Here is a 132346-nt window from a genome sequence, read left to right on the forward strand (position 1 = left end):
AACTACTGGCGCTTGCCAGTCTCACATGAAGTCCATGTGAGCCAGCTGGGGGACACGCCTAAGTCTGGTAACTAGAAACCCTTGTGTCTTCTGTGGGGGCTGTGGCAGGAGGTGGAGAAGATTTCCCCATTGTGTTAGTGACTGGGAAACCTGATGCTTCAAGACCTTAAGCATCCTCCCTGACAGCTGGGATCTGCCCCATAACTGGTATCTCCTGCTTCTTGACCCTTAAGCTATATCTCTGGGGCACTCCAAAGCATGGCTGTAGTGCGCACACACAGACCCAAGTGAGCTAGCTTTCATCAAGCTAGTTGAAATAACGGTAGTGGAAGCATGGCCTATACAAGACTAGCTGGGACTCTGAGTCGTACTCCAGTGGGTAGCCTGTGCTGCTGTTGCTCTACTGCTTGATCTGGCTAGGCCAAAGCTACCTCGGCTACATCTACGCACTCACCTCTGTCTACACGGCAATCTACCCTTCTCCATTTGCATTAGTTTCCTTCCATCTCACCTGGGGAAACTACAGCCCTCCAGCTCCTCTCCAAATCCCCTTCCAACAGCTAAAATCCTCTCCCACTGCTCCTACCACATCAACACCCTCCACCTACTGTAGAACCCACAGGGACTGTCACGCTAACGTGGTGTAACTGTTCTAACCCCTCTACTACCATCTTCTAGGGTAGCCTACTGTGGGACCGGATCCTGCAAACACTTAATGTGCAGGTGGTAATGACTTCACGCATGCATGGAGTTAAGCACGTGCTGAGGGCTGGCCAAGCAACACAAACGGTTCATTAAATGTCAATGTTCATCCTGCAGTAGGCAAAACCAATGCCTCAAAACTCTTCATGGAAAAAGCAGAAAGGCATGTGTATCCAAGAAATGCATGGGCACTCGCCTGAGATCTAGGAGACATGGGTTTGAGTCCCTGCTCTGCCTGACTGGGTGCACGTGTGTACTCCTGCATCCCAAAATGGAGTGTTGCAAGGTCAGAGTCTTGGACTGTAAGAAGATGGCAGCAGGGATCATGCTTTTTGTTACTCTCCGCAAAAAGCATTGTGTGATGGCTTGGCACAATAATGAATGGAAGCCTGGTGGTTTATAGGCACAAGGCAATGAATTTGCCATTTGCTAAAATTTCAAAGTAGCATAAAGATCGTGCTGTAGTTGTAAAGGCCGTTGCTTCTGTGCTTAAATCATGTACTTGGAGACTAACCATGAGAATTATTGCTGAAAGCTGGGCACTTATCTCCTAGAAGCAACAGAGAAGGAGAGAGACTTGGGTGTATTACTTGATCACAGGATCGCTCTGAGATTTCACTCTGATGCAGCTGGCAACAAGGCTAACCCAGTCATGGGATACTCGGGTGAGGTATTTCCAGTAGAGAGCGGGAAGTGCTAGTACCATTATACAAGGCACTGGTGAGACCTCATCTGGAATACTGTGTGCAATTCTGGTCTCCCATGTGTAAGATGAATTCAAACTGGACCAGATATGGAGAAGGGCTACTAGTATATCCAGAGAAATGGATAACCTCACTTAGGAGAGGAGACTGAAATACTTTCATTTAGCCTAACCAAAAGAAGGCTGAGGAGAGATAGATGACTGCTCTCTCTAAATGCATCAGAGGGATTACTATCAGAGAGGAATTAACATAAGCACCAACGTGGACACAAGAACAAATGGATATAAACTGGCCATAAGCAAGTCTAGGCTTTAGATTAGACAAAAGTTTCTCTATCAGAGGAGTGAGATTCTGGAGCAACCTTTGAAAGGGAGTGGGGGGGCGGTAAAAAGCGTAACTGGCGTCAAGACTGAGCTTGATAAGTTTATGGAGGGGAGGGTAGGATGAGACTGCCTACAATGGCACACGAGCGCTCTGTGACTGCGAGCTGCAAAGATCTCCAAGGGCTGGTTTAAAGGACACCAGATGGGGAGGGCTCTGAGTTACTATAGAGAATTCTTTCCCCAAGGTATCTAGCTGGTGGGTCTTGCTCACATGTTCAGGGTCTCACTGATCACCATTTTGGGGATTGGGAAGTAATTTCCCCCATGTCAGAGACCCTGTCGGTGGGGGTTTGCCGTCCTCTCCAGCACCGGTCACGGGTCACTTGCAGGTTTAAACTAATGTAAATGTGGGGATTCTGTTTAGTTTTGTCTTTATATCATTATTTGAGGACATCGCTAACTCAGACAGAGGTCATGGGTCTATTGCAGGAGTGGGTGGGTGAGGTTCTGTAGCCTGTAATGTGCAGGGGCTCAGACTGCTCAGGTCCCTTCTGGCCTTAAAGTCTGTGACAGAAGAGAGGGGGTTCCCTGAAAGCTCAATAGTGGCAGCGGACAGCCAACTATAAGCAGTAACGCAACACTGGAGATACAAGTTGCATGCAGCTGGATGGGTGCCTGTGACTTTCCTTCTACCAGCTAAATGATGTGACAATGCAGTCAGCATAGACAATCCTGCACATGAAAGACTTGGTATCATCTTGGCACAGAAGTAAGACATATAATTGCCTTAGGGTACCAGAAACAATCCAAAGGGAGTGGTGCAAGCTACAATGTTTGAATGAGGATTGCCAGCACTGATCTGTGCCAGGATAGAACAATAGCAATAAGCTGTTTCCTCCAACAACTCAATGGTGTATTTAAATGATGCAAAACTGGGGGTCAATACTGGCTGATGGGCAGTTATGGGGGTGGGGGGGCAGCAGTGTGCTTTCCAGGACTACAGTGATGGAAGGGGAAGGCTTAGCTAACCAAACTACCCTGGAGCCAATACAATAGGATGGCAGCAGAAGAACAAGTTTCAGACACAAGGGTGTAAGTTCTGTATTTCTGCTACTGCTCCCTATAAAAATCTTTAAACGGAAAAACCTGGCCATCCCTAATTCTAAAGGCAGGGTGAAGAAGAAGGGAGGCCTCAGTAGTCTACTGAAAGGCCAGTTCTGAAGATGTGTAAAATGTCATTGCGTGGGGTTTCTTCCAGACACTGAAGGTGAGGGATGATTTTCCTGTGACAGAAAAGGTCTGCTTCAAAGTCCATGGGAATCCTTCCATTGACTTCTGGGGCAGAGACACCAGACAGGAGAGAGTTGGAGGAGAGGATGAAACTTCTCCACTTAGGGGAAAAGTGCTGAGTATGATAGAAAAATGGCCAAATGTTTCTCCTGCTGAAGTAGGGAGACTTGGGCCTGGTCTACAGTACGCAGTTATTTCAGAATTAGGCGAGTTACCTCGAAATAAAACTGGTTCCATCCACACGACCAAACCAGTTTTTTCAATTTAAAGGGCTCTTTACTCCGATTTCTGTACTCCACCTTGGCAAGTGGAGTAACACTAAAACTGAGATCGCAGTTCCGGGTTAGAGGTACTGTGGACGCAATTTGACAATATTAGCCTCCAGGAGCTATCCCAGAATGCTCCCTTGTGACCGCTCCGGACAACTCTCTGAACTCCAATGCACGAGCCAGGTAGACAGTAAAAGCCCCTGGAACTTTTGAATTTCCTGTTTGGTCACCATCAGCACAGTCCACCAGCACAGGAGACCGTGCAGAGTCCACCATCTCAAGAGACCACGCAGTCCAGGATTCGCAGACAAGCTCCAGCTTGGTCTGAACGGGAGGAACTGGATCTCATTGCATGTTGGGGAGACGAATCTCTTCTGGCACAACTATGTTCCAAAAAAAGGAACGCAAATACGTACATTAAACTCTCCACTGCCATGACGGAAAGAGGCTACTCCAGGGAAACAGAACAGTGTCGTACAAAAAAAATCAAGGAGCTGCAAGCTGAATTCTGTTGCCCGGCCGTATGTGATGGCTTACTCACACCAAAGTGGCAAGCATTTCAGTCTGAGAGGCAAAATGAGACCTTGTACAGAAAGAACACGTGCTGTGTATTATGAATTGCCTGTTTCACTGAGAAACAGCGTCCCCTTTGTTCTCTAAACTGTATCTTTTAAAATACTACCCTCCCTTTTTCTTCTCCTGCAGCAGGCGCAAATGTTTCAATGCAGCCCCTATCTACTCCGTCCCAGATTAGAAGGTGGAAAAATGAACTCGGGACAACGATTGCTGAGCTCTTGCAGTCCTCCCGCATTGATAGGGCCCAGTTGAGTGTATGGAGGCAAACAATTGCAGAGTCGTGTAAAGCGTTACATGAATATGAAGAGAGGAAGGACGTGGGCGATGAGAGCAGGCAGGATGCTATGGTCAAGCTCATGGGGGAGCAAACTGATATGCTCCGCTGTATGGTGGATCTAATGCGGGAAAGGCAGCAAGACCATAGACTGCCACTGCAGCCCCTGGATAACCGCCCTCCCTCCTCCCCAAGTTCGATAGCCTCCTCACCCAGATGCCCAAGAACATGGCGGGGGGGAGGGGGGGAGGCTGCGGGGACCAACACAGTCAACCCCAGAGGATTGCACAAGCAGCAGAAAGCTGGCATATCCTAAATTTTGATTTGGTTTCTGGACTAGTCCTTCCCTCCTCCTCGTCCACCCCCCTAACCCAATACCCCCCTCTAGCTTCTGATTTCTCTCAATGTTTTGTGCAACAACTAATACAGAACGGTTTTTAAACAATTGTGACTTTATTTCCTTAAATATATATATATGGGGGGGGCAGGTAACTTTAAGAGAAACAACAACTCCTCTCACAGCGTACCCTGGCCAGTCATGAAACTGGCTTTCAAAGCTTCTCTGATCTGCAGCGCGCCCTGCTGCGCTCTTCTAATCGCCCTGAAATGTTGTCTGGCTGTGTGAAACTTGTCGCCAGGCAAGTTGCCTCAACCTCCCACCCCGCCATAAATGTCTCCCCCTTACTCTCACAGATATTGTGGAGCACACAACAAGCAGCAATTACAATTGGAATATTGGTTGTGCTGAGATCTAACCGAGTCAGTAAACTACACCAGCGTGCTTTCAAACGTCCAAATGCACATTCTGCCACCTTTCTGCACTTGCTCAGCCTAGAGTTGAACTGCTCCTTACTACTGTCCAGGGTGCCTATGTACGGCTTCATGAGCCATGGCATTTAGGGGTAGTCTGGGTCCCCCAAGATAACTATAGGCATTTCAACACCCCCAACAGTAATTTTCGGTCTGGGAAGTAAGTTCCTTCCTGCAGCTGTTCAAACAGACCAGAGTTCCTGAAGATGCGAGTGTCATGCACCTTTCCAGGTCATCCCACATTGATGTCAGTGAAACGTTCCTTGTGATCCACCAGTGCTTGCAGCACCATGGAAAAGTACCCCTTGCAGTTTATGTACTGGCTGCCCTGATGTTCCAGGGCGAAGATGGGGATATGTGTTCCGTCTATTGCCCGCCGCACTTAGGGAATCCCAGCGCATTAAAGCCATCCACAATGGTCTGCACGTTTCCCCAAGTCACTCGCCTTGATAGCAGCTGGTCATTGATTGCATTGGCTACTTGCAGCACAGCAGCCCCCACAGTAGATTTCCCCACTCCAAACTGATTCCCGACTGACCGGTACCTGTCGGGCATTGCAAGCTTCCACAGGGCTATGGCCACTTGCTTCTCAACTGTGAGGGCTGCTCTCATTTTGGTGTCTTTCCGCTTCAGGGCAGGGGACAGCAAGTCACAAAGTTCCATGAAAGTGGCCTTACGCATATGAAAGTTTCGCAGCTACTGGGAATCATCCCATACCTGCAACACTATGCGGTCCCACCAGTCTGTGCTTGTTTCCTGGGCCCAGAATCGGCGTTCCACCGCATGAACCTGCCCCATTAGCACCATGATCTCCCAATCGCCACATGCCGTGCCATCTGTGTCCGTGTCCTCATCAGTATAGTAATCGTGCTGTCATCACTTCCTTGCCCAGTCTTGCAGGTACTGCACATACTGCTGGATAATGCATGAGGTATTTACAATGGTCAAAATGCAGCAGAGATCTGATCGGGCTCCATGGCTATGGTGCTCGCATGGGTAATCCTGGAAAAGGGGTGCGAAACGCAGGAGAGCAGAGTGGCAGCGGAAGCTGTGCTGTTTGGGTCACGGTAGCCGAACAAAGACTGACAATGGTTGTCTTCTGTGGCTTTCACAGAGGTGGGAGCCCAGGACAGACAACATGGAGAAGCTTGCAAGCGTGGCAATAGCGGGAGAGCAGAGTTGGCGGCAGAAGCTGTGTTGCTCGATTCACAATGGCCGAGCAGAGTTGAGTTGGAGAGGTGGATTCATCGTAGCAGGAGAGCAGCGGTGCACCGTCTGCTGAAAGCAGTATGGCGTCTGCATGCCAAAAAGGGGCGAAACGATTGTCTGCTGTAGCTTTCTGGTGACACACACCCAGAAACACCCGCCAGAATGTTTTTACCCCATCATGCTTAACTGGGAGCTTAACAGAGAATTCCAATGGGCGGCAGGGACTGTGGGAACTGTGGGATAGCTACCCAGAGTGCACCGCTCTGACATTTGATGCCAGCCTTGGTACTGTGGACGCAATCTGCCAAATTCACCCGCTTTAGTAGGGACACAGAAGACCGAATGTATAAAATAGCTTCCGAAAATTCAAATAGAATAATTTTGAAATAATTTTGTACTGTAAACGTACTGAGGGGTAGCAGTGCCATGAGAAAAAGACAGATGGAGCCTAGGAAAACCACCAGGCAAGAGAAGCTCAAGAGGCCTAAGCCTATTGAGGTGTCCTTGCAGCGCATCCTCAGGTTTCACACAGCTCAGGCTGAGGCCTGCCTCGGTCTGTGGAGCTCCATACTTGGCCAGGTTAGGTTTCTTCAAGGCCTGGTATGAGGCCTCCCTAATTTATGACTAGTTTCACCCCTAACTTGCACTCTGCACCGGCCACTAGGGCTAACCCCCTTAATCTTATTTTAAAAGAGCTGTAAAATCATTAACAATCATGGGCCTCAGTTCCACACCTCATCAGAACAATGGCACCTCCATCAGCCCCTGGCACCACGCCAGAGCCCTGTTCCAACACTGACTCAGACAGAACGCAGTGACTCCTAGTGAATTAACACCACTGTTTTCTGGACCTCCAGGGTTTTGCCCACAGATCCCCCTACTCAGCACTGAGGAGGCCTGATCCTTCCAAAGGTATGACATGTAATGTTAGGTCTCAGCAGCTGTCCCTTATGGGGTTGGTGATGGGATAAAGTACCAGGGTGACTAGGGGCCAGGACTACACCTGTACGGAGATGACGATGTCACCCGCATGAGGGGAGCTTGGGGATCTGTTGCTCTCTAGGGGCTGGTTCACATGGATGTTAATGAGTGTGCTACAGCCACTCCCTAGAGATGGTTAGTCCTTTTCGTTCAGAATCGCCTGGTTTTTGCTCTGAAGATCATGGAGTTTAAATCTCAGTGTGGGCCCAAGCAGGAGCAGTTAAAATTGCAAGCCAGAGATTGACATACAGGGCAAGGGGGTGCAGAGCAGTGGGACAGAAGACCAGACTAGCAGCATGTGTGTAGGTCAGAGTTAAGAGTACAAGCAGAGCTGTGGGGGAGGCGTGTTTGGCAGCTGTTAGCATCAGGCTCAGGGGCCCGTTCTCCATTCCCCAGTCACGGGAGCAGTTTCTCTACACACCTTGCTTGCCCTGCCGCAAAGATAAAGCATCTTTGAGTGAGTTTTACATTCCTCCCCCGATGCCCCCCCGCCCCAGTGTTCACAACACAACAGGGAAGTAGGGAAGAAGCAGAGACGGAGTTACCAACTCTCATCATGTTATTGTGAGTGATGCAATACTTTGTGCTTTTCTTAAAGCTCCAGCTCCTGGAGTCAGGTGAACATACCAGAACATCAGCTTTCCTTTTAAAAAAAGGGTTTCAAGCCTCATCTTTTTGTTTTATGTTTGTATGGCGCCTGGCCCAATGGGGTCCTGCTCCATGACAGGAGCTCTTAAGCACTGCAGGAATACAAATACATAATAACTGTAGAGACAGAGAAGCTTCAAAGCATGACCTCCGCAGATTCAAAAGCCAGAAAAGCATTTTAAAATAGCCACAAATTTGTTATTTTTAAAATCTCATGATTTTTAAGGGAAGCTCAGGAGTTTGGGGGGACTCATGATTTTTGAGCGCTCAGGGTTGGCGATATTCTCAGCAGTGAGAAGGGCAGAAAGAGCGAGGGAGATGAGACGGGGAGCCCCAACCCCAAAGAGCCAAAAATCAAGAGATTGCTGCAAAAATCATGAGATTTTTCACACAAAAAATACACTTGAGCGATTTTTTTCATAGGTTCATGGATTTTCAGGCCAGAAGGGACCCTTAGATCAACCAATCTGACCTCCAGCAGAGCACAGACCAGAGAATGTCACCCTGTTACCTCTGCATGGAGCCCGATAACTTGTGTCTAAGTAAAGCGTCTTCCAGACAGGCCGCCTGTGGGCTGGTCTACACTAGAAAGTTAGGTTGACCCAGGTGTGTCCCTCAGGGCTGTGAAAAATTCACCCTCCTGAGAGACGTAGTTAATCCAACCTCTCTCCCAGGGTAGATGCCATGAGCTCACTGGAAGAACTCTGCCATCGTCCTACCTCTCGGAGCGGTGGATTTACGACAGCGTTGCTGCAGTATGTCTCAGCACTACAGGGCAGCACTGCAGCTGTGTAGACATAGCCTGATTGAGACTCCATCACTTCCAGTGGTCGTCTGTTCCAAGGGTTAGTCACCCTTCAAAATGTGTGCCTTACGTCTACCTTAGATTTGGCCATGGACGATGGGTGAACCACAGGCTTGGGGAGGCTAGCCCCTGGCCCGGCCCACCCTTCAGCCTGAGGCCCCACCCCAAAGCCCAGTATCCCTCCCTTCCACGGCTACCAGACCCCCCTTCCAATCCCGGGTTGCCCAAGCACCACCAGCCCCAAAGCGCCAGGGCACACACACCCACCCAGAGCACCAGACAGGCTGCCCCATCAGCCCCGCAGCACTGGGTGGGTGGGCTGCTCCCCAGCACCAGACCATTGGGTGGGCGTCGGGCAGCCCTCCTTTTCCCCCCAGCCCTGGAGAACTGGGTGGTGCGGCCCCAGCCACCCCAAGTCCTAGCCGCCCTAGCCCCAGCCCCAGCCCAGCAGGCTTCCCGGAAGAGGAGCAGGCTGCTTGCCTGGGCTGGGGCCAACTACCAGCAGCAGAAGGAGGGGGCCTTGGGCGGAGCATGGGCAGGGCCACGCGGGGCTCTTTGCGGAGGTACAGCCTCCCCAGGCTATTGTACGCATCGTCCATGGATTTGGCTGGCTCCAACTTCCAACCGCTGGATCTTGTTCTACCCTTCTCCACTCGATTAAAGAGCCCTTTAATAGCCAGTCTTTTCGCCCTATGAATGTACTTGGGCACTGTACTTGAGCTACTTCTTGATCTCCTTTTCGATAACCTAAACTGACTGAGCACTGAGAATCTCTTGCTAGCCGGCACTTCTTTCAGCCGGCAAATTGCATTTGTGACTCTTCTCTGTATCCACTCCAGTTTTTCAATAACCTAATCCCACAGAACAAGAAAGAAAAAGGCCTCATTCAATACCATGGCCACCTACACACTGACTCGACCTTGTGCCTGCCCGCCCGCTTCGAATCATAGAATATCAGGCTTGGAAGGGACCTCAAGAGGTCATCTAGTCCAACCCCCTGCTCAGAGCAGGACCAATCCCCAACTAAATCATCCGATCCCAGAAGGATACACTGACTAGACCCCTCGATTCCAGGCAACTTGGCCTTCTGATTTTTGGGGCACTTGGGGTGTGCTTGAGCCCTGTTTTTATGCTTTTCTCTGCAACTGTGCGGGCAAGAAACTTATTTTTCTTTTGAATGCACACTGAGGTTCTCAGCTAGTTCCTTGTTTCCAGGAGATGGGGCTTGAAATAAAACATCAGTTACCATGGGACTTGCAATAAAATCCTGAGAGCTGGCAACACTGAAAAGGTAGCGTAACAGGAGGCTTCAATGGGAGGGGGGTCTTAGGGCTGAAGGGTTCGATGGTTATGTTTCCCTTTCACCCTGAGCTTTGCACTTTTCATCCGGCCCTTCCCCACCACCAGGCAGCTCCCCAGGTGCTGCCTCTCTGCTCATCTGATTCACACCCCGCCCCCTCCCCACCACTCACTCACCCTACAAAGCCCCGCTCCCACAGCCTCTCCCCTTATGAGAAGTGGCTGCTAGACAGGGCTTCTTTCTTAGCATCTTCAGCCATGGGGCTGGCCTGTAGGTATTTTGTGGGCTTAGTGCTGCTCTGGTCCCTAAGGATAGCCCTTGGGCAGGGGGACTTCCACAGGATCAGTTTCTCTGTCTTGCAACATGAGTATGACTGTGGAGACTATGGGATGCAGCTGCTGGTCTTTCCCAGCCAGGGCCGCACCGTCCGCTTCAAAGTTGTGGGTAAGTAGCTGCCTGGCTGCTTCATAAGAAAGCTAAGAAGCCTCCTGCTCGTCTGCCCTCTTAGACATGCAGGCGGGTTTTATGGGTCTCTTGTGGAAACCTCTTACTTCTACAGTATGTAATGAGAGCTTTAGGAAGGGAACAAGAAGGTCCTACTCTAGTGCTTTTTGGTGGCCTGGCTGTTGCCCTCAAATCTTGAGTGCCCTGGTCTCCTGAAGTGAGAGTCTGTGGCTTCTGTCCCCTGGAGAAAAGACTGGAGATAGCCCTAACCGTTGAATCCAGGTAGCAAAGTTTTTCCTCACAACAGCCTGCTGACCGTGACCCACAAAATAGCAGAGGGTAAAGAGGGAACCCTGCTGGGGGGAGACTGTAAAAGGACATACCAAAATGTGGCTGGGTATCCCAAGCTCTGGTGTAATTCGGCCCTTTGAGCTCCAGACACCTGGATCCTGCGCCCTCTGTGGGCGATCACCTCCCTGTTGTCATGCCCAAGCATGGGATGGGATGGCCTGGCCTGGCCTGGCCTGGCTCGGCCACTCTCAGCCCTCCTTGTTAGGGGGTTTATTCCTTCACCCACTTACTTCCCTGGTCCTTCTCGCATGAACAGAGAGCAACAATACCCGAAGTCCAAAGATGCAAACAATTCAAAGTTTATTGGGGGGAACTTCCAGCAAGCATGATTGCAGTTTCCTTCCTTAGTGTCCTCCTTCCCAGCTCTGACACCACAGAGCCTTACACCTGTGTCCCTGTTCCCATTCCTGCCCATAGCCAGACATTATTCCAATTTCCTTACCCCCATTCCCTGTTCCCATTTCCCCCTTTAACAAAACATGATTCCAATTTCCGCACCCCTGTTCCCATCCCCTCCCACCCACGCCCACTCACTTCCTTATTGACTACAGATTATATAGTCAAACTTGAGTTCTGCTTAGCTATACCTTAACCAATCATTTTCCTGAAATGTAACTAACCAATCCTAACATATTGGTACATGATTATGTGCCCAATTATATCCCACCACCTTAATGAGTTTACACCCAGCAAAATTAATTATACAGCAGACAGAAACCATCACAGAACCAGACAGAGATTATACAGACAGACAAACAATAGGAAAGTGGGAACTATAAATGACAAAAACAATACAGAAGTGAGGATTTCACATCCCAGCTATTGATGAGTGAGTGCTTGCCAGACAGGATGCTATCAAACTAAGTTTCCTTTTACATTTTCTAGGCACTTCCCTTTCTCTGGAGGTGATAGGAATACAATCCTGTCCTGATAGTGCCTAACAGCCCAATAGCACCTTATTTCAATGTGACTAGTTTGGAACGTGAGGATGTGACCCTTCGCTTCCCAACTTATGGCTGCCTCTGTTGCTTAGCCAAAGGCCTTAGCCTAAGAACAGGGCCTCAGACTGTCACAGTAAGAGAAGGCCCTTACACCAGCAGACAGTGATTTTGATTCTTTCTCTTATACCTCTAGAACTAGCCAAGTGATAAGAATACACCTAAATTCTGAGAGTATAGGCCTTGACAGACAGGCCTGAATATCTATATCCTAACACTCCTGGCTCTAGGTCAGACTTGGTAAATGACGGCCGTCCTGTATCTTTGGAGCTGCTTCCCACCATGCTAAACTCCACTAAACTGAAGGATGTGACAAACCACTGTCGCTGTTCCAAACATGGCTACTTGGCTAAGCTTCATCAAGGGCTTTAACTCTTCCTTACCCACGACCTGTATGACTCTCTCCACAGATGAGTTTGGGACACCCTTCGAAGTTACCAACTGCTCCATTTGTCTCCATTGGGTCACATCTGGCGAGCAAGGAGCGATGATCTTCTCAGCTGGCTACAATGGCTGTCATGTGCAGAAGAAGGTGAGGGGGGTTGGCACGCCTCACCCCAGTGTACCTGAGCAACAACAGAAGCTGGAGATGGGTCCATACCTGCAGTCACAGCAGCCTGTGCAGCTGGGGGGCGCTGCGCTTAGCGCCTACAGAGTCTGTTAGGCCACAATACTGACTGATTGGTGTCTCTTCATTGCAGGATGGGCGTAACCACCTGCAAGTCCGAGTGGAGGAACAGCTGAGCGCCAGGGCCGTCGCTGCCACCTATGATGTGAACATGACCTGCCCCAAGCCCACTGAACGTGACTTAACCCCAGAGGAGACCATGCGCTACGTGCCCCAGCCGCAGCCGGGCCTGGTGCGCCCGGTGCCCCAGCCGCAGCCGGGCCTGGTGCGCCCGGTGCCCCAGCCGCAGCCGGGCCTGGTGCGCCCGGTGCCCCAGCCGCAGCCGGGCCTGGTGCGCCCGGTGCCCCAGCCGCAGCCGGGCCTGGTGCGCCCGGTGCCCCAGCCGCAGCCGGGCCTGGTGCGCCCGGTGCCCCAGCCGCAGCCGGGCCTGGTGCGCCCGGTGCCCCAGCCGCAGCCGGGCCTGGTGCGCCCGGTGCCCCAGCCGCAGCCGGGCCTGGTGCGCCCGGTGCCCCAGCCGCAGCCGGGCCTGGTGCGCCCGGTGCCCCAGCCGCAGCCGGGCCTGGTGCGCCCGGTGCCCCAGCCGCAGCCGGGCCTGGTGCGCCCGGTGCCCCAGCCGCAGCCGGGCCTGGTGCGCCCGGTGCCCCAGCCGCAGCCGGGCCTGGTGCGCCCGGTGCCCCAGCCGCAGCCGGGCCTGGTGCGCCCGGTGCCCCAGCCGCAGCCGGGCCTGGTGCGCCCGGTGCCCCAGCCGCAGCCGGGCCTGGTGCGCCCGGTGCCCCAGCCGCAGCCGGGCCTGGTGCGCCCGGTGCCCCAGCCGCAGCCGGGCCTGGTGCGCCCGGTGCCCCAGCCGCAGCCGGGCCTGGTGCGCCCGGTGCCCCAAATATATCCTCCACCAAGCAACATAGGTGTGTGGGGGTGTCTGTGACCTCTAACTGGTTTGAGTGCATGTGGGTCCCCTCTAATGGAAGGTTTCATGCTCCACTCCTGACTCCTGTGGTGGCCTTCAGAGGAGCTGAAACTAGTCTCTTGCTTGTGGCTGCCATGTTAGAGCTGGTGTTGACAGTGTTGTAAGCCATAATCAAAAATGAGATTCGTTTAGAAATCATGCTCTTCCCCCACCCGCCCCCAGTTTATTTGAAGGGGAAGGGGTGGCTATTTGCCTTCTGGTTTTTCAAAGTTTAGGGGGAAGGCACTTGCTTCCAAAGTCTGTGAGCTTCTTTGGCTCAAAATCCAGTCACACATGCACCAATGTGTCCTTGCCATTGGCTGCTCAGAGGGGCTTCCCCTGTTCCTCCAGTATCCCAGGGTTTGGGATCTGATGTTGTATCCCTTCGTATCTCACCCCCACATCTGTTTGCAATCTGTCTCCTTCACCCCCCATGTGTCTCTCACAGGCTCTTCACAGCTCTTAGTCCCTCCCTCTCCTAGAGTCCTGTCTAGGCCTCCCCCTAAACCAGAGTGGCATCCACTTTGCCTGTAGGTACAGCTTCAGTCTCATGAAAGAAATTCGCAGCCATGTTTATGAGGGACACTTTCCTCTGATCGGCTATGGGGAAATGGTGGCCAACCTGCTAGCTTCTGCCCCATCGTCCGTAAAGGGAGATGGTGACTTCAATAAAGGAAAAATTCATAGAGCAGGCGTCTGCTCACTATTTCATGAGATGGCTAGAGAAACCCACCTCAGAACTGCTAAGTGATAAATTACAGTTGACCACACTGCTGGCTGTGTTGAGGGGGCTGTAGGGTTTAGGTGGGGGCTCTCCTCTGACACAGCAGCAGATCAGGAGCCTGAATTTCCAAGTGACATGTTAAGCCTGCTATCAGAGAAGGGCAACATGCTACATCTGGAGGACAGGGGTGGGGATCTGAGCACAATGCTGTCTGAGGTGGTATGTGGTTTGGGGTTATGGTTGTGGGGGGCAGGGTGAGCTGGGATGGAGGACCACTGTGGGAGCTCTTGCAGCCCTTTGGGGAAGGGGAGGAGGGTTGGACTGGTGTTGAGGTCAGCCACTTGTCCAGAGGTCACTACAGATCTTAAAAAGTCTCTGGGGAAGGGTCTCTCGTGATCTCTTTAGAGGCTCTCTAGCTCTCCTTAATCCACACCCTGCTGTTCTAGGGGCGCATCTCACAGAGGAGCAGTGCCGTGTGGTGGCTGGGAAGATGCCCTGTGCGGATGCCCCAGGCCAAGCTGCTTGCTTCCAGGCTGGCTGTTGTTATGATGAGACTGACCTCACCACTCCCTGCTACTTTGGCAACACAGGTGGGAGACCTGCCCTCATGTCAGGTTATGGAGCCTTTTGTCATCTCTGTCCTGGGAAGCTTGGTGACACACCGTACGTCTCAGATGAGTTTGGTCACCACCTACTAGCATGGTGAACTAGACTTGGATGCAATGTCTTTAACTCTCACCCTAGGCTGCAGCTGGCATCAGTTGTGTGCAAAGGGATTCTTCCTACATCACGGTCTCTCCTCAGTTGCCCAATGCCTGGCAGATCTTGAGAGCCAACACCAAATGTGTGGTGGCAGAGGAAGACCCATCAGACGGTACAGGCTGGTGCTCCATCATCAGATCGATGGATAACTTTGCCGGCTTGTGTCTCGTTCCTGCACAACATGAGCTGCAATCATGCTGTCTCAGACAAACCCACTTACCCCCATGGGGCTTCATTTGATAGATTCCAAAGCCAGAAGGGACCATTGTGATCATTAGTCTGTCTGATTTCCTGTATAACACAAGCTATAGGATTTCCCTGAAATAATTCCTCCAGCAGATCTCTTGGCAGACATCCAGTCTTGCCTTGTCAGTGATGGAGAATCCACCATGACCCTGGACAAACCATTCCAAGAGTTAACTACCCTCGCTCTCAGATCTACACCTTATTTAAATACTTAGACTGTAATCAAGTCACCCCTTAACCTTCTCTCTGTCTAAAGAGACAGAATTTGGTCACTACAAGGCCTGTTTTCTAATATTTCTCATGGCTCTTCTCCAATCTATCATCCTGAGTGTGGCATGGAACTCTTGCCCAATTCCTCTACCAGGAACATCTATACTTAATCCTGCTCCTTTGTGTTGCAGTCACTGTTCAGTGCCTCCTGGATGGTCACTTTGTTCTGGTGGTCTCCAGGGACATGTCTGATCACCCCATCATCCTGGAGAGTGTCCGGCTAGCCTATGCCCAGGCAGGGTGTGACCCCATCAGGATGACTGAGGCTTTTGTGATCTTCCGCTTCCCCCTCATGCAGTGCGGCACCACAGTCCAGGTGAGGGGACACCCACGGGAAGCCAGGGTGAGTGCTCTGCTCAGGGGTTTGGGGGACTAACCTGCCCCATGTCTCCACTCTTCCAGGTGATCCATGACAAACTGATCTATGAGAACCAGCTGATCTCTGGCATCGACATCCGGACTGGGCCGGACGGCTCCATCACCCGGGACAGCACCTTCATGTAAGTTGGCCTGCTCTGTTGACTAGCAAGGAAGTGATGGTGAGCAGTCTTCTGGCCTCACGCTTCCACTGTGGAAGGGCTGGGACAGCACCTTCATGTAAGTTGGCCTGCTCTGTTGACTAGCAAGGAAGTGATGGTGAGCAGTCTTCAGCCCTTCCGCAGTGGAAGCGTGAGGCCAGATCCTTTCCCCTGGCAAAGATCTGATCCATCAATTTTCCAGCAGCCTCTCCTGACCACCAAAGGACTTAGGGGATGTTCTACAGGTATGGATTCCCTGCAGTCACAGACATCCCCTTTTCTGAGTGGGGGAATGCACCTGATCCCTAATGGGGCATGGGGCAAAATCTTGCTTTGTGAAGGGAAGGACACTCTGTGCAGCTGACTGTCCAAGAGTCAGGGTTTTACGTTGTCTGATCAAATGCCAACATTGGTCAGCCTCACCTCAGTCCCTGGAAAAATCCTGCAGCAGGTTGTCAAGGAATCCATTCTGAACCTCTCGGAGGAGAGGAAGGTGATCAGGACCAGCCAAAATGGATTCACCAAGGGCAAGTCGTGCCTGACCAACCTGATTGCTTTTTATGATGAGAACTGGCTCTGCGCATGTGGGGAAAGCGGTGGACATGATATACCTTGACTCTAACAAACTTTGTTACAGTCTCCCACAGTGTTCTTGACAGCAAGTTAAAGAAGTAGGGGCTGGATGAATGAATTAAAGGTGGCTCGAAAGCTGGCTAGATCATCAAGGTCAACGGGTAGCAATCAACAGCTCTGTCTAGTTGGCAGCTGGTATCAAGCGGCATGCCCCAGGCGTCTGTCCTGGGGTTGGTTTTGTTCATTATCATTAATGATCTGGATGATGGGATGGCTTGCTGAGGGTGTAAGTTAATGGATAACACTAAGTTGGGGGGAGAGATCTAGAAAAATTGAAAATTGGGCTAAAAGAAATCTGAGCTTCAATAAGGACGAGTGCAGAGTCCTGCACTTAGGAGGGAAGAATCCCATTCACTGGTACAGGCTGGGGACCGACTGGCTAAGCAGCAGTTCTACAGACAAGGACCTGGGGATTACAGTGTACGAGCAGCTGGCTACGAATGAATAGTGGGCCCTTCTTGCCAAGAAAGCTACTGGTATATTGGGGTGCATTAGTAGGAGCATTGCCAGCAGATGGAGGGAAGTGATTCCCCTCTCACCAGCAGTGGTGAAGCCCATCCGGAGTACTGTGTCCAGTTTTGGGCCCTCACCAACAGAAAGGATGTGGAAAAATTTGGAGATTGCCCAGCAGAGGGCAACAAAAATGATTAGGGGGCTGGGGCACATAATTTATGAGGAGAGGCTGAGGGACCTGGGCTTATTTAGTCTGCAGAAGAGACAAGTGAGGGGGGATTTGATAGCAGCCTTCAACTACCTGAAGGGGTTCCAAGGAGGATGGAGCTTGGCTGTTCTCGGTGATGGCAGATGACCGAACAAGGAGCAATGGTCTCAAGCTGCAGTGGTGGAGGTCTAGGATGGCTATTGGGGACGGGACTATCCCTCTAGGAGGGTGGTGAAGCACTGGAATGGGTTACCTAGGGAAGTGGCAGAATCTCCATCCTTAGAGGTTCTGAATACCTGGCTTGACCAAGCCCTGGCTGGGATGATTTAGTTGGGGTTGGTCCCGCTTTGAGCAGCAGGTTGGACTAGCTGACCACCTGAGGGCTCTTCCAATCCTAATCTTATGATTGTAAATGCCACTTGCTGTGCGATCTCCAATGACAAGTAGGCACAGCCAGCCTGACCCGAGAAGGGCTCCATGGGGCCACCCTGAGGGACTAATAACTCCCTACAGGGTTGGTAGAAAGAAAGCTTGATGTAGGGACTGTTGCCCCCTTACTAACATTCAGTGAGGTGTACTGGTTGGCTAGCTCCCAGTACTAAAAGGGGAAGGATCTATGGGAAATCAGGACCCTGAGAGTGACAGTCCCCAGGAACAATGGGGAGAGGCCAATGCTCCAGGTCAGCCTGACTGACAGGGTGGGCAGGCTAATCAGAGTCAGGAGGCCAGGGAGGTCCTGTCCTCCGTGTGAGCTGGATTTGCCTGGGTCACAGAGTCAGGTCATGTGTTTCCTTTAACCTTTCCCATGTTTCCTTCTTTCTAAAATAGTTGATTAGATAACTTCCATACAAGGTAAAGCAAATGCAATGCTCATGGGTCAGAAGTGCCCAGTGCAGAGAGTACCCCGGAGTGGGGACACCCTAGCCCCAGTCCTAGGTGACCACAGCAGGGTTGGGGGTCGAGCCCCCTCTCCCCCCCCCTCCCCCCAAGAATCCTGGGCCTAGCCTTGTTGGGGTTATGAGGACTCTGCCAGACAGGAGAGTGGAGGGGAGCCCTGAAGGGCAGGGAGGCCACTGGATAAAGGAAGTGGGAGCGAGGACTCGGATCCTTTCGCTAGCCCACTTCACCGGGGTAGTGCAGAAGCCAGGAAAGTTCCCCACAAGAGCAGGACTATTCCCCTGCTTACATTGAGAATGCTGCCAAAAGAGATGTGAGGACAAGTAAGCAGGTGCTTCTAGCCTGTCTGAGAAGGCCCCCATGTGGCCGTGCTCAGACACTCCTGCTGAGTCCCTGAGTTGGAGGGAAGAACATCTGAGTTGCTAAAAGGGTTGATCCACTAGCATCCTTGGATGTCTCCCATCCAAGTACTGATAGGGCCTGATCCTGCTTGTCTCGAGCACTAATAAGGTCACTGCCAGACACCACGTGGCCTCAAGCTGAAGTCACAGAGCATCAGCCCCTGTCTCCTCCCTCTGCTCTCTCCTGTGCAGCCTCCATGCTCGCTGCATCTACAATGCCAGTGACTTTCTGCCAGTCCAGGTCGAGGTCTTCTTGCCCCCCACACCTGCTCCAGTCACCCAGGCAGGACCCCTCCGGCTTGAGCTGCGCATCGCCACAGGTAGGTGACCCCTCACTCCAGCACGGAGATCCCATCCCCCTGAAGGACCACAGGTGTCTCAGCTCTGCTCTCCTCCTACCCTCTCCCCCACAGACCCGAGCTACAGATCCTATCTCTCAGAGAGAGACTACCCTGTGGTGAAGGTGCTCAGGGACCCTGTCTACATGGAGGTTCGCATCCTGCACAGAACAGACCCATCCCTGGTTCTGGTTCTGCACCAGTGCTGGGCCACCCCAAGCGCTAACCCCCTGCAGCAGCCGCAGTGGCCCATCCTGGTGGACGGGTGAGTGGCTGGGATGGAGGGGGAGCATGGCTTGGGGAGGAGGAAGGCGGTTTCCTTGGTCCACCCTTCTCTCATGTCTTGCTCCCAGGTGCCCGTTCCTGGGAGACAACTACAGAACCCAGCTTGTGCCCGTGGGCCCTGCCTCATCTGAGCTGCCCTTCCCGACTCACCACCAGCGCTTCGTCCTCTCCACTTTTGCCTTTGTGGACTCCGCCTCCCAGGTGGCACTTGAGGGAGAGGTGAGAAGGGGCCCACATATAAAGCGGGTGAGGAGGGGGAAGTCGGAGTGCAGGGGCAGGAGCTCCTATTTTAGTCAGGTCCTGACCTCCTCAGTCTCTGCTGAGGCGCTGCACATGCAGAACCAAACCGATAGCTGTGGATCTACTTCCTGCCTCCTACCAGCACTGGCCAGTCACTCACTAACTCCATTCTCACTTGTGTGGATTTTAGGTGTACATTTACTGTAGCGCCTCAGCTTGCTACCCCTCCCGGCTGGAGCCCTGCAGGACCCTGTGCCCATCAGGAGCTGCTACAAGTAAGTCGGAGTGGTCTGAAATCCATGTGGGTTTCTACAAGCTCCCATCCCAAATACCAGAGGACTCATAGTGAACAGAGATCTGCCTGTCCTGCTATATCAGAGGTGGGCAAACTACCACCCACAGGACCATCCTGCCCAGCCCCTGAGTTCCCGGCCGGGGAGGCAAGCCCCCAGCCCCTCCTGTGCTGTCCCTCTCCCTCGCAGCCTCAGCACGCCTCCAGCACTCTGCTCCGGTAGGAGCTGTGAGCTCCCACTGCTCTGAGCAGCATCATAAGGGGGTTGGGATTGGAGAAGGGGCAGAGGGTGTCAGGGGGCAGTCGGGACAGGGGCTGGTTGGATTGGGCAGAGGTTCGGGGGGGCAGTCAGGGGGCATTGGATAGTCATTGGAGTCCAGCAGGGGCTGTCAGGGAGCGGGGGGTTGGATAGGGGTGTGGTCCCATTGGGCAGTTAGGGGCAGGGGTCCTGGGAGGGGGCAGTCAGGAGACAAGGAGTTGGGGGGCAGAGGGGGTTTCTGAGGTGGGCAGTCGGGGGGCAGGAATTGGGAGGGAGCCAGGCTCTTTGGGGAGGCACAGCCTTCCCTACCTGGCCCTCCATATAGTTTTACAGTGCTAATGTGGCCCTCAGGCCAAAAAGTTTGCCCAGCCCTGTGCTATACACTGACTGCAAGGCGTTCAGCCCAGCTCGTTATGTACCTCTACCATGTCCTGTAGCGCTAGCTAGGGTATGATGGGCTAAGACGAAGAGGTAAATGGCCTAATCTCCTACAACTGCCCTATGTAGGAGACAATACTAGAAATTGCCTCTGGAGAGTGGAGTGTCTGCTGCTCCTGATGAAATGGCCTTTCTTCCCAACTTCTCCCACACTTCAAATAAGCAATTCAGGAAGATCTAATACCTGGTACCACAACCTGTCAGGAGGCCTGTAAGGACTCATGGTTGAGTCCATGGTGACGCTGCATTTCATCACGATGGGCCCTCTGGTTGTGAGTGCGCTGGACAGACAGCTCCCTAACTCTCCATTCCATCTGCCAGGAGGCCGCCGGTTCCTGGATATCGACAATGGGACAGGAGAGCCCCAGGACCTGGTGAGTTCTCCTGGCCCTGTGATCTTCCAGGAGAGCCCTGAGCCGTGGAGAGAGCACGTCTATGAGAACAAGGGTGAGGTTTCTGTTAAACCCTAGTAGGACAACTGGCATCTTGCACAGTAACCTGGAATACAGCAAGTCAATGCTGTCTAGGGGGTTCAAATATAAATGTTCATGGGGGGAGGGGGGCTACATGCAGAAGTCACTCCTTGATGATCCATATGTAAGCTAATGCTGGCTGACACCATACCTGTGAGTGCTTCCTATGAGTGGGCCAATGTTGGGTTATATCCTTATCCTATGGACATTCATAGGATGTCTCAAAAACCAGCAAACTTGGGGGAAGCGGGGGGGACACTATGGCACCTCAATGGTGACTTGTATGCCCTGAGCCTCTGTGGCACTCAATGCACTGGGGCTAGCATTGCCTCTGCCCTCTATTGGATGGCTATCAATGGGATGGTGGTGCTGGCTCACAGTCTAAAAAGTGAGTTGACAATTCAAGTATCTTTCTGATGAAGGCTGGCCTAAGCGGTAGGGGGAGCACCACTGGGGCAGGGAAGTCTAGGTGTCATCTCCACACTTTAGACCCTACAGAAATCTGGATTGTCTTAACCTCTCCTCCTCCTCCTCCTCCTTCAGACCCTGTCTCCAGACTAGACCTGACCCTGGTGCTTCTGGCCATGCTTTCATTGGTGGCTGTGGCTTCTCTCGTTACTGTGACACTACTCCATAGGAGAAGCAGCTGGATGACAAGGTCCCAAATCTTCCATGGCAGATGACTGTAAAATAAGGGAGAGGAGCAGAAATAAAATCTCTGGAGTGCACTAATGTCTTGTGGTAGCGTGTGTCCCTCTGGGGGAGGGAACAGCAGTTGTTGAGGCCAGGGGTCTGCTACTAGCCTTGTAGCTCTTCCCCATTCAGCAGCAGAACAGACCTCTCTGCAGGGATAGACACCAGAATAGGATGTGGCATAGAGGACAGGAAGAAGACTGCAAGCTAGCACTAGACAAGGTAAATCAAATGGCTTTCTCTCACTCCTGGGGTCCTATCTGGGGGGAGAGGAAGCCACTCAGCCGAACTAGGGACTTTTTGATTAACTTTACTGTGAATAGCTGGATTCTAACTCCCCTGGGCACGCAATAAGAACTACTGGCGCTTGCCAGTCTCACATGAAGTCCATGTGAGCCAGCTGGGGGACACGCCTAAGTCTGGTAACTAGAAACCCTTGTGTCTTCTGTGGGGGCTGTGGCAGGAGGTGGAGAAGATTTCCCCATTGTGTTAGTGACTGGGAAACCTGATGCTTCAAGACCTTAAGCATCCTGCCTGAGAGCTGGGATCTGCCCCATAACTGGTATCTCCTGCTTCTTGACCCTTAAGCTATATCTCTGGGGCACTCCAAAGCATGGCTGTAGTGCGCACACACAGACCCAAGTGAGCTAGCTTTCATCAAGCTAGTTGAAATAACGGTAGTGGAAGCATAGCCTATACAAGACTAGCTGGGACTCTGGGTCGTACTCCAGTGGGTAGCCTGTGCTGCTGTTGCTCTACTGCTTGATCTGGCTAGGCCAAAGCTACCTCGGCTACATCTACGCACTCACCTCTGTCTACACGGCAATCTACCCTTCTCCATTTGCATTAGTTTCCTTCCATCTCGCCTGGGGAAACTACAGCCCTCCAGCTCCTCTCCAAATCCCCTTCCAACAGCTAAAATCCTCTCCCACTGCTCCTACCACATCAACACCCTCCACCTACTGTAGAACCCACAGGGACTGTCACGCTAACGTGGTGTAACTGTTCTAACCCCTCTACCACCATCTTCTAGGGTAGCCTACTGTGGGACCGGATCCTGCAAACACTTAATGTGCAGGTGGTAATGACTTCACGCATGCATGGAGTTAAGCACGTGCTGAGGGCTGGCCAAGCAACACAAACTGTTCATTAAATGTCAATGTTCATCCTGCAGTAGGCAAAACCAATGCCTCAAAACTCTTCATGGAAAAAGCAGAAAGGCATGTGTATCCAAGAAATGCATGGGCACTCGCCTGAGATCTAGGAGACATTGGTTTGAGTCCCTGCTCTGCCTGACTGGGTGCACATGTGTACTCCTGCATCCCAAAATGGAGTGTTGCAAGGTCAGAGTCTTGGACTGTAAGAAGATGGCAGCAGGGATCATGCTTTTTGTTACTCTCTGCAAAAAGCATTGTGTGATGGCTTGGCACAATAATGAATGGAAGCCTGGTGGTTTATAGGCACGAGACAATGAATTTGCCATTTGCTAAGATTTCAATGTAGCATAAAGATCGTGCTGTAGTTGTAAAGGCCGTTGCTTCTGTGCTTAAATCATGTACTTGGAGACTAACCATGAGAATTATTGCTGAAAGCTGGGCACTTATCTCCTAGAAGCAACAGAGAAGGAGAGAGACTTGGGTGTATTACTTGATCACAGGATCGCTCTGAGATTTCACTCTGATGCAGCTGGCAACAAGGCTAACCCAGTCATGGGATACTCGGGTGAGGTATTTCCAGTAGAGAGCGGGAAGTGCTAGTACCATTATACAAGGCACTGGTGAGACCTCATCTGGAATACTGTGTGCAATTCTGGTCTCCCATGTGTAAGATGAATTCAAACTGGACCAGATATGGAGAAGGGCTACTAGTATATCCAGAGAAATGGATAACCTCACTTAGGAGAGGAGACTGAAATACTTTCATTTAGCCTAACCAAAAGAAGGCTGAGGAGAGATAGATGACTGCTCTCTCTAAATGCATCAGAGGGATTACTATCAGAGAGGAATTAACATAAGCACCAACGTGGACACAAGAACAAATGGATATAAACTGGCCATAAGCAAGTCTAGGCTTTAGATTAGACAAAAGTTTCTCTATCAGAGGAGTGAGATTCTGGAGCAACCTTTGAAAGGGAGTGGGGGGGCGGTAAAAAGCGTAACTGGCGTCAAGACTGAGCTTGATAAGTTTATGGAGGGGAGGGTAGGATGAGACTGCCTACAATGGCACACGAGCGCTCTGTGACTGCGAGCTGCAAAGATCTCCAAGGGCTGGTTTAAAGGACACCAGATGGGGAGGGCTCTGAGTTACTATAGAGAATTCTTTCCCCAAGGTATCTAGCTGGTGGGTCTTGCTCACATGTTCAGGGTCTCACTGATCACCATTTTGGGGATTGGGAAGTAATTTCCCCCATGTCAGAGACCCTGTCGGTGGGGGTTTGCCGTCCTCTCCAGCACCGGTCACGGGTCACTTGCAGGTTTAAACTAATGTAAATGTGGGGATTCTGTTTAGTTTTGTCTTTATATCATTATTTGAGGACATCGCTAACTCAGACAGAGGTCATGGGTCTATTGCAGGAGTGGGTGGGTGAGGTTCTGTAGCCTGTAATGTGCAGGGGCTCAGACTACTCAGGAGCTCAGGTCCCTTCTGGCCTTAAAGTCTGTGACAGAAGAGAGGGGGTTCCCTGAAAGCTCAATAGTGGCAGCGGACAGCCAACTATAAGCAGTAACGCAACACTGGAGATACAAGTTGCATGCAGCTGGATGGGTGCCTGTGACTTTCCTTCTACCAGCTAAATGATGTGACAATGCAGTCAGCATAGACAATCCTGCACATGAAAGACTTGGTATCATCTTGGCACAGAAGTAAGACATATAATTGCCTTAGGGTACCAGAAACAATCCAAAGGGAGTGGTGCAAGCTACAATGTTTGAATGAGGATTGCCAGCACTGATCTGTGCCAGGATAGAACAATAGCAATAAGCTGTTTCCTCCAACAACTCAATGGTGTATTTAAATGATGCAAAACTGGGGGTCAATACTGGCTGATGGGCAGTTATGGGGAGGGGGCAGCAGTGTGCTTTCCAGGACTACAGTGATGGAAGGGGAAGGCTTAGCTAACCAAACTACCCTGGAGCCAATACAATAGGGTGGCAGCAGAAGAACAAGTTTCAGACACAAGGGTGTAAGTTCTGTATTTCTGCTACTGCTCCCTATAAAAATCTTTAAACGGAAAAACCTGGCCATCCCTAATTCTAAAGGCAGGGTGAAGAAGAAGGGAGGCCTCAGTAGTCTACTGAAAGGCCAGTTCTGAAGATGTGTAAAACGTCATTGCGTGGGGTTTCTTCCAGACACTGAAGGTGAGGGATGATTTTCCCGTGACAGAAAAGGTCTGCTTCAAAGTCCATGGGAATCCTTCCATTGACTTCTGGGGCAGAGACACCAGACAGGAGAGAGTTGGAGGAGAGGATGAAACTTCTCCACTTAGGGGAAAAGTGCTGAGTATGATAGAAAAATGGCCAAATGTTTCTCCTGCTGAAGTAGGGAGACTTGGGCCTGGTCTACAGTACGCAGTTATTTCAGAATTAGGCGAGTTACCTCGAAATAAAACTGGTTCCATCCACACGACCAAACCAGTTTTTTCAATTTAAAGGGCTCTTTACTCCGATTTCTGTACTCCACCTTGGCAAGTGGAGTAACACTAAAACTGAGATCGCAGTTCCGGGTTAGAGGTACTGTGGACGCAATTTGACAATATTAGCCTCCAGGAGCTATCCCAGAATGCTCCCTTGTGACCGCTCCGGACAACTCTCTGAACTCCAATGCACGAGCCAGGTAGACAGTAAAAGCCCCTGGAACTTTTGAATTTCCTGTTTGGTCACCATCAGCACAGTCCACCAGCACAGGAGACCGTGCAGAGTCCACCATCTCAAGAGACCACGCAGTCCAGGATTCGCAGACAAGCTCCAGCTTGGTCTGAACGGGAGGTACTGGATCTCATTGCATGTTGGGGAGACGAATCTCTTCTGGCACAACTATGTTCCAAAAAAAGGAACGCAAATACGTACATTAAACTCTCCACTGCCATGACGGAAAGAGGCTACTCCAGGGAAACAGAACAGTGTCGTACAAAAAAAATCAAGGAGCTGCAAGCTGAATTCTGTTGCCCGGCCGCATGTGATGGCTTACTCACACCAAAGTGGCAAGCACTTCAGTCTGAGAGGCAAAATGAGACCTTGTACAGAAAGAACACGTGCTGTGTATTATGAATTGCCTGTTTCACTGAGAAACAGCGTCCCCTTTGTTCTCTAAACTGTATCTTTTAAAATACTACCCTCCCTTTTTCTTCTCCTGCAGCAGGCGCAAATGTTTCAATGCAGCCCCTATCTACTCCGTCCCAGATTAGAAGGTGGAAAAATGAACTCGGGACAACGATTGCTGAGCTCTTGCAGTCCTCCCGCATTGATAGGGCCCAGTTGAGTGTATGGAGGCAAACAATTGCAGAGTCGTGTAAAGCGTTACATGAATATGAAGAGAGGAAGGACGTGGGCGATGAGAGCAGGCAGGATGCTATGGTCAAGCTCATGGGGGAGCAAACTGATATGCTCCGCTGTATGGTGGATCTAATGCGGGAAAGGCAGCAAGACCATAGACTGCCACTGCAGCCCCTGGATAACCGCCCTCCCTCCTCCCCAAGTTCGATAGCCTCCTCACCCAGATGCCCAAGAACATGGCGGGGGGGAGGGGGGGAGGCTGCGGGGACCAACACAGTCAACCCCAGAGGATTGCACAAGCAGCAGAAAGCTGGCATATCCTAAATTTTGATTTGGTTTCTGGACTAGTCCTTCCCTCCTCCTCGTCCACCCCCCTAACCCAATACCCCCCTCTAGCTTCTGATTTCTCTCAATGTTTTGTGCAACAACTAATACAGAACGGTTTTTAAACAATTGTGACTTTATTTCCTTTCATATATATATATGGGGGGGGGCAGGTAACTTTAAGAGAAACAACAACTCCTCTCACAGCGTACCCTGGCCAGTCATGAAACTGGCTTTCAAAGCTTCTCTGATCTGCAGCGCGCCCTGCTGCGCTCTTCTAATCGCCCTGTTGTCTGGCTGTGTGAAACTTGTCGCCAGGCAAGTTGCCTCAACCTCCCACCCCGCCATAAATGTCTCCCCCTTACTCTCACAGATATTGTGGAGCACACAACAAGCAGCAATTACAATTGGAATATTGGTTGTGCTGAGATCTAACCGAGTCAGTAAACTACACCAGCGTGCTTTCAAACGTCCAAATGCACATTCTGCCACCTTTCTGCACTTGCTCAGCCTAGAGTTGAACTGCTCCTTACTACTGTCCAGGGTGCCTATGTACGGCTTCATGAGCCATGGCATTTAGGGGTAGTCTGGGTCCCCCAAGATAACTATAGGCATTTCAACATCCCCAACAGTAATTTTCGGTCTGGGAAGTAAGTTCCTTCCTGCAGCTGTTCAAACAGACCAGAGTTCCTGAAGATGCGAGTGTCATGCACCTTTCCAGGTCATCCCACATTGATGTCAGTGAAACGTTCCTTGTGATCCACCAGTGCTTGCAGCACCATGGAAAAGTACCCCTTGCGGTTTATGTACTGGCTGCCCTGATGTTCCAGGGCGAAGATGGGGATATGTGTTCCGTCTATTGCCCGCCGCACTTAGGGAATCCCAGCGCATTAAAGCCATCCACAATGGTCTGCACGTTTCCCCAAGTCACTCGCCTTGATAGCAGCTGGTCATTGATTGCATTGGCTACTTGCAGCACAGCAGCCCCCACAGTAGATTTCCCCACTCCAAATTGATTCCCGACTGACCGGTACCTGTCGGGCATTGCAAGCTTCCACAGGGCTATGGCCACTTGCTTCTCAACTGTGAGGGCTGCTCTCATTTTGGTGTCTTTCCGCTTCAGGGCAGGGGACAGCAAGTCACAAAGTTCCATGAAAGTGGCCTTACGCATATGAAAGTTTCGCAGCCACTGGGAATCATCCCATACCTGCAACACTATGCAGTCCCACCAGTCTGCAGGTGCAAATGTTTCAATGCAGCCCCTATCTACTCCGTCCCAGAGGCTGGTCCAGATTAGAAGGTGGAAAATGAATGAACTCGGGACCACGATTGCTGAGCTCTTGCAGTCCTCCCGCATTGATAGGGCCCAGTTGAATGTATGGAGGCAAACAAATGCAGAGTCGTGTAAAGCGTTACATGAATATGAAGAGAGGAAGGACGTGGGCGATGACCATAGCATCCTGCCTGCTCTCAAGCTCATGGGGGAGCAAACTGACATGCTCCGCTGTATAGTGGATCCAATGCGGGAAAGGCAGCAAGACCACAGCCTGCCGCTGCAGCCCCTGAATAACCGCCCTCCCTCCTCCCCAAGTTCGATAGCCTCCTCACCTAAACACCCAAGTACATGGCCAGGGGGAGGCTGCGAGGACCAACACAGTCAACCCCAGAGGATTGCACAAGCAGCAGAAAGCTGGCATATCCTAAATTTTGATTTGGTTTCTGGACTAGTCCTTCCCTCCTCCTCGTCCACCCCCCTAACCCAATACCCCCCTCTAGCTTCTGATTTCTCTCAATGTTTTGTGCAACACCTAATAAAGAACGGTTTTTAAACAATTGTGACTTTATTTCCTTTTATATATATATATATATATATGGGGGGGGAGGGTAGGTAACTTTAAGAGAAACAACAACTCCTCTCACAGCGTACCCGGGCCACTCATGAAACTGGCTTTCAAAGCTTCTCTGATCTGCAGCGGGCCCTGCTGCACTCTTCTAATCGCCCTGGTGTCTGGCTGTGTGAAACTGGCTGCCAGGCAAGTTGCCGCAACCTCCCACACCGCCATAAATGTCTCCCCCTTACTCTCACAGATATTGTGGAGCACACATCAAGCAGCAATTACAATTGGAATATTGGTTGTGCTGAGATCTAACCGAGTCACTAAACTGCACCAGCGTGCTTTCAAACATCCAAATGCACATTCTACCACCTTTCTGCATTTGCTCAGCCTAGAGTTGAACTGCTCCTTACTATTGTTCAGGGTGCCTATGTACGGCTTCATGAGCCATGGCATTTAGGGGTAGTCTGGGTCCCCCAGGATAACTATAGGCATTTCAACATCCCCAATTAGTAATTTTCTGGTCTGGGAAGTAAGTTCCTTCCTGCAGCTGTTCAAACAGACCAGAGTTCCTCAAGATGTGAGCGTCATGCACCTTTCCAGGTCGTCCCACATTGATGTCGATGAAATGCAGCACCATGGAAAAGTACCCTTTGCAGTTTATGTACTGGCTGCCCCGGTGTTCCAGGGCCAAGATGGGGATATGTGTTCCATCTATTGCCCGCCGCAATTAGGGAATCCCAGTGCATTAAAGCCATCCACAATGGTCTGCACGTTTCCCAAAGTCACTCCCCTTGATGAGTGGGAGTGGCAGCTGGTCAATGATTGCGTTGGCTACTTGCAGTACAGCAGCCCCAACAGTAGATTTCCCCACTCCAAACTGATTCCCGACTGACCGGTAGCGGTTGGGCATTGCAAGCTTCCACAGGGCTATGTCCACTCGCTTGTCAACTGTGAGGGCTGCTCTCATTTTGGTGTCTTTCCGCTTCAGGGCAGGGGACAGCAAGTCACAAAGTACCATGAAAGTGGCCTTACGGATACGAAAGTTTCGCACCCACTGGGAATCTTTCCCATACCTGAAAGACTATGCGGTCCTACCAGTCTGTGCTTGTTTCCTGGGCCCAGAATCGGCATTCCACCGCATGAACCTGGCCCAACAGCACCATGATCTCCCAATCACCACATGCCGTACCATCTGTGTCCGTGTCCTCATCAGTATAGTAATCGTGCTGTCATCACTTCCTTGCCCAGTCTTGCAGGTACTGCACATACTGCTGCATAATGCATGAGGTATTTACAATGGTCAAAATGCAGCAGAGATCTGATCGGGCTCCATGGCTATGGCGCTTGCACGGGTAATCCTGGAAAAGGGGTGCGAAACGCAGGAGAGCAGAGTGGCAGCGGAAGCTGTGCTGTTTGGGTCACGGTAGCCGAACAAAGACTGACAATGGTTGTCTTCTGTGGCTTTCACAGAGGTGGGAGCCCAGGACAGACAACATGGAGAAGCTCGCAAGCGTGGCAATAGCGGGAGAGCAGAGTTGGCGGCAGAAGCTGTGTTGCTCGATTCACAATGGCCGAGCAGAGTTGAGTTGGAGAGGTGGATTCATCGTAGCAGGAGAGCAGCGGTGCACCGTCTGCTGAAAGCAGTATGGCGTCTGCATGCCAAAAAGGGGCGAAACGATTGTCTGCCGTAGCTTTCTGGTGACACACACCCAGAAACACCCGCCAGAATGTTTTTGCCCCATCATGCTTAACTGGGAGCTTAACAGAGAATTCCAATGGGCGGCAGGGATTGTGGGAACTGTGGGATAGCTACCCACAGTGCACCGCTCTGACATTTGATGCCAGCCTTGGTACTGTGGACGCAATCTGCCAAATTCACCCGCTTTAGTAGGGACACAGAAGACCAAACGTATAAAATAGCTTCCGAAAATTCGAATAGAATAATTTTGAAATAATTTTGTACTGTAAACGTACTGAGGGGTAGCAGTGCCATGAGAAAAAGACAGACGGAGCCTAGGAAAACCACCAGCCAAGAGAAGCTCAAGAGGCCTAAGCCTATTGAGGTGTCCTTACATCTCATCCTCAGGTTTCACATAGCTCAGGCTGAGGCCTGCCTCGGTCTGTGGAGCTCCATACTTGGCCAGGTTAGGTTTCTTCAAGGCCTGGTATGAGGCCTCCCTGCTTTTTCACTAGTTTCACCCCTAACTTGGACTCTGCACAGGCCACTAGGGCTAACCCCCTTAATCTTATTTTAAAAGAGCTATAAAATCATTAACAATCATGGGCCTCAGTTCCACACCTCATCAGAACAATGGCACCTCCATCAGCCCCTGGCACCACGCCAGAGCCCTGTTCCAACACTGACTCAGACAGAACGCAGTGACTCCTAGTGAATTAACACCACTGTTTTCGGACCTCTGGGGTTTTGCCCACAGATCCCCCTACTCAGGCCTGATCCTTCCAAATGTATGACATGTAATGTTAGGTCTCAGCAGCTGTCCCTTATGGGATTGGTGAAGGGATAAAGCACCAGGGTGACTAGGGGCCAGGACTACACCTGTACGGAGATGATGATGTCACCCGCATGAGGGGAGCTTGGGGATCTGTTGCTCTCTAGGGGCTGGTTCACATGGATGTTAATGAGTGTGCTACAGCCACTCCCTAGAGATGGTTAGTCCTTTTCGTTCAGAATCGCCTGGTTTTTGCTCTGAAGATCATGGAGTTTAAATCTCAGTGTGGGCCCAAGCAGGAGCAGTTAAAATTGCAAGCCAGAGATTGACATACAGGGCAAGGGGGTGCAGAGCAGTGGGACAGAAGACCAGACTAGCAGCATGTGTGTAGGTCAGAGTTAAGAGTACTAGCAGAGCTGTGGGGGAGGCGTGTTTGGCATCTGTTAGCATCAGGCTCAGGGGCCCGTTCTCCATTCCCCAGTCACAGGAGCAGTTTCTCTACACACCTTGCCTGCCACAAAGATAAAGCATCTTTGAATGAGTTTTACATTCCTCCCCCCATGGCCCCCCACCCCAGTGTTCACAACACAACAGGGAAGTGGGGAAGAAGCAGAGACAGAGTTACCAACTCTCATCATGCTATTGTGAGTGACGCAATACTTTGTGCTTTTCTTGAAGCTCCAGAGCACCAGGCAGGCTGCCCCCGCAGCCCCGCAGCACTGGGTGGGTGGGCTGCCCCCCAGCACCAGACCACGGGTGGGCATCGGGCAGCCCTCCCTTTCCCCCCAGCCCTGGAGAACTGGGTGGTGCGGCCCCAGCCACCCCAAGTCCTAGCCGCCCTAGCCCCAGCCCCAGCCCAGCAGGCTTCCCGGAAGAGGAGCAGGCTGCTTGCCTGGGCTGGGGCCAACTACCAGCAGCAGAAGGAGGGGGCCTTGGGCAGAGCGGGGCTCTTTGCGGAGGTACAGCCTCCCCAGGCTATTGTACGCACCGTCCATGGATTTGTCTGGCTCCTACTTCCAACCGCTGGATCTTGTTCTACCTTCTCTACTCGATTAAAGAGCCCTTTAATAGCAGTCTTTTTTCCCTATGAATGTACTTGGGCACTGTACTTGAGCCACTTCTTGATCTCCTTTTCGATAAGCTAAACTGACTGAGTTCTGTAAGTCTCTTGCTAGCCGGCACTTCTTCCAGACGGCAAATTGCATTTGTGACTCTTCTCTGTATCTACTTCCGTTTTTCAATAACCTAATCACACAGAACAAGAAAGAAAAAGGCCTCATTCATACCATGGCCACCTGCACACTGACTCGACCTTGTGCCTGCCCGCCCACTTCGAATCATAGAATATCAGGCTTGGAAGGGACCTCAGGAGGTCATCAAGTCCAACCCCCTGCTCAGAGCAGGACCAATCCCCAACTAAATCATCCGATCCCAGAAGGATACACTGAGTAGACCCCTCGATTCCAGGACTGATACTCTCCCAGGTGATCTATTCACGTGCCTGGGACATCCATCCCCTCAATGGGGGAGTCTCAGACCTATCCCCTGAGAACAAGTGTCTCTGTTTCACCAGCTGTTATCCAGGCAACTTGGCCTTCTGATTTTTGGGGCACTTGGGGTGTGCTTGAGCCCTGTTTTCAAGCTTTTCTCTGCAACTGTGAGGGCAAGAAACTTACTTTTCTTTTGAATGCACACTGAGGTTCTCAGCTAGTTCCTTGTTTCCAGGAGATGGGGCTTGAAATAAAACATCAGTTACCATGGGACTTTTCACCCTAAGCTTTGCACTTTTCACCCGGCCCCTCCCAAGCAGCAGGCAGCTCCCCAACTGCAATCCCTTCAGAGGATCTCCAGCTCTCCTTAATCCACACCCTGCTGTTCTAGGGGCTCATCTCACACAGGAGTAGTGCCATGTGGTGGCTGGGAAGATTCCTTGTGCAGATGCCCCAGGCCAAGCTGCTTGCTTCCAGGCTGGCTGCTGTTATGATGAGACTGACCTCACTACCCCTGCTACTATGGCAACACAGGTAGGAGGCCTGGCCTTGTGTTGACTCATGGAAACCTTCTCTGTCCTGAGAAGCCTAGCAATACACTCTCAGATTTGATTGGTCACCACCTATTAATGTGGTGAACTAGGCTCGGATTTAGCTGCTGCTCTAGGACTGCTGTCCCAAGTGGAAACTACTGTCATGTACCTCTTACTGAGGGTTGCAGTGAGTGCCAGTCACATGCAGAATGAGTTACTTCCCAGATCATGGTCTCGCTTATCTGCTCTTCAGATCTGTCTTGAGTAAAGCAAGACTAACACCACCAAATGTGTGTGGCAGAAGAGAGCAGCCAGGGAGCACAGCCTGGCATCCACAGAGTTGAGGCTGAGAAATAGCCAGTGTGTATATAGATCCTACGCAACACACATTCTGCTGCTACCTTACTAGCAGAGGAACCCCATTTTCTAGCTCCATGCATTGTGAGTTAGTATGGCCTGGAACCTGTTTCGAGAGCTCTGCTGATTCTTGACAGATACAAGCTGCTGCCCTACAAGGAATATGAAATACTGATGCTTAACAACAATCACTATATAAACCAGGGTGGGATCCAGGACTCCTGCCCCATCGTGTTCCAAATCTATTTCTCTAAGGCCTCTGTACTTAACCTGCTCCCTTGTGTTAGTCACTGTTCAGTGCCTTGTGGATGGTCACTTCGTTCTGGTGGTCTCCAGGGACATGTCTGATCACCCCATCATCCTAGACAGGGCTAGCCTATGCCCAGACGAGGTGTGATCCCATCAGGATGACAGAGGCTTTTGTGATCTTCCACTTCCCTCTCATGCTGTGTGGCACCACAGTCCCGGTGAGGACACTCTCTGTGGAAGCCAGGGTGAGTGCTCTGCTCAGGGTCTTCGGGGACTAACCCACCTTATGTTTCAACTCTGCCAGGTGACTGGGGACAAACTGATCTATGAGAACGAGCTGATCTCAGGCATTGACATTCAGACTGGGCCAGATGGCTCCATCATCTGGGACAGCCTCTTCGTGTAAGTTGTCCTGCTCCCTGCTTGAAGGGATGGTGTTGGAGAAATAACTCCAACCTTCCCATTTCCCAAGGGGAAGGGAATAGGCTGCCTCACTGACTAGTGAGATACTGTGATCCCACCATTCCCCACTTCAACAGCTTCTCCTATCCAGAAGGTTTCCCAAGCATCTTGCAGTCGAAGCCATCTTCTGAAGTGAGCTAACCCTTTTCTGAGATGCAGTGCACCACCTACCTAACAGCATATAGAAACAACTGCTGTAATGGGCTCATCTAGGGAGGCAGACCAGAAGTACCCTCTGTTCATGGCACTCGGTATGCCAGGAATGAGATTTGACTACAGGTGAGCAGGTGCTTCTAGCCTGTCTGAGAAGGCCCCCATGTGGTCGTGCTCAGACACTCCTGCTGAGCCCCTGAGTTGTAAGGAAGAACATACGAGTTGCTGGAAGGGTTGATGTGCTGGCATCCTTGGATGTCTCCCATCCAAGTACTGATAGGGCCTGACCCTGCTTGTCTCAAGCACTAATAAGGTCACTGCCAGAAGCAGTATTAGCTCAATCTGACTTCATTGAGCATGCCCCCCACCACCTCCCCCCGGTCTCTTCCCTCTGCTCTCTCCTGTGCAGCCTCCATGCTCGCTGCATCTACAATGCCAGTGACTTCCTGCCAGTCCAGGTCGAGGTCTTCTTGCCCCCCACACCTGCTCCAGTCACCCAGGCAGGACCCCTCCAGCTTGAGCTGCGCATCGCCACAGGTAGGCAGCCCCTTTGACTCCAGCACAGAGATCCCATCCCCCTGAAGGGCCACAGGCATCTCAGCTCTGCTCTCCTCCTGCTCTCTCCCCCACAGACCTGAGCTACAGATCCTATCTCACAGAGAGAGACTACCCTGGGTGAAGGTGCTCAGGGACCCTGTCTACATGGAGGTTCGCATCCTGCAGAGAACAGACCCGTCCCTGGTTCTGGTTCTGCACCAGTGCTGGGCCACCCAAGCGCTAACCCCCTGCAGCAGCCGCAGTGGCCCATCCTGGTGGACGCGTGAGTGAGGTACAGGCATCCTAGTGGCTATTAGTGGAGGAAAGAATAGTACTTAGTCAAAACTGAACAGTGTCCCTTTTGCTCTCAGGTGTCCATTCTTGGGAGACAACTACAGAGCCCAGCTTGTGTCCGTGGGCTCTGAGCTGCCCTTCCCAACTCACCACCAGCGCTTTGTCCTCTCCACCTTTGCCTTTGTGGACTCAGCCTCCCAGATAGCACTTGATGGAGAGGTAAGGACGGCCTGAATCCACTCAGGGGTGGAAAGGGTCCTTTCTTGGTCAGGCAGGGACCTGTGCCCTCTGCGCTCCTCTCACAAAGAGCAAAGAGCAATGTCCCCACCTTTTGTGAAGCTTGCCTCTAGATGAGGCCATAGCCAAGTGGGAAGGTGTGCCTTTAAAAAAACCTCTTCTCTCCCTCCTCCTCGCCCCCCCCCCAAGCTGGAGGAATTGGTTCCCTTGATCTCACTGGCCTATAGGGTGACCAGACAGCAAGTGTCAAAAATCAGGACGGGGGGGGGGGGAAGTAATGGAAGCCCATATAAGAAAAAGACCCCAAAATCAGGACTGTCCCTATAAAATTGGGACATCTGGTCACCCTACTGGCCTATGATGCTCCTAAATTAACACCTTGCTTGAGTCTGGCACTTACAGCCATTACTCCCAAAATGATAGCTGCTTTAGAGACACAGTCCCTTGAATTACATGTGATCCAGGTTGTATAAGAACAGTGACCAGCTGGGAGTCTCTGCATCTCTGCTGTTTAATATCCTAACTCCAGCTGGCTAGTGGATAATGCTCCCCAGGATTTCTCTTGCGTTGGAGAGAATATTCACTTACCAACATCAGGTGTCAACAGCCTCCATGGCATTGCTACACCTCAAGACACACCTCATGTACACAGTGAAGGTACCAAACCAGAGTTCTCATGGGGCTTAGTCCAACAGAACTTCCTTGTTGTGTAATGCACTGGGGCTGGTACTGCCCCCTGCTGGATAGACTCTGTTCAGGTAAGCATCTTTCCAATGACCAGAGTCCAGCAAAGAAGAAAGCCCTACTGCAGCTAAATGGGTCCTCCATTTAATCCAGAGTGTCTCTTTAATCCAGAGTGTCTCTGGATTAAGTTTAGAAGTGTGTGCAACAAGAGTGATGTAGTGGTGGGAGTCTGCTATAGACCACCGGACCAGGGGGATGAGGTGGATGAGGCTTTCTTCCGGCAGCTCACGGAAGCTACTAGATCGCATGCCCTGATTCTCATGGGTGACTTTAATTTTCCTGATATCTGCTGGGAGAGCAATACAGCGGTGCATAGACAATCCAGGAAGTTTTTGGAAAGCGTAGGGGACAATTTCCTGGCGCAAGTGCTAGAGGAGCCAACTAGGGGGGGTGCTTTTCTTGACCTGCTGCTCACAAACCGGGTAGAATTAGTGGGGGAAGCAAAAGTGGATGGGAATCTGGGAGGCAGTGACCATGAGTTGGTTGAGTTCAGGATCCTGACGCAGGGAACAAAGGTAAGCAGCAGGATACGGACCCTGGACTTCAGGAAAGCAGACTTCGACTCCCTCAGGGAACGGATGGCCAGGATCCCCTGGGGGACTAACTTGAAGGGGAAAGGAGTCCAGGAGAGCTGGCTGTATTTCAAGGAATCCCTGTTGAGGTTACAGGGACAAACCATCCCGATGAGTCGAAAGAATAGTAAATATGGCAGGCGACCAACTTGGCTTAATGGTGAAATCCTAGCGGATCTTAAACATAAAAAAGAAGCTTACAAGAAGTGGAAGGTTGGACATATGACCAGGGAAGAGTATAAAAATATTGCTCGGGCATGTAGGAATGTTATCAGGAGGGCCAAATCGCACCTGGAGCTGCAGCTAGCCAGAGATGTCAAGAGTAACAAGAAGGGTTTCTTCAGGTATGTTGGCAACAAGAAGAAAGCCAAGGAATGTGTGGGCCCCTTACTGAATGAGGGAGGCAACCTAGTGACAGAGGATGTGGAAAAAGCTAATGTACTCAATGCTTTTTTTGCCTCTGTTTTCACTAACAAGGTCAGCTCCCAGACTGCTGCGCTGGGCATCACAAAATGCGGAAGAGATGGCCAGCCCTCTGTGGAGATAGAGGCGGTTAGGGACTATTTAGAAAAGCTGGACGTGCACAAGTCCATGGGGCCGGACGAGTTGCATCCGAGAGTGCTGAAGGAATTGGCGGCTGTGATTGCAGAGCCTCTGGCCATTATCTTTGAAAACTCGTGGCGAACCGGGGAAGTCCCGGATGACTGGAAAAAGGCTAATGTAGTGCCAATCTTTAAAAAAGGGAAGAAGGAAGATCCTGGGAACTACAGGCCAGTCAGCCTCACCTCAGTCCCTGGAAAAATCATGGAGCAGGTCCTCAAAGAATCAATCCTGAAGCACTTGCATGAGAGGAAAGTGATCAGGAACAGCCAGCATGGATTCACCAAGGGAAGGTCATGCCTGACTAATCTAATCGCCTTTTATGATGAGATTACTGGTTCTGTGGATGAAGGGAAAGCAGTGGATGTATTGTTTCTTGACTTTAGCAAAGCTTTTGACACGGTCTCCCATAGTATTCTTGTCAGCAAGTTAAGGAAGTATGGGCTGGATGAATGCACTATAAGGTGGGTAGAAAGCTGGCTAAATTGTCGGGCTCAACGGGTAGTGATCAATGGCTCCATGTCTAGTTGGCAGCCGGTATCAAGTGGAGTGCCCCAAGGGTCGGTCCTGGGGCCGGTTTTATTCAATATCTTCATAAATGATCTGGAGGATGGTGTGGATTGCACTCTCCGCAAATTTGCGGATGATACTAAACTGGGAGGAGTGGTAGATACGCTGGAGGGGAGGGATAGGATACAGAAGGACCTAGACCAATTGGAAGATTGGGCCAAAAGGAATCTGATGAGGTTCAATAAGGATAAGTGCAGGGTCCTGCACTTAGGACGGAAGAACCCAATGCACAGCTACAGACTAGGGACCGAATGGCTAGGCAGCAGTTCTGCAGAAAAGGACCTAGGGGTGACAGTGGACGAGAAGCTGGATATGAGTCAGCAGTGTGCCCTTGTTGCCAAGAAGGCCAATGGCATTTTGGGATGTATAAGTAGGGGCATAGCGAGCAGATCGAGGGACGTGATCGTTCCCCTCTATTCGACATTGGTGAGGCCTCATCTGGAGTACTGTGTCCAGTTTTGGGCCCCACACTTCAAGAAGGATGTGGATAAATTGGAGAGAGTCCAGCGAAGGGCAACAAAAATGATTAGGGGACTGGAACACATGAGTTATGAGGAGAGGCTGAGGGAGCTGGGATTGTTTAGCCTGCAGAAGAGAAGAATGAGGGGGGATTTGATAGCTGCTTTCAACTACCTGAAAGGGGGTTCCAAAGAGGATGGCTCTAGACTGTTCTCAATGGTAGCAGATGACAGAACGAGGAGTAATGGTCTCAAGTTGCAGTGGGGGAGGTTTAGATTGGATATTAGGAAAAACTTTTTCACTAAGAGGGTGGTGAAACACTGGAATGCGTTACCTAGGGAGGTGGTAGAATCTCCTTCCTTAGAGGTTTTTAAGGTCAGGCTTGACAAAGCCCTGGCTGGGATGATTTAACTGGGAATTGGTCCTGCTTTGAGCAGGTGGTTGGACTAGATGACCTTCTGGGGTCCCTTCCAACCCTGATATTCTATGATTCTATGATTCTATGATTTAGGCCATGTGATAGCAGCTAGTTGTTCTGGAGCTGAAGGGACCAAATTCCCTCCCTTGGTGCTGTCTAAGTGCAGGGAAACTGGTCACAATAGAATTGCTACCTGCTGGGTCAGAGCTACTCATTAACTCCATTTCCATTTGTGTGGATTTCAGGTGTACCTCTTCTGTAGTACCTTTGCCTGCTGTCCCTCCCAGCTGGAGCTCTGCAGGACCATGTGCCCATCAGGGGCTGCTATAGGTAAGTCTCCATAGCTTCCACTGTGTACCAGTGGCAAGGTCTGCCATCCATGTGGGTTTGAGAGCACCCAGCCCCACTGCTTCAAACAAATATATGAGGATATCCTGGGGCATAACAGCTAGAGCTCTAATTGTCCCATTATGTAGTCACTGCAATATGAACTCAGCCAGATCTCCTACATGTGACCTGCCAAACTAGCTAGGTGTATTGTGGATTTGGAGGCAAGTACCCGGGCTAGATGGTACTATGGTCTACTCTGTAACTACACCCTTAGTATGTAGGAACTGTAATGGGCCACTGGGATCCCCAGAGCAGATTTCTAATGTGGGCTGCTACTGCTAAAATTGCCTCTTCCCACCTGATCCAAACCCCCAATGACCAACTCAGGAGGAGCTCTTTGGGCATACTGAGCAGAAGCCACTTATCTGGGCAGATGGGTCTACAGTGGCCTCTGCCTCATCAAATACTGCACTCTCCACCTAACCTTGGACAGCATTAGGGAGTTGTCTCCAGAGAGCTCTCCAACTCTCCCCTTTCCATCTTCCAGGAGGCCGCCGGTTTCTGTATATTGGAAATGGGACAGGAGAGCCCCAGGACCTAGTGAGTTCTCGCGGACCTGTGATCTTCCAGGAGAGTCCTGGGCCACACAGAGAGCAAGTCTATGAGAACACAGGTGAGTTGTCCTGCCATTATGGTTAACTGGTGTCTCGCATAATAGCCTGAGACCTGCAAGTCAATGCTGCCTCTAATGTGGGTACTACTCCATGTGTCCTAAACGTTCCTGGGGCCACACATGGATGAGCAAGAAGTGATCATCTTAATATCTAAGCTTATGTTGATTGCTATAGTATGACTCCCAGGAGTAGAAGAACACTACCTCCCTGCTGTGGTGAGGGACAACCAACCCATCATTCAAAGCAAGGCAGACCTCAGTGGGGCGTGAATAACCCCTTGATGGTGACTTGCAAGCCAGGGAGACTGTGCCTACAATGCACTGGGCTGGTATCAGCACTGACCTCTGCTGGATGGAATTTATCCCCATGAACTTTCTTTATTGACTGACTGGAGCCTGCAAAGAATCAGTCTCCCCTGCTAGGAAGAGATGGGTGATGACTTAATGCAGATGCTTGCCTGGTACACTGAGTTGATCAGGTGTAACCTCAAATGGATGTGGTGAAGGCCAACCCACTGTTAATGGGTAGCAACAGCATCAGACGGGCAGGGGTGTTAGTCTTAGTGTGCAAATGCAGGTCACACACCCAATATTGCCTTAACACCCTCTTCCTCCTCCTCTGGACCCTGTCTCCAGACTGGACCTCACTCCTGTGCTTCTGGCTGTACTGTCTCTGGTGGCTGTGGCCTCCCTCATTGTTGTGACCCTGCTCTGCAGGAGAAAGAGCTGGATGACAAGATCCCAAAGGCTCTCTAGTGGCTCACTGTCAAACAAGGGTGGAAAATAAAAACTGCTGAACTGCACCAGCGGCTTGTGGTGCACGTTGTGTCTGGAGGGAGGCTGGAGCCAGCAGCTGCTTTGTGGACTCTGCCTCCCAGGTGGCACTTGATGGACTGGTAAGGGAGGGGCTGGAAATCTAACTAAAGGAGTCATTCCTACCATGCTCCAGGCTGGGATTGACTTCCTGAGCAGCCCTGGCTCTAGGCACTATCTACTCTGCTGGAACTTGTTTGTGGGGTGGTGATGGGATAGAACCCCTTCCTCCTCTATCAGGGGGAAGACCCCTGGTTTCCCTGCAGGAGGGGAAGGTAAACTAGCTACCTGAGACAATGAGACATTTCTTCCCCCACACTCCTGCTGCATGCTCTAGTGCGGCACCTAGCTGTTGGATGCCCAGCAAATAGCTAACCTGAGACATAGCTGGTAACCTGAGTAAGGGTCTCCTTGTGCCCTCTCACTGCAGCATGGCTCTTCTGTCACCACTGAGGCTGGTTCCTCTGAACAGAAACATTGTGGGTAACTCTCAAACCTCTCTGGCCTCTAGTGAAGTAGATCTGATGTCCACTAGCATATTTGTTCCATCCTACAGTGGCTGGAGGTCCATGGGAAGGATCTCCTAAACACTGATCACCACAGTAATGGAAACTCCTCAAACTCAGTGCTAGGGGCCTGTCTAACCTAGGACCATTATCTGCAGGGTAAACTCTCCTTATCTCCTTCCCCAACCATGCTACACATGAGGCTTCCCCTAGGAAGTAGGACCTCACAGCACCTGGCTCAGTGCATTAGGCAGCCCTGGCCAGATCTAACTAGCTCCTACCTTGTGGCTTTCAGGTGTACATTTCCTGTAGTGCATCTGCCTGTTACCCCTCTCAGCTGGAGGCCTGCAGGACCAGCTGGAGGCCTGCTACAAGCAAATCTGATCTATTTTATCTGTAGAGAAGGCAGGATGTGAGGCACTGTTTTACCAGCACCAGATCACTCTCTCTAAGGACCTAAATACCAGAAGCGAGCACATTCTAGATACCAACTGAAGATCTAACACAAGCACAGCCTGACTTCTCCTCAGCAGAAGGCTTGCAGTTCAGCCATTTCAGTATAACCTTCAAAATACAGTGCACCTGGTTACATGCATTGTGAGCAACCAATCAGGAAATGCTCACAACAGACCCTCCTTGGAGAGGGGGAAGGAAGTGTCAAGAAGCCAATGGAGGGGCTGGGCCTGCTGCCTTTCCTGCGCTGGAGAAGGCTGAAGGCAGCAACAGGATAAGCTGGCTCACTCAGAGCCAGACAGGGCTCAAGGCTGGGCATGAGGTGTGATGAGACACAAGAGCTGTCCTGGAGAGTCTAGCACTATACTTGGTGTGTTGCAGATACAATTTGGACTGTGCTGGGGGAATTTTGGCTTCCTGGGGTGGTTTCTTGTAATAAATTAACCCTGCAAGGGTTATGCACATTTGGAAAGTCTTTAAGGACTATTTCTGGGGAAATCTGAAGGGGAAACTGAGGCAGGCATACTAGTCCTGGCCTCCAAGCAGGGCCACCCTTTGACAAATCCCTTTCAAACCCCACTAAAATGACCCATTTCATCTTTAGTGGTTCAAACTGCAACAAAACTAAATTCTGTGGATCTGTGAATTGCTGTGGGAGGCCTGATCTGGTGGTTAGACCAAGGACTAGGGCTTCAGGCCTGCAGTCTGGTATTCCCAGCCCTGCTATGTGACCTCTGCCACGTTCAATGCCCTTGCTGTAACATGGGATTGTGATACGTTCCATACCTACTTTGCAGAGGACTGGGGAGGATTCATATCCTTAAAGGGTTTGGAGATCACTAGCTGAGGGGCACAGGAGAAACAGCAAGTGCCTGTTTGTTCAACAAACGACAGCAAGTCCAGTGCTGTCCCACAAACTCAAAGGAGGTGGATAATTTTACAACTCACCCAGGTACCAGGACTTTACTCATCAGCTGAGAACTGCAAGGAGATGGGGCCAGGGCATACTGACCTTATGCAGGCCCCAACCTCTCTTCCTGTCATCACTACACAAACAGCACTGGGAGCACTTAGAAGGGACTCAGATGACGTGGATAGTATCTCTTACCCTTAGATCCCCTTGCCCAAGGCCTAGGGGCTCTTTTCCCTCCATGCTCTACCCCACAGCTCATCTGGGAAAAGGTACATGCAACTCAAACAGCCTGAGAGGGTTCAACATTCTTTATTTTTTTTAATGAAAGTAGATAGCTGCTTACCAAAAAAAAAATAAAAAAATGCACATTTCCCCATCCCCCCTTCTCTCCCATTCCTATACCACCCGCTTCTTTCCCCCATCCAGCCTCTCATTCACAGCTGTCTGTCAGTGGATGGGTTTGGTTCTATTTTGTTTGTTACAATCACAGAACAGAATTAAGCCGGAAAGACAAACACAAAACTGGAAAAACAAAGCCTTTGAGCACAGGGGAGGGAGCGCGCTAGGTTGGCCTGCCCCTGATACCTCAAAGTAAAGCAATGATAACCCCACCCACGTTACCTCCCTCCAATAACCCCAACACTACAGTGAAGGACACAGCCCATCCCCCCAGATCCTAGGAAAAGAGGCTACAGACTGTAGAACTTCAGGCTCCTGTCCATGCCTGTGGAAGCGATGAATTTAGCATGGTGGCCAAAGGCCACACCCGTAGTCAGGCCACTGTGCTCTGTGGGGAGAGACACCACATGGTTAATTTGGAACTCATACTACTAGACCTTGCCCTCCACCCCAAGGCCACCTCACATAGCGCACTCCACGGGAATGGGATCTCAGGAACACAGGGAGAGGAGCAGCTTGCTCATCCACTCGATGAGTCCAGCACAGGCACATGACTCTCCCAGCTGAGCACCTCACCTGTGAAGTGGAGGATTTCCGTCCACTGCTTGCAGATGTAGATCTGGACGTCCGTGCCACCCAGGGCCAAGTAGGTACCACTCTGGTCAAATATGAGGGACTTCACCTACAGAGAAGAGAGATATCTGAGCCCCAGGCACAACTCTGAGCCAGACCTGGAGCGGGGGGAGGGGGGGAAGCTGTTCCAGGCTGCCAGGTACTCCCACACACACATATACTGGGCAACCCCCTCCCCCACACACTCACCTACTGCTACCATACACCTGGCTCCCAGAGGGACACCTCTCCCCATATACCCACCCTGGGTACCTGGGGAGAGAGAGGACCCCCACCACACACGCACGCACAGACCCCATACTAGGCACTGGCTCCCTGATGCAGGGAGAAGCCCAGTCAAACTAGGATGCACAAGGACGTAGAGGAAAAGCCCCCAGGTCACACCGCTCAGCTGGCTCATCATATCAGGGAGAGGGTGGGAGAGCAGGGACGGGGCTCGACAGAGCAGGAGGGTCGCACGCACCTCAAAGTTATTGTCCAGCTGCAGCGTCTTGAAGTTCTTGAGCTTGCGCAGATCCCAGAGTTTCACGGAGGAGTCATCAGCGGCCGTGGCCAGGTAGTAGCCATTCTCTGAGAACGCGATGCTGGTGATGGGACCGGAGTGCCCTGGGAAGTTCGCCACATTGGTGCGTTCCTGAGACAGACAGACAGTTAGTCGCCCGTCGCTGAAAGGCAGGCCTGGGCCAGCTGGGAAAAGATGGGGGCAGCAGGTAGGCTGGATCTTCTCTTCCCACAAAGAGAGCTTGGTCCAGGGGACAGGAGCCTTCTCCGCACCCCTTACATTGCAGAGCTAACATCACTGAGCTCATCAGAACAATGGCACCTCCATCAGCCTCTCTTTTCCTGCATGCTTCAAACAGCGCTGAACACAGTCATTGTTAATGTACAGCATTGTTACATTGCAGAGCTAACATCACTGAGCTGAATGGAGCACTTCGCCCCCACTGTTTCAGGCTGTCTGCAAACTCAGGAAGCCACTGCTGCCTCACTCACACACCAGTCACGTGGAGAATGGTTGTGACAACAAGGTAAGAGCTAGAAACATCTTTCTTTAAATGAAAGCAGAGATCCTAGTATGCCAGGGAGGAGGCCATAGCTGGCCTGATGGCCCCATGCTCTAGAAAGTATATAGAGACCAGGCCTTAGTCTGAATGCACTCCTAGCCATGAGGCTGGAGGTGCCAAAATGCCAGCATCCTCCAGCACCAGGCTCCGCAGCCATCGGGCACACCCAGTCAGCCAGCCCTACCTTCAAGTCCCAGATCTTGATTTGCGAGTCCATAGTCCCCGTCCCAAAAATGAGCCCATCAGGGTGGAACTGAGCACAGGTGAGAGCTGCAGAGACAGAGAAAGACAGAAAGATTCAGGGACGCTGCCAGAGGGGACGTCTCACTTGGATAACGAAAGGACACAGCAGAAAGCAAGGCCCTCTCCCAGCCTTCCCCATGACAGGGTTCTGAAGGACTCGTGTGACACATAATACAGCCCTTTCTGCAGCCTCTTCCCCAGCAAGAGTATGGAAAAATTATCTAGGAGAAAATATTTTTTTAACATATAAAATAGCTTCTTTAAAAGGTCCTGCTAAAAATGTTACAGAAAGCAACTTTATCTGATTTTGATGTTGGACTCCACTTAAACTGTACACTAGATTAACATGCAAGAAGTGAGAACATGTAATCCAAGGTTAATAGTGACCATGTTCTACAGTCTATTTCTGAAACAGATGTTCTTAACAAGCTCCTCATCTTATGCTCTAGAAAATCATCCAGCTAAAATAAAATGGAGCACAATGACCCTGCGAGCCAGGGGTCCTCAATACCCAATCCTTACCGCAGCCAGAGGTCTCATCTGTGACCTTGGTGAGCACACGGCCTGTCTGGATATCAGAGAAAGCCCAGTACTGAAAGAGAGGAACAAGGCGTGAGTGCATCCCACGGTTGCCAGCCCTCCGCTGCCTCCTGCCCACACCTGCTGATCGACACCTTCCCCACACATGCTGATCGACATGGGGGGAAGGAGGGGCCGGGGCGACCTGAGTCTCACCTGGTCATCAGAGGAGCTCAGGAGATAGTCACCCGTGGCATGCAAACTCAGCCCCGTCACGGCGCTCTCATGGGCCCGGACAACCTGCACACAAGTGGCGCTTGGGACCGACCAGATCCGGATAGTGGCATCGGGAGAAGCAGAGAACACCAGCTCCTAGATGTGTGGGGAGAGAACATTCCTGGGGGTTAGAGCACCAGTGTTGGGAGGGGCGAGAAGGGGTTAATACCAAGGCACATTGTAGGAGGGGACCAGACTGCGATATGGGCCTGGAGACCCCCAAGAGGTGGCCCCACAATCCCTCCCCTGGCATGGCATGGCCATAACGGAGATGGGGAGTTGGCCCTGGCCCTTACCTGGGATGGATGGAACACTACGCTGGTGACCTTCTTGGCGTGCCCTTTGAGAGTCGCCAGGATCTGCTCCGAGCTCTTGTCAAAGACAATGACGTTTTTATCCGCCCCGCCTGGAACACAAACAGAGGGGATGGGGCCCAGAGCTGTGCAGATCTGACTCCCCTCAACATCCACCACCTTGGAACTGAACAAGACCCACAATCCCCGGCAGCTGTGAGTAGAGAGGTCCTTACTGCCCTCTACCTCATCCCCACCAGCCCGCAGCCGGAAGAGGGGTGTCCCCAGGAAGCAGGGAGACTTTTAACCCATATCCCCGCCCTCTGGCGAACATCAGCAGTAGGTCCCAGAGGCCACAATCCCCGGCAGCCGGTGGGAGAAGCTGGGGCCAAGGCTGTTGCCTTACCTGTGAGGATCTTGTTGGTGTCGGAAGGACAAAGGTCCAGAGCGAGGATCCCTGGGATGCTGGCGCTGTGCAAGCCCTGTACAAAGAGAAGGGGGATCAGACAGAACCACTGCCAAGCAGGAAGAGCCCCTCAAGACAGGGAGGGACCCTAACAAAGAGCTCTGGAAACAGATTCCATAATCAGGGCTCTTTGTTCCCACCCAGATCTGTTCCGCACCCTGCTATATCCCCCCTGCAGTGCTTGCGAGCCAGCACCTGCTCGGCTCCGATCATTAGCAGCAGTGTTAATGGCCAACAATGATGGGAGAAGCAAGCAGGAGACAGCTCAGGGTCCAGGTGCCAAGAGATGCACCAGGGCTAACGGCCCACCTACTGAGAGGAGACTCCAGAGCCTCAGTGGACCAAGAGGGAGAAGCAGCGACCATCCCCTAGCAGCACAGCGCCCCCTGCTGCCATGTCAGGGTGGTGATAAAGCGTGCCCAGGTTCTGAAGGGGGACAGCCCAGCCCAGTGTAGTTGCATAAGGGACTGTGCCATCCAGGGAAGGCATTCGCTGCCAGCAGTAAGGTTTGAGACCCCAAGTTAACCTTCAACCCTCTGCATCAGCGAACTCACCACATGTGAGGCCACCTGTCGATATTTGCTGAGCTCCTCCGGCTTCACCAACTCCTCTGGAACCGTCTTGCCTCTCTGCAGAAGGAAGAGCACCCAAAGAGAAATGACTATGCTTCTGGGAGAGCACCCAGCACCCTGCCTTTCCCCCACCCAGGGAGCGGAGAGATCCTCCTCCTTACAGGACAGATTCCCTCCATAGAGACCTCCAAAACCGCTGAGCTCACCTCCCTGCTTCTTTACCCCTGCTCCAATGGAGAGTCCCCTCCCAACTCAGGCCCCCCCAGATCCTGCCCCCCATCACAGGGAAGGAAGGGGATTCAGGGAGCAGGCTCTCACCTTCTTACGCTCCGTGGTCAGCACCGTGGCTTTGTCTTGAAGCTGGAAAACAGGAAAGTGAACTCAGGAAATGTGACGCTAATAGTCGAAAGGCTAGCACAGGAGGGCAGCTATCTGACTGCCTACGCCATGCAAGCACCAGGGCACAACAGATGGGTCAGGGAGATGGAAAAGGAGTGACCTCATGGGAAGCAGGAATGAGAGTCACTCCTGCAGCAGAGCAAAGGGTGAATCTGGGACGGATGACTCCTTACCTTCTGGATGATCTCGGGGGTCATGCCTGCCAACTCTCCCAGATCCATCGGCTCGCCAGCACCCTGGATCAGGGAAAGAAGAGGCCCGTGAGTCCAGGAGGAGGAGAGAGAGCACAGTCAGGAGACACACAGAGAGAGCTGTGCAGGGAGGACTCACCGTGATGTTGGGCTGGGAAGATGGCATGGCCTGGGGGACTATGAGGCCAGCCTGGGGTTTCAGAGTCGCCAACGCTGCGGAGACACAAACAGCAGCTCGATGGGTTAAAATGGGAGCCAACTGCAGGCTCACAAGAGTGCCACAGAGGTTTTGTTACAGCTACCTTTTTCCATCAGTACTGACCCCTGCCTGCTCCAGAGGCGCAAGCTGCTCCTCCCCCTCCTGCTCCCAGGGCATTAGAGTCAGAATCCCTCCCTGGACTGACTGTCCCCATGGTGCTGCAGCCTTTTCCTCAGTCAGACCCCCTGCCCCCACCGATTTACCTTCTCTGGCAGCAGTGACCTCTTTGGTGAGACGGGCGATGACGCGGCAGGCAGCGTCATGCTGGTACAGTGCGTGCGACAGCTCCTGGCGGGTGGTCTGCAGCTGCTGGCGGAGTGTGAAGCTGTGCAGCATGACAGCATCCTATGGAAGGACCCACAGTGTGAGGGAGACAGCCAGGGTTCAATGTTCTGCCCACCCCAGCTCAGCAAGCTCCGCCCACCTGGGTACGTAGAGTGAATGGCTCCACCCAACCTCAGCAACAAAAGAGGGCGGGTCCCCCCACCCAATCAGAGCAGAACCCTGTTCTTTCCGCTGCCCCGGCATCCATCCCATCAGCTGCCCACTTCAATGGCCCCCAACACTGTCCCCATGACAGCCCTTACCCACTCATCCTGAAGGGCTTTCAGAATGGCCGGGATGCTGGTGGCCGAGGGTGGCTTGGGCCGGATCGGGTGGGCAACTGTGAATGAGACACATGGGGGTATTAGCCTCAGCAGCGAGGATTAATCCCTTTCCCTGTCTCCTGCATCCCTACTTCTCCATCCCCACTGCCCACCCTCAAACACACCCGCTCACTCACCCCTTTATCCAGATCCATTTGCACCCTCACTTCATTCTCTACTTTATGCCTACATCAGTTGTTGGTGGAAGAATCCCATTGCAAAATGAGGCTGTTAACATATCTCTGCAGTCATCATACTGGGTCACAGCAGGTAAGCTGGTGTCTCAACTACTACCACACCAGACCAGGCTAGTAGCCCAGCTAGCCCAATAGTCTGCCTAGGATGGTGGCCAGTATCAGGTACAGCAGAGACCCCCCCCAAATCCCAGTGATGCAATTCTTGTGATACTGTGAACTGTCAATGGGATGGAGAGGAACAGAAATCCCCAAGCAGCTGACTCCAATTAACCAGTCCTCTCAGAGGCTGCTGGGAGTGGGAGGACTCTGGCCTATACAAGCCAAACCCAGCTCATTCCAACAGGGGAGAGGAAGAAGAGGCAGCATTCAAAAAGGCTGAAGGCATGTCAAGAGAAAAAACATCTCCAGAAAGGAGCCAGAGGAGAGCCAAACTCCTTGGGGGAAAGGTACAGAGTTTGGTGAGAGTGGGCCTGCCTCCCCAGGAAACTTTGGATTTGCCTGGCAAGTAAAAGGACTATGGGGAAATCCTAAAGATTTTGGGTGTCGGTGATGATAAAATGAATACTGATTCACCCCTTTTATAAGGGTTCCTAGATTCTCTTGGTGTCCTTCCTTCCCCAACCCTTTCTGTGATGGTCAGGCCCACCTGGCAATTGCTTGGTGAGCTGTGGGAGCTCAGGCAATCAGGGTAGCGATGGTCTGCCCAGCTCCCTGGAGCTGGTGAGAATCTACCAGGTCACACCTCTAGCTCTGCTCCCCTCTGCTTGATACCTTTGATGTCAATCAGTTGCTCTTCAGACAGCGGCTGGTTGTTCACTGGGTCAGTCCCATTTTCCGCAATGTATTTTTCAATCAGTCTTCGCTCATAGACGTGGTTTGAGACCGGAGACACGCACGGGTGCTCTGGCACTTCATTTGAGACTGCAAAGAGACAGAGACTGCAGGGGTGACAAGTGGACAAACAGAGCCTAAATCCCCACCCGTACCCCATACTTACCAGAGAAGCCCCAAGACACAGATCAATTTTTCCTACAGCCTCTACGTGTACAGCATTGTCACCAGGTTTTCTATGTACGCTACTGACACCACGGCCTAGTTTATTTTTAGCGACTTACACTTCTGTGCTCAGTCCTTCTCCCCAAGGTCTGCATTCTAATAATGCTGTTAGTTCCTTTGTGCTACACATTTCCCTTTCAACCAGCAGCTCAGTCTTCCTCAGGGGCAGATCAGGCAGTTAATGATGAATCTAACATAACTACAAACACCATGGCTATTCTTCTGTGCTGTTACATGTAATCCATAGCATAGGCTGCAAAACCTTGACTTGCTTTTATATATCACAAGCTTTCAGAGGTGTACAGACCAATGCTACATGCAACATTTGTACAGGTATAAAATGTGAGAAATACTCAGAGGTTTAATTGTTATGGTGCACATGCATAAGGGGAAGGAGCTACCATGGAAAGCTCTCTGAGCTCATTTCCGCATGAACTGGTAGGAGCTTGGCACCATTGAAAACTGCACATGCAGATTTCCACCCAAACATCTAAAATGTTTCTACTGATATTTTAGCTCCACTGATTCTCCCCACATTTATTTATTTAGCAGCACAGTGGCCAAGGGGTTACGGTGCTCTACCACAATACTGAAGGTTGTGAGTTTGAGTCCCACTCGATCTCACTCTGGAAGGCCACCTTCAATTCACCCAAGCTGCAAAATTAGTACCTGATCCCTTGGGCAGGCAAAGGCGGGTGATGCCGGCCCCATCACTGTGTTGGCTATGAAATTCCCTTGCCCTAACACCTTGAGGTAGGGGGGCGGGAATCTGTTTGTCTGTCCTTGACCCTTCCCAACCCAGACACGGCTCCTTTCTCAAGAACCACACGGCGCCGGCGGGGGAGCGACTGGCCCCAGCGCGCCAGGCAGAAGCGGCCATGCAGAGGGATGGATGCAGGCGCAGACTCGGGTCCCTGCGGGGGGGAGGGGGTGGGGTCACGGGCTTTGCAGAGGAGCCGAGTTCGAGGCCCCCCCGAGCGGGCGGCACGTTGGGGGGGGGCAGCTTTTAGAGTTTCCTCGTGGGGCTCCTTGAGCTGGGGAGACACCAGGGCCGGCGGGTGGGGGGGGGTACCAGCTCCACGGGGCGCGCGGCTCGGCCCGTAACTGGGGCCGGCTGGGGAAGTCCCCCCGCAAGCCCCCAGCCCGTCACTCACTCGAGCAGATGAGGGACATAGCGGCGTCTCCCCGACGGCTCCTGGTTCTGCTTCCAGGTCACGGGCTCCGCTTCCGGGGCAGGGTGTCCCCTCTCCGTGCCCCAACCGAGGGCAGCCCCGTTCCGCGTCCACTCGCTCACGCGGGGCCCCAGCGCGCGCGGGAGACCCTGAGTCCCGCCCTCACCGGAAACGGAACTTTACTCTTCCCGGCATGCCCCGGGCCGGCTCGCTGCATAGATCGGGATCTTCCGGCTACCGCTCGGGCGTTTCCGGAGGGGGGAACGAGCCTGGCTGGAACTGCCGCTCCCGGCATGCACCTCTTACTGGAGACTGCAATTCCCAGAATGCACTGGGCCGACGCCTCCCGGCCCGCCCCCAGCCCCTGGGACTACAGTTCCCAGCGGGCCCGGGCCCGGTGCCGGATTTGACTTTCACTCCCAGCAGCAGCCCCAGCCGGGCAGCCTCCGCTCGGGCCCGCCCTGCCAGGAGCCGGCCAGGCCCAGGCTGCCCCGCCCTCCGAGGGTGAGACGCGCGGCTGGGCCAGGGGCGTTTCCTGGGAGTCACGGGCCTGGCGCTGACGGGCGAAGCCTGCAGCCCCCACGACGCTCGTTGCTCCCGCCGGGGCGCCGCGCCCCCGTGTCACGCGCTGTGCTGGCTCCGCCGTCGCCCGGAGGGCAGCCAGCCCTGGGGCATCGCCGCGGCACCAGCTCTGGGCTGGCAGCTGACCTAATAGGGGACAGGAGGGGGGAGCTCACAATGACACAGGGGAGCTTGGGCCACCTGCACGCCGTGATTGGAGCCAGCGAGCGGTGCTGCGCTGGTTCCCTCTTGTTGTGTGCCACGCTGCGGCTTTGCAACACGCTGCTACGTGGGGCCTTGGCATCAGGTCAGGAGTGGTCCTGGACCTGGCCTAGATGATCCTTCCCAAAGAAAAGGAGGACTTGTGGCACCTTAGAGACTAACCAATTTATTTGAGCATGAGCTTTCGTGAGCTACACGATGAAGTGAGCTGTAGCTCACGAAAGCTCATGCTCAAATAAATTGGTTAGTCTCTAAGGTGCCACAAGTACTCCTTTTCTTTTTGCGGATACAGACTAACACGGCTGCTACTCTGAAACCTCCCAAAGATGGCACCTCTGGCTGCTGAGTCATTGCTGGTCCCAGTGCAGAGAGAGCACCTCCTTTTGAGTCAGCCTGCCTGCAACACCCAGCTGTTCTTTCAATCTCTCCCATCCAAGTACTGAGCTACTGTGAACTTGCTCAGCAGGGGCTGTGTGATGCAGTCACTACCTAAGCTGGGTGCAGGTTTGACCTTTGACCTCATTCCCATGTGCTGTGAATGCTTGGGGTCCAGAGGGTGGTACTTGGGTGTCAAATGACTTTCTCTGACTGGCTTGGTGCCCTGCCAGTCTGCATCATCACAGCTCACAGGCTGAAACATGAGTCATCTTTTCCTTTTCCATGGGGCTATGCAGCTCAAAGGGAAATGGGGGGGGGGGGACTGGGGAGAGGTCACAAAGCCTATAAGTGAGGACTGGTAAGTGGCTGATTCTCAACTAAAAGGAGAGATTGCAATTGCCCTGGGGTTGCTAGGATGTTATTTGCCTACTCGGCATTCCTGACATTGCAGTTCTGGCCTGGGGCCAGCAAAATTACATGGCTCCTATAACTTCATTATGATCTGTGCCTTTTGCTCTTTCTCTCGGCAGAGATTCCTGGGGCTGAGAGGAGAGCTGGAGAGATGACTGGGTGGGATCCTACGGTCTGGTGCTGCCGCCAAGCCCTGCTCCAACGTGCCGTGGCTATCCTGATGTCAGTCGCTTTCCTTCATGTAGCCATGGCGAGCACTCAGCACTATCACAGGGAAGCTTGGAGAGAGGCGGCTGTCCGGGCTGACTTCCTGTCCCAGCTGGCTCAGGGCATGAGGGAGACCCTGGAGGAGTGGATTGGCCGGGACACACTTCAGCTAGTGACAGAGGTAAGGCAGGTTTCAGAGTAGCAGCCGTGTTAGTCTGTATTCGCAAAAAGAAAAGGAGTACTTCTGGCACCTTAGAGACTAACAAATTTATTTGAGCATAAGCTTTCGTGAGCTACAGCTCACTTCATCGGATGCATTCAGTGGAAAATACAGAGGAATCCTAGCTAAGTCAGGAAAAGGGGTTGGAGCACCATGTATTTGTGCGGTGTGCTTGACTGCTCTCTAGGATCAAGGTTCACCTCCTCTGTCAGTTCCATTGAAATAACTTTATAAGCATTGCCAGAGCTGTAAAAAGAGGCCTATGGAGGGAGGCAGCATAGTCTAGTGGATTGAGCAGCCACTGGGACTCAGCAGATCAGGGTTCCATTCCCAGCTGGGCAAGGTGACCTTGGGTATGCCTCAGTTTCCCCATCTATAAAATGAAGCAAAAGCTACTGTAAGGTATATTGAGATCTAGTGATGACAAGTGATAGATATGAGCTAGGTGGTGGTAGCATTATTTTATTATCTACATTAGGCAAAATAACTGCTACAGGGGGGCATGGATCAGTGCTCACGTCACACTCCCCCATCAGTACCCGACCTGAGCTGGGGAAGCTAATGATCCAACCAGCGAACCAAATTTGGTGGTAAATCCTGTTCATGTGCCACCTGAAGCACATTGCGATAGGCTAGGAAGTCTGGTACAATACATTTCCAGTGCAGCCTCTATTGGCCAAAACCCAGCTTACCCATTTCCAATAGCTTGGTATGTCCCCCCAGGGATTTCAGAGCAGGGAAGTTTAGATCAACTCAGCCATCTACTCTGGCAGAAGGCAGGGTGTGCCAAAGTCTTGGGACTCTCAATTGGTTCTATTCCTAGCTCCTCTGGTGGCAACCCCCTGCAACCTCTTACCTGATCTGTCAAGTGACAGTTGCCTCCCAAGGTAGGAAGTGTTAGGCCTTGGTTTATTAAGGATCGTTAAGTGCACAGAAATGGTTATAGCAGAAGGATGGTCCATGGTTAGGGCAGTAGCCTGAGACTGGGGGACCTGGATCGAATTTCCTCCTCTGCCCTAGCTTTCCTGGTCAAGTCCGTTAGCCTCTCTGTGTCTCAGCTTCCCATCTGTAAAAGGGGGGACAACAGCCCTTTCCTGTCTGTGCTGTGAGGATAAATACATTAAAGATTGTGAGGTGCTCAGATAAAGGGGCTGTAAACGGGGCTGTAAAAGTGTGTTAGAGAGAAGGAGCCCCTGTGTTTTTCGTCCGGAGCGAGCTGGCTGGTTCAGCAGCACTTCAGAGCATTAAGGCTTATTAAGTGAGTGAGATTCCAGCACCCAGGCTGACTTGTGTGTTGGGGAAACTGGCTGTGTCTCTGTCACCGGGGAAACCAGCCAGCCGGCTTTGAAAATAGCAGCATTGGCACCCGATTAGCTGAAGGTTTGGGATACGTTCCCTAAATACTTGTGCCTCTTGTATGCATTCGCTTGGATGCAAGAGCTGAGTGGAGTCTGTTTGCTCTGGGCTGGATTGCAGCCAGGATGGATAAAAATTTGTGGGTATTTTTCTTTTGTTTTTAAATTGGATTTTTTTTAATTATTTAAATCAGTTTCTTTTAAAAAATAAACCTGTCTAAAATGAAATCCTGAATTTAATCAAAATATGTTAAGGCCTGCATTTATTAATCTCTTAGAACATTTAAATAAAAAAATCCCTGAGCCTCTATCAAAAACCGTGAGTTAAAGGCTGCTTTACTAGATAAAGAATAAGAGGTAAAACATCTCACTTTTGAGGTCATGCTTTCTACATATGGCACAACAGGTCATGTCCTGTATTAAGAGGAGACATGGGGGCTGGGCTACTGCACGCACAAGACTGATCTAGTCATCATGGGCATTGGGATCTGGCCTCCGACTCTAGGAGCCGCTACCATGTGTCTTATCACTAGGAAGCAAAAAGATGTACCAAATCTAGTGTCAAGGCTCTATTTAGCTGTAGATCAGCATGTTCTAAGATTAGATCAACCAATGAGAACACTTTTCTTTAGAAAATAACTGAAGTACAAATCATAGAATCAGAGAATATCAGGGTTGGAAGGGACCTCAGGAGGTCATCTAGTCCAACCCCCCTGCTCAAAAGCAGGACCAATCCCCAATTAAATCATCCCAGCCAGGGCTTTGTCAAGCCTGACCTTAAAAACTTCTAAGGAAGGAGATTCCACCACCTCCCTAGGCAATGCATTCCAGTGTTTCACCACCCTCCTAGTGAAATGAAACCATTAATTAAAATTGATTTAAAATTGAGGCTTTTCACTTGGTGATTTAAATCACTGATGTAAATCGCCTTGATTTAAATCAATCCACCCTGATTGCAGCCCAGCTGAGCTTGGCACCAGGCCTCAGGGGTGGTGGGGAAAACGGACTCCACACCACCTTTGTGGTTTTCCTATGATGAGGCTGTCTCAGCCCCTGGTAAAGTTAGGACAGCTTCAGAGACTGCCCAAGGCCCCAAGAGGCTACCCTTGCAGTCAGGAATAGCCAGAGCACAATGACACTCAGGCCATGCCACCCCTTCCCCAAGGAAGACTGTAGCACTGTCCACCAACAGCTCCCAGTGTAGTTAGAGCTCGCTTTAGGCTCTCCAGAGACTCTCCCTATGCCAGGGGAATTCCCCAGGCTCTTCCAGCCCTACGTTTCTATGATCTTGAAGGCAAGGGAGTGGTAGATCTGAAAGGCAGCCATGTCTCCAGACAGGCCCAAAGCCAGTGTGGAGAAATAGCCTTTGTTCTCCCCATCTTACAGCTGGGCAGCAGAGCTCTGCAGAGATGCAGTGACTTGCAGGTCACAGGGGGGGTCTAACTTGGAGCCAACAATGAGTCTAAGCCAGCACTTTAAGCACAGCCCAGCCATCCCTCCTTCCTTTGCAGCTGGGGAGAGGGACCTGCTGGGGCTTTTCTGCTTGCCCTGGCTTCTACACAGGGCAAGCAATGGCAAGGTCTCCCTTTCACCCTGGAGCAGAGGGGGGCACAGCAGGGGCACAGGGCTCCTTGTAGGAGGCAGCTTGGACAAATCTCCCATGCCAGATGCTGCTCCCCTTACTGGCAGGGAAGGCTGTACTCACCCAGCCAGGCACCAGCTCCTGTTGAGAATCCCATGTGAATTTACCTGCCCAGCCAGAAAATTGGAGCTTGGCTCAAGTCAGGGACGAGGCTCTGTCCCGGTGCCTTTAGCAGACACGAAGGAGTGGGGTGCTCCCCCATTCTCCCCTTATTTTCCTCCCTGGCCCTGTCTCCTCTCACCCTCTTGGGTACCTCCAAGCCAACTGAGAAAAGCGTTCTCACGCTCTCTTCCCTGCAGAACGTCTCTGCCGGGTTCTGGATTGTGTCCTCCGGCATCTCGGCAGGTCTGATCATCCTGTCCGGAATCGCAGGGCAGATCCTAAGCGCCTTCGGAGTGAATGGTAAGTTGTTTGTTATTTACCAGTGTCACCTAGAGACCCCAGCTGAGATCAGGTCCTCATTGTGCCAGGCGCTGCATAGACACACAGGGAGAGACCGTCCCTGCCTCTGCTGAGATCAGGGTCCCATTGTGCCAAGCGCTGCACAGACACACAGTGAGAGACAGCCCCTGCCCCAAAGAGTTTACAGTCTAAACAGATCAAATAGACACAGGGTGGGAGGGGAAACTGAGGCACAAAGAGTGTGAGGAAGCTGGCCCATCAGGCCAGTGATAGAGCTGGGAATAAAACCCAGTTCTCCTGAGTCCCGGTTCAGTGTCTGATCCCCTGTTTGACACTGCCTTTGTGAGCCATTGGGGCATATTCCTCACCTGCATGTGATGGAGGAGAGCATATGTTTCTCATTCACCTACCTGGCAGGGAGGATCCATTTCATCATTGTCTCTAAACGGAGCACGAGGGACCCAGTCCCACCCTCTACAGCAAAGAGGGGTTTGTCCAACCTGCAGTTGGTGCCTGTATCACTGGATGGTGCTTCTTCCCTTCCAGCACTTGATGGGTTAAAAATGGTCCTTCCCCTGAGGAAAGAGGGGCCTCCCAGTCTGATGGTGAAGGTTTGTGTCTCTCAAGGGGATCTCTCCTTCCAGTGCAGGGGGGTTACTTCACACATGCAGCCCCTAGTACCCCACCTCAGGATGTCTGAGCCTGTGTGGGGAGATCAGGAGACAACATGGTTTCTCCTTCCAGGGCAGGAGGGGTTACTCCTGCAACCATCACCTCCTTCCCCATCATGCCCTTCTCTCCAGGAGCAGCCTGTCCCAGCCCTACAGGGGTGGGGATCCTCCTTCCAGCACAGGGATTAACCCCCCCCCAGCCTGTCCCAGCCCCACTAGGGTGAGGATCCTCCTGCCTGCATATGGGGGTTTCCCAGCCCCACAGAAGGTCAGCACAGCATCACGTCTCACATGTGTCTAACCACTTTCCTCCTCCTTCCCTTTCCAGGTGATCACGTGGTCCAGCCCCTTAAGCTGGGCCCTGCCCAGGTACAGACCCTGCTGCTGTGGGGCCTGGCTGCTGTGGTGGGCTATTGGCTGCTCTCACAGCTGCTGGGCCTGTTGCTGTCCATCCTGGGACGTGTCCTGTGGGGGCTGAAGGTGGTGGTCTTCCTGGGCTGCTTCCTGCTGATCGTCTCGGCGGCGCCCAGCCCCTCGGTGCAGGCCTTGCTGCTGCTGTGCCTGCTCACCCTGTATGCCCTGCTGGGGAGGCTGAGCGGGGCGCGCCGCGCCGGGAGCCAACTGGAGGCCAAGGTGCGCAACCTGGAGTGGCAGGTGGAGGAGCTGCGGCGCCGGCAGAGGCGGGTGTCCCCCAGGAACCTGGAGCAGGACGAGTGAGGGGCAGGAGGTGGCCCCTCCCAGCACACTATGGACTCTCACTCCACCATTCACAGCTACCCTGGTCCTCTGCACGTGCTCATGGGGGCATCTCCACCCTCGGGTACTCACAGCCCCTCCCCTCTGTGCACACTCACAGGCCCCACCAGCCCCATGGTCCTCCTGAGGTGCCTCCCCATTGTACAAACTGACAGACACTACCCACCTCAGGGACTCGCAGGCCCCACCCCCGTGCATTAATTTACCCACACCTCTATTCCCCAGGGCACTTGCATTCTGTCCCCCACACCCACCCCACAGACAAGCAAAGCCAAAAGGGAGCTCTCTGGAGTGGAGGAATGAACCAGTGGGAGGTGGTGTGATTTTTCCCCAGCCTGCCCTGGTCCCATGGACTGGGGATGGGAGGTGCTCCCTCAGCTGCCTGCCCCCACCCCTGCCATCTCCCATAGATTTGCTGCCATGGAGCTCATCGTGCTGGGGCTTAAAAGGGCTGCTTTGATGTTGGTGAAGTCTGGGACGAAGTGATGTTTGGTCTTGGGTGCTAAGATGCTGAATTCCGCCCCTTCTTATTTCCCTGCTGTCTCCCTCTTGTCCCCTTCCCATGCTGCCCTACAGCTGCCGCCGGGGTTCCTGGCCTTTCCCTCCACCCTCTACCTCTGCCTGATCCTTTCCCCACCACCACCGCATCCTCATTTCTCCACCCCCTTACCTAGCCCCAGACCAGTCTCACTAAGAAGACTGGGTCCTAAGGGCTTGATGCACAGAGGTTCTGAGCTCTTGCCGCTCCCATTGACTTCAGCTGGAGCTGGGGGTTGCTCAGTGGTTTTAGAAATCAGATGCTGGGTAGATAAACTGGGAGCAGGTGCATTATATCCCATTGCAGGAGGGGGTAGTGTACCCCTGGGGGATCTCTGATCAGGGAGGGTGTGTACAGGGGAAGGGTTTCCCCAAGTGCCTTCATCCAAGCCAATGGTGCCTTCTTATGCTAAGAGTGGATGGTGTTTGTTGTGGGGCGGGAGGGGAAACTGGGATATGTGGATATGGGAAGATGTTTACAGGTCCTTTTTAAGAACCCTCCAACACCATCCAAGCCAAAGACACACAGCACATGGAAGTGGGCACATGGAAGTTCCTCCTACATTTCTCACAGCTGGGGTGGAAGTTGTCTTTTGGTGCCACCTCAAGCATGGCAGGTGGCCTTCGTGTTAATCCTGCCCCAGGATCGTGGTGGAGCGGGCCACGATTGATCAGAAAGGAGGGGTACGTAGCAATTTCTGTTCATCCTCCTATGTGCCCCTAGGGAACGTCTACACTTGGAGCAAGGGGTGTGAGTCCCAGCTCGTGTAGACACTTGTGCTAGCTCTCATTCCGCTAGCATGCTGAAAACAGTAGTGTACACAGCCTGGCCAAGTACAAACCCTCCTGAACCCCGTGGGTGCAGACTCGGCCTGGCTAGACCCTTCCACCATTCTCTGCAGCTCCTGCTACCCCAGCTACGCTGCTGTTTTTACTGTGCTAACTCCATGAGAACTAGGGCGAGCATCTCCGAGCTGCAGGGATTCGTAGCCCCATCCTGTCATGACCACAATGAGCTCAGCTGTTGTCTCTCCTGCCCCGCCAGCTAGGAGCTGGAGAGGAGGCCAGTGCGGCCGGGGCTTGGACTGGGCACGTGTTGTTGGCTGATAGTTGCCAGTCTGTGTTTTGAAAGTTCTGTCTATTTTAAACAAACAGGACATTTTGTTACCAGGTCCGAAATAAAATCTATGTAACCACACTCTGTCCAGCCCATGGGCAAGTTTGGGTTTCTTTCTTCTGCCACTCCCAGCAGGTGGCGCTGCAGGGAATGACAGCACCCCAGTCCCAGTCTTTCCCAGCTGGGGGACTAGCACACAGGAGTACTGGCTGTGGGGTGAACAATGTGCTACTCTGGTCCCAGCCTCTGCCAGCAAGGAGTGGGGCAGGAGCGCTGAGGGGAAGTAGAGCTGTAGAGAGTGGTGCCCTGGCTGCTGGGAGATGGATGGTGTGGGAGGTGCTGCTAGGCAAGGACAGCTGCTGCAAGCCTTGTGGGAGGGAGTCTTTGCCAACACCCTGGCTAAGCCCTTTCCTCTCCTCTCTGTGCCCAGCTGTCAGGATAGGGATTCCCAGAGCTTCTTATATTACAGTTGGGTTTTAGGCAACAAGCTCTGGTGTCTTAGGGAGGGAGGATTAAAGTCCATGAAGCTGTCTGTGCTCATCCCTCACCACCTGGAGCCCCCAGAAACCCCAGGGATGAACAGGGGTGTGTAGCAGGACAGGGGAGAGGAGTTGTGCTGCCATCCCCCACTGTGCTCGGTAGGAGAAGGGCCGGTTCCCCTGCTGGGTTACAGTCCCCCAGGGGCTGGGAGTTCAGGACATGCCAGGGGGGAGTGGGGATACCATCCAGCAGGGTAGGAGCAAGAAGGGGTTGGAGCCCCAGAGCTCTCCCCCTCTTTGGATGTGAATGGAGCGCTGGGATAGCCCAGCAGCTGCGTGGGGTCCCATCCCCTCACCCCTGCAGGCTGATCAGTGCCTCTCAATTCCCTGCTGCTCCAGGGGTCTCGGGCATTGGCGCACCTCGTTCTCTCCTGGTCTCTGCCTCTGGCACACACTGGCCAGGTCTCCTGCAGGCTGTAATACTTTGCTGGTTGGGTTTAGCAGGTGGGTGCTGGGTGGTGGTGGTGTGGTGTGCAGGCCTGTGGCGTGCAGGAGGTCAGGCTAGCTGACCTGATGTATCTTTGTGGCCTTAAACTCTAGGACTCTGGCAGCCCCACTTGTGGCCCAGGGCCCCGTTACACTAGGCACTGTACAGTCACAGAGCGGAAAGGGGTGGGGTCCTGGGGGCTGTGTCTGGCTAGGCTGTGTGGACTCAGTATCACCCTCACCCCACCTCTCTCCCATGTCCCTTGTTTGCTTATCCTCTCTATCCCTGTATCTGAAGCTTCCAATTCCTCCCCATGCCCGTGTCTGGGTCTCCAGCTGTTATATGATACAGGCTGAAGACTCCAAGCTCTTGCTTTTTGGCCTTTTTAACCCTTCAGTGCCTGGGCAGGTTTATTTCTGCCCTGGCAGGGTGCGGGTGAAGTAGGGTCCATGGCAGCCTGTGCTCTCCCAGAGCCTGAGGGCAGAGCCAACCAGCTGCAGCTCCTTGCTGCTGGCTGGCTCCTCTCGGTGGGGGGAAGAGCAAGAGCACTGGGCGTGAGCTCTCAGTGGCTCCCAGCACTCCTCTGGTGCCCGGGGGGCTCTGGCAGGCTGCAGACCTCGGCGCAGGCCCTGCTGCAGCTGGGCTGGGGGAGCCGCAGGGCAACAGCTTATGGCACTCTCAAGAATCCACTTGCTCTGTCCTGGCTGTCTGGTTATTTACAAAGCACCAGTCACCAGGGGGCTGAGCTGTGGGCTGAGCTGTCCCCACCTCTGTCTGTCCCTGTGGCTCTCTCTAGCTGTCTGCCCAGGGCCAGATTTACATCTTCAGCGCTCCCCCCGCAGCTGATCTTTGTGTTGCACACAATTTTAGAGAGAGAAGGGCACCCCTAGAATGCTGGTGCCCCTAGGCACATGTCTACTGTGTCTAATTGGAAATCCAGCCCTGTGTCTGCCTGCCTATCTGTCCATGTGGGTCTCTTGCTGTCTGCCTGTCTGTCCCTTTCACCTTCCCTCACTCTCTTTCCTACCAATCTTCCTTGCTGCCTCTTGCTCTCTTTTACTCTTTCTCCTTCTGCCTGTTTTTACCTACTGCTCATGTTCTCTCTCCTTTGCACTTCCTCTCCTGTTGCTCCCTTGATCCGTCCTGTCCCTGTTATAGCCTGTATGATACTGGAGCCCCGAGCCCGAATCAGTGTTTCAGGAGCCATGGCACCAGGCTCTGTACACACAGCACGGGAGCCAGCCCCAGCCCCAGCCCCAAGCAGCTTCCAATCTCCCATGCACAGGGAAGCACCAATCCTGCCTCCAACTGACACAGCCTGTCCCCTCCCCCCTCACTGGCTTGCCCTGTCCATCCTCGGCTCCTTCTGCGCCTTGCTTGGCCGTCTCCAGCGCTCGCAGTCATTCCATTTGTCTCTTCCTCCTTCTATAGCTTCTCACTCATCCCCTTCCTCTTTCCCCTCCTTCATTTCCTTGCTCACACCTTCTCTTGTTCATTTTCTGCCATTATCTCGCTCTCTCCATTCTCCCATCTCTCCCTCACCCTCTGTCCCTCTCTACTGCTCCCTGCCTTGTTCTTTCCATCTCGACCTCTTTCTCTCCCTCTCTGGCTGCTTCCCTCCTGCCTCTGGCTCCACCTAGGCCCCGTGTATTGCTGTTACTCTGGGATTCGCATTACTTTAGCCGCTTTTCCAGGCCCCCTGCAGTGCTAGGCGCTGTACCGGGGGCGGCACTAGGATGCCGGCTGGAAAAGGAGGGGTTTAGGACCCGGCCGGGGCGCCAGGCGAGCAGCCCATGTGCTCCCTCCCTCCCCATCCCTCTATTGTCTGGGAGCGGCAGCCCCGAGCTGCCGGCTGCAGACGGAGGCGCGGCCCGGGCGCACGGACAGAGCGGGCGCGACGCTCGGGGGCCGGGGCATGCTGCGGGTGCAGGGCGCGGGCGGGGGGATCTGAGCCCCGCGCCAGCCCCATGGCCCCAGGGCAGGCAGGGATGGGCCCCCCACGGCTCGCTGCCCCCCTGGCCTCCGGACGCGGCTGCCTTGTTCTGCTGGCCGCACTGCTGGCCCTGCAGACGGCGAGAGGTGAGTGTGCGGGCTCGGGGTGCGCCCCTCGCTTGGCGCCCCACGGACACCCCGGCAGCGCCGCTGAGACCCCCCCGCGCCGGGCTTCCCCGGGCCCGCCGAGCTCCGTCGGACCCCGCAGGAGCCGTGCGCCTTGCGCGCCCCGCCCCCGTGGGATGCAGGGGGGACCCCTGCCCCAGTGACCCGGTTCTGAGCCGCATTAGACCTGTGCGGCCCCGGCCCCAATCACCTAGGACTGAGCCCCATTGGACCCTTGAGCCCCCCGCTCCCCCCGTGGTATCTAGTGGGGACCCCGTCCCAGTGACTCAGTTCTGAGCCCCAAAGGACCCGTGCAACACCCCCCATGGGATCCAGTGGGGACCCTAGTTGCAGTACCTGGCTCTGAGCTCCATTGAACCCATGGGCTCCCCCCAGGATCCAATGGGTACCCTGGCCCCAATGACCCAACCCTGAGCCCCATTGGATCCTGCAGGACCCATATACTTCCCAGACCCCCATGGGATCTAGTGGTGACTCCTGCTACTGGGACCTGGCTCTGAGCCCCATTGGACCCCACAGAACTTGCGCCCTCTCCTAATATCCATAAGAACCAACATCTCACTCCTGTGGTTTCCCTCATGCCCTGTGGTCCAGAGCCAGCAGGGCCCCTTGTCTTTCCTCTTAGGTCACAGCAGGGAACCCCACAGGCTTCCCCACATTCCCTTTATGGTCTGGTCCTGGTGGAACCCCAGGTCCGCCTCAGGCGCTAACAAGATCCCCAGAGTTCTCCCCAGGTCCTCTGATCTGTTCCTGAGCCGCCGTATCTGCACCTTCCTGCATCCCCTGCTCATGACACAGCCCAGGCTGGAGCCCCCGTGACAGCAGGACTCCCCCTAGAAAGAGGCCAATCAATCTTCCCTGGGGCATGCAATGCTCCTGATGTGGCTAGCCCTGACGGCAGGGCAGGTCGGGCCCTTGTGGGCACTCCCCAAGGCAGTCTAGTTGTGAAGGTCTCAAGCCATGGGGCTGACCCCCATCTCTTGGGAGGCTGCTCCCCAGGTTAATGCATCTCTGTTAGCAAACGCTCCCAGCTTAGCCAGTCCTTACCTCTTCTGTCCCAGCCGCTGTCTGTTAGCCTGAAGGGGCCTCCTCCCTCCTGGGTATGTTGACTGTTCTCAGCTCTAGTTACTCCCTCCTGCCGTGCCCCCCCACATCCTTTCTGCCACCTCCCCCCCAAAATCTTTCCTGCTCTGAGATGTTTAGCCCCCAGTGCTCTAGGGGCAATGGGAGCAGAACTGTGCAGGGCTTGGTGGCCCCACAGGCTGGGACGGGATGGGTTGGACCTGATGGAGCAGGTGTGTCAGTTTCCCCATCTGTGCTCCACAGGGTCACCAAACCCAATCGATTCAGTGTTGCATTGGTAGCAAAATCACCTGCTTGTGATTCTACAGGGTCCGTTCCTGGTCCTCTAGGTCCTAAGCGTGATGGGGAACTTCTGGGATCTCAAGGCACCACCGGAGCTGTGGTTCAGAGCAAGCCATCTCTGCGTGGTTTGTTCTGTCCCACGGGGCTGGTGCCTGTGGTGGGATTGTGACATTTCATGATGAATCCTGACCTCGGCAGGGACAAATGGAGAAGGGGCTTGGGCCATAGGAGAGAGAAGGGTCCCTGGGCTGAGTAGGAGGGTTTGGAGAGGGGTCTGGGAAGAGAGGTAGGGAGCCAGACCCCCAGCAGGAGAGGGGGCGATATGGGAGGCAGGAGGTAGGCTGGAGCTGTCAGGATGATGAGGGGAAATAGATGAGAGTGCAATGTAATTAGCAGGCCAATCAAGCAGGGAGAGGGGAGATGGCAGAGGTCACTGCCTGTGGGAGGCAGATACCAGGCTTGTAAAGAACCCACCTGTTTCTCCCCCCCCCCCCAACTCCCATCCCCTGGATCTTGGGATGTAGTGACCCAGAGGGGGATGTCACAGTATCTCTCCGCCACCTGCTCCCTCTCCGGGGGTCAGGGACTGGGGCAGGCATGATAAGAGATCACAACGGTGGGGAAATCAACATTTAATGGGCTGGCTGGTGGGGCAGGGGGATCATAGCCCTGGACATGCTGGGGAGGAAGGTTTGGTGATCTCCATCCCTCTGTGTGGAAGGAGCTGGCTTTTCTGGCAGAACCGTCATAGAGCCTCTTACCCCATGTGTGTGACCTCCCCAGTCCCACGGTCTGTGACAGGTACCATCTTGTCCAGTGCTGATGGTAGCCCATTAGGGCCCTAAACAGGAATAGCACATATTAATAATTAATGGGGGCCCCCTTGAGCTGCTTGGGGCCTTAAGCAATTGTTTAGTCTGCTTAGGCCCTGGCTCCTATCTTCGCTGATGCTGGGGATTGAACCTGGGACCTCCAGAGCTAAAAAGCAGGAGCTGCTACTACCAGGGTTGTAACAGACGCAAATCCTCTGTAGATCGGGCACAGTTGGGGAACTTGCTAAAGACTAAAGACTTCTCATTTTTGAAAATGGCTCCTGTGCAAGCTGAAAGGTGCTAGCCCAGGCGAGATTCCTGCTAGTCCTGGCCCAGTAAGGGAAGTGGCTTTCAAGCTCCATGCAGTGACCCGCTCTGCATCCTATCTGCAGGTCGAGATGGTGCTAACATTGAGTTGCGGCTGTTAAGTAAAGATCAGCCCATTTCTGATCATCAGAGCAGGTTGGGTTATTATTTTTGGAACTGCCCTCTCTTTAAGAGGCAGGGAAATTCCAGAGTAAAGCACACCCAAGACTCTTAAAAAACACTGAAATCAACTGATTTCTGAGATCTTCCAAATGGCTGGTTCCATTGCCATCGAAGTATTGACTCTTTGACAAATTGTGTCAACTCTAGGGCTGGGTGAAGAATAAAATAACCATTTTTGCAAACCATGTTGAAATCGTTTTTGTATTGTTTTTTAATTAGTCGGGGGGGAAATTGGTGGGGGTTTTTTACTGAAAATGGTATCGACCTTTTTTTGTTATCGGAAACCCAGTGGGTGAAAAATCTCAATGATTTTCATCATTTTTGTGGGGTTTGGAGGGGTATGGGGGGTGTCTTTTTTTTTTTTTTTTTATAAAAAGAAAAAGTGAATCAGCTCCACCAGAATGCCATGTTGTTGTGTGTTCAGTTTTGTCATTTGTGTGCTTAGGTTCTGTACAGACCCAGGACAAAAACACAGCCCGTGCCCCAGAGAGCAACAATCTCAAACGCTTTTGAACCCACTAAGTTCAGATGTTAACAGAAGCAAAGAGCAGCACATGATTAACAGTCAGGCTAACGGCCCCTTCCTCTTTGTCACTCAGCTTTGGCCTTCCTGCCTCGTCATGTCAAAGTCCCACTGAATCTCCAAGTGTCTGTGGAAACCCTGGGGAAACAACATCTGAATTTCCACTGGCTCTGTACATCACAAAGAAGCAGGCGAGCACAAGCCTGTTTGTATTACAATTGCACCTACTCCCCGCAACGGAGATAGTGGGACTCCGTTGTGCTAGGTGCTGCACATGTAGACGGAAGAAACAGTCCCTGCCCGGCAGAGCTAACAAGCTCAATAGAGAAAGCGGTGGGGAGGGGGAGTGGGATCATTTGCCAAATGGAGAACTGAGGTAAAGGGAGCTTAGGCCAGTGTTTTCAAGAGCTCAGCCCTCTGCTGAGCACTTTTGATAACCCGACTCTAATTTGGATGCTGAATGAGAGCTGAACTCTGGCAGATTGAACGTAAGCTTCGTTGCTGAGCCGTAGACAATCTGGCCATAAGTGGCTTGCCAAAGGTTTGCTTAGATTCAGAAAGTGAAATTCTGACCCTGTTGAAGCCCATGTCAAATTTCCCACTGATTTCAGTGCTGCCAGGATTTCACCCAGACTGTACTGTTCTCGTCCTGTCTGATCTGCATCACATAGGCCATGGAGCCTTGGTTGTGAGAAAGGCTGGTCTTTTGTTTAAAGCACTGGACAGGGACTCTGGAGGTTTGGGTTCAACCCCATTTATGCTACAGACTCCCTGGGGGAGTCACTTAAAAAAATCTGTGCCTCAGTTTCCCACCTGTAACATGGGAGAAATAATAATTTTATGTAGATGTGAACTCTTTGGGGCTGTGCCTTTCTCCCTGTGTGTCTGGGCAGCACCTGGCACAACGGGGCCCTGATCTCAGCCAGGGCAGGGCCTGTCTCTCCCTATGTGTCTGGACAGTGCCTGGCACAACAGGGCCCTGATCTCAGCCAGGACCTCTAGATGCTGCTGTAATACAAATAATTTAGCTCCCTTTTCTCCAGCAGGAGGCAGGCTTGGTCCACCCCCTTGAATAGCTCAGGAACAGTGACGCTCCACTCCAGCTGACGTCCTGGCATCTCCTTCTCTCAGGAGGGGTTGGGTGAGGGGGAGGACACGTGCTCTGGTAAGTGTGTGGGGTAGGGGGCACATGACTGCCGGCCGCAGACCTGGTTTTTCTTCTCCCCGCAGTGAGTGGAGAATCGGACCCCCATGACCTGGTGTACCTGCCGGCCGAACTCAAGGTGCTGGACATTCCAGAACATTTCCGGCTGCAGCGGGTGGATCGGTACCTGCCGGGAAATGCTTCCCTGGGCTCCCGCTCTGAGACTTACCTCCTCCTCCATCGCCGGCCCACGGCAAAGCCTGTCATCCAAGCCACCTACCTGCCCTTCACTGCCCAACAGGTAACCCTGCCCATCCAGCAGTGCCTCCACTCTGGGCTCAGCTGGGCATCTCGGTGTCCCATCTGACCCATCTCTCCCGGTCTCAATCTGCGTCTCTTTCTCCAGGTGGTGCCAGCAGCCGATCCCCACCACAGGTACGGCTCCGCGGCTTGGGACGTCCGAGCCGTGTCCATTGAGGGCACAGTGTCTCCAGCTGAGCCGTATGCCAGGGTTCTCTTCCACCTCAAGGGGCAGGACTGGCTGCCGGGACGGCATGACCTGCCCTGTGTCTCCCTGCATGCTTTCCACCAGACACGGGCTGTGCATGGAGCCTGCCGCCTCCAGGTCAGTACGTGACCCGCCAACATCTGCCCTCCCAGGAGATAGAGGGTCCAGCACCCAGACATCCTTGGAGGAGTGGGGGAAGGGGGAGGGGCAGTGGGAGCTGAAAGTCCCTCTGGTTGGGTACGTTGCGCCCCTTCCTGGCACCAGATCGTGGTGTGTCGGGGTCACCATGGAGAAGATGAAGGTTGTGTGTCCCCCATAGCAAGGCTGCAGGGGCAGCTGGGGTTGGGGGGCTCCCTGGGACAAGGCTAGCTCTTCTCCAGGGGTTGAGCTTGGGGTCTAAGTGATCTTAGATTTGGGGAAAGAGGGGTGCTCTGTGCTGGGGACAGCAGTGCAGTGTAGGTCGGGCTGGAGCAGGAGTTGGTTTCCCCCTGGGGTGGGTGATGGAGACTTCAGGGCCCACCCTAGAGGTGGGTGGTCAATGAGGTTGGGGTAGACTCATGCTCTCTGAGCCCACTCCCTGCTCTTCCCACTCAGGCACCCCTGGGAGTGTGCGTGGTGGAGCTGGAGTTCCCCCCACGCTGGTTCTCTGCCACACACCCCTCCGCACACAGCCGGCGCAGAGCTGCAGAGCCCGCCCGGCCCCCCGAGCGAGCCGAGCTGTACTACAGCCTGGGGACCGTGGAAACGTCTGCAGAGTGCAGCTATGCGGGGCCCCAGGAGAGGCCCCGGCCGGGTGCTGAGGGCACCAAGGAGAGACTGCACTATGTCAGCGCTGTGGAGCTGCGAGGCACGGACCCGCCTCGGCGCCAGGAGGTGCGGCTGGATGACAACGTGCTCATCCGGGTCCCCGACATGGCACTCCGGCCAGGGCAGCTCTTCACGGCCACCCTGATCCTCCAGCAGAACTTCACCGCCAACCTGCTGACCCTGAGGTGAGATCCAGGGGGACCCAGGGATACAGCCTGAGGCACGGGGACCCTACCCTAACCTGCTGTCCCTCAGGTGAGATCGAGGGGCCCACCCTGAGATATGGGGGACCCTACCTGACCTTCAGGTGAGATCCGGGGGACCCAGGAACCTACCCTGAGACTCAGGGACCCTACCCTGGCCTGCTGACCCTCAGGTGAGATCCAAGGGGATCCAGGGATCCAGCCAAGGACTCTGTAGGGTTCAGAGGGTCTCTGCTTTGGGTGATGTCTCTTCAGGAGTCCATGCTCTGACTCTGAGCCGTGCTTCTTTCAGGATCAAGGTGAAGAAGGGGCTGCAGGTCCTAGCTGCCCGCCCTGCCGTCCCCGAGGCATGGACGGCCAAGCTGGACAAGTTCAAGGGTTCAAAGCACCACACCGCTGTGGTCACTTGTCGCCGGCTGGACGCTCGCCAGTTGGCCTGGAGGTAGTAACCACGTGACTCCTGAAGGGGACAGGGCTGACACGCTTATTCTCCTGGGTATTGGCCAATTGGGCAGGATGTAGGGAACCATGTGACTCCTGCGGGGGGCTGGGCTGATACCTGTATTCTCCTGGGCATCAGCCAGTGGGGACAGGAGGCCATGTGACGCGGAGGAGCAGTGATAATGTAGCTGTTCTCCCAGGACCCAGCCAATCAGACTGTAGGTCTGATGCCGTTGGCCTGGGGATGGGATGGCTGTTGCTACTCCACCACATACTGACCAATCAGATCGGAGGGAGGGAACCATGGGCCGCTGAACAGGACAGTTCCTCTCTCTGGTCACCTCCCGGTTGTGCTTGAAGGTGAAATTTGTGTGGCTCGTGATGGAGCAGGGGTGAGATGCCACAGCCCCTGGGGGCGCTGTATCCGTCCTCTGCTTCACTGCCCCCTCACTTCCCTCCTGCCTCCATCTAGGGCAGCGGATTTCCCCGAGTTCCTCTACCTGGACTTGGCGGTGGAGAACGGCACGAGCGGCCTGGCCTCCACGCGCCCTGTCACCTGGCAGGTGGAGTACCCTGGCCAGGACCCTGAAGCTGAGAAGGACAAGATGGTGTGGGAGATCCAGGTGTCGGAGCGCGACGTCAGGGCGCTGGTCCCACTGGTGAAGGTAAGGCCTTGTGGTTCTGTTCCCGCGCCAGGCAGCCCCCCAGAGGCAGGGTCTCAATCTGTGTACCCTCTTGGTCTCCCCAGGAGCAAGAGATTGTGAACACCGCCCCCCTGACGGGGATCCCCCTGGCAGTGCCGGTGAAGCTGGTCGCTGTGGAGATGGGGGGAGCTGTGTTCGAGGTCACCGAGCAGATGGGGTGTGAGTCTGCCAACAAGCAGGTCCTGAAGGTGAGAAACAAATGAACCACCCACTGACCCATAGGGAAGTGCCCTCCTGGGCCATCATCCCTCATCCTGGCCCTCTGAGACCCAGATTTTTCCCCCTCTCACTGTCAGTTGCCTCCCAGAGCATCATTCTCTAGCTCTGCCCTCTGAGACACCAGCTCCCCTCTCACCATCCTCAGGTGCCCTCCTGGGCCATCATACCCTGTCCTTGCCCTCTGCAATGCCAGATCCCCCACCATCACCCTCAAGTGCCCTCCTCGCTCTCTGAGACACCAGATCCCCTCTCACCATCCTCAGGTGCCCTCTTGGGCCATCATCCCCATCCTCACCCTCTGCAATGCCAGATCTCCCCTGACCCCTCAGGCTAGGGCAGGAGCAGAGGTTACGTGGGAGTCCGGTGTGACCACTCCCCAGGTCATAGTTCAGCCCGGTCGGTAGTGGGACTGCCTCTTCCATCTGGAAGGTCTGGGCTTCCCCACTGCTCCCCCTTCAGGCTTTCAGCCCCCCAGGTTCCCCTCACCCCCATTCCACAACTCAACATCTCTGCCAGGTGCCTCCTGTTCCCTCCCCAATGGCCCAGCCCCTGCCCTCTCCACCTTCAGCTCCATAGCCACATGTCCTTGGCCCCCTCCTACCGCTTGGGGCTCAGCCCCTATGTGGTTCCCATCCCCACCGCCTCTCACCCTGTAGCCAGGGCTCGCTAGTTCCCTTCTGCTCTGTTTCCTCTTTGCAAGCTACTCCCCACACCCTCTCCCTGGTTCCGTGGAGTGTCCCGAGTGGCAGGCTTGGAGGTTTGGGGGGCGGGGCAGGGGTGAAGGTGTCTGGACATTTGTCCACATATGTGCCATTCTTCATGCCCTCCTGGCCCCAGGTGACGGACACATGCAACTCCGTCTATGTGGGGGGCAAGGAGAACCGGGGCGCCCGCGGGGCGCGAGTGGATTTCTGGTTCCGGCGGCTCCACGCCTCGCTGCTCTTCACCGTCTGGGTACCACTACTGCCGCTGCGCATCGAGCTGACCGACACCACGCTGGAGCAGGTGCGCGGCTGGAGGGTGCCCGGCGCCGCTCCAGACAGGTCAGTCCCTCTGGCTCCCAACCTGGAGCAGGGATTGGGGCTGCCGGAAGGGTGCCGGGGCCTTGTGGGTGGGCAGGGAGAGTGCCAGGGCATGGTGTGTTGGGAGGACACCAGGGCCTGTCCAGTGGGAGGGTGGGCAGGGCCTGGCAGGCAGAGAGGGCATTGGGGCCTGGTGCATGGGAAGGATGTGTTGGAGATAGGGGAGGTGGGGGCATGAAGGAAGCAGGCAGGGCTGGCACCAGGGCCATGTCCAGACTCCAGTGTATGCTTTGGGGCAGCTCAGATGCCACAGTGATGGGCGCAGTCTAAGAACCTGGCCGGACTAGAGCGGAGAAGGGGCCCAGGGGAGACTTCCCCTTGGAGCGGGCAGGTCGGTTGAGTGAGGAGCCCAGAGTCTCTAGTGGCTGGCTGAGTGAAAGGCTCTGCACTCGGGGCGCAGGCAGTTAGGGGTGGGGGCCAGAAGCTGGCGGGGAAGAGACGGAGTCTCTGTGATGGGGAAGGGGGACCTGCGGTGGGGTGTCACAGATCCACAGGATTGGTGCTGGGCCCCAGCTTTGGAGCAGCCTCTAGGAGGAACCTCTCAGTGGGCCAGACCCCCGAGGGGTCTCACTTTTCCTCCAGGGCAAGCCACATGGTGTCACCATGTCCTCAGCCTGAACCTCTGGGCTTTCCGCACTCCTGCGTCACACCGTGAGCTCTGTTCAGCGAGTCCCATGCAGACAGACTCCTGGCAGAGACCTGTCAACCCTTCAGGGATTAATGCACCTCACCCAGCATGAGCAGTGACACCAAACGGTGTTGTCAGAACAGCTGGGTTTATTAGTCAGTGGGAACGCGGCATAGGAAGGCCTTAGGTTAGCACAGAGGAATGAAATAGCCGAGCTAAGCTGTAGTGACCTCCAGGGTTCAAGCTGTGTGTCTCTGTCCGTCTGGCCTCCTTCGGCTGGAGCCTGGGCACTAGGACCCTGCGAGGTGGGAGGGTCCCAGAGCCTGGGCAGCAGCCTGAGCCAATTAACCAGCCCCACAAACCTGAGTCAGCTGGCATGGGCCAGACACAGGCATCTAATTGCAGTGTGGGCATACCCTCAGAGGCTCCACTGGTATGGGGACCAAGATCTAGACAGCTAGGTGACACCCATGTCTACGTCTCTTCACCTGCCCTGAGAGCAAACAGCCCTTTTCCACTCCCTAGGTAACACGGGGGAAATTGAGGCACACCTAGTCTTCATACAAAAAATTCCCACTTCATAACAGGGAGTTCCAGAGTTGCTGATTGGGCAGAGGCCGGGGGGGGTCCCAGTGTGTCTGATGGGGCAGATGAACAGAGAGCAGGCTCTCCATGTCAGTGCAGAGGCTGGCAGCGTGGGGTCCTGGAGGCCATGGCACTGGGATGAGGTGGCTCTCGGCCACCTGCACCATGTGGGGTTAGAGCCCCATGCCTGGCCGCTCCCTGCTGAGACCGTGGCGCTCTCCTCTGCGAGCAGTGGCCTGGCGGAGCCCGAGGAGGCTGGGGAGGAGGCAGAGAGGCGAGCTCGCAGCTGTCGGCTCCAGTACCAGCGTGCTGGTGTCCGCTTCCTGGCGCACTTCGTGGCTCACCCACTGGACGGTGGACGGCACCTGACCTACATGCCGAGCTCTGACTGGCTCCTGGACGTCTCCCACCTGGTGGGCGGGCAAGCCAAGGTGCAGGACCCCCGCGTGGCCACTCTGGAGGGCGGGAGCGTGGTGATAGGCCGCGAGCCGGGAGTGACGTCAGTGGAGGTAGGGACTGGGGTGATTGGAGGGTGCCCAGGGAGGTGGGAGGCGGGGGGGGTGAGCTGGGGAGGGGCACGAGGGATGGTGTGGGGTGAGCTGGGGGATGCATGTAGTAGCAGGGAATCGTGTGGGAGAGGTGCAGGGGGATGGTGTGGGGGGACAGCTGAGCAGAGGGATGGAGTGGGGGGCACCAAGGAGGTTGAGGGGAGAGGAACAGAGGATGGGTGTGGGGTTGGCTGGGGGGAGGGGGAAGTGTGGGAGATGGGAGGGGTGGCTGAGGCTGGGGGAGGCACAAGAGGTGAGTGGCGGTGGCTGCGGGGGCACGGGGGTAGCGTGGGAGATGAGGGGTGGCTGGGAGAGGGGGAAGCATGGGAGATGGGGGACATGGGAGATTGGGGACATGGGAGATTGGGGACACAGGAGGGAGTGTGGGAGATTGGGGGAGGCTTTGTGGAGGTTTTCTGTCCAGATCAGAGCTGCTGCTAGTGCCTGTATCCCCTGCTCTCCCATGGGTGCAGGTGCGCTCCCCTGTCTCGGATTCCATCCTGGGCGAGCAGACCCTGGTGGTGTCGGATGAGAAGGTGGCCGTGTTGGAGCTGCAGGCCCAGCTGGTGTCGGGCCTCTCGCTGGCACTGAGCACGGAGCCACGACACCCCGATGTCCTCACCGCCACCTGCCAAGCACTCTCAGCCCTGCACTCCCCAAAGCAGGTGAGAGGGGCGGTCCGTGGGGCCTGGGAGGCAGAGCGCAGGGCTGGGAACACGGGGTGTAGCCAGGTGATTCCTGGGGACATCCCAGGCTCCTGGAGCTGAGCAAGCCTGGCTATACCAGGCCTTTAAAGCTGCAGCTTCTGCCCCTCCAGTGCTGGGCCTTGGCATGCGATCCAGACCTCTCTGGTGGCAGATGAGGGTGGGGACCCTGGCTTTCGGCAGAGCCCTAGAACCCATGGGTTTGGGCCTTGCCCAGTGTCTCTCCTTGCTGCAGCACGGGTGGGAGGAGGGAGTCAAGCGCACATTGCTTGGGAGAGTTGGGAAGTGGGGCCTGCTGCAGCTGTGGCCCCCACACAAAGCGGGGAGGGCAGCAGCATAGGGATCACGGGTGTGTCTCTTCTCGCACCCTCCGTTTACACCCACCCCCCTGCCCGTCTGTGTCCCGTCCCCCCTTTCCCCGCCCCCCCCAACACTACACTCTTGTTGCCTGATCCCTGTGGCCCCGGATGTCCCCCCTCCAGGAAGCAGCACTCAGTGTCTGGCTGGCATTCACCGACCACACCCTGGCCCCCGTGGAGCTCTATGGCTGGCGGGACGTGGCACTCTCTGTCTCCTCCCTGGACCCTGGCGTGGCCTGGGTGCGGCCGGACGAGGAGCTAGCTCGCCCGCTGATCGTGGCTGAGGGGCCGGGCCAGGGACCCCTCCTGCAGCTGGGCCTGCACACCGCAGACTCCTGCCGCAAAGGCAAGCACCGGGCGCCGCTGGCCACTGGCACTGCCTGGCTGGAGGTTGGCATCAGCCGACGGCCCCCAACCCCCGGTAGCCCACGGCCCCGCAATCCCCACCCCGAGTCCCCCTTCCAGCGGGCCGAGGGGGCCATGTCGGGGGAGGCGGTGACGGCGGCAGCTACGGAGACCATGGTGGGGCCCCGGAAGCGGGCCCCAGCTGGGGTGGGACCCAACCTGACCAAGTCTGAGAGGCCCGAGGGTGGCACCTTCTCTGAGGATGGCTGGCCTGAGGAGGAGGAGGAGGAGGATGAGATGGTGAAGGCCCCGGAGCGGGTGACGGACCTGGAGATTGGGATGTACGTTCTCCTGGGCGTCTTCTGCTTGGCCATCTTCATCTTCCTCGTCAACTGCATTGTCTTTGTGCTGCGCTACCAGCGCAAGGAGCCCCCCGACGCTGGGCCCGGCCCAGCCCCCTCCACCCAGCAGCCCCACAACTGGGTGTGGCTGGGCACCGACCAGGAGGAGCTGAGCCGCCAGCTGGATCGCCGCAGCCAGCACCAAGAGCTCAGCCCCAATCCCTCCCCCGACCCCTCCGCCGCTGCCAAAGATGGCAGCTGCTGCTGCTGCGGGACTCCCCCGGGCATGGAGGGGGGCAAAGGGGAGGCTGGTGCCCCTGAGATCACAGGGCCCGACGGTGGGGTCTCCTCCTGCACTTTCCTCCCTGCGGCTCTGGGGAGCCCAGCACCCCCCAGCACCTTGTCCCGGAAGGAGGTGGCTGCACCAGGGGGCAGGCGTAAGCGGGTGGAGTTTGTGACCTTTGCCTCACCCCGGGCCCCTGAGGGTGCCGCGTCCCCCCCGCCCTCCTCTGCCCCCACCATCCAGTCCATCCTGGTGGCCAGCGAGGACGACATCCGCTGGGTATGCGAGGACATGGGGCTGCGGGACCCCGACGAGCTGAGGAGCTACATGGAGAGGATCCGGGGCAGCTCCTGACCTCGGGGCCCCTGCACCCTACTGACACCGTGCAGGGCAAAGCAGTAAGGGACCAGCCCCCGCTCCCATTGGCCACCCTCCCAGGGATCTGTCCTGGGATCCACTGGGCATTCTCTGTCCAAACCTGCTCCCTCCCAGTCAGTGTTAGGAGGAGAGCACTGTCCCCTGGGGTTGCTGCCAGGGGTCAGGGCTCTACCCACTAGGGATGAGTTGTAGGCCCCTGGATCACTGAGATGCAGGGCTGCATCCTATAGAATTATCTCTGACTCTTTGTCTCTGTCCTGGGGATCCAGCCTGTGCTCCGTCAGTTTCTATCTTGATCCCAGCTGAGGCCCCTCTTTCCCTCTCACTGGAGGGAGTTTGACCTCCCGAACTTGGAACCCAGGTGTCCTGGTTATCGCCCAGGTTCTGGGGGTGCTTTCCCCGCTGATCTCCAACCCATTGAGGGGCGAGCCGGGGCCGGATTCCAATTTTGCTTTGGCTCTCATTGCAATGTTGTGTTGATTGTGATGGTTTTCATGGCGAGTGTCCTTCCTGTGGTCTGACCCTTGGGATATCCCCCCAACCTGCCCACCATTCAGGGGTGGGCCCCCTCCCAGGGGGCACCAGCCGGCCCCCTTCACCCTGGCCGTGCGTTCGTTTTGTACGATCTCTGGCATTTTATACCTGTAGCGTCGGGAGGCTGCCACGACGGGTCCTTTATTTATGGAAGATTTTTAATTCTTATGTTGTTACAAAAATAAAGTATTTAAAAACAAATACCCAGCCCCTCGGTGAATGGGGGGACCTGTTCCATCCCTCTCTGCCTTTGTACTCAGAGCACCCCCTGGGTGGAAGGAGATGACCAGCTGCAGGCTCCCTCTGCTATCAAACTTCTCCAGTCTCTCGGCCTCATTCTCTGGCCCCATCTGCCAGCGTAGGCCATTCTTCCACTGGACTGTAGAGGGGAATGGGGGATGGCCCCTTGAGAATACCCCCTGCACTGAGGGGCCTTCCCAGCTGGTAAAGAATTGGGAGAAGGGGCTATCTACCAGCCCCCAGCAAACGAGGTGGATCAGGGGCGTGACTGGATTGCATTCACTGTGACTTACCTGCTTGCCATAGGAAGCAGCTCATAAATCAGAGCAGCCCTGGGGCTGCTCTAAGCTATCCCTGGACCAGGCACAGCCCAAGAATGCAGGGAGCATGACGGTGGCTTAACACCAGCCCCATGCTGGAGGCTCGAAGAGGTGAGAGGTGTCCTCCATGAACAGAGTAACGTGCTGCGTGTGAGGTCAGCAGGAATATGCGTGCACTAGATTCACAGCCGCACAGTGAGAACAGACCTTTTTAAAAACAGTCTTCATCGAAAAGGGAAAGTTTCCTTCAGGGCCTGGGCCAGGCCACAGGGCTCCCCTCTCCCTGCTGTCCCAGCCTCCCCTCCCCACTGCCAGCAGCTTCAGCCTTTTTAACAGCCCAGCCCATCAGATCGATTATAATTAGATTTTCCATTGTCAAGAAAAGTAGCAGCATGGCTCCCTCCCTGAGCCTTCCTCTATGCGGGGATCCCAAGTGGGAGAGATTTATAAACCTTGCTCTGAAGTTTCCATTTACAAACGGAGCTGAGTGCTGAGACACTTGGATAAATGGTTAATTTGTAGGGCTGGCAAATGAATAAAAAAATTTATTGTGAGATAAAAAAATCACGATTAATCACAGTTTTAAATCGCGTTTATTTAAATATTTTTGGATGTTTTCTACATTTTCAAATATATTGATTTCAATCACAACACAGAATACAAATATCGGGGGGAAGCCCTGTTAGTCGGTATCCACAAAAACAAGGAGTCTGATGGCACCTTAAAGACTAACAGATTTATTTGGGCATAAGCTTTTGTGGGTAAAAAACCCACTTCTTCAAATGCATGGTATGATGCATTTTCACTCCATGCATCGAAGAAGTGGGGTTTTTAGCCACGAAAGCTTATGCTGAAATAAATCTGTTAGTCTTTAAGGTGCCACCAGACACAGAATACAAAGTGTACAATGCTCACTTTAGATTATTATTTTTGGTTACCTATATCTGCATAGTAAAAAAGAAAAGAAATTGTATTTCAATTCACCTCATACAAGTACTGTAGTGCCATCTCTTTGAAAGTGCAACTTACAAATGTAGAGTTATTTTTTTTTTTTTACATAACTGCACTCAAAAATAAAAAAATGTAACACTTTAGAGCCTACAAGTCCAATCAGTCTTGGAAGCATGTCCTCTGGAATGGTGGCTAAAGCACAAAGGGGCATACAAATGTTTAGCACAGGGGTCGGCAACCTTTCAGAAGTGGTGTGCTGAGTCTTCATTTATTCACTCTAATTTAAGGTTTCGTGTGCCAGGAATAAATTTTAACGTTTTAGAAGGTCTCTTTCTATAAGTCTATAATATATAACTAAACTATTATTTTATGTAAAGTAAATAAGGTTTTTAAAATGTTTAAAAAGCTTCATTTAAAATTAAATTAAAATGCAGAGCCCCCCGGATCGGTGGCTAGGACCCGAGCAGTGTGAGTGCCACTGAAAATCAGCGTGCATGCCGCCTTTGGCACATGGGCCATAGGTTGCCAACCACTGGTTTTGCACATCTGGCACGTAAATACCTTGCAATGCCGGCTACAAAAATGCCATGTGAACATCTGTTCTCGTTTTAATTGTAAATAAGAAGTGGGCAGCATTATTGCCCATAAATGTAAACAAACTTGTTTGTCTTAGCGATTGGCTGAACAAGAAGTAGGACTGAGTGGACTTGCAGGCTCTAAAGTTTTAAGCTGTTTTGAGTGCAGTTATGTAACAAAAAAATCTATATTTGAAAACTGCACTTTCACCATGAAGAGATTGCACAACAGTACTTGTATGAGGTGAATTGAAAAATATTACTTATTGTTTAAAAATATTTGCACTGTAAAAAAGATAATCAAAAATAATCTAAAGAGAGCACTGTACACTTTGTATTCTGTGTTGTAATTGAAATCAATAGATTTGAAAATGTAGAAGAACATGCAAAAATATAATTTCAACGGGTATTCAATTAACAGTGTGATTAAAATTGTGATGAATCACATTTTTTTAATTGAGTTAATTGTTTTGAGTTAATTGCTTGAGTTAACTGCAATTAATTGACAGCCCTATTAATTTGTTATAGATCATTAGTCCATTCTGTCCCGTGCCGCTCTGCCAGTGGTGCCAGCAGCAATCGCCCACTTGGTCAATTTTCAAACAAGCACCTTTGTGCTCTCTCCTAGGCTGCTACTGGTCATAACTATCTGCTTTATCCTCCTGTCAAACTCTGCTCTGCCGGGATGCCTACCACAAACTTGCCAACTGGTGCACTGAGACCACTGAGCAATATTGCCTCATTGTTTCCTGGTGCTCCTCCAGCTGTCTGTTGTCTTTGACTTAGGTGAGGTGAGGAGGGACCAGCACCTTGTTCTGCATCTGCAACGGCACACGGCAATACTCATAATAATCTTACTAGCCACTTAACCAGCTCTAGTACCTTCTGCTGATGTGCTCAAGAGCAGCTCTGGCACACACTGGTCATATTTTTAAGCTGCTTAGAACAGCCAGCCACCACGTATCAACCCCTTATAGACTGTTCGGAAGTGGACCCTTGCCATGAACTGCAATCCCCATCCTTGATAACAGGCCATTCCGTTTCAGTATCTCCCGCAGTGTTTGGGTTGCAAAGGCTCCAGGGGCAAGTCTTGTTCGTTTACAGAAATCTCTTTCCAGTGGAGTGTTGTTTTTTTACAGGAACACTTTTTTGCTTTGAGTTCTGCTGTGCTTTTCCCTGCATTATTTTCACGCGTCATAAAATTGTAAATAGATACTGGCTGGGCACTTAAGGGCCATTGCATTCACCCCTCTGTCTTTTCCACCAGGTGCTGGTGGCTTGGAGCACCTTTATCTAACTCCCTCTCCCCCCAGAATAAATTAAAGCCCCCACGCTCTAAAATTCCATCTTTACAAACACCTCCACTTGGACCAACCCCCAGAGAACAGCCAGGCACAACCCACCACCGCTGCCCTCTCCCCATCAGAGCCCATTTAGCATTACACAGAGTAACACGGATCATGGCAGTTCTGAGGTCCTATCCACCAGTGGTGCCAGCAGGTTTGCCACTCTATGAGATTGTATCCAGCCTTTGCCCAGTTGAGCCCTGATATTAGTACGGGCTGAGAAGGAGATTTTTTCCTTGTGTAGGATGGGGCAAATCTTCCGCCCTCTCCTGGGCTCTGGGAATCATTTCCCAACCCCTCATTTCAAGTTCCTTCTGCCTGTTGATTTAACCCCTTACTGGTGCCAGTCCCAGGAGATCGGCCATGTCAGGACCCTGCTGGATGGCAAAACCCAGGCAAGAGAGGGAATCCTTAGGAATTCTGGGCCTGGAGGGTGGATCTTAAAGCCTGGGGGTAGCCAAGGAGGCAGGACAACGTTTCCTAAGGGTCTCCGACAAGGAGAAAGAGCAAGCCCCCAAGTGAGCCATGAGGGGGCTCTGCCCTTTAGGGCATCCCCCTCCCCCTTGGGGCTGTCCCTGCGTCCCGTGGGTGCCTTATGGGTGAGAGTCCCTGGTGTCCTACTAGGGGCATCCCTCCTCCCCCTTCCCCGGGGAGGTTTGCTGACCCTGCTGCACTGCTTGGGAGTAGTTCCATCCACCAGCCCAAGCCGGGCAAGTCACTGAGCAGAAAGGGGCAGCTGGAGGGGGGCAGGGTCCCCTCAGTCCCCTTCGTGGCCAACACAGGCGTGGCAGTTGGGCTGCTGTTGCCTCTCGTAGCGGCCAGAGATCCAGAAGAAGAGCATGCAGGTCACAGTCTGGATCCCAGCCAGGAGGAAGAAGTAATAGTCCATGTGGCAATTGTTAATGTTCCCTGGGGAAACAAGGGGCGAGCCGTCAGAGCACTCCCTCCTGGTACCAGACAGTCCCCTCCACCTCTAGCCCCTGCAGCACCCCTAGCCCAGGGCACATTTCTCCCTACACAATCAGTGCAACCTGGCACCAAGTAGACACCATCTTCTGCCACATTCCCAGCCCCAGGGACCCATCTCCCCTGGCACTGTCAGCAGAACCCTCTCCATGGAGAGCTCCCCCTGCTGGCAGTGGGATGATGAGGCCTGAGACTGGAGAACAGACCTATCTCCCAACCTGCCTCGAGCACCCCCTGTTGGCCCCAGGGATACATTTCCCACCCCCAACTCTGCTGAGCGGCTGCCTCTCTCCCTTTGGCTCTGTATTCGCCCCTGGACCCCACACTCACCGTAGTCCTTGGGGCAGTCCATCCAGCCATGCTCCGACATTGAGAGGAGGGTCAACAGCCCAGAGCCCAGGAGCGAGCCCACGCCGGAAATGAAGAAAAAGAGCCCCATGATGGCTCCCTGCATGGACTTGGGGGCCTCAGAGTAGGCAAATTCCAGCCCTGGGGGAGAGCAGAGAGCTCTGAGGGACCTCAGTAATACTAGGGCAAATGGACACTGCTTGTAGCCACCAGGGGATGGGATCAAACAGGCTGTTTGTTACCATGTCAGCAGATTGCTGAGCTGGCAGTCCCAACCCAAGCACTAGCCTTGAACCTATCAGTCGCCCATCCCCAGCTACAGACCAAGCCTCGTATTGCTTAGCTTCATGAAATCAGAGGCCATCACCTCCTGCCAAGATACAGCTGTAGTAGAGCTCTCTGCCCCCGCCCCCAGCACGGTGCAAGGGGCTGTTAGTCCGACCCATTGCACATGCTCAGTCTAGCCCCAGCACCTGGCGCTTCACACCTCACCCGTGCTGCCTTATCGTTACTGAACCCCATCACGCTAGGCGCTGCACAAACCCAGCACAGTTACCTGGAATGCTGGCGAAGATTTCGCTGATGCCGATGAGCAGGTACTGGGGAATCTGCCACCAGATGGGCAGCGTGGCGGCAGTGTACATGTCCTCTCCAATGCGCTGTGAGATGGTCTGGTTGTTCTTCACATACTGCAGCCTCTTGGTCTCCAGGGTGCCTGCCGAGGAGGGGCAGGATGGATCAATGTGGCATTCCCCCACACACGCTCAGAAGGGGTCAGCCCCATCTGAGCAAGGCCCCATGGGCCCCTGATTTCAGGGCAGGGAGAGTCTATCAGCCATCCTCTGGGATCCCCCAACAATGCCGGTCAGCTCCAGCCCTGGCATTGGGCAGTAGCCTCCCACCCACCAGCCATGGCCTCCCTAGCCACGGGCACCAGGCGTTACCTGCCACAATGATAGAGGTGAGGCCAAAGAACATGCCCAGGGCCATCCTCTTCAGCACCGAGGGCAGCAGCTTCCGCCTCACCAGGAACGGGTCAATGACTCGATCCTTCAGCGGGACCAGAATCAGCAGGACTACCACATTGGCTAACAGGAGCCAGGCATCAGGGAACTAGGGAGAGAGAACTGGGTCAGAACCAGCACCTGGGCTAACAGAACCAGGCACTGGGGATCTAAGGCAAAGGTGGGCAAACTACGGCTCGTGGGACCGTCCTGCCCGGCCCCTCAGCTCCTGGCCAGGGAGGCTACCCCCGACCCCTTCCCCGCTGTTCCCCCTCCCACGCAGCCATGCCGCTGCACGGGCAGCGGGGCTGCGAGCTCCTTCCGCTCTGAGCGGCATGGTAAGGGGGCAGTGGCGGCGTACCCGTGGTGATAAGGGGGTTGGGTAGAGAGTCCCGGGGGGCAGTCAGGGGACAGGGCATGGTTGGATGGGGAGGAGGTTCTGGGGTGGTCAGGGGTTGGGGAATGGGAGGGGGGTTGGATAGGGCATGGGAGTCCCAGGGGGCCTGTCGGGGGCAGGGGTGTGAATAAGTTGGGGAAGTCAGGGCACAGGGAGGGTTGGATAGGGGGTGGGATCCTGGGGGGCGGGGTGGTTTAGGGCGGGGGGGTCCCAGGAGGGGGCAGTCAGGGGACAAGGAGCATGGGGGTTGGATGGGTCGGGGGTTCTGAGGGGGACAGTCAGGGGGCGGGAAGTGGGAGGGGGCAAATAGGGGGCGGGGCCAGGCTGTTTGGGGAGGCACAGCCTTCCCTACCTGGCCCTCCACAGTTTCGCACCCCGATGTGGCCCTTGGCCAAAAAGTTTGCCCACCCCTGATCTAAGGAGAGAGAACTGGGTCACAACCAGCACCTGGGCTAACAGAACCAGGCATCTCCTTGAGAAACGACTCTACAGCAACTGAAAACCCTTATTCTGAATCTCCTACCTCTCCCAGCCCTGTCTCCCCCTGCTTCCCCATCCCCTCCCGCCCATAGGTGCTGGAACTAGGGGTGCTGCCGCACCCTCTGGCTGGAAGTGGTGTCCATCAGATACAGGGTTTACAGTTTGGTTCAATGGCTCTCAGCACCCCCGCTACACAAATTGTTCCTGGTCCCCTGCTCCTCTCCAGCTGCCCGGGGCCTGAGGAGAAGCGGAAGCAACTGGGATGGTTTCTGTTCTGTCTCCAGCCCGGCCGGTAACCACAACCAGTATCACATGCCGCTCACGCTGGGCCTCTCACAAAGGAGGGATTGTGCTGCCAGGGGCAAGTGATATCCTGGACCTGCCTCCCTGCCCAGGCTGGGCATGTCACCCGACTCGAATGGGCAGCAGGATTCACCCTTGTGGCTCAAGGTGGTCTCTTCCCTTGGCCTGGCGCCAGCCCTCTCCCTGTCACCCCCTCTTGGGGTGTCATCCTCAGCCCCAGCGATGCCACTCAGCCCCTGAACTGACGCCACTGTCTGCCCCAGCCCCTCACCGCGTAGCTGCTGCCCTCGCTGCTGCCTGTCTTGTTGTGCTGGAAGATGTTGGGGATGAAGAGGTGCAGGCCTTGCAGATAGTAAGTCGACTGCATCTGGAATGTAACAGGGAGGTCACTGTGGGGCTCAGATTCATGGAACATCCCTCCCCCCATCACACCTCTTGGGACTTCATCATCCACCCCAGTGATGTCACTTAGCGCCCCCCCACCCCCGCTGCCAGGGGCATTGTGCCTCCTCTTCCCCCTTGAGTTGGGGTCATTGCCTGCCATCCCCACTGCATGCCCTGGCCCCCATGGGAACTGAACCCCTCTCCTACCCCACTGAGGTAGGGCAGAGACACCCAGCAGGAGGGCATGGGCTGACACCCCCCCACACCCCGACCCTACCCCAGGAAACTCTGCCAAGCCAGGACTAGGGGAGCAGTGTGTGGGTGGCCCCCAGGAGAGGGTTAATGGGTCAGAGAGAGAGAGAGAGAGAGAGAGGCAGGCAGGCAGGCAGGCAAACTTTTTGGCCCAAGGGCCATATCTGGGTATGGAAATTGTATGGTGGGCCATGAATGCTCATGAAATTGGGAGTTGGGGTGCAGGAGGGGATGAGGGCTCCATCTGGGGGTGTGGGCTCTGGGGTGGGGCCAGAAATGAGGAGTTTAGGCTGCAGGAGGGGGCTCAAGGCTGAGGCAGGGGGTTGGGTTGGGGTGTGGGAGAGGGTGTGGGTTCTAGCTGGGGGTGTGGGCTCTGGGGTGGGGTTGAGTATGAGGGGTTGGGGATGCAGGAGGGTGCTCCGGGCTGGGACCGAGGGGTTCGGAGGGTGGGAGGTGGATCAGGGCTGGGGCAGGTGATTGGGGCATGGGAGGGGGTCAGGGGTGCAGGCTCTGAGCAATACTTACCTCAAGCAGCTCCTGGAAGCAGCAGCATGTCCCTGTGTCCCCCCCGGCTCCTATGCAGAGGCACGGCCAAGTGGCTCTGCACGCTGCCCTGTCTGCAGGCACCATCCCTGCAGCTCCCATTGGCCTTGGCTCCCAATCAATGGGAGCTGTGGGGGCATTGCTTGAGGCAGGGGCAGCATGCATAGCCCCCTGGCTGACCCTATGTGTAGGAGCTGGAGGGCGGGTATGCTGCTGCTTCCAGAAGCCATGTGGAGTCATGGCATGCACACAGCAGGGCAAGCCCCTGACCCTGCTCCCTGGCTGGAGCACCAGAGTGGGGCGATCCCCAGACCCTGCTCCCCAGCGGGAGCTCGAGGACCGGATTAAAACATCTGAAGGGCTGGATGCGGCCCCCGGGCCATAGTTTGCCCACTCCTGAGATAGGGGGATGAGCTGCTGGCCTCTTGGAGCCCGAGAGAGGACAACTCAGGGAAAGTCCTGGCGCCGATTCTGGGAGGAAGGGCAGCCTCTGGCTAGGGAGGGGTGGGAACGGCTGCTGGCTGAAGACTCAGACCAATGGGATCGGCAGCAGATGCCAGAGCTGAGGAGCTCTTGTGGAGATGGACTTGATGGATTGTTCTGTGCTGGTCATGTGATGAAACCAGGCTTGGGAGAGGGGTGGAGGTAAAAGCTTGGAGGAAGCCTTTGTGGATTATTTCAGGGACATTGAGCCAGAGCTGCCCCTGGCCACGAGGGGGCGCTCTGGAGGCAGCACCCCTGTTTGAAGCCTCCACTACCCGAGGATCTGAGGGTCTCACAAGCACTGATGGTATTGATCCTCAACTCTAAGCTCCGTGAGGATGGCTCGATGCCAGCCCAACTGCCAACCCCCTCTATGCATCAGCACAGCTGATGCTGCTGCTCTGCCGGCTACCTACCTGGAAGTAGACCATCCAGTACGGAATGAAGGTCAGTAGCACCGGCAGGATCTTGGCCATCACCTGGAAGTTGGCAAGATCCTCCTCGGACGAAGGAGCCCGGGGCTGCGATTTGCCGTCAAGGAGAGGATCCACGCCCTGGGCTTCTGATTGGAGAGAGCTTGGCCTGCAGCGAAAGGGGAGAGCACAGACGGCGTGAGGAGGCCAGCATGAGCATGGCCCTAGAGGGGATGGGGGCAGCTGGGCCACCAGCGCCCACCCTACCTGATACGGCGCGCTCGGCTGCCACAGCTGCCTCGGAAGGCCAGCCTGAGCATGGCAGAGACCTGGCTGCCCGCAGGGGGCTTGGTGATGAAGGTGGGGGCGGCCAGGAGGAAGACGAGGAGGGCCAGGGCCACGCAGGCCGCGGGGATGGTGTAGCCGATGAGGAAGTTGACATTCTGCTGGATGAAGGCCACCACGAGCAGCGAGATCACGGCCCCGATGTTAATGCTCCAGTAGAACCAGTTGAAGAAGCGCCGTGTGGCGTTGCGGCCACGGTCCGTCACCTGCAGGGAGCGCAAGGCAGGACGGCGTGAGCCAGGCTGTGCTCTGCCTCTTCCAGTGAGGACCTCGTCCCCGTCCCCACTGTGGGAAGGGGGGGTCCCAAAGGAAATGGGGGGGGATTAACCCTTTATGGGCTGTGGGGAGAGAATTTCTAGATCCCTGGCGGGGGCTGCCTCCCATCTCTCCCGCCCTTTGGGGAGCCCAGCAGTTTCTAGGCCTGGCAGGGGGACTTTCACCACCCCTCCACCCCAGGGACTTCCACCTGCAGGGAGCGCGTGGCCAAAACTGAGCCAAAAACACGGGGTGGGGGCTCATCCTTAACCTAGACCCAGCCTCCCTCCTTCCTGTCCTCTTCCCCCTTTCCCGGCCCCCTGCTCCCTCCGTCCCCCAGCCCTTCCCATCCTCTCACCTACCCACCCAATCAGGATGCCCCATTGCAACAGCACCCCCTGAGGGTGTGGAGGGTGGTGGCCCCCCTGCCTGGCTGAGGCTCTGCCTGGCTCCCCAAAGGGAAGGAGAGATGGGAGGCAGCCCCCTAAAGAGGTCTAGACATTCTCCCCCTACAGCCCCTAAGAGGTTAACTCCCCACCCCCATTTCCTATGAACCAGAGAAACAATCCCCTTCCCCCAGTTAGACCCCTTACCTCCCCGAATTGTGGGGGGGAGAACTTCCTCACTCCCGGGGGAGACAGAGAGGATTAACCCCTTGCGCTCTGGGAGGGGAGATCATCCCGAGGGACGTTCTCCCTGCCCCCAGCCACGCCTGGGAACTCTGGCTTGTTTCTGGGGTGGTAGAGAGGAGACTTTATCCATCATCTGCTTGGGGGGGGGAGAGAGAGAAACAGCCCCCTCCCCCATAGCCTGACAGGGAAAGCCCCTGCACCCCCCATGTGCATTAATCTGTGGAAGCACACAGGTGGACTTGTGTGTGCCTGCATTGCCGTGTGTGTGTGTGTGCTTTTGCATGCCTGTGTGTGTAAGCACATGCGCGCTTGTGCATGTTCATGGAAACGTGTTCTCACATGTGTGCAAGTTTGCAGGGGGAGGGGGTCAACGTGTGCCATTGTCTGCATGGCTGCTTGCGTGGATGTGCTTTTGCGCAAGGGTGTGCCAGATGCATTTGCATGTGGGTGCCCCTGCGCATGGGTATTCATGTGTGCAAACTTTTGTGTGTCTGTTTGCATGCATTGCCTGTGTGTGTGTGTGTGTGCGTGCGTCCGTGCACACACATGTGCTGCATGCATTGTCTCTGCCTCTGGGTGTGGGTGCACGCGCGCATTGCATGCATTGCCTCTGAGTGTGTTTGTGCGCACGCATTGTATGCATTGCCTGTGTCTGTGCATATGCACGCTCGTGTGTGTGTGTGTGCAACGTTAACCCTTTGGCACTAGCCGGGGTGAGGGTCCTGCCCCGGGGAATCTCTTTGGGAGGGCGTGTGTGTGTAGCCCTTTGTGTGCTGGACGTATTGCTCTCCAGGTTGCTTACCCTGGGGGGATGGAGGGGAAGGGCGTGCCTGTTACCTGGTCGGCGCCAAAAGGGGTGAGGTTGGCCTTGACGGAGCTGATGCCCAGTGCCAGCAGCAGCAGGCCGGTGTACATCAGAGGGGCGCAGTAGTGGCCGGGTGCCGACTGCTGGCACTCCCCACTCTGGTTCTGACAGGTATTCTGCAGCGAGTAGGCCGGCATGTCCCCGCACAGAAAGAGTCGCCCGTCCAATGAGGCCGTGGCGGGCAGCAGGCAGGCCGACACCAGGTAGAGCAGGAAGCTTAGCGTGATGGTCCAGTAGCGGCCCAGGTAGACGTCAGCCAGCCAGCCCCCGACGGGCGAAAGCAGGTAGGAGGCGCCCAGGAAGAGCAGGGAGGCCCGCGAGGCCTGTGACCCTCCCCAATTGAAGTTGCTGCTGTTGAGGTAGAGGACAAGATTGGAGACGATGCCGAAGAAAGCTGCCCGCTCCAGGATTTCCACCAGCAGCACGGCCGCACAAGCCGCCTTCCGGCCCTCGAAGGCATCCCATAAACCCCCGGCCGGGGCCTCTTCCTGCCCCAGCAGGGGCCGGCGCTCCCCTCTGCCACCATCCCGGGCCATGTACCGCCCTGCCTGGGCACCACACGGGTCTTCCTACTTCCCCTGGCCTTCTCAGCCTGTGCTCTGTCTGCCCTCGCTGCTCTGTCTGTCCTGAGCCTTCCCTTCCCACGCTCTGTCTGGCCGTCCTCCCCTCTCAGTCTCTGTCCGCCTGTAGCTCTGGCTGCCTCTGCCTTCCCTGCTCTGTCTCTTGCTCTCGCAGATGCTCTGTCTCACCCTTCCTGGGCGTGTTTTCTCCGATCTCTCAGGCCAGCTCCCACTTCCCCATTTCTCTGCTGAGTGGAGACATCATGTGACACCTCCCTTCCCAGAAATGAAACTTCCATCCCATGGGTTCCCCTTTCTCAGGGGATTGCTGCTGTGCCCTTTTCCCCCTGTGTGACACCCTTCTTCATGCTTTTCCAGCCCTTCCCCAAACTTTCCCTTTACTCTCCTTTCCCCTGCTCCAGTCTTCTCCCAAGATGATTCCCTCTGCCTAATAATCATACCTAGCACCTTTTATCAGGGGATCTCAACATTCTTTACAAAGCACTTACTATCATTAGCACCAGACAGGGAAACTGAGGCACAGAGGGGCAAAGTGACTTGCCCATGGTCACCCTGCAGGCCAGTGGCAGAGCTGGGAATAAACCCCATCTCTCATGAGTCTCAGTCCAGTGCTCTTTCCACTAGGCCCCACTGCCCCCAAGAACAGCTGGCCTGCTTAAGGCCAAGAGGGGCGGAAGCACTGGTGGGAGACTGTCATAGGACAGGATCTCCCATCCCAAACATGAAATGAATAGCTCATCGTGGCAGAGATATTACAAAAAACCAAACAAACCATCCTGTAGCAAAGGAAATGGAGGCAAACAGGAAACAATAGTTCATTCTAGTAGCTCTTGCCCAAGAGCAGTTCTAGCCAAATGGGAACGGGTGCAAACAATGGGCTCCCAACAAGAGGGATTTAACTAATAACCACCCTGAGTCACTCCCAGTTGTCTCGGAGGAGTTCTGGAGAGCCCTGGGGGAGGGGCCAGAAAATAGGTGACAAGCTGATCCATAGATTTTCAGCCCAGACTGGACCTTCAGCTCCATCCTCAGCTCCATCACACTTAGGTGGTGATGGAGCTGCGGATGAGCCTTTTGCCATGGGGCTTCTGCCTTGAATGTTGCACAGCACCATCCTGGTGTCAGAACACAGGATAGGTGTCATTACCCAAAGCCTTGTGGTGCGTAGCATGGCCTTCCAACTCCCCCAAAAGCCTTTTCCTCCCTTCTGCCCGTATGGGGTTTGCAGATTGTGTGTCTCTCTCTCCAGTGCCCCTAGCTTTGGCTCTTCAGAAGGGCCTTTCCTACCTTCTTCCTCTCGAGGAAGTCCAGTGCACTCCTCCGTTCCAAACTCCCCTGCCAATGGACAGGAGACTCCCTAGGAGGACTGGAATCGCCATGCTGGATGAGGGCAGGGAGCCATCTGTGCTGCCTCCGGCTAGTGTTTCAGAAGGTCCAAGACCCTGACTGCTGATAGCTGTAGGATCACCATCTTCCCAGCCCCCATTAGAGGTTGGTTTATGCCCTGAAGCAGCAAGCCTAGGACCAGACCTTCCATGGCTGCACAGCAGCATGGTGCCACTGAAGTCAGTGCCGCGACACTGATTGATAACAGTTGAGGATCAGGCCCTTGAGGTTTTTTTAAAGTCCTTCAGACTCTAACCTCTCCCATCCTGCCTGATTTCCCCCTCCTGCCATGGGTAACTAGTGCAGCCAGAGCCCCCTCTCGCCAGCAAAGTTATCCATTCCCTTTTGACAGCGTGCCTCAGGAAAGTCACTCCGCAAATTAATCCCAGTTGGTTTGTATGGCCACGTGGTCGTGTGGATTGACATCTGGCAGACAGCTCTTCCTCGGAGCTGTCATCTCTCGCACTGGTATTTCAGCAGCAGCTGCTATAAAAAATACACCCCCAGAGTTTCTATTACCAGTTGATATATGTTGTGATTTCTCCTTTTGATGCTGCCTCTTACGGAGCATGGAATTATTTAGTATCTGTCCTGTGATGTCTCCTCTAATTTGCTTCAAGGAGGGCCCAGTATTGAATGCCCTGCGAAAAAGATTTTGTTGTCCCTCTGCTGAGCAGTCCTAGGTTTCAGGGTCTTGCAGCTCAGCCGCTCATTCGAATGAGGCGGAGTGCAGGCTATTAGTACAGCTTGTATACCCCAGTCCCTGAAGAGAGGTGGCCACAAACAACATGCGGGCAAGCCCCTCTGTCAGGGATCTCAGTCCCAAAACCAGTGCTTGGTGCCCACGGAACAGCGAGAACGGATGCTAGTTATAGAGATGAAGGCAGACAGCAAACTCTCCTGCAGCTTGCCACAACTAGGAACAGAGGAATTGCCAGACTGGATCAGAGCCATGGTCCATCTAATCCACTGTCCTGTCCCTTCAGGGGAAGGTGAAAGAACCCTGCAGGAGGCAGAGGTGGGATAATTTGTCCCCAAGCAGGGTTCATCCTGGTCTTTAACAGAGATTGGCTTAAACCTTGAAACATATTCCTGCCAATGTTTTTGTTATCACTAATTATGGTAACGCTGGAAGTTCTTGATCTCCATATAAACATCCAATCCCTTTTGGAAGCTTGTTCAATTCTGAACCTCAACAACTTCTAGTGGCAGTGAGTTACACAGGCTCATGGCATGTTGTGTGGAAAGTATTTCCTTTCACTGACTTTGAATTTTCCCCCTTTCATCTAGTGTCCCCTCGTTCTTATGTTAGGAGGCAAGGAGAGCAGAAGTGCCTGATCTCCCTTCTCTAGACCAGTCATTGTTCGATAGATGTGTATCATGTTCCCTTTCGAGCGCTCAGCCTGTACGTTCTCTCAGGGCCAAATCCTTCACCACTGGAGTCAGTAGGAGTTTAGCAGCTGACCTCAATGGGAGCAGGATCAGGGGCTTAATGCAGCTTTATTAGATGGAATATGTCACCCATCTGTGGGAGCCATCACCCTCTCCACTCACACAGTGTCACTTTCAGCCAAACGTGATGTAACCCGCGGGTGAGTGTGGGTTACATGCCCCCCCTCCCCCCCCGGTGCCTGAGCCATAGCCGCTATGTGTCTGTGACAGCCCCAGCTAGGGAGCCTTTGCTTTTTAGCTCCTACTGCAAATGCTCTAGAGGTTCCCCAGTTCAATTCCTGGTGTGCCCGCCAGGAGGGCAGCTGTCACAATGGCAACCCACATCCTTTAGGTTTTCAGGGCTGGATCCAAAGTCCACTGAGCTCAACGGACAGGTTCCTGTTACTTCCCCGGGCTTTGGCGCAGGGACTGAGTTTGTGGGTGTGATGGGGTGTACGCCCTCTCCCATGCAGAGAGAGGGTTAATGGGAGCATGGGCACTCAGACAGCCAACCTGTCTGCACCTGGAGGGAAGGTGGGGTAATTGTGTTTGCAGTCCCAGCTGGGGAGGAGCTGGGTGGCTGATTGCAGGCAAAGAGGCCCAAGGCAGTGCGGGAGAGAGACATGGATGCACAGCAAGCCTGGGGAGAGGCAGACAGGAGCTGGGCCGCCAGGGAGAAAGCCCCGGGAGGTGTCGTTAGGTGAGACTGTCGCAGAGCCTGGGAAGAGGGTGCAGAGGAGCAGAGCTGGGAAAGACCTCGAGACAGACTCAGCTAGGAAGTAGCTCAGGGAGGAAGCAGCAGGTCTGAGGGAGCAGACATGAGCTGCTTGCTTTAGGGCCCCTGGGCTGGCACCTGGAGTAGAAGGAGGGCCTGGGTTCTCCCACTGGCTACGGTGAAGCTGGGGTGAAACCCCCTGACACAAGGGGCAGGAGCACCGGCAAGCCTAGAGTGGAAGAGCTGGTGTGAGGCCGCCAGGCGATGGACCCTCTGTTACCCCAGAAGGGGTGGGATTATACATGCTCGGGCCGCAGGGCCGAGTCCCAAGAAGCAGACCACCGCAGAGCTGTGGATAAAGGGTGGCAGAGGAAGAGAGCCTGCTATGCTGTGCCCAGCCACACGGGGGCATGACAGCTGGTGAGTCGCTCTTCTGCAGTGGGGTTCCTTATTTCACAGGGCAGTGGTAAATAGCCCACGGGGAAACCACCCCCCCCCCCCCGCACCACACCTCTCCCAGCTGTGCATGGCAGCCCCGGCCCCCTGGCATCTCTATGCCATGTCAGTGAGCCTCCTCGAGAGGGCAGCCTGGTAAAGCTCAATGGAGCATGTTTTGATGCCATCTGAGGCACGGCAGGGGGAGGGGGGCGCCGATGCCCCAGGTGTCCTGCGTGTGACATTTCAGCAGTTCCCTTTGACAGATGCTTCGCGTGCCCCACATCAGGCCCTGACTAGCCACAGTCAGATGGGTGAGCAGGAGCGTCAGAGCAAATAGCAACAAACTCGATAGCAGAAAGCCCCGGGGGAGTGGAAGGAGCCGTGCTTAGCATCGTCAAAATAGCACAGTGCACCTAGCAATGCTCCACTGGGATGGCTGGCTCAGAAGGGCAGAAGAAGCCCTAGATCAGGTGTCTACCCGGCTTAGTGGGTGGAAGACCGAGAAGTGGCTATAATGGTGCTGAATGCCCGAAGCTAGAACAGGAGAAGTGCTATGCTGGGAATGCCAGTGGGAGAATGTCAGGTTTCAAACAGGGCTCCTGACAGGCTCACTGCTGGGCCGTCCACACCAAAGTGCCATCAGAAGCGCCCCTTCCTGTCAGTCCCACAGGACCAGCAATCCTAGGAGGGCACTGGCTCTGCTTCTTGAGGGATGCCCAGAACCCCGCCGGCACGAGCGATATGCCCACCCAGCCACTCATGTGGTGAAATACCAGGAGCAGCAAACACAAGTGCCGGGGAAGGATCCCCCTAGAGGCTAAATGGGCCATGGCAGAAGGAACTGCTTTGAGACAAGATGGGGCATGTGACCAGAAAGTCATTGCTCCTGGTCCCTGGGGAACCTAGTGTGAATCCGGACATGCAGTCTGGTCGCGGGGTCCCTGGGGATCCAGGTGCGATTCCTGACACATGGCCTGTGCATGGGGTCCCTGGGAATTGCGGGGCACATCCTGATGCACAACCTGGACGTGGGATTCCTGGGGATCCGGAGGTGAATCCTGGCATGCAGCCTGCAAGTGGCGTCCCTTGGGATCCTTGAGCGAATCCTAATGCATGGTCTGGGAATGGAGACCCTGGGCATCCTGGGGTGAATCTGGACTTGAGGCCTGAGCACGGGGTCCCTGGGTATCCCGAGACTAATCTGGAGGTGCGGTCTGGGTGTGGGGTCCTTGGGCATCCGGGGGTGAATCCTTACATGCAGCCTGTAAGGGGGTCTCTGGGCATCAATCGGGGTCAATCCAGACACGCAATCTGGGTGCAGGGTCCTTGGAGATCCTAGTTCAAATTCTGAGGTATAGTCTGGGCATGGGTCTTTGGGGATGCTGGTGCAATCCTGACACATGTCCTGTGTGGGGGATCCCTGGGGATCCGGATGAATCCTGACATCTGGGCCTGGAGTCCCTGCGAATCTTGGGGTCGGCTCCTGACATGTGGCCTGCAACCCATTTCCACTACCTAGTTTTGCTTTCGCCCGGCCCAATTGCTTTCAGGCTTGCTGCACTTTGCAGAGGTGGCGGCCGCCCCTGCTGCCTTTCAGCACCGTGCTGGGGGCTCCCTCCCCACCCCTGAGATGCTGAGTTGGCTTCCTGGAGACTGCAACCACAAGCCAGAAAACAAGAGCGAGAGAGTCTTGTGTGGGAGCCACACACCAGACAGAGAACGACGAAAGAGCCTGGTTTTGGCCCTCCCTTCCCAGCCTATAATGCGATCATGCTGCAGCCTGTGCCAGTGACAGTGATGGACGTGCTGTGGGTATCTCTGGTGGCTCTTTTCCTGATGGCGCCCAGACAAGGTACCCAGCCCTCTCTCCATCCCCGCTTCGTTCCCTTCTCTCTGGGCCAGGATCCCCATGGGTTGAGCCTCTTGGCCGAGCTCTCCGGCCAAAGCACTGTTGTAGGATCCGGCCCTTCCTCTCAGCCTTCTGCATTGCACGCACTCTGGGCCAGGCCCTCAGCTGGGGTAGGTCTGGGGACTGAAGTCTTCCCTTCTCTCACATCATAGGCACAGCGGGGGGAAGGTCTCTAAGCTGCCGTCAGGTGGGCGAGATGTGAGGCCCCATCCCCTCTTCTTCACCCACTTCCTCTTTCCCTCCACCCCCTCCCAGGATACATGGCACCCTGCAGAGCCAGCCCCCTCATCCCTTCCCAGCAAATACCCCAGCAAGGGCTGGTGGGAGGGAAGAGATCTGGCTGGGGATGTCCTGTTCTTTCCCGCCTGCAGAAATGCTGTCCAGCCCAGCTTAGCGTGGCACCTAACCCTGACCCTTGTGCGGCAGCCAGGCCAGATAAGCTCCTGTCCCCCCCACTCCTGGAGACAGAGCTGGGATAGGGAAGGGTGGCCATGGGGTCCTGAGGTGGAACTGGGGGGCTCCGTCTGGTACAGAGGGAGGTGAGACTGAATGTAGAGCCGTATCGGCGAGGCCAAGGGATGGTTACCCGGGCCTAGGGACAGGCTCGCAGTGGGGATTGCCAGAGAGATGTGGCTCTAGAAATGGCCATTCTCACGCAGAGGGGCATGTTCCAGAGGACGCCGGCGAGGTGCAGAGGTGTTATGTTACTGCTATGCTCTGTTGTGGGGGTCTTGCTATCAATATCAGCAGCCATCGCCCTTTCTTCTCTGGATACCACCTAAGCGTAGAACAGTCGGGCCCCGTGTAGCGCAATCTAGTGAGGACAAGGCACCCGAGCAATTTCTGTCGGGGTCCCCAGTGCAGAACTGATTGCTTTAGGGAGGCCCTTCCTGCTCCCCACACATCGCAGTCCCTTTGGGCATCCTTCAGGCTGAGAGGATCTAGTGTTTTCCAGATGAAGGGCCAGGCACACAGCTGGTGTAAATCAGCATAGCGCTACCCAAGAGCTGGCGCTACGGCCATTTACACTAGCCGGGGATCTGGCCCCTAATTAAATTAATCAAAGCACCATATAGCATCAGCGTCATTATTTATTATTCACCCAGCCCCAGAAATGCGTGTGGCACTTTATACAAAACAGATCTCCGCCCCAGCCAGCATATAAATCCTCTTGTTCAGACTGTTACTATTGATTGATCTATTATTGTGGTATTGTTTGTTTCCTGTGTAACTGTGCCAACTGCCACGGCCTGTTTTACTTCTTAATCAGGTTATTTGCTGCTCGCTGCAGCCCTGTGTAATTGGGGGCATGGCACCTTTTCTTAGAGCAGTCTTCTCTTAAAGTGATCTTCGGGCGTGGCCCTGGGAAATGAATGCTGATGAGGATTTTATGGGAAATGAATTTATTATTTTTGTTGGACGGGGGGAGAGGGAGAGTCTCATCCCACTTCCCAGTGAGACAGTTTCCATGTCACAACCTCTTCTTCCCCCCCGCCCCATCACAACTGCTGCTGGTTCTCCCCCTCGCTCAGTAGATAGAAAGAAGCCTGAACTTCCATAGCCCTAAAGATCAGCATTGAGCCCTATTGCTGGTCCCTTACTGAACCTGCATAACTAGACGAATTCAGTCTCCAGGGCTGTAAATTTAGAGCCTTTTCCCAGCACTAAATTCACAATGAATTAATTATTATTAATAGCCTGACTTTAACCCCCACCCCCCTGCCCCAGATCACCATGTGTCTGTTGAATTCTGTCCTTTATTCTTAATCACTTAATCACTGGAGACCATTCAGAAGAAAACAATTGTTGCTAGAATCCAGTCCTATTATTATTTCTTAACTATCCTGCAATGGCTTTATTGATGCAGTGAAGTCTCAAGGGACCAAATCCTCTTACGGTGTAAACTGATCTAGCTTCATTGAGTGTGTTGATTTACACCTGCTAAGGATCAGGCTCATTATACTGTATCAGCAAAGCCATGATCGGATATTTAAGAAATAATAATAGGACTCAATTCTGGCAATGCTTTCCTCGACATTTTCTTCTGATCATCTGTTTCCATGAAATCATCTCAGAGTAAGAAACTACTGACCATGTCTGTCCTATTGACTTTGGCGCACTCGATGAAGGTATCCCAATGTAAACATGGCATCACTCATTTAACAAAATCAATACATCAACAATCAGATTAATAAGCGCTTTGGGGGCAGGGATCCGTTGTATAAAACTCCAGCGCTATGGAAATGATTAGCAACAATAATACTTGCTGTCTTTCCTCAAATCATTATTCAACTAAACATCACCCTGTGAGATTAATGTCAGGTGTGATGTCCATTTTAGTCATTTGTAGAAAAATCACCTACCCGCTCCTGGTCCTGTATAATTGGTGTTGTTGAGTTAGATATTATATTTGGCAAGAGAAGGATTAATTCTATCCTATTAATTTTAAATGCATTTTATATCCCTAACAACATAACATAGCTTTCATGGTAACACGTAGGGCTAGGTTTTTAAGGTGTTTAAGCACCTAACTCCCATGGGTCTTAGCCTTATTATAGCCTCTTCAATATGCTTAGAGACAATGAATAATAAATATATTATAAAACATTATTATGTATCTATATTTCAATATATATTGGTCCATATGGAAAGGATCTTGCATTCTGGAATATAGCAAGTACATACTGCATTTTCTGCACAATCTCTCAAATTAACAGCAGGTTATAGAAACCCTTTGAAGTCAACAGTTATACTGGGGATCCATTTTTCCTTTGACCTTTACATACAATAGTTTGCTGTTCTTTACAATTGCGTTAAGAAAACCTTCACTCTGATCTGTCCATTGGCGCCATCTTAGCACAAGAGCAGAAATATGTCACCATATTATACAGAAGGTGCCAAATGCTGAATATCTTCCTCTGGCTGACAGTTCCCGCGAAGGTGGATTAAATATGTATATACGGCCCCCATCACCATAGCATCTGGATACTTCACAGTCATTAATATATTTATCCCCACAGACACCTCAGGAGGTAGGGATGTGCTATTGTACCCATTCTGCAGAGGGGGAATGGAGAGTCAAAGTGACCTATTCCAGGTCATTGAGGGAGCTTGTGGCAGAATAAGAAATTGAACCAGAGTTTCCTGAGTCACAGGCTAGTAGCCTAAGCACTGGGCCATCCTGATGTGGATAACATGGGGTGGTAATAAGGGGATAAGGATCAGATCAGATTTGCTGTGTGCAGTCCATTTCAGACACCGGGTGCCGGCCGGCGATTTTTCTGTGTTGTGTCCTTTCCCCGGCCAAAGAAAACCATTTCTTCCCATCGCAGTGGAAATACCCTGACTTTAGCCATCGGCCTACATCCCCTGCAGTGAGGAAGTAGAATAATTAATTCAGACAGCATAGCATTTCTAGTGATAAACATCAAAGCATTCACAGCTGGAGAGTCTCTAGCTCAGCCAAACTGTCTACTCCCTGCTAAAAACCCTCCATAAAATGGTTTGTTGGTATATGTTATATCAACAAAGATCCTGGGAAAGCCAGCAAGGTTAGAGTGAAGGAGACAAAACTAAAATGATACAAGGCCCCAGGGGCATAGCTTACCCAGAGGGAATGAGATAAGAGTGTTTAGCCTAAAATAAAGCAATGTTAACAATGAGATTTATTAAGCTGTGGAATTGCCTCCCAGGGGAAGTCCTGTTGCTTGGAATAATTGGAGTGAACAGAGCACTCAAGGAAGCAGGGGCTAGACCTGTGCTGTCTGGAAGTGGATGAAGTGACCTGATTTTTTAAAACCAGCCTTGCTGGTGGTGCTGTCATTTTTTTCATGCACCATCAGGCGCGGGCACGAATTAGAGCAGCTGCCTGCAAATCAAAAGGCAGCTGGGCATCCACCTGCCATTTTCTAAGGGCACAGTCTGTTGGCATCGGTGGATTTAATAATGAGGCGCACACGGGCTCTTCCATCTCTGATTCTGACAGCTGCAAAAGTGGCCGCTACGTACTCCGTTTTTGGGCGTACAACTGGACACAGCCCCTTGGAGCTGTGGTGGCTAAGACCTGGGGCCCTGTAGCAGCCTCACACTGGGCACTCGGTGTCAGTGGCTGCTTTTGAAAATTTGTGTCTATGGACCAGATCCTCAGCTGGCGTGAACTGAACTTTTGCTTGAGAGGTAACTGCAAAGTTGTACAGCTCTCTCCTGCAGCAGGCAATTTCCTCCTGTCTAGCCTAGCTTTTGCTTTGCTGTGTTTCGTCCCATCTCACCTGGTTACAACCAAAGCCCCTGCTTGCATCCCAGGGTTCCGCTGTCCCAGCATTCACCCCATTGCTCCAGAGTCACGGCTGTCATTTAAAAAGAAGAGTGTTTCTAACCCTTCGGGTCGTGAGGATAATACCAGCGATGGGAACCAAGCGTCACCAGTGCAGAAATTCCTGCCTGAGGGTACGTCTACACTGCAAAAAAAGACCTGAGGCAGCTGACTCAGGCTCACAGGGCTCAACACTACAGGGGCAATTGATTTGGAATTGTGCTTTAGGGCTAAAAATAGGTGCGTGGACATTCCTGCTTGGGCTGGAATCCGGGCTCTGAAACCCAGAGAGGAGGGAGCGTCTCAAAGCCTGGGATGCAGCCTGAGGGGGAACGTCTACACTGCTATTTTTAGCCCCCTAGCATGAGCCCAACTCAGTTGACCCAAGCTCTGAGACTTGCGGCTGCTGTGGGTTTTTTGCAGTGTGACGTACTCACTACAGTTACTGCAGAGATGGACATTATGATCTGGTATCTTTTTTGTTCTTTTAGTCAGTCTGCTTTTGCCAGTCAGTTTCCTTGCTTGGCAGTATCTCAGTGGGATTCTCTATGGCTGATGATTGATCCCCCGCTGCTCTGTCACCTGAGGCTACTGGCAACAGCTTAAATCAGCTTATAATCAGAACTAAACCCCAAAAGACTGGATGGCTCTGGAGAAAAGAAACGGCACGTGAAGGCTTTACCTGAGTGTGCCGAGAGCCTGAAAAAATAGGTGTGAACTGCCCCATCCTCTTCAGCCAGGCCTTGGGGGATTCTGGAGTTCAGCATTTCCGCTGTGCAGTCGGCCATTTTGTTGCAGCCACGCGCCCGGCATTTTGTTTTCTGGCTCCCTGACCAGCTGGGACCTGCCAGCAGCTGCCTGTTGCTTGGCAGCTCTTCCAACAAGGGGGAGTTAACTTGGTGACAGGACGGGATCCATGGAGCCAAGCAGTAGGGGGTCAGGGATCCAGAGTCCAGGAGTAGCCAGGTAGAGGGGCAGCCAGAAGTGTAGATCTGTCTGTGTGGGGGCTGGGAATGGGAACCACGGGTGTCCATGGTGATCGACTACATTAATATTGCTGCAGGGCACAGAGGTTGTGGCCACAAGTTCTGGTCCATTGTGTGACGGGCAAATGTGACACTGCTTATACCCCCATGGATCCACCTCCAAAATGCCTCTCCTCCTGGAAACCCATCAGCAGACAGAGCCGGGTGTTTGCGCCTGATGCTGGGTAGGAGTCGGAAGAGGGAGTGGATAACCTAGGCAGTCTCTGACTGGCATGGGCCACTGGGATAACCTCAGCCGGGCTTGGGCAGCTGGTTAGTTCCACTGCCCAGCTGACCTCACCGTTCTAAGGTTTGCTTTTATATCTGTAGCTGCAATGTCTCCTTTCTCAGTGGCAGGCCGTAACTCTGTCTCAGCACAGCTGACTTCTGGAAGCAATCTCTCCCACTCCCTCATCTCCCATCCATGGGATCCCTTGTCCATCCTTCCAGACTCTTATCACGTCATCACCCCGTATCTAACACATGACAGTGTCCCTCAACAGGGGGCCCAGGCTACACAGGACTGTCACCCAAGGGCGCTTTAAATGAGGGGTGCCTGGCTGCCCAGTTCACTCTTGAGCTCTGGCTGCAGTGGCACGAGGAGTCTGTGCCACTTGCTGACATGTTTGTGTCACTGGGTTATTGTAGCCACTCTCCCTGATGAGTGACTAACTGGGTTAGCGCTTGTGATTCCCCGAGGAGGAGGACTTAACTGAACACGCTGGAGAGTCTCACTTCATTTCCCAGCAGCGGCTCCAGTGTGGTTCCAGAGCATGTCTGCAGCCTGGTGCACAGATTGCCTTGTGTGGATACAATCCAGGCAGCCCACACGCTGGGTTATTGGAGCCCTTCCATGTGGCTTTGACTGCGTGGATCAGAGCTGCAGCTGGTGTAAACCAAAAAATGATGATTCACACCAGCTGAGGATCAGGCCCCCAAATACCTTGGGAGTTAGGTTGATGGGAATTAGGAACCTAAATATCTGTTTTATTTGTCCTCCCCCTGCCAAACACACTCTGAACATGAAGGGCAATTCAGTCACAACGAACCAGGCGCCGATTCTGCAAACACTTAGGCACCTGCTTAACTTTAAGCTTGTGAGTTGTCCCATGGTTAATGTGAAGCCCATCCCTAGGTGTTTGTGGGATCAGGGCCTGTGGCGTGTCAATTATTTGGTCACTTTGATTACATAGGGCAGCAGAGCCAAGAAAATGCAAGGAACCCCACCAAACCTAGTCTATATAGTGATGGTCCAAGAGTAGCTATCTGCATGCCAGGGAGTAGCTTACCACCAGATGCCTAGGTTCTCAGCCTGTGAGACACCCTCCGGAAGTGGGTCATGACCCATCCTAACTGGGTTGTGGCTAGAACTGGGTGGAAAATTCTGATGTTGATTTTGACAAAAGATGGGTAAATGTTTCCATTTTCCGACCAGCACTGTCCCTGCTTGGAAAATTGCAACATTTCAATGAAAAACGGAAGAAAGTCATCCATGGATTCCCCCTTCTCCAACATCTCTAGTGGAGTTTAAGTGAAAGGAATTGACAACCTAGTGAATACATGCGAGGTCAGATCCTCAGCTGGTTTTCACCAACTTCAACAGAGTTATGCAGTTCAACACCACAGCAGAGGATCTGACCCAATGTGCCTCATCAACATGAATAAATTAAGGCCAGAAATTAGAAGGTTTCTAAATATCAGAGGGGTGTTGTTCTGGAACAGCCTCCCAATAGCAGTTGTGGAGGCAAACCTCTTAATTTATTTTGAGAGAGAGCTGGCCTAATGTATGAGTGTGATTGTATGACAGGGTTGCCTGTGCTGGTGGGGGGCTGGGCTCCAGAGCTTTGGGTCTCACTTCGGTTTACATCTTCTGCTCCTAAAACTCATGCTTCAGGGTTTCAGCCAGCCACCTGCAGGGGTCAGGAAGGGATCCCACCGCAGTGTGTTCTGGGAGGTTTTGTATCTCCTTCCTCTGAGGCATCAAGGATGGTCATGGCTGGAGGTGGGACAGTGGGTTCAGAGGGCTATGAGGTGTGGCACCTACCATTCTCTCTCTCAGGTGCTTGGCTGGCTCGTGCTTGTTCATGTGCTCAGGCTCTGACTGATCACCACCTGTGGGGATGGGAAGGAGTCTTCCTCCAGGTCAGATTGGCAGTGACCGTGGGGATTTCAATTTCCTCTGCAGCACGTGGGTGGGGTCACTTGCCAGGATTTTCTGGGTGTATCTCACTTAATCATTTCCCTGCCACTGCAGGGGCCTTGGGCACTGGGGCACCTCGGTCCTTCCTATTCTCTGCCTGTGGCACATAACAGTCTAGTCTCCTGTGGGCTGTAAGACTTTGGTCCAGTTCCGATTGCTGGGTTTAATGTGCAGGTGGTAAGGGGTGATGGTGGCCTGTGATCTGCAGGAGGCCAGACCAGATACCCTGGTGGTCCCTTCTGGCCTTAAACTCTATGGTTCTAGTGAGTGTTGTCAATTCTCATGATTTGATTGCCAGTCTTGCAAAAGTAGTTATTTTTCTTCAACTCCAAGCTCCTGGAGTCATGTTATTTTGGGAGAATCTCAGCTTTCATTGCAAAGTAAGTTGCTAACGCTCACAGTTGAGGAGAAAAGCTTGAAAATGCGACCAAAAAGTTCATAAATGAAGAAAGCAAATCTAAAGAACCTAAAATGGATTTTTTTTTAAAAAAAATCTCATGATTTTTAAGCCAATTTCATTATATGGGGCATGGTGGTTATTTTTTGAAGACTTGGATTGGCCATGCTGCACTATGGTTTGGTTAAAATCTAAGTCACAGTCGCTTTTGAAACACAGTTGGTGATGGGATGAATTTTCAGCTGTTTGGTGGGTCACAGACCCGCCCCCCCCCAAAAAAAATTAGTTGAGAGTTGCTGGTCTGGCATATAGAACAGGGACTGGATATCCAGAGTTCTTGATTCTGAGCTCTGCCACTAATTCTCTATGAGTCCTGGAGCAAGTCATTTAATCTCTGAACCTCTGTGTGCCCACCAACAAGAGTCAACTTCTATAGAACCTCCTGTCCCTACTCCCTCCCACCCTAAGCAAGACCCCTAGTTGCCCCTGACTTGGGAAGCCGGTGGTTCTTTGCCACCTGGGGTTCCTGCACACTAGATAAATCACCTAGCTTCTCCTTTAGGGCAAGTTCTGGCTTATTTGCCTTGTCTGAAGAGCTCAGAGAAAAGGCCAGGGATCTGGCTCACAGCATTTCAAACTGCTTGAGATGATCGTGCCATCATAAGCCAAAAATCATGAGGAGGAGTGGAGAGTTTATTTTACCTCTGTATTTAGCACTGGTGTGACCACCGCTGGAATGCTGTGCCCAGTTCACGTATCTGCAATTCAAGAAGGATGTTGATAAATTGGAGAGGGTTCAGAGAAGAGCTATGAGAATGATTTAAGGATTAGAAAAAATGCCTTATAGTGATACATCAAGGAGCTCAATCTATTTAGCTTAACAAAGAGAAGGTTAACAGGTGACTTGATCACAGTCTATAACGAACAAATATTTAATAATGGGCTCTTCAGTCTAGCAGAGAATGGTAGAACATGGTCCAATGGCTGGAAGTTGAAGCTAGGCAAACTGAGATTGGAACTAAGGTGTAAATTTTTAACAGTGAGAGAAATTAACCACTGGAACAATTTACCAAGGGTCGTGGTGGATTCTCCAGCACTGACAATTCTTTAGTCAAGGTTGGTTGTTTTGCTAAAAACTCAGCTCTAGGAATGATTTTGGGGAAGTTCTATGGCCTGTGTTATACAGGAGGTCAGACTAGGCCATCATAGTGGTCCCTTCTGGCCTTGGAGTCTACGAATCTATGAAATTTTCCCATGGAAAACTTTGATTTTTGTCAAAAATGAAAAAAATGGGTTTCAGCCAAAAATTTTCAGTTTTCTGATGAAAAAATATAAAAAAAAAAAATAAAAAAGGAAAGCAGAGACTTTACACACACTCACAAATTAATCAGTCAGAAACCCAGTTTTCAGTTGGAAAAACATTTTGGTGGAAATTTTTCAATCGTAAACAATAATAATAATTATTAATCATGATAATAATACAAAAATCTTAAAGCAATACAACAGCCTTAAGTGAAAAGGGTTATAAAAGTGCGGATAATGATGATAATGATTATCTCCATGGTGCATATGCCGTAAACACATCCTCCCTGCGAATGTTCCTCTGTGTGTGTATATTTCACTGGCTTTTCTCTGGCACTCATCATATCCAAGCGCATCATGAACATTCCGGAATTAAGGTCCCTTTTTTTCCATTCCCTGGACCTTGGTTTAGTCCACATCCCGCCTCCCACTTCTGATCATTGGTCAAAGCCAAGCTGTGGTTTTTCTAAGCCTGGCCCTGCTCCAACTCCTCTAGATTCCTCTCAAAAAGGAGTCTCTGTCTGCACCTAGCTGATCTGACACACAGAGCTCGAGGGGCCGTTATGCAGAGATGCAGGTGCAGAGAGACTAAGGCTTTGGAGAAATGAGGTGATATGGGGGAGGGCAGGGAAGTCAGCAGGAAATAGGATCCACTCTGGGCCATGCTGCTAAGCTACAGAAAACAGTTATTGTCTCAAAGACTTACTCATGCTGAGTAGCACTTTTCTGCAGTTCCATGTAAGCCCAGTGGGCCAGATCCCCAGCTGATGTAAGGCTGTGTCACTCCATGGGAGTCAGTGGGCCAGATCCCCAGCAGGTGCAAATTCCCCTTCAGTCCTCGGACTCTGCTGAGCCCACTGGGATGCTATTCAGCGGAAGGAGAAGCAGAATGGTCTGAAGAGGCTGAATGAAAGCCCAGGCTTGGGAGTCAGGAGCTCGCTTGCTGTTAGGCCTTGGGCAAAATACCTGAGATGATCCAATGCTTGCTGGAGTCACTGGAAAGGCTCCCACTGACTGTAGTGAGCTTTGGAACAGGCCTTTAACCTCTCCAGGCTTGTCTTCACAGCACAATCAAAGTTCCCCTGAGCCAATGGCTCATTGGGCTGATGCAGTTAAATCATGTTAATTTCACGCACAAAGGAGTGATCATGTCCAATTGCCTTTGGCTGCCTTAACCCAATGGGCCAGCTCCCCATTCTGCAGCTCAGTGAACTGGAGGTGGCGTTTCAGTGTGAGATCAAGCGAGACTCGAACCCACGTCCTTCAGGGTTGTAATCAAGAACCTTAACAACTCAGTCATGGCTCCTCTTAATTATTAATTAGTTAATTAATTGGTGAGTTTATGTTCTTGTGCCTGGCCTCCTGCCTGTGGATAATGACACTCGACCTAGCGTGTGGGAGGACTTTATCCATTTGCGTTCTTAAAGATCTTTGGGCGACGAAAGTCATAGCAAGGGAAAGTCTTGTTACGAGTGGGAATAACAAGGAGGGAAAGAAAATGAAAGACACAGTACCCCCAGAATAAGCTAAGTGGAGCTGAAAAGAGAGATCAGTCATTCCCAGCAATGAGAATTCAGGAAATTCTTGTGTGTGAAATGAAGTCTGACTCGCAAATCATCAGGCCTGGCATGCGGAGGAAAATGAGGCCAGGAATAGTTGTGCGCTCTATTTCCAAATTCTGCCCAAAGGGAGACAGATAGGCGAAGTCAATGCGAGGTCTCAGTTCCTCATCAGCAGAATCAGAACAATTTCCCGAGTCACTGCTGTCTTTGTCCTCCTTTCCCCGCAAGGCAAAGCGACAAAGCTCTGGGAGAGCCCTGACTTTGTTTTAATCCTCAAAGGCGTATTCGTGCTCACGCTACCTTGCCGAGTGTGCACGCAACCCCCTGTTGAATGCAGTGTGTTTCCGTGGCTGCAGGAGCAGATTCTGTTCCATGCTGCAGAGTCAATTCAGAGAGGTCAGGAATCTCAGAGATTCAGAGATGATCATTTCCACCTGGGTGGCTCAGGTTGCATTTGTGCAGGAACGATTCTTGTTCTATACAGGGCTGTTGACTGCATGCGGTTCATGCCTTGCTGCCAGGAAACTCACTACGTGATGCCAGGAAGGTGTGTAATACATTGTTGTTAGTATTTGTGTTCTGTATCCCCATTGTGCTTGGTGCTGCACAAACCCATAGTGAGAGACACTTCCTGCCCAGAAGAACTGACAGACTAGATGGAGAAAGGAAGGTTCTTATCCCTGTATTCCATCCTTTCTTCTCGATTAACAGTGTTTCATAGAATGGTTTTCAGTGTCCTGAGTGCTGGTTTCCCAGAGCCTTTATCATTAGTATGGTGGGGGAAGGAAGCGCTTTCAGCTAAGAGATGATGCAGTGGAGAGTTACAGGAAAGCTGGAAGCAGATGCAAAGGAGAAGGCTCTCACTCTGAGATTGTGGGAGAGAAAGTGAGGCATCCGAACAGAGAGAACAAGCAGGGAAATGGAGCTACACAATGTGGATACAATTTAGAAATAAGAAATATAACTTTGGCCCCAATCTTTAAACAAACAGGGTGCCGGAGCATTGGGATGGGAGAAAGGGGTCGAGGAACAGAATTAAAATGCTAGAAATCAGGGAGAAGTCCTTCACAGGAGATTGAGGGTCATAGCAATAGATGTCAAACAGGAAGGCATGGATTGGATTTCCAGTCAATGCAAAGATGGGTTATTTCCCATAAACCCCAGAGCTCACCCACTACTTCATCTCCCTGGTCTCTGCCAGGTACTTTTGCATCCTTTAAAGTCTAACCCCAGTTTGTCAGAAGCATTGTCTGCATCAGAACAGCATCTGCTGTGCTGCTTGCTAGGATGAAATGATCTGAGGAATGAATCTCCATTCTCACGCTCCAGGGCATACACTGGTGACCCAACAGGGGTCAGGAGCACAACTGGGTGAAATTATTCATTGGCAACTTTTTATGGCATACAACGAAAATTCAATAACTCCAAAACCTTTCATGAGTTCATGTTATTTTCACCAAATTGTTTTCAGTCAGGAAAAAAATATACTTTAAAAATTCAGAGAAAATTGAAATGTGTCAATTTTTTGGTTCAAAATGACTTTTTCTTCCAACTTTCCTTTAATTTTATGTTTTAAAAAAAACATCAAAACCATTTTAAATGATCCAGACATTTCATTCTACCCCAAACTGGTAATGTGTAAATCAAGATTGGATGTTTAAAAAAAAAAAAAAAAAAAGCTCTAGGAATGATTTTGGGGCAGTTCTCTGGCCTGTGTTACACAGGAGGTCAGACTAGATCATCATAGTGGTCTCCTCTGGCCTTGGAATCTATGAAAAATAGTTCTGTGTGAAACATTTTGATTTGCAGATTTTTTTTATTTTTGGTTCAAACTGAATCAAATCCCTTCCCGCCCCCGCCCCCACTCCCCCACTCCGGGGACCAATTATTCAGAATTTCCAGCAAATAAAAAAATCCATTATTTGCCCAGATCTGGTTAGGAAGGCCCCTCCCTCCATGCCATAATTATTATTTTGATTATTATTTGTGTTACCCTAGCACACAGGGGCCCTTATCATAGACCAGGTGCCCATTGTGGTAGGTACAGTACGAACAGGAGCCGGTGAACACTGTTAGAGGCGGGGCAGCAAAAACAGATACAAGGAGACGCTCTGCAGATCAGGAAATAGTCTGAAAAGGAAAGACTCTACCAGCTTGTCTGTCACTGCGTCATCGTAAAATGGGCTGTTATGATGATGAGACGTTGACAGTTGCTGTTATTCCTCACGTCGCTCTCTTGCTGTGCAAGGCCCTTTGCAGACACGGCATGATCCCGTCTCCAGAAAGCTTACAACTGAAATGGAAAAAATTCAAATGGTTGGAGTGGATGGGGGAATGAAGGGATGGGATATCAAAGCAGAGGGTTGGGTCCTGATGCCCCTACTCCCACTGGGTCACTCTTGGTTCTACATGTTGTCAGTGGGCCATCCAAGGTATGGCTCAGTGGGAATAAAGGGTACCACAGCCTGCTCCAAGTGGTGGGGGTTGGCAGGAGGCTTGTTAGAGTTGATATAGGGAGGAATCCCATTGTCCATTCACATGAACAGGCTTCTTTATGGTGAGATCCCACCGGGAGCCTAGTCGAAGGGTGATGAGAGGAGTGAGGTGAGTGGGGGATGGGGCCAAAGGGAGAGGACTGGGAAGGGGGATTTGAAGGAGAGCCCGGCTGCTGGTTGCATTGGAGAGGAGGAGGCCGTCCCAGCTGGAGGGAGCTAAAGGGGGAAAAGGATGCCAGGCCAAGTCCTCAGCTGGTATGAATCATCATTGCTCTAGTGAAGTCAATGGCACTACGTTGATTTACACCAGCAGAACTCAGTGTGGTGCTGTCGAAATGCAAGGGCAGGGGTGTAGATGTGCAGGCTGTGTCAGCACAGGGCTCGCTGTAGCATTGATCAGGGAAGCCACATCGACAGACATTGCCTGGGTGAGTCTTTTCCGGGAACTGGTTGCCATGTCACTTCCCCTGTAACCCAGCCTGTGCCATTCAACTACCATGACTTTCCCAGCAGCTCAGAGCCCCAGTTGGGCTTTGCTGTTTTTTTCACCAGCTCCCTATAACACATACACAGAGGTGAGCCCTAACCAAGCAAACTCCTGTTACCAGGGCTGGCTTTATTAGGGTGACCAGACAGCAAGTGTGAAAAATCAGGACAGGGAGTGGGGGGTAATAGGAGCCTATATTAGAAAAAGACCCAAAAATCGGGCTGTCCCTATATGATAGGGACATCTGGTCACCCTAGGCTTCATTAGCTTCAGAGCACTCTGCTCTGGTGGAGCTTGGGAACTTGGCTGTAGTTCTATGGAGTTTAGGAGCTCTTCAGGTGATCTGATCCCCTTGATCATCTGACGGCTTCAGATGTCCTCCAAGACCTTCAGCTAAGTGGGGCTCATCAGACTGATGGGTTCCCCCACAATATTATTGGATCTTGATGCATTTTGGTTGCGTGAGACCTTCCCACAGAACAAGAAAGAAATGACCAGCCACTGAAAACATACATTAACATAGCTAAGACCGTGCTAGATTGATGGAAGAATTCTTCCATCATAGAATAGAATCATAGAATATCAGGGTTGGAAGGGACCTCAGGAGATCATCTAATCCAATCCCCTGCTCAAAGCAGGACCAATCCCCAATTTTTGCCCTAGATCCCTAAATGGCCCCCTCAAGGATTGAACTCACAATGCTGGGTTTAGCAGGCCAATACACAAACCACTGAGCTATCCCTCCTCCCGTTGACTCAGCTACCACCTCTCCAGTAGGTGGATTAACTACAGCGACAGGAGAACTCCCATCGGCATAGTGAGTGTTTACGCTAAAGCATTATGGTGGTGTATACCCTCCGACTGGCTCCACATTTGCAGCAGTCTACTCTATCGCACTTGATTCTGTCTGTCCAGCCATCTATCGAGGCATTTGTACCTCACTCATTGCTCTAGCATGGCTCATGGCCCAGAGATCCCTCAGCAATTTTAATGGCTAGGAATCTTACATTGGTCAGAGGTCCCCGAGATCTCTCAGCTAGACTGTCTGTTCTCCTGAGATCGCCAGCCTCACTGAGTAACCTGGATAACTGGCCCCAGGTTCAGATCAGCTTCCAGAGTCTGTGGATGCTTCTCCAGAATGGAGCCATTCAGCCCAGGCCTAGACATTTGCTCAGGGTGGTTTCCTCTTCTGGATCTAAGTAGTCACCCCGGTGACAGAGATCTCATCCCGTTCTAACAGTTTCCATGTTTGTTCCAGTCCAGGCAAATACAACGTCCCCTGCCATCCCCTGGAACATCACACATGGTGGACACGGGAACACGTCTGCAGAGCCAGGTGAGGACACAGCGGGGAGGCTGGGGGAAGCCCCCTGGTGCTCAGTGTGACCCTCTCCATATGGAAAGGACAGGACTTGGGGCAGCAGACACCAAGGGGGGGGTCCTTACTCAAGGTGATGGACACAAAGACTGTGTAGCCTCCTGGATCTCTAGCACCGAGGCTGGGTCTGCCAAGGGAGGGATTGCTGACTCCATCATAGTGAGGAGATGGAGCAAAGGCTGTGATGGGTGAGCTGCTCCAGCAGCACTGGGAGATGGGGGTACCCAGAGGGGTGCCCAGGTTAGGATGTGCAGTAGCACAGTGATCCCCGATACTAAGGGAGAGTGGAGAGATGGGGGTGCTCAGGTTATGCATGACAGCTGCCCAGCACTCCTTGTGCCTTGGTGGGACTCCTCACTGCTGAGACCAGCTAGCCTGTAGCTGTAGCTCAGAGCTGTTTTTTTGAGGTCACCATGGGGTGCTCACGCGCTCGTCTGTGACATTTGGATTGAAGAGGAAGGAAGCAGCGTGGGCGGCAGCATGTGGTGCACCTATCCCACCTGTAAAGAATTCAGCATCGCTCGCAAAGGGCGCGGGCTTAGTCACGCGTCTGAGCCCAGCCAATGCCCTTTGCTCCCACTAGCCGGAGCTGGGGATTTCTGCACCAGCTTCCACAGCGCTGCCCCACACCGGGCCCTTATGGGCTCCCCCCCCATGCTGCCCCATGCTCAGGCTTTATGCCCCCCTGAGCCCTGCCCCATGCCTTTATGGGCAGCCACCCCTCTGCCCCACCCCTTATGGGCAGCCACCCCGCTACGCAGGATCCCATATGGCTCTGACCAATCTCATGGATTATCTCTGAAATAATGTGTGCTGCCCTGCAGGCCTCTCAGGAGAGGGATCCGTCCGTTTGGTGAATGGCAGCAGCCGCTGCAGTGGTGCCGTGGAGGTCCATCATCATGGGCGGTGGATGCCAGTCTGCCAGAAAATGTGGGACAAGGAGGCCTCCCACGTGGTCTGCAGACAGCTGCACTGTGGGGAGGCAAAGGAGACAGCTGCTAGACCCATCCCCAGCCCTGTGTGCCCGCCCAGGTCAACACGCACAAAGAAAGCCAACCTGTCCTCTCAGAGCCTCTGCCCTTCCCTGCACATCCACTGCGTGGGTCTGGAGAGCACATGGAAGCAGTGCAATGTGTCAGAGCTGTGCTGTAGTGAGAAGCTGGCCAGCGTCACCTGTACAGGTAAGAAACGGATCCATCCCATGTCTTGTAGAGCCCGGGTTAGCCATCAGCAGCTTCCAATGGGAAACCATCCATGCACACTGGCTGCTCTCCTCTTGCTGCTGCTTCTCTATCCCCATCATCCATCCATACTTCATGGTGAGGCCAGTCCAGCTCTGCCCCTGCCCATTGGCCAAAGCCCAGCCCTCCCAGCTGCCTGTTTCTGGCCCATGAGGCAGTCTTGCCCCTCCACACCTTGCAGGTTAGAAAATTGAGAGGGCCAGCAGGTCATTCCACCTGTGAACTCCATCGCAGCATCCCAGGTGAGTGCCCCTGCATGCTACGCTCCTGATAAATAATTAAATGACTGATGGAGCTGAGACCAGATCCATCCACCCATCCACTGAAACCAGCTCCATGGATCCATCCATCCACCTATCCATGCATTGATACCAGCTCCATCCATCCATCCATCCATCCCCATACATAACCCATCATCCATCCATTGAGACTAGATCCATCCATCTCCATACATAACCTACCATCCATTGAGAGCAGATCCATCCCCCATACATACCTCTTCATCCATTCTTTCTCTCCCTCCCTGTGCCTATCTCTCTCTCTGCCATTCCCAGAGCCCCTCTCTGAGCCGTGCTCACTCCCCCTTTGCCCTCTCTGCCAGGTTCCCATTCTGTGCGCCTGGTTGGCGGGGGCAGTTGCTGTGAGGGCCGCGTGGAGGTTGAGGCGGACGGTGTCTGGGGCACAGTGTGCGACGACGCCTGGGACCTGGATGACGCTGGGGTGGTATGTCAGCAGCTGAGGTGCGGCTGGGCCGTCCAGGCTCCAGTGGCCTCCTTCTTCCGTAAAGGGACAGGCCCCATCCACCTGGATGAGGTGAGCTGTGCTGGGAACGAATCCTACTTGTGGGACTGTCCAGCTGAGAGGAGCCATGACTGCGGCCATAAGGAAGATGCCGGTGTGGTGTGCTCAGGTCTGTTCCTCTATCCAGAAGAGTGCACTTGTCCTTCTGTCTGGTGGAACACCCCCCACCTGTCTGTCTGGTGGAACATTACTGTCCATCTCTGTCCAGTGGAGGATTCCTGGCTGTCTGATGGAGAGCATCTGTCTGTCCACTTGTCCATCTGAAGGAGTGCTCCTGTCTGTCTGTCCATCCATTGGAGAGCTCCTGTCCGTCTGTCAGAGTACTCCTGTGTGTCTGTCCATCCAGTGGAGAGCTCCTCTCTGTCTGTCCACTAGAGCACTCCTGCATGTCCATCTGTCTGATGGATTGTTCCTGTCTCTGTCTGTCTTTCTGGGATGGGCAGTGAAATTAGACTCTGGCAGCTTGGGGAAGGGGTAAATCCCTCCTGCCTCCAGCTGGCTGCAGGTGCAGAGGGGTCTAAACTTCCATCGTGGGCAGCTCCTTAATGTCTGTGTTGCATCAGAGTGGGGACCCCTAGGCTGTTCCCTCTTTGCTGACCTGTGGCCCCCCTCATTTCCGCACAGAGCACCAGGAGTGGCGCCTGTTGGGGGGCAGGGACGCCTGCGCTGGCCGCGTAGAAGCTTATTACCGGGGCGTGTGGAACATGGTGTGCGACGGGACCTGGTACAAGGAGGAGATGGACGTGCTGTGCCAGTGGCTGGGTTGTGGCCCCTCTGTCCAGAAGCTGAGCTTCAACCACACGCAGGAGGGCAGGATGAACTACCTGTGCTCGGGGACTGAGGCCTCGCTGTCCTGGTGCCAATGGCACTACAACAACTTGAACCTGTGCCACCAGTCCCAGGCTGCCGGCCTGATCTGCAACGGTAATGCTGCCTCCTCACATACTCAACCCCCACCCAGACAGACCCGAGCAGGGATCGAACCTGCAACTCTCAGGAGAAAGAACACGCGTTGCTAAGGCTTGAGCTAGGGACAAGGCAGCAGCATCGCATTGTAATCTTTGAGACCAAGAGGGAGACATGGCCATACGTATGCCAGCGGCGCCAGGGACCGGGGGGAGAAGAAGGCAAACATGAGGGATGATAGAGGGGATGGATGGGGAGGTGGGACGGGGCAAAAGAGGCGGATGTGGGGAGTGATCCAGGGGACATGGGCAGGGTGGCAGGAGAGGGGAGGGAAGGAAGCGGATGAGGGGGGCAATCCAGGGGATGGGGGGGGCAGTGAGAGAGGGGAGGGTCTCCACCTCTGAATGGGTCTGTCCCTCCAGCCCAGCTGACTGTTCTTCTCCCTCTGTCTGTGGTGCCCCCAGGCTCGCTGGGCTTGCTGAACACATCTGCCGTGCCCACCCTGGAGATGATGACTCCAGACACCGGGAGAAGTGAGTGTCTGGGGGGCAGACCCTCCCTGCCCTCCTGCAGTGCCTCTCTCCAGATCCCAGATGAGCCCTCCTCCACTGGAGCGGGAGGGGAAATTTGCCAGCCCTGCTGTAGGGCAAACCTCTCCGGGGTGACTGCACCGTGGGCAACTCTCCTCTGGCGGCACCCATTCCCCAGAGTGGGCAGCCAAAGAGGCCCCCCTCCCCTCAGAAGGATCCCCCGAGAGCCGGGGACTTGGCTTTGAGTTCCTCCTGCGTACCTGCTGTCAGCGCGCCAGGAGTTCTGCCCATACCCAGTGCCCCCACCCCTGGCAGAGCCCTACACTGCGTGCACTCCCAGGCTTCCCCCTGCTACGGCACAGCCCAGAGAGCACCAGGGAGTCGGCCCTGCCACCCCTCCTGCGACCTCCCCCATGCCAAGTTTGGGGGGCCAGGAAGAGGCTCAAGGGTCAGCCCACAGCCTGTCCCAGAGAGCTCCTGAGCTGGGGTCCTGCACGGTGCTGGGAACTCCCCTGACATCAGCAGGGATGGGGCCCTGTGCCAGGCCCTAGTGGCAGTTCCCCTGTGTAGTGTGCCTCTCTGACTTGCTGTCTGTTTGTCTGTCCATCTGTCTGTCCCCTCCCTCTCTCCCCCCACCCCATTGCCAGGCACAGCTGAGCCACTATGCTGGGAAGCCAAGGCCCTCTCGAACTGGACTCTCCTCCTCCTCTGTGTCGTCCTGAGCCTTCTCTTCTTGGTCACCGTGCTGGCCTTCACTGCCGCCCTTCTGAGGATGAGGAGAAAACACGGTAGCTTTGCTGCCTGGGGCTTTGCCAGAGTGAGATTGGGCACTTGCAGGGCCAGGCAGAGCCATGGCCCGCCATGAAGAGGCGTCAGACAGGCCCTTCTGCACGGGGGAGTGACATCACAGGGGCTGCACCAGGCCAAAGCACTGGTCCAGGGTGAGGCCATTGGCAGCACCCAGCCATGGGGTGACATGGAACGGGGCCAGATCCCCTGCTGGTGTCAATCGGCCTTAGCTCCATTGGAGTCCATGGGCCCGATCCCAGTGGAGCTGCTCTGATCTACACCAGGATCTGGCCCTGGTTACCCGCTCAGGGGCTCAGGATTGTTTCGCCGTGGCTGCTGTCCTGTCCCCGAACGTCCAGGCAGCGCACAGGGTGTCACTCATGCTCAGCAGAGCAGTTCCCCAGAACAATGGCAGCCTGCAGCATGAAAGGGGGAGCCAGCCCAGCACCAGAGCATAGGGCTAGACGGGACCTGTGGGGCATGCTGGACTAGTGCGGACCCCCTCCCAGCATGGGGGTGGGGGGAGCCCTGGCCTGGCTGTGCCAGGCCCTGTACGGCTTCACAGAGCAACCCATCTCCTTTCTCGCCCTCTCTGTTTGCAGCCCACACCGTGTCCTCTTCCTCATTAGCTGCCCCGGTCCTGGTGAATCATAGTGCACAGGGCACGGAGATGCCTGCCGGGGGTGCCAATGACTACAGGAAAGTGACCCCCAAAGCAGAAGGTAGCAGCTGTTGCTTGGCCTGCCCCCACTGCCCCTTCCCCACACCCCACCTCTCTGACCAACCAACCTGCTCCTCCCCCATAGCCTCCCACACTCTACCCCCTCACACCCAAGCTCTTTGCCTCCACCTCACCTTCCCCTCCCCCATACCCTACCTCTCTGTCCCCACCCCACCTTCCCCTCTCCTTGCAGCCCCTCCCATAAACTCTGCCCCCCCTCCTCTTCTCTGCCTGCCTCCCCTTCCCCTCCCACACTCTCTGCTCCTCCCCCCAACACCCCTCCCTGCCTGCCCCACATCCTGACTCTTCCCCACAACCTGCCTTTCAACCTGTCTCTGCCCCTCCCCTTCACCACACCTCTCCCTGCCTCTCAGCCCTTCCTGGTAGGGTTGTCAACTTTCTAATCGCACAAAACCCGAACACCCTAGCCCCGCCCCTTCCCCGAGACCCCACCCCCCCTCACTACATTCCCCCTGCCTCTGTGGCTCAATCTCCCCCACCCTCACTCACTTTCACTGGGCTCGGGCAAGGGGTTGAGGTGCAGGAGGGGGTGAGGGTTCTAAATGGGGGTGTGGGCTCTGGGGTGGGGCCAGAAATGAGGGATTCAGGGTGCGGGAAGGGGCTCTGGGCTGGGGCAGAGAGTTGGAGTGTGGAAGGGCTGCGGGCTCAGGGCTGGGGGTGCTGGTTCTGAGGTGGGGCAGGGGATGAGGGGTTTGGGGTGCAGGCTGGAGGTCCAGGCTGGGGGTGGGGCCGAGGGATTCAGACTGTGGGAGGGGACTGCAGGCTGAGGCGGGGGTTGTGGTGCAGGAGGGGGTGAGGGCTCTGGGGTGGGTCTGGGGATGAGGGGTTCAGTGTGTGGGAGAGGGAGGGGGCTCTGCGCGGGGGCAGAGGGTTGGGGTGCAGGGGGGGTGAAGGCTCTGGGCTGGGGGTGCGGGCTTCGGGGTGCAGAAGGGGGCTCTGAGTTTGGGAGGGGCTCAGGGTTGGGGCACGGGCTTACCTCAGGCGGCTCCTGATCAGTGGCACAGTGGGGCTCCAGCAGGCTCGTCCCTACCTGTCCTGGGGCACTGCGCTGAGCCCCGGGAGCAGCCAGCAGGTCTGGGCAGGGCAGGAGGCACTGCCCCACACTTGGCAAGGCATGGTCCAGGCAGGTCCCCCGGTAACCGCTCCCTTCATGCCCCTCTAGCAGAGCCGCTGGCTGTGCCCGCTCCTGGCTCCGAGGACTCCGATTCCGACTATGAACACTATGATTTCAGCAGCAAGCCGCCCGTGGCGCTCTCCACCTTCTACAGTGAGCGACCCCCAACCTGCACCATGCAGGCTCTTCGCAGCCTGGGGCTTCTGCCTCCCCATGGAGCCCTGCCTTCCCTCACACTGCCCTGTGCCAGACTGGGCTGCCCCCACACACACAGCTCTGCCAGTGCCTCCCCATCCTGACCCACAGCCACTGCTGCTCCAGCCCTGGGCTCCCCACCCCACAGCTCCCCCAATGCCCCCCATCCCTACCCACAGCCACTGCTATCCTAGCCCTGGGATCCCCACCCCACAGCTCTGCCAGTGACCCCCATCCCGACCTGCAGCCACTGCTATCCTAGCTCTTGGATCTCCACCCCACAGCTCTGCCAATGCCCCCCACCCCCCGACCTGCAGCCACTGCTATCCTAGCCCTGGGATCCCCACCCCACAGCTCCCTCAATGCCCCCCCTTCCAACCTACAGCCACTGCTATCCTAGCCCTGGGATCCCCACCCCACGGCTCTGCCAGTGACCCCCATCCCGACCTGCAGCCACTGCTATCCTAGCCCTTGGATCTCCACCCCACAGCTCTGCCAATGCCCCCCACCCCCCGACCTGCAGCCATTGCTATCCTAGCCCTGGGATCCCCACCCCACAGCTCTGCCAGTGCCCCCCCATCCCGACCTGCAGCCACTGCTGCTCCAGCCCTGGGCTCCTCACCCCACAGCTCCCCCAATGCCCCCCATCCCTACCCATAGCCACTGCTATCTTAGCCCTGGGCTCTCCACCCCACAGCTCCCCCAGTGCCCCTCAATCCTGACCAACAGGGATTGGGGACAGGGATATATGGGGGTGGGGTCAGAGGGATCGGGGGTGGGGGTAGGGGCCACAGGGGTTGGTTGGGGTCAGAGGGGATCCAGAGATCAGGGGGTATGGGGTTGGCTGGGGTCAAGGGGAGCTGGGGGCAGGTCAGGTCAGGCAGTACTGTTAGTGGTGATCTCCCAGCTCACCCCGCTAGGATGCTGGGCCAGGCGAGGTTTGCTGGAACCCTTTGCCTCTGGTTGCAGATTCACTTCGGCACCGAGCAGCGGACGAGACCCTCCCTGTGAGCGGCTTCCCCCCGGCACCTGGCCAGGAGGTGCTGAATGAGGGCCCGGAGCCCTGGGGCCAGCCAGAACAAAGACCCTGCGAGGGTAAGAGCTGGTGCTGCTGACTGGATGGGTGATAAGGATGAGAAGCACAGTACCAGGAAAGGGGCCCCAAAGCCCCAGCTGGGGTGGGCAGGGGCAATGCTAGAGCTGGGGCATCAGCTCCCCTGGTGTTCGCCTCTCTGTCTGGCTTATGCCAGTGCATGGGGTGGAGTGGAGTTTTGGCTGATGGGCCATTGCTGGGGCAGAGCAAGGGTGGGCCATTTCCCAGCTCTCCCCACACCCCGGGTACTGGGGCTAGGTGGGCAGGGCAGTGTTGCAAACCCTCCATCTAGCTCCAGGGGGCTCTCTGTAGCCCCCCTGGGTGGAGCAGGCTCGGGCACTGCCGGCATTGGCCAGTGGGAAGGCTGATGGAGAGGCCACTTCTCTTGCAGAGCTCCCCGCTGAGTCCAGCTCATCCTCTGAGGACAACTACTACAATAACGGCACCACCAGGCAGCAACAGTGGGGCAACCCAGCCCCTCCTCCCACCGGCAGCCTCTTAATGCCAGTGCCTCCTGCTCAGGGCAACAGTGGCTCCCAGCTCTCCTTCCAAGGTTAGCAAGATGGGCCAGCACCTGCTGGCTCTGACGGCCGGTGGGACCACCTCTGAGCGTTGGCCCTTGAGGAGCAACATCCCAGCACATCCTCTCCTGCCCCAGGAGAGGAAAGGGGAAGGGAGGGAAGTCTGGGCTGGGCTTGAGATCCAAGACTGGAAAATCCAACCCCTTCTGTTTGTAGAAGGGAAAATCATCCCAGGAGCAATGATTCTGCCCCAACCTGCCCAACAGTGCCTCCGTGTGTGCTGGGCCCTGGCCATCCCTCACAATCTCCAGGAGAAAGGCCTCCACAGAGCCTCCAGACTCTTCTCTGTGCATCGGTGGGACAGGGAAAGGTCACCCATGGGCCATTAAGTCTCTGACAATGCCCTGACCTGCGGTACGGGGAATCTCTTTTCTGGGGACATCAGGGCTGATGACCTGGTCTGGACTGAGACAGCTGATGGGAAACAACCTCTGTCCCCTCCTGCTGGATTTCCAGCAGGATAGTCACTCCTGCTGGATTCTCTGCTGGATAGTCACTCCCACTACCCTGCCAGGAGCCTGGAAATGCTCCTCACCCTCTGCACCAGAAGGGTGAGCATGTCCGGGGTTGTCTCCAGCAGGGCCTTCCGGAGCCGACAGCTCCAGCACCTCATCCGGAGAATGGTATGAAAACTTCCACAGCACAGAACACCAGGGAGCCCAGCCAGGGAACACATCGGGTGAGGAGAGGAGAGGAGAGGATGGAGGGAGCATGGGGAGGGAATTGCAGACCTACTGAGTGTGGAGCAGGCAGGGGCCCTGTGTTCCCAACAGCGCTGAGCCTAATTCCGGGGGCTCATGTGAGATAACATGATTCAGATCAGGTTACAGTCCACTCACAAAGACAGAAAAAGAGAATGCAAAAGAGGAATAGGAAAGGGAACGGATAGAGATCAACAGCAGGGAGGGGGTGGAGAAAGAGAGAGAGTGAGTAACCAAGGGAGGGACAGACGGATGACTGTGGAGATGGAGGGAGGTATGAGAGGTGGTTGTGTGGATGGAGGGAGGCAGGGAGGAAAGGTTGCTTTGGGGAGGGAGGGAGGAGAGGTGAGCATGGGGATGAATGGAGGGAGGCAGGGATGAGAGGTGGCTGTGGGGATGGAGGGAGGGAGGCAGGGATGAGAGGTGGCTGTAGGGATCGAGGGAGGCAAGGATGAGAGGTGGCTGTGGGGACGGAGGGAGGCAGGGAGGAGAGGTGGCTGTGGGGACGAAGGGAGGGAGGCAGGGAGGAGAGGTGGCTGTGGGGACGGAGGGAGGGAGGCAGGAACGAGAGGTGGCTGTGGGGACGGAGGGAGGGAGGCAGGGAGGAGAGGTGGCTGTGGGGACGGAGGGAGGGAGGCAGGAAGGAGAGGTGGCTGTGGGGACGGAGGGAGGGAGGCAGGGAGGAGAGGTGGCTGTGGGGACGGAGGGAGGGAGGCAGGGAGGAGAGGTGGCTGTGGGGACGGAGGGAGGGAGGCAGGGAGTTGATGGGATCCGTTGTTTCAGGCTGGCCGGCTGTCTCCCAGCCATTGGGGAGCTGTGAGCCTGGGAGCGACAACTCAGAGGGCAGCGATTACGATGATGTCCAAGGCCTGGCGTACTAGAGCAGGGATGTCACTGCAAGTCTGTGCCTCCAGACCTCCCTCCTGCCTTCAACACAGAGGACAGCAAATCAGTGGGTGATAATTGAACCTCACATCCCTGCACTGCGTGTGTTTGATTAGCACAAGTTCAGCCATGGGGGGAAGGTTTCTGTGCGGGTCCCAGAACCAGCCCTGAATGGACCAGCATCTTCCAGTGCAGCCCCCATGGGTTCGGAAGGAGCTGCACTCCTCTACCCACTGGCAGCTCTGACCCTGAGAAATCCACGGAGACCTTCCCAAGAACATCCTCTTCCCAGCCCACGTTCTCTGCTGATGCCCAGCTAGCCCTGACCACTCAGGCCCATAAGTGAACCCCTGGTGTCTGGGGGGTGTCCGGGACTCCATCCTCAATGCTCAGGACATAGGCCAAGCTCTCCAGGATGGCTGCCAGGGCCGTGGGCTCTATTCCCCGCCGGGAAAGGTGCTTGGACACACGGTGATGGGCGCAGCACAGAGATCTAGCTGGAGCCCTAGGGGTGATAAGCTGGAGGTCAGAAGTCCTAGGGGAGCAGCCAGACTGCTTGGCTCCCTTTGGGACAGTGACTTAGGGGGCTGGGTTCAATCCTCTGTATGTAGATTCCCTGCAGCAATAACCAGTCCCCAGTGATTAGCCCGCAGACAGGAACTGGGGTGCTCAGATTCAATGCACAGGGGGTAGCTCCCCCAGGCCTCTGGCTTCATCCCCACTGGGCAGAAGCAGCTAGGAGGGGATGTTCCATACCTGGGTTCCAGCAATGGCTCTCTCTTGTCAGGGGGGCTGCCTATGAAATCCAAGCCCTTGGCTTTGAGGGGAAGGTCAGCCTGTGGTTGAGGCAGTGCCTGACACTCAGGAAGGCTGGTTTGTGTCCCCGGCCTTGCTGCTACCTCGCTGTTGGGAGTGCGGCCAAATCACCTCCCCCATCCCCCAGTTTCCCTGTTGGAGATGGGGATAATGCAAGTCTGCATTAATGGAACAGTGTTGAGATCCTGAGACAGAAGGTGCTGTCAATGGGCAAAATATCCTTTGAAGAACTGTGGGTGATGAATGAGGCCATGGAGGATGGTTCTTCCCTCTCCCCCAAGCGAGGGGCTGCTGGCAGTGCCAGGGGATTCACAGCTGCTGCCCATGCTGTACCCGCCTCCAAAGCTGTCACTGGAGAGAAGAGACTGGCTCCAACCTTCTATGGAGGGCTAAGGCTTTTAGGGATTTTTTTTCCTTGGAAAGTGTAGATGAAAATAGAAAAAAAAAAAATTTCATCGACATTTTTCCCTGAGATCTTCCTGGGTTTTCATTGAACAGAATCTTTATCTTTCCCCCACGAAACCCCAAAACCTTTCAACAGAACCGGCCCCTGCTGGGGGAAAGCCCTTTTTGCACCAAAAGAACTGTGTTGACAGGAGACTTCTGAGCAGCTGTAAGAGTGAGAATGAGACGCTCTGGGCTGCTTTCACTGGGGAACCCCGAGCACCCGGAACTGTAAAGTTTCCCTGCAGTCACTCACTGATCCTCCCCACAGCCCTGCCAGGTGGCTGAGGATTCCAATCTCTATTCTACATGGAGGGGAAAGTGAGGCACGGCTCGATGAAATGACTTGATCAAGGCCACCTACCGAGTCAGTTGCAGCTCCTAGCCCTATGCTTGTTCATCCACCCCCCGGGACACTCCTCTGTGGTTTGCTCCGGGGGCATTTTATTTAGCTAACAATTCCCTGCAACATGGACCTGGGACCCTGAATTGAAACCTTCCCCTCCATTCTTGGAGCAGGGGTGGGGGTGGGGGAAGAGGAGAGCTGCATGGAAGGATGGCAATAATGAATGTATCTTCCAGGATCTGGGAGCACAAGCACTGTGTAAATAGTGGAGCAGCATGTGGCTGCCGCATACGGCTGCTCCCTCACTCTCCCATGTGGCAGCACCATTGCAAGGCGTGTTGTGAGATTAAAAGGCTTTAACGAGAGGGGCTGGAAGGAGAATCTCTTTATTTAAACTTTTAAGAATGGTGGCTTTGGGGCAGAGTAAAATTCCAGGCCAGATCCAAGCTGGTGTAAACCGGTGTCTCCTCATTGGAATCAATGGGGCCAGATCCCCACATGGGCAGTGCTAGTTGCCACCAGCAGAGGATCTGGCCTTTAGTGTGTTTGTGAGAGAGAGAAGCCTAATTTGTAGCCAGGCTGCCTGTGAGCCTGTGATACCCCAGGAGCCTCACCGAGCACTAGGCCCTGGAGCTCCTCCCAGATTCGCTCTGGGTCAAACCCCGGGCCTGTGTCACCTTTGCGTTGGGCTGTCAGATCATTACACCAGGGATCGGGGTCGCAGAATGTAACCCTCATTCCTGAGCTGCGCAGTGGCTCAGGAGGGCTGGGCCCGGGTAAGCTCTGCCTCAGGGAAGATGCTCTTGTTTGCCATCCAATTACTCCAGGCTAACCCACTTCCCATTGGGAACAGGGCTTGATCCGTAAAAATAGCTTTTAGGCAGTAACAGAAAGGAGGGACTGTTACCCTGAAAGAGACCCTGAAAGAGGCTCCTCAGCTCACCCAAGCACCAATTCCCTTAACACCCCCTGCCTGACAGCGAATCCAGCAGTGACTGATACCAACAAGAATTCTGAAGTGCATCCGTTAATACTGAGCTTAGAATAAACACCAGAGCCCACAGCTTCTCTCTGCTAATGGAGGCCAGGGCAGTCCCACTAGTGTCGCCAACTCTCAGGACTTCAGCCTCAGTCTCACAATATGTGGGGTTTTCCTTCAAGCACCTGATCTCATGTGATTTTGGGGAGTGTCTCAGCTTTTCTTTACAAATAAAAGTAAGTCTCTGGCCCTCATGGGTGTAGGGAAAACCTTAGAGGAATCCCAAAGGCTCAGAAAGCAGAAGGCCAAGAAAAAGAAGCCAACATTTCATAGATTTTCTTTTCAGATCTCATGATTTTTAAGCCAATGCTGTGATTATTTTTGGAGCCTGCCTCATGATGTGCTGAACTCTTGGGGTTGGCCATGCTATCTCTGCCAGAGGGAGATCTCAGCCTATCAAAGTTAAGGATTAAATAGTCCTGTTCATCATTATACACGTTGTAGAGATATCCACTGGGGAACGGCTGCCAGCTCTTGCCAGCTAAACGGGGCGCAGGCTGTGTTAATAGCACCATGGGAGGCTGGTGATGCAATAGGGGGGGTTCTTCACTTGCGGTTAGCTCCAGACAAGGCCGAGCTGCAATTACCTGAGCTGGCATCTGTCCACCTCTAAGTAAGAGCCTTGTTAATTTCTCTCCAGTGGTTTGAGCTACAGCAGTTGAACTCCTCCTGAGTGCCCAAATGCTCAAGTCCTTTCCTAAGTTCTCTGATTTGATCTACTGCTTTAGCATCCTCAGGGAAGAATGATCCCTTCACAGGCAATATTCAGACTACCGGATGTGCAGCTTTGGAGATCTGCTAGAACTGGGAAAGTTTGCAAGCAAGATACAAATCCAGTTTGCAGAGCTCACTCCTGTCTTCCTTCCTCTCAGTGTTGAGTCTCTGCAAAATAAATGGTTTCAGAGTAGCAGCTGTGTTAGTCTGTATTTGCAAAAAGAAAAGGAGGACTTGTGGCACCTTAGAGACTAACAAATGAATGCATCCGATGAAGTGAGCTGTAGCTCACAAAAGCTTATGCTCAGATAAATTTGTTAGTCTCTAAGGTGCCACAAATACTCCTTTTCTTTTTGCAAAATAAATGTAAGAAGACACATCACCATTGTTTACATGTTAGTTTGAACGTTCGGAGGAAAGCTCAGATGTGGATTGGCTTCTCCCAAAGTCCATTGTCAGTTGTCATTGTCAGTTAAGTGTTTCTTGATTGGGCACTTACTGAGAATAGTCCTTTCTCAAGAAGCTAACCAAATGCTTCTCTGAGGCTACTTAGAATCAAACAAATACATAGCCAATATTCATAACTTCAAATTCAAAAATGATACAGACAGCATAATCATAACGAGCAAACTACAACTTTTCCATAGACACCCCACTTGGCCTCCTCTCTACTGAACCGGTGCAACCACAGGACCCTGGTTGCAACAATGATCTATACGGTCACAGTTTATGTCAATAATGTCACGCTGCCACATGAGGTGTAGATCTTGACAATACATCATCGCTTCTCAACAGAACTGCATGTCAAGTCACCTATCAGAAAAAGCCCAGGCTCCAGGGGAGTGCGCACGTGGGGCCAGACTGACAGGGCCATCCCTACCCATACGCAAATTATGCAGCTGCATAGGGCACCAGGAAATTTGGCACCAAATTTCTTGGTGCCCTGCGCAGCTGCGTGCTGCTCCAGCCCCAGCCCTGCCTCTTCCCACCCCTGCTCCACCCCAGCCCTGCTCCCACTCCACCCCTTCCCCAAAGCCCCCATCCTGCTCCGCCCCCACCCCACCCCTTCCCGCCCCTGCTCTGACCCCACTCCCCTGAGGACTGCAGCAGGGCTGAGCCTTCACTCACCGGCGGCGCGGCCGGGGCCGGGTCGCTGCACTTCCCACCACCAGTGAGTGCTGGGGGGTGGTGCCCCACTACCCCCCCAAGCCAGCCCCGCCCCTCCGCAGATGCCTGCCCCCCCATGGGGGGGCTTTGTAGGGCCCCAGAATAGCTTGGGACGGCCCTACAGACTGATATCGTACAGTACGTATCTCGCTTGTAGGACTTACGCTGAATGTCAGCCGAAGGGGCTATCCACCAGTTGAGTATGTTCAGCTGATGTGTGGGCAGGATCTTGACTCTCTCCTGTTCAGAATGACTACAGCAACGTGTGTGCAACAATGAGCCACACAACTAGAATTGGGGGTGGGGTTTTTTATCGTTTTTTTCTGCCAAAACATGTCTTTTTCAGGGTCCAAAAACTATTCTTCAAATTCAATGGAGAGTTTCGACTGCGGAAATTTTGTTTTCAATGAGTTGAAATGTTTTGTTTCACTCTTTTTGTGTTGAAACAGCATTTCCGGTGTAAAGTTAGCCCGTTTAAAAAAATAAAATGCAAAAAGGCTGACAAACATCTTGTGACATGTTTCAGAGTAACAGCTGTGTTAGTCTGTATTCACAAAAAGAAAAGGAGTACTTGTGGCACCTTAGAGACTAACCAATTTATTTGAGCATAAGCTTTCGTGAGCTACAACTCACCTCATCGGATGCATACTGTGGAAAGTGTAGAAGATCTTATTATATATACACAAAGCATGAAAAAATACCTCCTCCCACCCCACTCTCCTGCTGGTAATAGCTTATCTAAAGTGACCATTCTCCTTACAATGTGTATGATAGTCAAGGTGGGCCATTTCCAACACAAATCCAGGTTTTCTCACCCTCCCCCCCCCCACACAAACTCACTCTCCTGCTGGTAATAGCTTATCCAAAGTGACCACTCTCCTTACATTGTGTATAAGGAGAGTGGTCACTTTGGATAAGCTATTACCAGCAGGAGAGTGAGTTTGTGTGGGGGGGGGAGGGGTGAGAAAACCTGGATTTGTGCTGGAAATGGCCCAACTTGATTATCATACACATTGTAAGGAGAGTGATCATTTTAGATAAGCTATTACCAGCAGGAGAGTGGAGTGGGAGGAGGTATTTTTTCATGCTTTGAGTGTATATAATAAGATCTACACTTTCCACAGTATGCATCCGATGAAGTGAGCTGTAGCTCACGAAAGCTTATGCTCAAATAAATTGGTTAGTCTCTAAGGTGCCACAAACATCTTGTGATATGGGTAGTGGGGCCTAGGGGTTGCTCCACCCCCATGACAGGGAGTGGCCCTTTAAGATTTTGGGAGGTCTAAGATGGACAAGCACCTAGGAGATAGTGATAGAGAGAAAGTAATGTTTGGAAGGCAGGGTTGCTGCCTCTGAGGCACAGAAAAACTGACCACTGGCTCTGTCCCACTTCCCCAGCCTGACCTCTTAGGCTCTGCCCCCCAGCAGTCTGACCCTTCTGGCCCATGAACCCCTCCACCCATCCCCGCCCAAGAGCCTCAGTCCTTGAGGAAGCCCCCCTACCATCCCTTCTGAGGAGTCCCTGTGTTCTATAACCCTCTCCGCCAGCAGGGAGAGCCTCGCCCTCTGGGTCCCATTTCCCAACCGGTCCCCAATGCCGAGAGACCTGGCATGCTGCGCACACACAGAGTGAGACCCAGGTGCTGGCTGGGCCGTGGCGTGCCCCCAGCCGTGACATGCGCAGCCAAAAGTTAAGACCACTGAGCATACGCCAACATGAGCGCAGCAAGAAAACCAGCGCATTAGATCTTTTGACCAGTGTGACATACCAGGATACAACCCAGACTAATAAGTAGTGGTGTCACCCTTGCCCTCTAGCCTGGGGTGCCCTTTACAATGCTTTGCCGCAGTAGCCCCCATCTTGGACTGCTCACAAACAGCCTCCCTCATGCAAGTCACTTCCAGCTATGGCTGTGTGTGTGCTACAGCCAGCCAGTCACACCTTGGCTCTTACCAGCCTGGGTTATACTGCAGGGCGACCCCCAACTCATTCCCAGTCTTAGATTCCCCCCCAGTTATATGTCCTGTACTTCTCAACCCTCTGCTGGACAATACAAGTTTAGATAAGGTTCATTATTGCTTTAATAGAAATAATATGCACACATCTTCTTACACCAAATGGAGTTTCCCAAACACTTCAATTTAAACACACTGGATTAGATAAAACAATAAAACAAGTTTGTTAACTACAAAGAGAGATTTTAAGTGAATACAAGTAATGAGGCATAAAAGTCAGAAATATAAAAATGAAAAATAAAGAAAAATAAAGATGAATAAGGATGAAATGCAACTAACTAATTAGTGCCTAATGCAACAAATTATGTTAAATTCAAAGCACTCCCCAGCAGATAGAAACTCAGCACCTATGTCCTCGGCCCCGCACCTCCGTAGGGACAGCCCTGCTTACTCGGTCATTTAGAATAGCCCTTAGGCTGCACCAAGCTACACAAGGGGCTTAAACAACCCCCCACCATGAGCAGCTGATCCCAGGATCACTGGAGCAGAAAGATGGCTTAGAGCCACCTTTTCTCATCCCCCCCACCCAGTAGTGCTGTGCATAGCTCAGCCATCACCAGAGAGCTGGCCTAGGATGTGCACAGCAAAGGTTGCCTGAGTTAAGGATACCCTGGTTAAGGACAAAAGGACTCTGTTCAAGGTGGACTCTTGCTAAATTGATTTGGTAGCACTCAGGCTGTTCCCAAGCATTTAGCCATGGTTTTCTTTTTCCTCAAATTCCATCCCCCCATCCCACGGAAATGAAATACCAAAATGAGTGTAAAATGGCAAGGAACCAGAAGATGGGTCCCAATTCAACAAACAAGGACTCATTGCCAACACACAGATCCATTTCTAGCCTTTTCCTTTATTAAATGCAATGCATAGGTGCAGTATTACAGGCGAAAACATAGGCCATCGGACAGCAGAGTCACCTTTACCAGCGATGCATTGAAAATTTAGGAGACGATGAAATGCGCACTGCTGGTTTTTACCTTGTCTCTACCCCCCTCCACATAAACACACAAAGCCCCCCCTCCCCCCCAGTCATTGTGTAACCGTCACAGGATGCGGTTTCCCCTTTCACTGCTGTCCGCCGGCCAGCGTGTGTAATATCTGCACTGTGCTGTGCCATGCAGAAGCTTGGTCGATTCTGTGCCCGACTAGGGGCAATAAGGAGACCCAGACTCTCATGTTGACCAGCGGACGGATCATCTTAGCACCTCCAAGGTCCAAACTAACATGGTGCATGGGCTGCTGAGCTCTCTCTTCTCTCCCTGGGATCCGTGGGAATTGAGGGCACTCAGCGCTTCAAAGGGTTAACCCCCTGGTTGGCATTGCTCTGGCTCTTCCATGACTCTACAGAACTAACTCTGCCCTGAAGGGGTCCCCTCCTCCCCAGCTCCTAGGTGATCCTGCTGCACATTCCTGGAGTTAGCAATTTAGGGGCTGATCCAAAGCCCATTGAACTCAATGGGAGTCTGTCCAATCAACTTCAAAGGGATTAGGATCAAGGCCTCTCAGAAGAAGCATGACAGTCAGAAATTCCCTCGGCCATTCCTGCCATCTACAGGCCAAGCTAAGAAAAAGCAACATCCCTCTTATGCTTTCACACACTAGGCTGAGCCTGGATTGGCATTATAACCTTAACCTCCTATCACTGCTGCTCTGCTAGGTATGAGCTCAGTTCCCCCTCCCCCATCCGCTGTGCTTTAACCCCATCGTGTCTCTCTCACAAGCAGGGTTGAAGGACATGGCGGTAAAAAGACCAGCAGTTTACCTGATACTTGCGGAGGCTGGAAGAAATATGCCAGTACAGCCTCAGCCCTCTGCTTGTAGCTATGTTGTTTAAAATCCTTCCAGCACTGCTGTAGCAACCTACTCTCATTCCTTTACTAGCAGGGGAAGAAAGCAGAATTGCAATACAATGCAGTGCACAATACTGCATTGTGCCTGCCACAATACACGTTAACACCACCCAGTGTACTGCATTATAATGGATTATGATCAAAAGCATCGCAGTACACTGCAGCATAGTGCAAGCAAATGCATTGAAAAGATACGTTGCACAGGAATGTGTTCTATTGCACCACATTCTAGTGTTCTAATCCAGGGCAGATGGTGTATATGTTTTCTCAGATACACCATCAAACGCACTGATCTACAAGACAGTGCCCTGTAATACAGGATCCAGTACAGAAAACTGCATTACATGGCAAAGCTATGCCAACATTAAGGTCGAGTGCGTAACCTTAACTCTGACCGCCCCCCGTGCATCTGCCACATTAGAGCATGGTCTGTATTCCAGGATCACAGACTATTGCTCACATTTTGTGGAGTTAGGGTGCCCGCGGGCAAGAGCGGCACGTGGAGCCTCCTGGCCCCTCCACCTAGGACCCGGACCTGCTGGCTGCTTCCGGGGTGCACACAGCGCGGTGCCAGGACAGGCAGGCAGCCTTGCCTTATCCCCCATGCTGTGCTGCTGACCAGGAGCCTCCTGAGGAAAGCTCACGCCCCAACCCTGAATCCCAATCCCCTGCCCCAGCCCTGAACCCCCCCAAACCTGGAGCACCTTCTTGCACCCCAAACCCCACATCCCCAGCCCCACCCCAGAGCCAGCACCCCCAGCCCAGAGCCCTCACCTCGTCTCACACCCCAACCTCCTGCCTCAACCCACAGCCCCCTCCCGCACTCCAAATCCCTCAGCTCCATCCCACAGCCTGGAGCCCCATCCTGTACCCCAAATCCCTCATCCCCAGCCCCGCCCCAGCGTCCGCGCCCCCAGCCAGAGCCCTCACCCCCTCCCACACCCCAACTCCCTGCCCCAGCCCAGAGCCCCTCCAGCACCCTGAACCCCTCATTTCTGGCCCCACCCCAAAGCCCCAGTTAGAGCCTTCACGTCCTCCCACACCCCATCCTCTACCGCAGCCCAGTGAAAGTGAATGAGGATGGGGGAGAGCGAGCCACCGAGAGAGGGGGAATGTATTGAGCGGGGGCCGTGCCTCAGGGAAGCAGCAGAACCTTGTGGGAAGGGGTAGGGCTAGGATGTTCAGTTTTGTGTGACTAGAAAGTTGACAACCCTAGTGGGGTGGTCCCGATCCCCAGAACCCCAGCACTAGGTCTTATGAGGAAGAATGGAGAAAGATCACCTACCCAGGTCTGTGATCTCCTGAGCAAAGCCGTCCCAGGTGTTTCATGTATAATGGATTATAACAGGAGAGGACTCTTTGTTTCTAAAAGTAAAGAGATTCTTTATTAAGAGAACTATTTCCAGAAACATTGCAACTGCAGGGAGCATTCCAACCATGTGCACACAGACACAACTTCCTCGTGTCGCCTCCAAAATTCTTCCCTCCCGCAACTTGTGCTTCTCCCATCAAGTTCCACGCAGCTGACACTAGACAGCTGTGGAGTTGCGTAGATTCTAAGGCCAGAAGGGACTGTTGTGATCATCTAGTCTGACTTCCCGTATAACACAGACCTTCCCCAAAATAATCCCTAGAGCAGATCTTTTAGACAAATATCTGATTTTCATTTGGAAATGGTCAGTGATGGAGAATCCACCCCGACCCTTGGCGAATTGTTCCAGTGGCTACAATTTAAAAATGTATTCCTTAATCGCAGTCTGAATTTGTCTAGCTTCGGCTTCCAGACATTGGCTCAAGGTCTACCTTTCTCTGCTGCCCTTCTGTTAAGGGGACGGGCGTCACTTGCTGCTCCCTTTATAAGCATATAAGCTAACGGCCCTTGACACCAGTGGGGCCCTCAGTGAAGACATCTACTGTACAGGAGTAGTTCGGATCAATTAGGGGTTAGAATGGAAATTGTTGTGCAGCCTTAACTACGGCAGGTGGCACGCAATGCCCCGTGACAGCAACATGCATTCGCCTTGAGGTGGTGCATGCCCTGCGGCCAAGTGCAATACAGCAAAGCACCATGCAGCGCATTAGGATCAATGACCAGCTCGCTCTCTGTCCACGATTCTCCACCAGCCCCATCACCATGGCACCTGAGCACATGACACTACACACCCAGCAGAATACATCACAGTGCAGTAGGCCAGGGGAGCTGTTTCCACTGGAAACCTAAGCCCTGATATGGATCTCCCCTCGCCATGCCCTCAGCAATTTTATCAGCTCCATCTGTGGGTTTCCATTTCCTGCCCTGGTGGTACCAGTCCCCTGTTGTGTGTGCTGGGGGAGGAGTTCATTTCCTCTTGCTTAGACCCTTCTCCCCGTCAAGCTGTTTTGAAGCACTGACACTCACTGGGGTTGCTTTGCAGGCTGCGAGAGGGGGGAGGGGAGAGGTGACGTGGTGTTGGGATGGGGGGGTGAGGGAGACCTACCTTGACGGGACTAGTTCAAACCAGCCTTAGTGGAAAATTCACTCTCTGCCACATCCTTCAGCTGTTTACCAACTCGGAGAGGGTCTGGCAGCCCCAGAACAAAGGAGATTTTGCCCTACACCGCAAAGCTAGAGGAAGCACCAGAATAGCAACAAAGCCGAAGCAGCCAACAGTGAAGAAAGAAAGAAAGAAAGAAAGAAAGAAAGAAAGAAAGAAAGAAAGAAAGAAAGAAAGAAAGAAAGAAAGAAAGAAAGAAAGAAAGAAAGAAAGAAAGAAAGGGTGGATGGGGTGAATAGGTAGGATGGATGGATGGACAGATGAGATAAAATGGAATGATCAGCTGGACTGGGAAGGGATGGGTGGATGAAATGAAATGGGGTGGAATGGATGAATGGGTGGATGAATTGCTGGATAGGCTGAGGGTGGGTGGAAGGATGGATGAGATTAAATGGGATATACAGTGATGTTGTAGCCACGTTGGTCCCAAGATATTAGAGACACAAGGTGGGTAAGGTAATACTTTTCATTGGACCAACTTCTGTAGTTGAGAGAGACAAGCTTTTGAGCTTACAAGAAGAGCTACCTCCCTCACCTTGTCTCATTAAATGGGATAGTGAGATGGGGTGGGATGGGTGGATGAGATAGGATGGATGGTTGGCAAAATTTTTCCCAAACCCTTGAAATTGTGGCGCTTATTTGTGGCAAAGATTTATAAAGATCCCAGTCTGTCAGGTGCTTGGAGGAAAGAGGCTGAGACCTTACTGGTAACATAGGAGGCAATCTCTCCTTCCCCGGGCCATGCTCTGACCTGTACCTGTTAGTACATTTTATTGGATGATGATTTAATCGCTGTTGATCCCATACAGACACCGACACAGTCAGGTAACATTTGTCTTGCTATCTGCATGACAGTCATCTAACTGTAATCCTAACCTTAACCCCAATCCTAACTTTGATCATGGGGCTGATTCGTCTCTCATTCACAGTGGTGTAAATCAGGAGTTAAATGCTGAATCAGATGGATTTACAAATAATAAAAAATACTCACAACACACAATATTTAGTTGTGGCAGAATTCCATTTTTTGTTTATAGTTTTGACAGAGAACATCGATGTTCATTTCTAAGCATTTTTTCTGACGTCAATTAAAAATTTTCACACTTGCAGAAAATGATGGGGAAGTCAGATAATGGGGGGGTCACACAATAATTATTTATGACAGATGTTGAGATTCAAAAAGCTAAAGGTTTATAATAGGGTTGTCAATTAATCACAGTTAACTCACATGATTAGTGCAAAACAAATTAACTAGCTTAAAAAAATAGTCGCAATTAATTGCACTGTTAAACAATAATAGAATACCAATTCAAATTTATTATAAATATTTTTGAATGTTTTTCTACATTTTCAAATATATTGATTTCAATTACAACACAGAATACAAAGTGTACACTTCTGAATTTATTTTACAACAGTGCCATGAGAATGCCTGTTCTCACTTTCAGGTGACATTGTAAATAAGAAGTGGGCAGCATTATCTCCTGTAAATGTAAACAAACTTGTTTCTCTTAGCGATTGGCTGAACAAGAAGTAGGACTGAGTGGACTTGTAGGCGCTGAAGTTTTACATTGTTTTGTTTTTGAGTGCAGTTATGTAACAAAAAATAATTCTACTTTTGTAAGTAGCACTTTCACAATGGAGATTGTACTACAGTACTTGTATGAGGTGAGTTGAAAAATACTATTTCTTCTTTTTTTACAGTGCAAATATTTGTCTCTTTCACAAACAGAAGTTGATCTAATAAAAAATATTACCTTCCCCACCTTGTCTTTCTGTCACCATGTACAAATGAAATATGCCCTTAATAAGTTTTCAAGCAGCATTTTTCTTACTTTGCTTATCTGCCCGTTTGTTATTATCAATTAAAATATTTTTTCATCAGGATGTGTGTGTGTTTGTGGGTGAGTGTGTGTGTTCGGTGAAATCAATGTTTACTGCCATTTACCAATAAAAATCAAATTCTTCCAAGCATAAAAACTGCACACACATCTTTTAGCACCAACAGCTATTACATCCCCATTTCAGAGAAGCACTGAAAGCATCATCAAACCTAAATCTCAGGCCAGATCCCTACGTGGGGTAAACCCATATATCTCCATTGACTTTAATAGAGCTGTGCTAATTTATACCGGCTGAGGATCTGGTCTCAGACTGCTCTTTGCAGATGGAATCCAAATTCCGGTTTGACTGGCATCAGCTTGCCAGCGCCCTCAGTCTAGGTAGCTCTTCAAGCCCATGTTGGTTTCAGGTTCTGAAAGAGAGACATCAAGACAACAATCTCTTTTAAAGTTGCTCCCAGAAACCAGAAGAAATGTAGTGATCACAACTAATGGACCTCATTCCTATTTACACTAAGGTTGCTCTTCACTCACTTTAAGGCCTCTTTATGCGGCAAGAGCAGTGTAAAGTTGCCTTAGTGTAAATGAGAATCAGTCTCAATAAAGATATAATAATAATAATATCACATAATGCATAAATACACCATTCACCTGAAGAAATAAAAGGCCAAGCTGATCTGCATTTCAAACCCAATTGAAAGGGACACTGTAACGTTCAAACCCATATAAAGTAAAACCTTATCCAAACCCTGGTTAACTGGATTTCAGGTCACCTAACATTTGTATTAACTCTCCAACTCTGAAATTCATATCAAAAGTGAATTTTGTTCACCTGGGCCCAAATCCACAAAGGTATTTAAGCTCCTAACTTCCAGTGGTTTGTAGAAGTCCAAATATTCCAGGTTTCAGAGGTCTCCTCAGACATTTACAGAATGAGTTGTTTAAATACTTCTGGGGCCAGAGCCCCAGCTGGTGTAAACTGACATAACTCTATGGAAATCAATGGAGCTGGATTGTTACACCACCTGAATATCTGGCCCATTTCCTTACTAGGATCTTGCGTTACTCTAACTACAGAAATTTAAACTATTCAGTTCATTATTCACCTTTTAGTCTGTTGGTTTAATTTTTACTTTTCACTCTTTTGTATAATGAAAAGAGGACGTCAGTTTTTTGTCGATTTCACTGTGCATTTGGCATAGCTAACACCACACTGTTTAGGTTGGTTGCAAACACTGCCAGGGAAAGTTAAGGCAAAAATATCCTGTTTTCAATGAAGTGGTTTGTTTTGGGTTCTTTTTGCCTCGTGAGAACATGGCTATTAATACAGGGGTTTGCAAAACACTTCTTTTGAACCAAAGCTGAACTTTGGTCTTAAACTACTTGAACTGCACAACTGAACACGAACCTTTTCAGTGCTGATTTGAAAACTGTAACAGATCCAACTTTCAGACAGTCCATAAAAAGGCAGTGCCATAGCTACAGGGTATAAATACCGAAAATGTGTGTTTCCAGCATTTCTAGATGATCATTAGGGCAAACCAATAACACAGGCATCACTGACACAGAGTGGACCACAAGAAAAAAAGCAAGCAATTCTTTTGGTCTGGACACGCTCCACCTGACTAGCACTGAAAATTATTTATGACTTTGAAAGAACATTTCGATTTCACCTTTTAATACAAACATTTGCTCACTCTAGCTCAATAGATTGCTTATAATATAAAGAGTGACTGATGTACTTATAACCATCTCTAACACATGCTACTCATGTCTCTAATATGCTTATGGGATCTATTAATTATTTAATTTTATAAACATCCTTTTATTATGAAGTATGATCAAACATTAAAATGTTAAAGCTTTGCTAGCTCCAATAGTTACAAAATGAGCGTTTCACTTGAATTTTCAAGCATCCACCCCAAGTGTATATAACTATCCAATAACAGAGCAAATTGTGAATTACTTAGGATTTTGTCATTAATAATGTACCCTGAACTAACCAATAAGGGATCAGAAAGGATAAACATGATTTAACTAGGTAACTAGAAAACTAAACAGTTTTCTTCAGGAAAAATCACCTTTCAAATTTATTTAAAATAAAAACATTTTGGGTTTTCTACAGGAATTTACATTTAGACTCAAAATGAAAATTTCCATTTAATTTTGACTTAAACTGCTGTTTATGGAAATAGAAAGATTTTTATTTCCATTTCAAATTTGGGGATTTAGGGGTTTATTTTCCCGCTTTCTTTTCCTTTTTTATCTTTCACCCTTTTTTCCACTGGAAAAATCTGAAAATAGTAAGAGCGTGAAAAGTAGCAGGAAAACTACTTTCTTAGTGTTTTCCAATTTTTTCCAGGTGGAAAATAGTAAAAAAGAAAAGCTGTGAAAAATTAACTTTCCCCCATTTTCACACACATTCTTACCCTTTACTCCTTATTATAGTTGGGGGTGGTGGTGGAAATGAGGTTGGGGTAAAA

At 53.1% G+C, this 132346-nt stretch overlaps 6 protein-coding genes and 1 pseudogene across 8 annotated transcripts; 5 read left to right on the forward strand and 2 right to left on the reverse strand.

Annotated features, from left to right (window-relative positions):
• The first annotated feature begins 9122 nt into the window (after positions 1–9122).
• LOC140913264 (zona pellucida sperm-binding protein 1-like) lies at positions 9123–21375 on the forward strand. Its single transcript, XM_073349344.1, has 14 exons — positions 9123–9154; positions 10091–10335; positions 12095–12216; positions 12386–12520; positions 12734–13214; positions 14426–14569; positions 15389–15573; positions 15660–15757; positions 18560–18687; positions 18781–18970; positions 19059–19209; positions 19421–19505; positions 20541–20666; positions 21236–21375. Exons 1-14 carry the CDS (start codon positions 9123–9125, stop codon positions 21373–21375), a joined length of 2262 nt encoding a protein of 753 aa, XP_073205445.1.
• Positions 21376–32244: 10869 nt separating this feature from the next.
• LOC140913271 (zona pellucida sperm-binding protein 1-like) lies at positions 32245–39952 on the forward strand (annotated as a pseudogene).
• Positions 39953–42143: 2191 nt separating this feature from the next.
• On the reverse strand, positions 42144–50324 carry PRPF19 (pre-mRNA processing factor 19). The gene is made up of 16 exons (XM_073346896.1): positions 50219–50324; positions 48780–48929; positions 47752–47828; positions 47368–47509; positions 47045–47118; positions 46888–46950; positions 46634–46675; positions 46298–46372; positions 45684–45759; positions 45281–45390; positions 44925–45080; positions 44712–44781; positions 44131–44216; positions 43346–43516; positions 42826–42931; positions 42144–42637 (listed from the first exon to the last, which is right to left on the reverse strand). Exons 1-16 carry the CDS (start codon positions 50235–50237, stop codon positions 42540–42542), a joined length of 1515 nt encoding a protein of 504 aa, XP_073202997.1. The 5' UTR covers positions 50238–50324; the 3' UTR covers positions 42144–42539.
• A 331-nt stretch (positions 50325–50655) lies between these two features.
• On the forward strand, positions 50656–58790 carry TMEM109 (transmembrane protein 109). Of its 3 annotated transcripts, XM_073346899.1 has the most exons (5): positions 50656–50740; positions 51312–51523; positions 51928–52196; positions 55532–55634; positions 56634–58790. In XM_073346899.1, the coding sequence occupies exons 2-5, from the start codon at positions 51496–51498 to the stop codon at positions 57020–57022; spliced, it is 789 nt and encodes a 262-aa protein (XP_073203000.1). In that variant the 5' UTR covers positions 50656–50740; positions 51312–51495; the 3' UTR covers positions 57023–58790. The 3 variants fall into 3 exon arrangements, with proteins under 3 accessions (XP_073203000.1, XP_073202999.1, XP_073203001.1); XM_073346898.1 differs by lacking the exons at positions 50656–50740; positions 51312–51523 and adding an exon at positions 50757–51104; XM_073346900.1 differs by lacking the exons at positions 50656–50740; positions 51312–51523 and adding an exon at positions 51694–51755.
• A 2673-nt stretch (positions 58791–61463) lies between these two features.
• TMEM132A (transmembrane protein 132A) lies at positions 61464–75002 on the forward strand. Its single transcript, XM_073346897.1, has 11 exons — positions 61464–61760; positions 66219–66433; positions 66539–66757; positions 67235–67632; positions 67943–68092; positions 68564–68756; positions 68840–68983; positions 69852–70057; positions 71542–71818; positions 72331–72522; positions 73044–75002. The coding sequence occupies exons 1-11, from the start codon at positions 61475–61477 to the stop codon at positions 74241–74243; spliced, it is 3480 nt and encodes a 1159-aa protein (XP_073202998.1). The 5' UTR covers positions 61464–61474; the 3' UTR covers positions 74244–75002.
• Positions 75003–77231: 2229 nt separating this feature from the next.
• Positions 77232–86648, reverse strand: SLC15A3 (solute carrier family 15 member 3). The gene is made up of 8 exons (XM_073350601.1): positions 85876–86648; positions 84074–84357; positions 83810–83975; positions 82003–82098; positions 80492–80660; positions 80104–80262; positions 79530–79688; positions 77232–79142 (listed from the first exon to the last, which is right to left on the reverse strand). The coding sequence occupies exons 1-8, from the start codon at positions 86437–86439 to the stop codon at positions 78991–78993; spliced, it is 1749 nt and encodes a 582-aa protein (XP_073206702.1). The 5' UTR covers positions 86440–86648; the 3' UTR covers positions 77232–78990.
• A 5436-nt stretch (positions 86649–92084) lies between these two features.
• Positions 92085–119070, forward strand: CD6 (CD6 molecule). The gene is given in 14 exon segments (XM_073350602.1): positions 92085–92172; positions 92175–92306; positions 107402–107479; positions 108346–108702; positions 109364–109672; positions 110188–110487; positions 110934–111002; positions 111647–111787; positions 112391–112510; positions 113693–113797; positions 114809–114934; positions 115324–115485; positions 116091–116192; positions 116998–119070. Coding segments are annotated over 14 exon segments (2187 nt in total). The 3' UTR covers positions 117096–119070.
• Positions 119071–132346: the final 13276 nt, after the last annotated feature.

This window comes from Lepidochelys kempii, chromosome 6 (genome assembly GCF_965140265.1).
Source record: "Lepidochelys kempii isolate rLepKem1 chromosome 6, rLepKem1.hap2, whole genome shotgun sequence".
Taxonomy (NCBI): domain Eukaryota; kingdom Metazoa; phylum Chordata; order Testudines; family Cheloniidae; genus Lepidochelys; species Lepidochelys kempii.

Coding starts and splice junctions, on each gene's coding strand:
- TMEM132A (XM_073346897.1), top strand. CDS start 61,475: ATGTGCTCCCTCCCTCCCCATCCCTCTATTGTCTGGGAGCGGCAGCCC. Junction 68,093..68,563: donor GCTCGCCAGTTGGCCTGGAG/GTAGTAACCACG, acceptor GCCTCCATCTAG/GGCAGCGGATTTCCCCGAGT. Junction 72,523..73,043: donor CCCTGCACTCCCCAAAGCAG/GTGAGAGGGGCG, acceptor TCCCCCCTCCAG/GAAGCAGCACTCAGTGTCTG.
- LOC140913264 (XM_073349344.1), top strand. CDS start 9,123: ATGGGCAGGGCCACGCGGGGCTCTTTGCGGAG. Junction 12,217..12,385: donor GCTGTCATGTGCAGAAGAAG/GTGAGGGGGGTT, acceptor TCTTCATTGCAG/GATGGGCGTAACCACCTGCA. Junction 20,667..21,235: donor GCACGTCTATGAGAACAAGG/GTGAGGTTTCTG, acceptor CTCCTCCTTCAG/ACCCTGTCTCCAGACTAGAC.
- PRPF19 (XM_073346896.1), bottom strand. Junction 47,829..48,779: donor GCAACTGATTGACATCAAAG/GTATCAAGCAGA, acceptor TCTCATTCACAG/TTGCCCACCCGATCCGGCCC. Junction 44,217..44,711: donor AGATGAGACCTCTGGCTGCG/GTAAGGATTGGG, acceptor CTGTCTCTGCAG/CTCTCACCTGTGCTCAGTTC.
- SLC15A3 (XM_073350601.1), bottom strand. CDS start 86,439: ATGGCCCGGGATGGTGGCAGAGGGGAGCGCCGGCCCCTGCTGGGGCAG. Junction 84,358..85,875: donor CCCCTTTTGGCGCCGACCAG/GTAACAGGCACG, acceptor CGCTCCCTGCAG/GTGACGGACCGTGGCCGCAA. Junction 79,143..79,529: donor GGACTGCCCCAAGGACTACG/GTGAGTGTGGGG, acceptor TTGTTTCCCCAG/GGAACATTAACAATTGCCAC.
- TMEM109 (XM_073346898.1), top strand. CDS start 50,975: ATGACACAGGGGAGCTTGGGCCACCTGCACGCCGTGATTGGAGCCAGC. Junction 52,197..55,531: donor CACTTCAGCTAGTGACAGAG/GTAAGGCAGGTT, acceptor TCTTCCCTGCAG/AACGTCTCTGCCGGGTTCTG. Junction 55,635..56,633: donor AAGCGCCTTCGGAGTGAATG/GTAAGTTGTTTG, acceptor TTCCCTTTCCAG/GTGATCACGTGGTCCAGCCC.